This window comes from Argiope bruennichi, chromosome X1, assembly GCF_947563725.1.
Source record: "Argiope bruennichi chromosome X1, qqArgBrue1.1, whole genome shotgun sequence".
NCBI classification, from domain to species: domain Eukaryota; kingdom Metazoa; phylum Arthropoda; class Arachnida; order Araneae; family Araneidae; genus Argiope; species Argiope bruennichi.
The window spans coordinates 125,083,096-125,204,991 of NC_079162.1; the positions used below are offsets into that span (position 1 = coordinate 125,083,096).

At 30.7% G+C, this 121,896-nt stretch overlaps 4 protein-coding genes across 5 annotated transcripts; 2 read left to right on the plus strand and 2 right to left on the minus strand.

The window, feature by feature from the left end:
- Window positions 1-10,820: 10,820 nt before the first annotated feature.
- LOC129959396 (uncharacterized) lies at window positions 10,821-38,447 on the plus strand. Its single transcript, XM_056072215.1, has 10 exons — window positions 10,821-11,490; window positions 11,572-12,278; window positions 12,425-12,638; window positions 12,849-12,980; window positions 13,080-13,546; window positions 13,955-13,994; window positions 22,377-22,430; window positions 37,702-37,914; window positions 37,963-38,085; window positions 38,188-38,447. Exons 1-10 carry the CDS (start codon window positions 10,821-10,823, stop codon window positions 38,445-38,447), a joined length of 2,880 nt encoding a protein of 959 aa, XP_055928190.1.
- Window positions 38,448-58,081: 19,634 nt separating this feature from the next.
- On the minus strand, window positions 58,082-60,496 carry LOC129958876 (uncharacterized). The gene is made up of 3 exons (XM_056071598.1): window positions 60,375-60,496; window positions 60,061-60,142; window positions 58,082-58,554 (listed from the first exon to the last, which is right to left on the minus strand). The coding sequence occupies exons 2-3, from the start codon at window positions 60,139-60,141 to the stop codon at window positions 58,102-58,104; spliced, it is 534 nt and encodes a 177-aa protein (XP_055927573.1). The 5' UTR covers window position 60,142; window positions 60,375-60,496; the 3' UTR covers window positions 58,082-58,101.
- A 5,740-nt stretch (window positions 60,497-66,236) lies between these two features.
- Window positions 66,237-66,758, plus strand: LOC129959397 (E3 ubiquitin-protein ligase RNF126-B-like). Its single transcript, XM_056072216.1, has one exon. It carries the CDS (start codon window positions 66,237-66,239, stop codon window positions 66,756-66,758), a length of 522 nt encoding a protein of 173 aa, XP_055928191.1.
- Window positions 66,759-82,755: 15,997 nt separating this feature from the next.
- On the minus strand, window positions 82,756-119,866 carry LOC129958628 (transforming growth factor-beta-induced protein ig-h3-like). 2 transcript variants are annotated; one of them, XM_056071228.1, is made up of 13 exons: window positions 119,610-119,866; window positions 109,796-109,982; window positions 109,194-109,322; window positions 105,366-105,455; window positions 105,188-105,252; window positions 101,856-102,175; window positions 97,727-98,018; window positions 95,516-95,725; window positions 92,462-92,599; window positions 86,389-86,561; window positions 84,791-84,924; window positions 84,426-84,591; window positions 82,756-83,067 (listed from the first exon to the last, which is right to left on the minus strand). In XM_056071228.1, exons 2-13 carry the CDS (start codon window positions 109,822-109,824, stop codon window positions 82,852-82,854), a joined length of 1,962 nt encoding a protein of 653 aa, XP_055927203.1. In that variant the 5' UTR covers window positions 109,825-109,982; window positions 119,610-119,866; the 3' UTR covers window positions 82,756-82,851. The 2 variants fall into 2 exon arrangements, with proteins under 2 accessions (XP_055927203.1, XP_055927202.1); XM_056071227.1 differs by lacking the exon at window positions 109,796-109,982 and having other exon boundaries at window positions 119,610-119,865.
- Window positions 119,867-121,896: the final 2,030 nt, after the last annotated feature.

The window sequence follows — 121,896 nt, forward strand, 5'->3', positions numbered from 1 at the left end:
AATGTTAGTATTCCCATAAATGGGTTTATTTTAATAAAAACTCCACCATTTAATTAATAGTAACTCATTTTCTATTGAATAATACACACCATCCACATGACTTTTATACCAAAATAATAAAAATCTCGTGATTTTTTCTCAATATGTATTTGAAAACTTCTACTCTAAATGTATTTTTTAATGCTTTTTATGTTGGAAATAATATTAAAAATATACACACAAAAAACTATCGAATGAATTCCCTTAAAATGATTTTAAAATAGGAATTTATAAATATTTATGATAGCTGAGAAAAAGTGCACTTTTAATTTTTAAAATCCGCATTTGTTTGTCTTTATATTTTAAAAGATGCCAAGAAGTTGACTATCTTCCCAACATTCAGAAAAAAAATAAGTGCCAATATCTTATTAGAATAATGATGTGATGGAATTGTGGACAGATAGGAAACAAAAATACATACAAGTCTCTACAAAGCAATGTACTCCGCTCGGCACAAGGAAAAGGGGGGGGGGGTCAATGTGACACCCTTTTTTCCGTAGAGAGAGAAAAGGGTGACTATGACATTTCTGGTAAATGAAGCCCCCCCCCCAACCCCTTTATTTTATCATTGACTTCTGAGTCAGTTAGCGAACAGAAGCAAACTGGACTTCACTGCAAAAGAATTAGAAATAAATAAATCTTAAGAAAAATATTCTGTTCTGTCGATAAAATTTGAATGAAATTGGAATGCGCTAGAGTACAACATCCTTGCAAATCAAAATAAGATGCCTGTTTCATCCAAGAGAGAAAAAAAAGCATTTGGATCATTGTTTAGATACATTATATTTCACTCGGCTAATAATAATATTCGAATCGTATGATATTGCTAATCATATCGCAATTTGTTTAGAACAAGTGCTTTTGATATATTGGTTTCTTCCAATATCTTATAGTTTAGAATTTTTCAAAATGTCACTGCTTTTGAAATGGTTTATTAATCTGGGTTATTTTTTGTTGTTTTATTTTGCTTTTGTATTCATGCTTATTTCCCCCTACGATTCGCTCGATTGTTCATTTTTTTTCAGTTTCTTCCTTCCTATTCTTTTTAGAGCAAGGGAAAAAATTCGTGAGACTTAGCCTATAATGGAAAAAAAAAAAAAAAAAAAAAATTCTCGCTAACTCAATATTGCAATGCAGATTTTGGAGTCTCGAACAACGAGGCTACCGTTCCAACACCTGTGTGGAAAACCGCCACTGATTGTAGCATGATAACTCTTTGGGCTTCATTCCTCTATCTTTATTTTATTTTTAAAATTTGCTCTCTTCTAGTAGCTCATCAAAAACCATATTGAATATTAGCGCAACATGCGAGAGCATAAATCCAATAACTTAAATAGTAAAAAATATTTATGCAAATTATACTTTAAAATATTTTTAAAATTTATTAAAATTATGAGAAAAATAAGATTAGTATCGCCTGAAATCTTATATTTTAAATGCTATTTATGCAAGCTACTGAGAAAACGCGTTACAATCTTGATCTTACTAATTTTTATTTGAAATTTGAACACTTCGTAGTGGATACCTGCATTCATAAAGAAACTACGACCCTGTAAAATGTTTAAGACAATTTTTGGTTTAAGCGATCTCAGTTTACCAATAGTATCCAAATGAATAAATATTATCAATTTGTTAATTATTCCATCAAGTTGTTTACAAGTGAATAGAAGATGTAAGTTCACAAATTTGCGTGCGGCATTGACACTTCTCTTTGAGAACAATTGAAAGTTATTATGATTAGCAAAACATTTCAATGTAAACAATGATAATTTATTTATTACATTAGAAATGATATACATGTTAGCATGTAGTATTGATAAATAAGTGATGTAGAAAAAATGCTAACAGAGAGAGAACAGTTTGAAGAAGCTAACAAATTTTGAATTAATGAATTTAGAATAATTAAAGAGACAAAAATATTTACAACATTATAATACGTAGTTAAATACAACTCCACACATAATAAACATTTGAAATTCATCCAATTAAATTCTCATCCAATTAATGTTTCAGTCATTCTCTAAAATGACTGAAACATTTTTCGAACGGCATTTTTTCATACATTGATTTGAAGCTAAGCAGCAAAAAAATTTTTAATAAAAAAAATTATAATATAAGAGTGTTTAGAAAATTATGTAAAACTTCAGTCATTGATTATATAAATTATAAGGATATACGATTACATTTTACACACAGCAGTTTTGCTTTTCATTTTTAGTACCAAATTATATATATAGATAGCAAGCAACCATAACATATTAATTACAAATATACGAGGGTTATACGGAAAAAAAAAGTTTCCAAAAGCTCTAAAAGAGGGCAATGCAAAAAGAACAAAAGGCGAAGGCGCAAACCTGATAGATTGTGGGTGTGACTAACATATTCGGCAGTTCTAATTTCACGATCGTATACGTTAACAATGTTGTAGTGCGCAATTTATGTCGGCTCTTATTTCTTTTCCCGTCAACTGCGAGGTAAGGTCCTTCGTAAAGTTTTTGAATGCACAGAAAGTAGCGCCGGTCGAAATCCATCGACAGTTTAGTGTATGGACAAGAGGTGAAGAGCAAACAGATGGTTCCTCGTGTCAAGTAATTTCTGAAGGTAGGCAAAATGTCCATGACAAACAGCGGTGCGGCTGGCCCGATCTCATCGATGATGACTTGCTGGAGTTCGGCTTATGTTTACGAAATTCAGGAGCCATTCCCCATAGGTATTACGAACTGTAAAGCAGGAAATCGTCACAAAAACCTATTGTTCCGGAAATTGAACGCCAGGTGACTGCCAAAATGCCTTACACCCGAACAAGAAATATTTATTTCAAATGTTTCGCTTGGAGATGTTTGTCCACCCATACTATAGTTTTGATCTTGCTTTTAGCGACTTCCACCTGTTCCGTCCTGACCACGTGCACCTGAAGAAATATGTGTCCGGGCATCACTTTCCCATACACGAAGGCTTGCAAACCACTGTCATACGTTGGATCCACTCCCAGGCAGCAGTTTTCTATGACACTGGACTATAAAAATCTATCCCACAGTATGACAATTGTTACAATTCCGTTAGTTTTTATGTTTAGAAATAACTGATATATTGCTCTATCTTTAGCAATAAATCTTTCCAAGTTATTGTATTCTGTTCCTTTTTATAGTCTGTGGCAAACTTATCTTCCAGATGACCCTCGTACATACAACAAAGAAATTCTTAATATTATAGTAAAACTCTCTAATGGTGATTAGAATTGAGAAATTCATTTTACACCCACGGCGTCATCAAGGCGACACCACTGACAATTTTAAGTCAAAAAAGTCGGCAAAAAGAGAGATAAATATTTACAACATTATAACACACAGTTAAATACATGACACATAATAAACATCTGAAATTCATACAAATTAAATTCTCTGCCCGAAACATTTTCAAACAGCATGAATGAAAAAATACATTGATTTCAAGCTAAGCAGAAAAAAAAATTTTAATTAAAAATAAATTATAAAATTGGTGTGTTTAGAAAATTATGCAAAATTTTTGTCATTGATTGTATAAATTATAAGGATATAAAGGCGGTTATCAAAATAATGGAAACACCTTAGATTTATAAAGAATCCTTTATTAGTATGGTGTAGGATCACCTTTGGCATGTAATTCAGCTTGGATTCGTCCAAAAATCGATTTATACAAGTGTTAAATAGTGGAGATATTGTGAAAGTTCTGGGAGGGCCAAAGTAGATATTTAACTTCATCCTCGTGTGCAACAAACCCTAATTGGACAAGTCAATCTGCATTGATAGGTGCATTATCATCCTTGAAAAAGACAATCTTTTGCAGGAAACAAAGTTTGCATCATAGGATGGACCTAGTCAGCTAAATTTTCTATACACTTCTTCCCAGTTATCCTTCCTTCCAGGGTTACGATTGGTCCTTCAGAAAACCATGACATGACTGCCTATATCATGTCAGATCCACCTCCATGCTTGACAGTTGGAAGGAGACAATTACGATCATACGCTTGTGCAAGTGTCCTCCAAACGTGCACCCGTCCTGTTGTAGGCAAAAGTGTGAAACACGACTCGTCAGACAATATTACTTTCTTCCACTTTATCGATCGACCAGGTTTTGTGAGTGTGGCACCACTGTAGACGACGTTTACCATTAACATCTGTGACAAGTGACTTGGAAATTGCTGCTCTGCCAAAAATGTTCGGTTTATTAAGGTGCCTTCTAACTGTAATCAATGATACTGGAGAATCCAAATGGGTATTGAGCTCTGCAGTCACTTTTGCTACAGTTGTTTGCTTTTTAGACATTACAATACCCGTCAGTCTCTTTCACTGAGCTTCTCGTTCCACCCATTATTTTGCTTTGCCGTGCTGTGTGTATGCTGTCATAACTTGAGACACCTTACTTCTAGAAACGCCAAAAGTTCAGATGTTTTGGTCACACTTGTTCCAGTTAGATGGGCCTCTTTTAAAATCTGAGGGTCCGACATTTTACTCTTTTAAAAAAATTCAAGAATTACAGAAATTCAATAAAGCTAACACATACTACCAGAATATATACACTGCTATTTATAAAAAAACTGGTAGCTATTAATATATTTTAATGTTTACTAAGCGCATTCAAAAATGTCACTTTTATTCACAGGTGCTTCCATTATTTTGATAACCACCTGTACAATTACATTTTAAACATAGCAGTTCTGCATTTCATTTTTAATAGCAAATCATATATAATGATAGCAAGGAATCATAGCATATTCATTACAAATATACGAGGGTCATACGGAAAAAAGTTTCCAAAAGCTCTAAAACATGGCAATGCAAAAGGAACAAAACGTGAAAGCACAAACCTGACAGATTGTGGGTGTGATTAACATATTCGGCAGTTGTAATTTCACGATCGTATACGTTAACGTTGTTGTAGTGCGTAATTTATGTCGGCACTTATTCCTTCTCCCGCCAACCAGGTGAGGTCCGTCATAAAGTTTTTGAATGCACAGAAAGTAGTACCGATCGAAATCCATCGTCAGTTGTGTTTAGTGTATGGACCAGATGTGATGAGCAAGCAGATGGTTCGTCGTGTCGGATGGATCGTGTCTGAAGGTAGGCAAAAAAAATGTCCATGACAAAAAGCGCTGCGGCCGGCAGGTCTCATCCATGATGACTTGCTGGAGAAGGTACGGCAGAGCATTCTGAAGAATTGTCGTTTTATGTTTACGGAACTCAGTAGCCATTTTCCATAGTAATCAGAATTGTAAAGCAGGAAATCGTCATGAAACATGCACAGAAAGTAGCGAAGATCGAAATCCATCAACAATTTAGTGTATGGACCAGAGGTGATGAGCAAACAGATGGTTCCTCGTGTCAGGAAATTTCTGAAGGTAGGCAAAATGTGCATGACAAATAGCGGTGCGGCTGGGCAGCTCTCATCGATGATGACATGCTGGAGTTCGGCTTACGTTTACGAAACCTCAGGAGCCATTCCCCATAGGTATTACGAACTGTAAAGCAGGAAATCGTTAAAAAAGTCTATTGTTCCGGAAATTGTTCGCCAGGTGAATGCCAAAATGCCTTACACCCGAACAAGAAATATTTATTTCAAATGTTTCGCTTGGAGATGTTTGACCACCTATTGTATAGTCCTGATTTTGCTCTCAGCGACTTGCACCCGGATAAATATTTATAAGGGCATCACTTTCCCATAAACGGAGACTTGCAGACAACTTTGACACTTTGGAAACACTCCCAGGAAGCAGATTTCTATGACACTGGAGTACAAAAATCTATCCCACGGTATGACAAATGTTACAAATTTCATCGGTTCTTATGTTCAGAAATAACTGATAGATTGCTCTATCTTTAGCAATAAATCTTTACAGGTTATAGTATTTTGTTCCTTTTTTTGGGCCATGAGAAACTTATTTTCCGGATGACCCACGTAGATATAACAAGCACAACAAAAAGATTCTTAATATTTTAGTAAAACTCTCTAAAAGAAACTGGGTGTATTTCAAATAGTTCTTAATTGAGTATTGAAAACTGTAGGAAAGCATTAGGTTTTTATATAAATTTGATTATATAATTGAATCAGCATTATCATGTAATTAAAATTAAAATAAAAATAATTTTATAAATTACTATGCAAGTTGGATAAGTGTATATCTAAATGAATCTTATAGTAATTTTATATAAAAATGATTCTAGAATATTTACAAAATGACATTTTAATAAACAGCAACTGAATTTTAATTACTTACATTTTTAACAATAAATTATAAGGGGTTTCAAATGCAAAAAGAAGTTCAATATCATTATTTAATGCAGAAGATTAAATGACAAATATTAATAAACTTCAACTATTTACAATCCATTATCTTGAATTTTTGGAATAATATAGATGATTTGAAAAGTACAATGAAGGGAAGAAATACAAGTTACTGAAGGATGTTAATTAAACAGACAAGATGATGAAAATGAAAAGTTTCAAAATTAGTAACTAATTAAAAAGACGGCAGATGTAGATGAAGATACTTCCTCCCAATGATTGTAGGTGTATGAAACACTATGAAATGGTAACGAAGAGATGGATTACCTTTAGAATCAATCCACCTCTACATTACCATTGCCAGTATCACATTTGCATTGCCAGACCATATCAATGGTACACTCGAAAAGTCACACCTTCCCAGGAATGTTTCTAAAGAAAAGAAAAGAGGTTCATTAATTCTGTGTCTTCAATATAACCTAAATACAAGTAATGTTTTAGAGGATTATTCTTTATATGCATTTCTAGTGATGAAATTATTTTCATTCTCTACTCAAATTAAGATAAATATTAACTAGAATAAAATAATTGGAAGTTTTAAAATACAAATTTAAACCAATGAAAATTTTAATTAAATGAAATTAAACTAATGAAAACAGAAAGAAGAAAAACACGTCACATATTGTACCAGAAAGTCATATGATTAGTACAGAAGGCATCCAAATCTTTACATCTTAAAAATCAGTTTGATGAAGTCATTTGTTAATTTCTCATATACGAAGAATATAACGAAAAAGTTTTGTAAAAATGAAACCATTCAATCACAACAGTTTGATAAATTTTCACATTTCAGCCTGGGGGAAAAAAAACATATTTTGAATAATTTCTACCATCGGTCTAGCTCTGTGAACACAGTAGCACAGATATGGAATGGCTTACAAGATATTAGGATTTTACACCCAAGTCCTGAATGAAACCTACTTACAGAAGGACCTCTTGTGTACATGTGAAAAGAATGACTAAAAGATTTCAAAAACTATAACAAAGAAATGCAACATAAGGTTTTATTACAAGAGTTGTAGACTTGTAGGTATTAACAATTTGTGACAAATTCACCAAAAGACTGACAATCTGTTATCTAAATATCTGTGTGTATAATTAACTAGATACAATAAATTTGATACTATAAGATTAACAGAGTACAGAAAAGATTTAAGAATATTGTGCAATGATTCCCGACGATTTTATAAAGTTTTTCACTGTCCTATAGAAAGTTGAAAATCGTCAATAAAAATTCATTTTTGACGGGGATGGGAAGTTAAAAGGCATTACCAGAAACAAGAGATTTTTTCGAAAATATCTATGGGACGGATACTTTCCATATAATTCTCAAAGCCTTGAAATCTCTTTTTAAAACTAATCTAAACGGCCTTTACTGTCTGTCGGTCTGTACTTCCGAAAACATATAAACTTGATAACTCAAATACACAATGATTTAAATATAGCAAATTAGATATGGGATTTTATTACTACATGTGCAGTTTTCTGTTGTATTTTTGTTTCAGTCGGTTGAAGAAAACGCGTCTAAAGCACAAATTCTATTTTCTGGTACTATTAACTGCCAAGGATTAATCGCCAAATAATTCGCTAAGGATGACAACACAGATTCAGTAAAGATGATTAATTCACGTCAAATTTAATATTTTCTAACTATTGTACACCAATGTCATGTAAGGCGTTCTTTAGCATAACATGTTTATTAGAGAGTGTTACAGCTTCACGCCGATAGATGGCGTATCTGTCGAGTACCAAGTTGTTGTTAATTCTTTTTTGTATCAGAACGTAGAGTGTGTGTTAGAACGATTCTGTGAGCTAGACGTGGCGTCAATTGTGAAAGGTGTCCTAATCTGTAATAGTCTACATGAAGTGGCACAAAAAATGTGTCCGAAAATAAAATGGTGTTCACCAGAAAGAAATGAGTATTATTTGTAGAGAATTACATTAAGTGGTCCGTCGACTACGCAGTATTGAACCATCGAGAGTTTTGAGAAGTCGGCAAGTGTTTATGTTTTGCCGCGTGTGTTAACTTGATATTGTTCTCAGTGATTTCTGAATCGTTTAGAGTGATATCCAATGGATATAAAGTGTAAATTCCTATGATTGGACTATCTGATGATTGGATTATTATGTCCGTTTTGGTTTCAGGGTAACTGTGAGTATACTTTTGTTTTCCAAATTTGTGTATTAGTTTCGTTTTTATGAGTTGCATATATTCAGAGTTCTCTTTTCAAAATGCTTTCAAAACTTAAAAAGAGTGAATTAATTGAAGTTGCCGAGGAACTAGAAATTAATATTCCTGCAGGTGCCAAAATAATTACTATTAGAGATTTAATTGAAAAGAGCGAGATCTATAAAGATAATTATGAATTCGTAAAAACTGTAGTTGAGTCAATAATTGATAGGAAAAAAGATTACGAGAAAAATGAAGCACAGAAAGTACAATTGGAAAAACTTAAACTCGCGCAATTAGAAAAATACGAGAAAAATGAAGCATGGAAACTAGAATTGGAAAAACTTAAACTCGCGCAATTAGATAAACAACTTGAGCTTGCGAATTTACAAAAAGATGTAACACAAAAGGTTAATGTGACAAACAGCGATTCTGATTCTAATTTTAGTTTAGAAAGTTTGATAAAAAGTGTCAAAACTTTAACTATGCCAGTTCCTACACGAGCAGAGTCGTATAATTTATTTTTCCAATCGCTTGAAAGAGCTTTCAAAACCAAAAATGTCCCAGAACAATTCAAGTCAGAGATTCTATTAAATATTTTAGGTGAAAAAGTTACCAATTTAATGATATATTTAAATGAGGATGAATTGTGTATGTATGACAAATTAAAGGAATCAGTGTTAAAAGAATTTCAATCCACCCCACAAGAAGTTTTAAATAATTTCCGTAAAGCGAAAAACGTCCAAACGAAAGCTATATCCAGTTTGCATCGCGACTTAGTGCAGCCTTTGATTATTATTGTCAGTTAAGAAAGGTAAATGATTTTAAGGGAGTTTGTGAACTCATGGTTTCGGAAAAAATATTTGATTCATTAGATCGTGACTACAAATTCATATTGGCGTGAAACAAGGAGAATCTTGGTATGTGCCACCAGATTTGGCCAGGCATTGCGATATTTATGAATCGTCAAAATTCAAAAACGATAGTAATGTGTTTTCACGACCGCAAGTTGTAAACCATTCTCAAAAATATCGTAAAGAATACAGTCCACAAAAAGCATTCGTAGCGGAAGTTAAAACTCCAAAATGTGTAATTTGTAAATCTAATGAAAATCATTCCCTGAATGTATGTCCTGTTTTCAAAAATATGCTTGTTAATGAGAGAATAGAGGTCGTTAAAAATAAGCAATTATGTTTTAATTGTTTTAAATCACCATAAAATTGCTAACTGTTATTCAAAATCCAATTGCTCCATTTGCAAAAAACGACATAACATTCTTTTGCACTTGGGAAATACTCAAAGCGAAACTGAAACTCGTTCGCAAAATGCTAACGCGAGATTAAATTCAAGGTCAAATGTATTCGTTCCGCGAATTGAAAATCCTAGTCATAATTCTTCACAACTGACGAATGAGTCACTTGCGAACAGTACGCATTCAATCACTGCTACCAACTTAAATCTAAACAAAATGGTTTTATTAAGTACTGCAAATGTGATGATTGAAAATAATGTAGGAATGTTTATGAGTGCACGTGCGTTACTGTATGTCGGTAGTATGAGTCCTTTCATTTCGAAACGGTTAGCCGATAAACTGAATTTGAAAAAAGAAAGACGAAACATCGTGGTTTCTGGACTAAATCAATCATCATCTGTTATTAACTGGATCGTAAAAATGAAAATTTCGAACGTAAGCAGAAGCTTTGAAAAGAGAATTGAACTATTGGTAGTACCGCATATAACAGATTGTATCCCCTCCAAACAATTTGACATTGATACGCTAGAATTAGATAGTTTCAATTTAGCGGATGTGAGTTTCAATGAACCTGGAGACGTGGATATTTTATTAGGTGCCCAAATATTCTATGAACCTTTGAGATCGAGTCAAATTAGGTTTCCGGGAACAGACATTGTTTTTCAAAATACTGTATTTGGGTTTGTTGCTACCGGAAGTGTTCCAATCGAAAACGAAACTACTGTTCATTGTGGGTTGGTAATAGAAGATTTGGATGCAAATATAAGGAAATTTTGGGAAATTGAAGATGTTGAGGGAGATAAATTACAAAATGATGAGAGTTTAATATGTGAAGATCATTTCATGAAAACACATTTCAGAAATGACGATGGAAGCTATGTTGTTAAAATGCCGTTTAAAGTAGACCCCCCATGTTTAGGCGAGTCAAAAAGCATTGCTACTAAATGATTTAAATCACTTTGGCAACGTTTGAAGAGAGAACCAGAGTATAAGCAACTATACAGCGAATTTTTAACTGAGTATGAGAATTTGGGGCATATGCAGGCAACTTGCGAAACTCCAAAGTACATTATGCCTCATCATGGCGTTTTTAGGCCAGAAAGTAGTACTACAAAATTACGCGTTGTTTTTAACGCGTCAGAGGCAACGTCATCTGGACAATCGCTTAATGATAATTTGTATTCAGGATCTGTTGTCCAAGATGATTTGTTTGCTATTTTGTTGAGGTTTCGAAAACATTCTATAGTTTTCACCGCTGATATAAAAAAGATGTATCGTCAAATTTGGATACATCCAGATCAGTGTGATTTACAATGTATTTTATGGAAGGATTTAGAGGATGAGAAATTACGTGTATTTAAGTTGCTCACTGTTACCTACGGAACCAAATGCGCTCCATATTTGGCGACCAGAGTACTAAAACAAATATGCTGTGATGAACAGGACAATTATCCTTTAGCCGCTGCTGCTGGCAAAGATTTTTACGTGGACGATATACTCAGTGGTACCGAGGATTTATCTTCTGCCATTGAACTACAAAACCAGTTAATACATTTGTTAAAATCAGCTGGTATGGAGCTTCACAAGTGGAGCTCAAATAATCCTGTTTTGTTACAAAAAGTTCCAACGTCGGACCGAGAATACAATTTCGATAACCCCAACTCAACAACTTTGGGATTACAATTCAATCCTGAAAATGATAAATTTAGTTTTAGTGTTCAAAAAATTGTGAGTCCTGCAACAAAAAGAACAATGCTACCGGACATATCCAGATTGTTTGATCCTTTAGGCCTCTTAGGACCTTTGATAATCACAGCGAAGATGTTCTTGCAGAAGTTGTGGATTTTGAGAATTGATTGGGACGATGAAGTTCCCTTACACTTAAATAGAGAGTGGGAAAAATTTAGTTCTGAACTGAGTCAATTGAAAAATGTAAACATAGATCGTCATGTGTTATGTTCTAAAGTTCTGAAAGTAGACCTGATAGGCTTCGGATATGCTTCGAAAAATGCAGATGGTTGTGCCGTCTACACCAGGTCTTTGTCAAGGTCTGGTGAGATAAAGGTGTCACTCTTATGCAGCAAATCTCGAGTGGCTCCCAACAAAGAAATTAGTATCCCACGTTTGGAGCTGTGTGCAGCGGATCTGCTTTCCAAGCTTATCGTTAAGGTTCTGTCATCCTTGCAACTAGACATTGATGGAGTACATTTGTACTCGGACTCCACTGTGGTGCTTGCTTGGATCAAAACTCCACCTACATCGTTGAAAACTTTTGTGGCTAATCGAGTCGCTAGGATTCAAGAGTATACTAAGAACTTCCAATGGCATTATGTAAATACTGCTGAGAATCCTGCGGACTTGATATCACGAGGAGTTTTCCCTTCAAAGATCCAACAGTTGGACATTTGGTGGAATGGGCCTTCTTTTCTTTCATCTAGTAGCTGTCCAAACTTCAATGACGATCCTGGTGTCGCAGATGGTGAATATCTTCTTGAGGTGAAAAGAACTCTGAACTGAATAATGATCCTATGATTAATCTTTCCATTTGTAATAATCCTAGTTTTTTACAGTGTATATTAGATATAAGTAATAATTATAGCAAAATTGTTCGTATTTTAAGTTATGTTTTCAGGTTTGTCAAGAACCTAAAAGGAGCAGCGAAGACAACAGGTCCACTGAATGCTGAGGAATTAAACTATGCAGAGACATTTTTAATTAAAAATGTCCAAATCCAAGAGTTTGCCAAAGACGTCAGTAGTCTCCAAAAACACCACTGTGTGCCTCCTGGTAGTAAATTAAAAACTTTGAATCCTTTCTTGGATTCTAAAGGATTGTTAAGAGTAGGAGGACGGTTGGGTAATAGTAATTTTAGTTTTAATAAAAAGCATCAAATAATTTTGCCAAAAGGCCATAGATTAACTCTAATTATAATAGAACATTTTCATAATAAATATTTACATGTTGGTGCTTCTTCCTTGCTATATCTTGTTAGAGAAAATTTTTGGCCTCTAAATGGACGTAATAGCTGCAGAAAAATCGTTCATCAATGTATCATTTGTTTCAAAGCCCAACCAATTGCACCTACTCAAATCATGGGCAATTTGCCCAAGGAAAGAGTGTCTCCAGATTTTGCTTTTAATTGTGCTGGTGCCGATTTCTGTGGGCCATTTTATATTAAGAATAAGGCTCAGCGTAAAGGTGCTTTACAGAAAATTTCTATTTGTATTTTTGTATGTTTTTGTTTTAAAGCTGTTCATATAGAAATTGTTTCAGATTTGACTTCTGATTCCTTTATAGCGACTTTAAAGCGATTCATGGCTCGAAGAGGTAAATGTGTGAAACTGTTTTCAGATAATGCTAAGAATTTTGTAGGAGCTAACAGAGAAATTAAAAAACTTTATGAAATGGTTAGAGAACCAGATGAAAAGCTGACAGGATATTTAGCTGCAGAAGGCATTGAGTGGAAATTTATTCCACCTAGATCCCCACACTTTGGCGGTCTTTGGGAGGCAGCTATAAAGTCATTTAAATACCATCTAAAAAGAGTTGTTAAGGGAATAAACTTAACTTATGAAGAGTTCTTAACGGTAATTGTGCAAATTGAGGGAATTTTGAATTCTCGACCACTTTGCCCCTTGTCAGCTAACGAGGACGATTTTGAGGTTCTTACTCCTGCACATTTCTTAGTAAATAGGTCTTTAACCTCTTTGAATGAGCCTGATTTGACAAATTTAAAAGAAAGTCATCTCAAGAGATGGCAAAAGGTAACTAGACTTGTACAATATATGTGAAATTTTGGTATCGTAATTATTTAAGTCAATTACAACAGAGATCTAAATGGATGTTTGACAAAAATAATGTAAAATTAGGAGATTTAGTGTTATTAATTGAAGATAATTTGCCTTGTTATAAATGGGCTATGGGTAGGATAATTAAAATTTATTGTGGTGATGATAAGAAAATTCGTGTTGTTAAGATTAAGACACAGTCTAGTACTTGTAAAAGAGCCATTTCTAAAATTTGTGTATTGCCTATGGAACATAATTAGTTTGTTATATTTAATTTTGTAAGTTTTGATTTTTCATTTCTTAAAGATGTTGATTATTATGTTTCTTGTGTGTGTTTTTTTACTAGATTTGTGTAAAAGTTGTAATACTGTTTATGTTATTCAGCATTGTAATCTCTTGAAACCCTGGGGTTTCAAGGTGGGGAGTATGTTACAGCTTCACGACGATAGATGGCGTATCTGTCGAGTACCAAGTTGTTGTTAATTCTTTTTTGTATCAGAACGTAGAGTGTGTGTTAGAACGATTCTCTGAGCTAGACGTGGCGCCAATTGTGAAAGGTGTCCTAATCTGTAATAGTCTACATGAAGTGGCACAAAAAATGTGTCCGAAAATAAAATGGTGTTCACCAGAAAGAAATGAGTATTATTTGTAGAGAATTACAGAGAGTATACGAGAAAGTTATGGTGAGACAATTAGTGCAGGTTTTAATCGAGAATTCAAACAAGATTGCGTCATTTCCATTATCACAGTCTTATTTCCCCTTCAATGTAAATTTTAAGGTATGTGCCTACCCTAAAATCAGCGTTTTCGTGAAAACTATCGAAATTTTTATTATGTGCTCATTTTATAGCCCATACATTTACGAATCCAGAACTGCTTCTTTTTTGTTTTTACGTTAATTAGAAGCAAAGTTACAGCCTAATTAATAAACCGGAAGTGGGAATTTAAAGGGACGCAAAAGTGTAAACAATACATTTACGCGTAATGATTAAATGACATTCGGTATGTGAACTTTTGACTACAGTTAATAGTTCCGTGTCAAACTGATTTCAGCTAATCTTGGAAAAACGCCAAAATATATATTTATTTTTCTGGCACATGTGTATTAACCGGTTCACAGTGATTATTTTCCAAAGATGGCACGATAACAGGATCTTACGTAACTATTGTTCACCCAAAGCATACGGTTGATACACAAGTACATTTTTTTAGAGAATAGACGAGAAATGTTCTGGGTGACAAAACCGGTGATATATTCACCGGTATTCATATATTACCGGTTATTTATAATTCAAAAGATTCAATCATAAGAAGTATAACATACCGGATGAGAAACGTCGTAGGATCTAAGGCCACGTATCCAAGACCTGGATGGTGGTTTATCCAGGAACACTACATGGTATTCCTGAAAATAAAGTTTACTAGTATTATTGAAAATAGTTTTACCGACTTTTTCTCAAGAAAAAGTAATATATTTCTAATGAAATTTAAATTAAAAACAATGGAACTAACATCCTAAAAAATCGTTTAAAACTGTGTATTACATTTCTTATACATAAAAAATACTGGAAATTACTTAGTTTCTAATACTGCAAAATAATTCTAAGTAACATTAAAATTACTTTAGCGATACAATAAAGAAGAAAGATTATTCTAGCCTTTGCTCGAAATGAACATGTCAATAATTAATGAGTGCTCTTTGCATCCGTTATGTTGCAGCTTAAGAAGATATAATAATACATATCTAATAAAATATTTTAACTAAGATTTAAATAAGAGAAATGGCCAAAATATGACTCTTTAAACTAACTATAAGAAATCAATTGCTCTAATCAAGAACTTATACTTTTATAAAAGACTTCAGTAATTTCATTTATTATTATAAATCAGGCTAGATATAAGGTACTAATTTATAGATAATAACATTCTTGTCGGCAATTTTTCCGGACTTGGATATTTTTACATATTTATGATTGCCACTCATATTTTCTGATCGGAAAAATTTTCCAACTTTTACCTGATATTACTGATTTCCTGGTTCTATCAGCAATCTGAATTTCCTTTTTTAATACTGACGATTTTATAAAGTTTTTCACTGTCCTATAGAAAGTTGAAAATCGTCAATAAAAATTCATTTTTGACGGGGATGGGAAGTTAAAAGGCATTACCAGAAACAAGAGATTTTTTCGAAAATATCTATGGGACGGATACTTTCCATATAATTCTCAAAGCCTTGAAATCTCTTTTTAAAACTAAACGGCCTTTACTGTCTGTCGGTCTGTACTTCCGAAAACATATAAACTTGATAACTCAAATACACAATGATTTAAATATAGCAAATTAGATATGGGATTTTATTACTACAAGTGCAGTTTTCTGTCGTATTTTTGTTTCAGTCGGTTGAGGAAAACGCGTCTAAAACACAAATTCTATTTTCTGGTACTATTAACTGCCAAGGATTAATCGCCAAATAATTCGCTAAGGATGGCAAGACAGATTCAGTAAAGATGATTAATTCACGTCAAATTTAATATTTTCTAACTATTGAACACCAATGTCATGAAAGGCGTTCTTTAGCATAACATGTTTATTAGAGAGTATGCGAGAAAGTTATAGTGAGACAATTCGTGCAGGTTTTAATCGAGAATTCAAACAAGATTGCGTCATTTCCATTATCACAGTCTTATTTCCCTTTCAATGTAAATTTTAAGGTATGTGCCTACCCTAAAATCAGCGTTTTCGTGAAAATTATCGAAATTTTTATTATGTGCTCATTTTATAGCCTAAACAGTCACGAATCCAGAACTGTTTCTTTTTTGTTTTTACGTTAATTAGAAGCAAAGTTACAGCCTAATTAATAAACCGGAAGTTGATTTTTTGTAACCGGAAGTGGGAATTTAAAGGGGCGCAAAAATGTAAACAATACATTTACGCGTAATGATTAAATGACATTCGGTATGTGAACTTTTGACTACAGTTAATAGTTCCGTGTCAAACTGATTTCAGCTAATCTTGGAAAAACGCCAAAATATATATTTATTTTTCTGGCACATGTGTATTAAACGCTTCACAGTGATTATTTTCCAAAGATGGCACGATAACAGGATCTTTCGTAACTATTGTTCACCCAAAGCATACGGTTGATACACAAGTACATTTTTTAGAGAATAGACAAGAAATGTTCTGGGTGACAAAACCGGTCATATATTCACAGGTATTCACATATTACCGGTTATTTATAATTCAAAAGATTCAATCATAAGAAGTATAACATACCGGATGAGAAACGTCGTAGGATCTAAGGCCACGTATCCAAGACCTGGATCCTACATGGTATTCCTGAAAATAAAGTTTACTAGTATTATTGAAAATAGTTTTACCGACTTTTTCTCAAGAAAAAGTAATATATTTCTAATGAAATTTAAATTAAAAACAATGGAACTAACATCCTAAAAAATCGTTTAAAACTGTGTATTACATTTCTTATACATAAAAAATACTGGAAATTACTTAGTATCTAATACTGCAAAATAATTCTAAGTAACATTAAAATTACTTTAGCGACACAATAAAGAAGAAAGATTATTCTAGCCGTTGCTCAAAATGAACATGTCAATAATTAATGAGTGCTCTTTGCATCCGTTATGTTGCAGCTTAAGAAGATATAATAATACATATCTAATAAAATAATTTAACTAAGATTTAAATAAGAGAAATGGCCAAAATATGACTCTTTAAACTAACTATAAGAAATCAATTGCTCTATTCAAGAACTTATGCTTTTATAAAAGTCTTCATTAATTTCATTTATTATTATAAATCAGGCTAGATATAAGGTACTAATTTATAGATAATAACATTCTTGTCGGCAATTTTTCCGGACTTGGGTATTTTTACATATTTATGATTGCCATAGAACTGATGCATCAGATAATTGTAACAGATTATGCAATAAATCAAAATTATGAAAAGACGTTTCTCGTTTTAAATAAAATTCTTCAAAAATGCTAAAAAAAAACAACTGGAAATCTCCTCATCCGCCATTTCCGCAGCCATTTTGGCCTCCTGGATTGCCCTCTTGTATTTTTTTGCAAATATTTTTTCTGTCTTCTCCGTCTGAAAAGGTAAAATTTTTTGTTCATATAATCATAATAACTCTAATGAGATTGTATGATAAAATTCAGTGTCCCGTTATTTTTTAAAATCAATTCATGATTTCTTAAAGGCCCAGCAAGGCTAAGAATTTTTTTATTTTGTGTATTCATTTAAATATGTATAATGTAGCTTTAACATAAAAACTAATTGGGGGTATTGATACTAGTTGCTGAAAGAGATTGAGAATAAAGGGATGGAAAGCATAGTTTTCCCCCCCTCCAGTTGCAGAACAGAGGAACTAATTTTAACTCGGCAATCGATACACATATGCCTCGTTCGTGTTTAAGATGAAGGTTAAAACCATGACACAACTAAAGAGTGAATTTTTTTTAAAGATAACTGATTTGGGTGACAAATCGCTTAATCCAGATCAGTGCATGAAGAAAAGTTCAATCTCTTTTTATTCGTCTCGTAGTCCTAGCAAAATAATTTTAAATTTCATTAGACATTCACTCATTACTTCAGAAGCCTTACACCCGTTCTCTTCATTACACATTGGCCCAGTTCTTTTTCGATAATCTCTCCTGAAGTTTGGCCTTTATTCTGAAACTGGAAATGATTTAGCTGCAACTTTCTCTCAACACTTTTCAACTGAAAAAATTTGTGTAATGAATTAAATATACTCATAATACATATAAGGTTCATTAGTAGAATCACATTCATCGTTAGGTTTCTTTTAATATATAATATTGAAAATATGGTGCGAGCTCAGGTGCCATCTTCGTCATCTGATCACGGTTCAAAATTACGAGGTCCGTCTTAAAATAGCCCTAGTGTTGCTTTAAAACGGGACGTTAATATAAGTAAACTTTTTATTTTCTGTTAGTGTGAAAATCATTTCTTCTCTAATTTTTTAAAAAATTACCAAGGCAAAAACATCAAATTCTTGCTTACTTTAAAATCAAAATTTTGATAATTCCTGCTAAAGACACATTTTCTGCCTTTATAGCATGCCTTGGCTCTTCTCTCAGTAATTTTAATAGAGAGATACTCAAAAGTTAATTTTATCATTAGCATTCAATTGTTATACAATTTTCTGGTGTTCAGTTGCATCACGATTTTCCAGATAAAAAGCATTTTCGCAGGGATGAAGAGTGTGGCTGCTCCCTCTCCATTTCCTTTCAACCCAGAATGAAGTTACAGTTGTTACATCTAATTTGGCATTTAATAAGAAAGTCATCAAGTGCATAAATGGAATAAATTGAGATTACGAATCTTGTGGATACAGCGGGAACTTCACTCTTGTGTCCTTGCAATGAAAATAATAGCTATAATACAACCGCAGAAGTGACACAAGTTTTATTTTTTACTAGCCGCCTTCGGCGACCAGCTGGTTCGCCAAACTTAATGTTCGTTTAAATTTTAATAATTAAATAGGTTGAGCCGGAGTTTAACCCCCTTCTTCGCCAAGTTGCGATAACGCGCCAAAGCTGGCAATCTTTATTATGCACTATAATTGAACATCTGCTCCTTTGCTTTTGAACATTTCGCAAGGCCGTTGTTGGCGAATTTTAAAAATTGCGCCAAGCAGGGGATTAAACTCCGGTCGTACCATTAAATATTTTACGCAATTCCAACTTTAATAGATTTTTCAGCAAAATATTTTAAAACTTCAAATTTTGAGAGTCATATAATTCACTCATAATATTATAAATGCCTTCAGTCATAACGTGATATGTATCTCTCTAATTTCCTGTTACCCCTCGTCGAATTTATGGTTTAAATTAAAGTGTAAATGATTAATCTGCAATTAATATAATAATATTTTTTACAGAAACAAAGCATTTTTTTTAATAATATGATTACTGATAATAGAGTCACTGAGCGTTTAAACTTTATGGGCACTAAAGAATATCTTTCTTAATTTATCTAATATCTCAAGAATTTGTCAACAAAATTTTCGCCGATTCCTCATGAACAGATCGATTAATTAACAATGTTTAATTTTAAATGCATCAAACACTAAGAAAATAAAATGAATCGTTTAAAATAATCGTCGAAAACAGGTTTAAAAAAACTACTTAAAAAACGATGTACTTAAAACTATAAGCATATACAAAAAATATATAACTAACATAAATACAATTTACTTACAAAAGCATGCAACTAACCTAAAAATAATTTAAATCATCCGTTGATAATGGTTGTCATGGCAACAATAAGAACACAATGCGCAAGCGTGAATTTTCTTCGCCAGTTACGTTAACGCAAATGCGTGAATTTTTCTACGCCAGTTGGGGTAACGCTATGCAGATTATACATTTTTGATTTCCTTTATTCTGTGTTATTTTAATTCAAAAGTACTTCAGAATGAATCTGAAAGATCGATTAATTAACAATGTTTAATTTTAAATGCATAAAACATTAAGAAAATAAACAGAATCGTTTGAAATAATCCGCCGAAAAATGTTAACCCTAGCCTCATTACTGTTGGGAGAAAAGAAAACTGAAGCCTTACTCATTTGGCGGTGGGGAAAATGGAAGATTTTTTTTTGGCGGAAAAGTTGGCAGTGGGGAAAATGAAAGATTTTTCTGGCGGGAAAGTTAGTTTTTAATCAATAATTAAAATTTCAAAAAAAGGGACCCCAGGTGCACATTCACGACCTCTAAGGCATACATGTACCAAATTTGGTAGCTGTATGTCAAATGACCTGGCCTGTAGAGCGCCAACACACACACACACACACATTGAGCTTTATTATAAGTATAGATAAAACAAGTAATCAAGTGTTAATAAAAATAATTTCAATTAATATTTTTAACTAGATGATGTGCCCTTCTAGAGAGGATATTGTGCTTTTAACACTATCTCAATTTTTTCTTCACAAATAGTTACTTAGATGCAACTCCACAATAACATTAGAAATTTTGATTCATTACAAATGGATTTTCTCTATCCTTAATGTTCAGGAAGAATCAAATTCAAACTAATCACTAAAATAAAATAGTGACCCACTAAAAGAAAATAATGTAATAACAAAACATAAAATTTAAAAAAAAAATATGCTGATAAGAAAATATTAGAAATAACCTCCAATTTGGGAAAATGTAATGAAAAAATATAAAATAAAAATTGTAACTCATTTACTTCGGCTATTTATTCATTCTTTTACCTACAAATCAGTCAAGTTACACATAATAACACACTCGAGACAAAGCTATTTTATACTAATAATTACAACTTAAGTAATTTTTACTACTAAAGGATGTCCCAAACCTAAAGCAGGATTTGTATTTGCCACCAATCATGCAATAAAATGTTAGAGACATTATTAAGAAAACCATTTGACAGTTTAGGTTTAGTAAAAATGAAGCCTTACACGCTAGAACGTGTATTCGTTGTTGAATAATATTTCAAAAATAATGAAAAGTCTGGCGGACACAATTCAAAAATTTGAGAATTGGCCCCCTAGATCATGTGATTTAATACCATTGGATTTCTTTTTAACGGGTAATTTGAAATCAAAGATCTATACCAACAAGCCCACAAGCATGAAGGAAGAATTCAATGCTGCATTAACAAAATTCAGCTACATTTATGCAAAATGATCATGGAAAACTTCGAGTAACGAGTGTGTATGTGCCAGCATAGCTGTGGAGGCCACTTTCCCTTTGTGTTATTTTATGCATAACCTTATCTTTAAGATTCAATACAAATATAACAATTTCAAGGGGGGAAAAACCCCTGTTGTTGTTTTTTTTTAAATTCAAATCTTGCGTTAATATGTTGTTCTATTGGGCAAGTACCATTTTTACTAACCTTATCAGCAAATGGTTTTTAATTGGGTTGCCGACACTTTACTGCACTAATAGTGGCAAATTCAAATCATGCATTAATTTTGGGAAACCCTTTACTAATAATAATATCTTCCAATCTTAAGCAAAAAAATTTTTTCATTAAAATTTTGTAATTATACTGATTAGTCTCAAAAGAGTTCAAAGTAATTGAATTTCAATCATCAAAGTATTAGTTTTTCATATATGAGTAGTACTTTTATATCCAAAAATAATTCAATATCATGGGCAAATAATTATAGTTGATAGCTTTTCTATAGCTACACCAACAAACGAGCTCTGAGCTGCGATCTGTGATGGAGGAAAACTAAAACATGTAGTCCGATGCTTTTATTTTGGATATCCATTCAGTGTTTGGGTTGCAGAGAAGGATTAAACAATTCCCCTTTTTATCTTTACAATTCTTATAATGGGATACATTTTCAGTTACCCAAATATGCCTCAATAAATATCTCACAGCCTCTGTTGTCAATTTAATAAACCATCATTAGAGAATAACAGTGCAGTTAGACAATACAAATACCATTACTTAACGATCTATGTGGGGGGGGGGAATAATATCCAATAGCATCTTATTATCAAGCAAGCAATTACATACAAGAAGACAAGACTTGATTTTGCATACATTATACCGCATTTTAACAATCAATCATTTTTTCATGATTTCTTGGTCAAAAATGTTAAATAATTTATTTGTGAAGTCCTGTAAAAATGATTCAGAAATAAATCAGCCTGTAAAGGAAAGATTTCTTTTATGTCTTCTTGCTTTTATCTAAATAGTTAAATATCCAAAAACAGCAAAATGGTGTTTTTATTTATAAATTTTGAATTTTATTCAAATTTTCCTTCGTTTCAGCCTCAACTTCTCTGCTACCTGCATCTGCAGAAGCTCAGAGTGTACCAGATTCAAGTAGAAAAAATTTTATTATTGAAATTGATGATAAAAGATTAAAAAGTACCATTTTAAAATATCAAGAAATATTAATTAAGATCTCAGAAAAAGTCAAAGAAGAAATTGTGCAATCATCAAATAATTGGAACAGGAGAACTTCATGAATTTTCATGTTACACAATTCCATGAGTATAAAAGTCTATTTTTGAAATTATGTCTGTCCATCTCAATATAATAACAGATCTGAATTAAGTGTATGAAATGTGGTACATTATCTTTTCAAATTTCTAGTTTCCTAACAAATTTTGAAAGAAGTCTTTCAGAGGATGTTGTCTGTCCGAATATATGTTAACACAAATAAATACACAATAGAGCTAAATTGATAAATATCAGTACATGGATATAGCATCAAAACTAGATTATCAAATTTGGACCATCCATCAATGGTTTGCCTATCTGTACTTTCTCATGCATGAAATTTTAGAAATGTATGTAAGCCTTTGCAGCTAAAACTTATGATGGAATGTAACCAATTTTCGTTTATAAACTTAGGAAGACATGATAGATCAAAAATACACAAAAAACATAATATCCAAAATTTTATTAATGTCCCAGTAATCAAAATGCATACAGAGGAATGAAAAATATAGTATAGTACTTGCAGAAACTAACTGTTTAATTAAAAATCTGACTTGCTGAAACTAACTTTTTAATTAATCACATCAGGGTCGTTAGACTCATCATCAACAGTTTCAATACAACCTGCTGATCTTCAGTATATATGTCATTAAGATAAAAATCTTTTCTTGGATAATATTTTCAATATAAAAATTTTGAGTAAAATATACGAGAAGACAAAAGAATTTTAGACAATATACCATTTATTGTCCAAAATTCTTATTGTCTACTTTTAATTAAGAATAAAATATCAATTGAATCAGAAATTTTTTAAAAAAATTTAAGGACTAATTTTTATTGTAAGTTAGTCATTTCTTATATTGGCTCTACAAATTTTGTTCAGAAATATAAAAATAGTATAAAAGTTGTCTCCATTTAAGCAATTTACTTAAGCTAGCTTTTAAACGTTAGTAAACCACTACTTTAAGACAAATAACAGTAATGTCAACAGGCATACTGAAATAAAAAAAAAAATACTGGTAGAGACAGTATAAAAAAATAACTTCTTATTTTCTAATCAAATGAATATTTAATAAATGAATAATGAATCAAATGAATATTTAATAAATGAATAATGAATCAAATGAATATTTAATAAATGAATAATGAATCAAATGAATATTTAATAAATGAATAATGAATCAAATGAATATTTAATAAATGAATAATGAATCAATTTTATAAATGAATACTTTGAAAAGTTGACAGTTTTCTTTTTCATGTCATATATAATAAGAGTGCAAAATTTGGCTGATTTTGATACAATTGTTTCAAAGGAGATGTGAGACATGTTCATATACATATATAACCAGGAAGAATTTTATTGGTATTAAGATTATATCAGCTTTCAATACTTTTTGCGTAAAATTTAACTTCCTATGCAGTTTTTAATCTGCATGTGAAATTTGACTTATTACTTTTAAAGTTTTAGTTATCAAAGTCTCCAAATTAGGAATTAATTAACGAATAACCTGTACATTCTTCTCCATTTTCAAGCCAGTGCAAATCTTTAGGCTTTTATGTACACTTGTCTTAAATGTATCCATTTCAATTAAATTTCCATTACAAAAGCTTCCCGTTAAGACAAAAATATCACAAGCAAAAATTTTAACCTTGAGATTGGATTATGCTTTATATTACACTTTAATAAATAATGAAATTTCATTTGAATCTCAGCAATAGTATATAAAATCAAGAATTCATAAGTCATCTTTTTTTTAATACTTTGATTGCAGCCACTTTTACAAAATAAATACTAAAAAACAAACTTTTTTGATAAAAATTTACAAAAATTTACTTTGGCCTATTATTTCAACTTCATAAGTTGAAAACCAAATTACTTTCATGCTAGAATCAATTTTAAAAAAATTAGAATTGGATATTATTCTTAGTGAATCAAAAGAGTTAAGGATTTTGTACCCCAGTGGATACAAATGATTAATAAAGGAAAACATCTGTGGGTTTTTGAGTACACTGACAGTGTAGATCATTGAATCTAGAATCATGAAGTTCAAAAACATACTTTGGATATTGGGACTTTGCATCGACAACACAAGTACAATAATACTATACACAATTAATGGTTTCAAATTCTTTCAGTAACATTCCCTACTTAAAACAGTACTTATTTAAAAATCATCAGTTATTTCGTTTCACGAAAAAATGGATTAAGTTCTTGCGTAAGTGTTATATTATGCAAAAACAATCTGCAGAAGAAAAAAAAAAATATTTTTTATGTAAAACACAAGCACAACAAACAGTTTCATAGTATCATACCAAAACCTTCTCAATGAATCTGGGTTTGTTTCAATGAATACAATTTTTACTTGGTTATTGTAAATTATAAGAAAACTTTAGGTTCTTACATAAATTTGATCATATAATGGTAGCCATATGATCATATAATTAAAACATTTAAAATTAATATGCTAGCCATGGGATATATAAGTAAATGAAACTTGTCATAGAAATGATTGTAGAATACACATAATTTCTATATTTTGATCAAACGAAATTAAATTATTTAAATTCCTAACATCTGTAACACTAAATTATTAAAAATTTCAAATAAAATAAATAGCCTTGCCTAACCAATATCATAGACTTCAGTATTAAAAAACTTGGGGGTACTTACCGCTTTAGAAGTATTGATTGTCTGAATGCAGAATGATGAGGAAATGAAATATGAAGAGAAAATAAAGAATGAATTGAAAATACGAAGAAAACAATTGCGTATCATCATGTTTAAGATTAGCATACCATCCGCTCTAGATTTCGAGACGCACTGATCGGTAGAAAAGAGATAAATCAATAGTGCAGATGTCTGCCGCACTGACGCTAAAGCAGTCCATTATAACCGTAGGTGGGGAGAGAGAAAAAGCCGCAACTGCACGCGTGGCATAGTTAGAAGCATGCAGTTGTTTCGAACGTCATATGATAAGCGTACAAAAAACTTTTAATTGGTTTGACGGGGGTTACGGATTAAACTTACTATGGTGCAGTCTTATAAAAGATTTTTTTTACACTTAAAAAGCTAAATTTAAAAAACCCAAAGATTTGGGGAGGGGAAACTATTATAATTATAAAAGATTTTTTAATACTTGAAAAAAGAATAAGATTTGGAAGAAATGAAAATTAATATTTTGTTATATGTATAGAGAAAGAGGCGGTGGATCAATATTTTATGCATAGAATCAATCAGAGTTACAACTTATAGAGATGAGAATCAGGTTTTCAAAATTTTTTTATGAATACATACTTATTTTTCATTGAAATGAAGTTAAATTCAAACGAGGGAACGAGCCTCCCGGTAGGAAAACTATCCAGACCGGTGACGAAGTTGTCCGTGTCAATCATCCTGGAGGAGGCGTGGCTATGCTTGAGGGTTCGTATAATAAATAAAAGTGACGAAGTTGTCCTCTTTTCTGCGCATGCATAAGGATTGAGGGTTCGTATATATCTTTATAAAAAGTAAAAAAAGGTCACTTCTTAAGTAGATAATACTTATTTTAACAAAAAAAAAAAAAAAAAATACCGGAGAGCGAGATGAAGCCAACAGTAGTTAAGCCAAATGGATGAGTGATATTATTGTGAATTTAATGAGGACTTTTTTTTCTTTTAAAAAAGAATAATTGGAAAGTCAGAATAAATTGAAATTTTACACGCCGGGCAGAAGATTTCGATGATTTAATTCGAGATAAAAATTTTGATACTCAGTTTTTTCCAATTTAATTTATAATCATGTGATTAATTCAAACAATAAAATAACTCATAGTCAATTAATTTTAACTATTTAATGAAACTAAAAACAAATTCCTTAAATTTATAATTTCTTTTAAAAAATTAATGAATAACACATGCAAAAAAAGGCATAGATCGTCAAAGAAACAATTGAATGTCGACTTTTAATCAAAAATATCTAATATTTTTAACATCTACTTTGATAAAGCTTTATCTATTAAATTATTTATAGACAAGAAACAAAGTTTTTAAAACTAAAAATTTCAGCAAACTCCATTAGTTTAGAACAATATCTTTCGATGACAATAAATTAATATTTTTGATTATACTAATAATTATATGTATTATTTCAATACTTGTTTTGTAACTGACTCTTTAAATATAAATATCAAACATTTTCATTTATTAATTACTGATTGTTACAATATTTGTTTAAAATAACTCTGAAAATGAAGGTAAACATATGAAAATGTAACCTGCAACATATTTTAAAACTCTCCAAATAAATAAATACTTCAAGATATTCTATTTTTCCAATAATTTTTAAAAACCAAGTTTTTTCTTCCGAAATATAAAAAAATGTATTTCGGAATTAACCCAAAATTAGGACATTTACATTTGTGACTTTTTTGAGGACGAGGATGGGGGAGGGGGGTATTTACTAAGGAAACATTACAATGTCTTTCAGATAATCGGGTAAAAAGTAATTTTAAAGTAAAGGTAAAGATATGGAAAGTTTGTAATACAATCTGAGTATTGGACTTAAGAATACTAGTAAACTATATAGACAGGGCCCTGTCTAATAAAAAACATTCTTTTAAATTAAATCTTATTTTGAAATTAAATAAGCCAGCTGGAGTGATCTTCCCAAAACTTCATCGTTATGCTTTAATAAGGGCGTCATCTCTTTCCCTATTCCCACATAAAATTGCGGATCTTGGATAAAGGCTTGTATTTTTATTATAACGTTCGCAAAGAACGGTTATGAAATATAAATCTTTGGTGTAAATTTAGTGTTTTTACTGAATCTATCGAGTGATTTTCGACGGTTTTTTTAGAAGGATTACTCCATAGCATGCTGTTAATAGAAACCGAAAAATAAACTTGGGTTTGAGACGAATTTTTTCCAAAATCCATTGAAAACAAAATTTTATACAAAACTACAACTGTTGTCACAAATTCATAGAGTGCTTGTGAAAATTCTATTTTTAATATATGGAACAACAGACGGTCAACCCCTTGACTGATTTGGTTTCGAATGAGATAGATATCTAAATATAAAATGTTAAATCTATGTACCAAATTTTATCCATTTAGCTCTATTCCTTTTATCATGTTAATTTATATTAGCGCAGCTGGACAGACAGACTATATCTGAATGGATTTCGATCAAAATTTGGTAGAAAACAAATTTGGTGTAAATATCACGAACCAAATTTCATTTGTCGAGCTCAAAGCGCTATTGAGTTATCGCGTTCCAGGACAAACAAACAAACAGTGAAACTTTATACCAATTTTTTTCTTCTTTTGTACTCATTGAGGTTTAAAACGAAGACATTCGTCAAAATCTCAAGTCAAATGTTTTAAAGATTATAATACTTACTCTTTATTTCGTTAATGAGAAGAAAAACATTTTAATTAAAAAATAAATAAATATTTTATTATTGTTGTTTTAATGTTGGCTATTTGTTTATTGCTAGTGTTTAAAACCTGATTTCGTAGGATTTTGTTTATGTTTGTGATGTACAAAGAATTATATTTTAGGTACTTTATATAAAACCTTATTATCTAACTCTTTACGCTTTTTTACTTATTATGTTCACCTGTACTCAAGTAGCCCTACAGACTTCCTAAGAATGGATTTCGTTCAAAATTTTAATGAAATCTTCAAATTTAACATAAAATCCATGCACCAAATTTCGTACATGTAGCTCAAATCCTTTTTCAGTTATCATGTTCTAAAAACCTGTTTACAAACTCAGGAAGATCTGAAACCTACACAGTAATCAAAATCATGACTTTCAATTTACTTACATTTTATTTTATTTATTTATGTATTTTTTCGAGAATTATAAAATTTGGTGCATGGTTTTTATACTAAATGTGTAGATTTATATCAAATTTTGAACGAAATCCATGCTCAGGAAGTCTGTACGACTATTTCAGTACAGGTGAACACGATAAGTACAAAACGTATAGAAATAGATTATAAGATTTTATAGAAAGCACCTAAAATATAGTTCCTCGTCATATTTTAAATAATATCTAAATGCGATAACTGAAATCAAAATAAATGAAATTTGGTAGGTAATTTTGTTACTAAAATTGCAATCCTTTTTTTCTGTTATATTTTGGATTCGGGGTACAATCGGTAGAAGAAACCGTTCCTAAAATACATACGCAGTTTGCATAGCTGTATTAAGAAGCACAATGGTCTCATTTACGGGGCTCTGAAAATAAAAATTTGAATACTCGTGATGTATACGACCTTTATTAAGGACCATTTTTGTGGTAGGAGGAGGGATGATAACATCATTATTAGAGATTATATGAAAAAGTTTCAATGAGACTATTTCTATTAACATTAAGTTTAGCTGCGTTTTTTATTTTTATTTTGAAGTTAAGATAGCGACTTAAAAAAATACTTTGATTAGTATGAATATTACAGTGAAAATCGACAAAATTTCTCGAATTACAATAAAATATCTCCATTTATATGATGTGGAAGTTTGAAGAAATCGTAATACTTGAAAACCAATGATAAAACTTTAAATTAATACTTTAAATTGATTTTCATGCAAATATTTGTCTCTTCAGAAAAAAATTTCACTTTTTATTTGACAGGTTATGAAGATAATATTTGCAAAGATGCGAATTTTAATTTTCTCATTTTTGGTTTTTAAAAATTTCAGTCGGTAAACTAGAAGACGTTGAAAAATTTTGTTTACTAAGCAATAAAGTAATAAAAAATACAGCTCTTCCGTCATTTTCCCACCAACTTTATAAAAATAGAGCTACGAAAATGAAAGAAGATGAGAGAGAATGTAAATAGCATGAGTATTCTAAAGAATTGTCACAAGCAAGGCTTAGAAAATTTAAAGAATATTCATACTTCTAATTCAAAAACTGAGTGCATGACAATTTATTAAACTTGATTAGTTATTATTTTGAAAATTTTCTCCTAATTAAAATAAATAGCAATGAATATGTACGAAAATAAATGTATTTAGTATAGTCACTAAGTGCCTGAAAATAAATAAAATGACTGAAGTAATAAAAAGTATTACTGTAACATTAAAATCTTGAAAAATTAAAGAATTGACTGGAAATAAAATTGATTTTACTGAAAGGTGCAGGTGAACACGATTATTTCAAAACATAAAAAGCTAGATAGATGAATTGTGATAGAAAGATTCAGCACATAAAATATAGATACGTATCATATTTAGAACTGAGTCCATCAGGAAATTAACTATCTGTCTTTATTTTAACATACATATAAATGCAATAAGTTAAGTCGCAACAATTTAAATAAATTAAATTTGATAGATTATTTTATTACTAAAATTGTAATCCTTTCTTTTTTATGTTATTATTCGAATTCTGGTTTCAATCGTTAGAAGAAATTATCTCCAAAAATGCATATACGGTTTCTCATTACTTTCATATACGGGCCTCTGAAAATAAAAATCTAAGTTTTCGTGATGTTTATGACTTTTCATGTTATGTTTGGTGTCGATGAAAATTATTCAAGAAAACAGGTTTATATAGGTCTAAAAAGTAATTAATAAAGATGATTAACATAGTGTTAGTATCACGGAATTTTTCCATTACGGAAACAGATTTTTCAAAATTTTGGGCCTAATATGCTTTTATATATAAGTGAGTATAAAATTCCATTTCGAAATTTTCAGTACTTCTTGCGTTATAAATTAATTTTGTTTGCTTAAATTATGCAATAATTAAGTAATAGTTATTCAGTAACAGTTAATATTACTATGTGTTCCCTGTTTTAAATTCTTATATAAAGATAATTTTTAAATTAAAGTTATTTTTCTGAAATTCTTATTCTATTGTAGACTTTATAAATAGAAAATTTTATTTTGCATAAAAAAAGTATTTTTACACAACCCTGTAGTTTTATCCTTTCACAACTATCTTAGTCATAACTTCAAGGTTAAATTTATTAAAATATTTGATGCGTTTAAATTATATGCTTATACTTTACAATACATATATGCACTTATGATATTTTGCATTAGCAGTTTTACCTACAATCTGCTTTAATCCTATGAGTCCTGACCGCCCCAGTCGATAGGCGCCTTAAGGCGCCTATCGAATGGGGCGATATCGGGCGGACAGGGCTCATAGGGTGAAATATTTCTTTGGAATCAACATTCAAAAATTTTAACTTGTACATAATAAAAAACAATGAAATATGTAATTAGCTGAAATCAAATTATCAGTATCAGTTAGGTGACATCAAATTATAGGTATCATCAAACCAACATTTATTTAATTAAAAGGATTCTTGATTCATGGATTCAATAATTTATTTGAAATATTTATACAAAATCTTGTTCCAATTGCATTGCAAAGTGATTAACTCTATCATAAATTCCACTCATTCTTTATAACAAATATATCAAACTCATATTAAACAAGGTTTATATAGAAGACAAAAAAAAAAATCTTTCTGGAAATGTTGGCCTATTTCAAAAATGTCATATAAAAGAAGAAGGACAAACTGATATCAATGCTTCCTTCTTTGCACGAGGCATCTTCAACTACCCTCATTCCTATTTCAGGAAATAAGTTGTGAATTGTATTAATTTCAAAATGATACAAGGTGAATATCAGTAATTATCTATCTGACAGTGAACTTATTTCATGTCAAGTGAAAATAATTGCTCATATCTATAATTACTTCAGAATAAGGAAATAATTTTATATTTCAAGTTTCAAATCTGTCTGCGAAATATGCATTCTATGTCTATGGAAAAAATTTCAAGAAATGAATAAAGCTATGATTCCAAGGATTTTAAATAGCCTTAAAATGTTTTTCCCCCTATATATTTCTGATACCATGCAGTTTCTACTGAACTTGATCTGTTAAAAGAGTATAATTATGAATTTTAAAAATTACAGTAAAAATGTATTATTTACAATTTTATTATATAGTGTTATGGCTACTGGACCATTAACATATTTACTGTGGCTCAGACTGTTGTTTTGAGGAATAAGATATGTGATAGCTTAAAAATGAATAATTTTTTTCACATTTTCTTCCCTCAAATTTCTAAAATCATTCAATAATAGAATTACAAACTTGTATGATAAATGTATACTTGTATATTTCTAAAAATTCTCATCAAAAATGGTATTCAAAGCAAATAAAGTTATTGTAATGATTATCACTACCACTGCTTTTGCCATACACAAAAATTGTTATTACTAATAATGTTCTATATTATTTAATGGTGTTTCTCATCCTGAGTGTTGAAAGAAATTAAAAAGTAATGAACATATATATATATATGTAGTCTCTTTCTTAGTGATTTTATTAAAATTTTATGTTATTAATATAAACATTTTTACAAGATAATTATTGATAGATGTGTTTATGAGAATATATTTTCTAAAATTAAGTCCCATTTCTGTTATTTGTTAGCATGCGTGCAGAAGTTTTCTCTTAATATTTCACTTTTCTTATTTCATGCCATACCATTTAGAATAGTGCAGACATATAAACTTAATTACATTATACTGAAATAAAAGAGGAGTAATTATTTTTTGCCAATCTTCCTTGTATACTTCAGGTAGCAAAACATATACTGATATAAATCTTTAAATAAAGTATTTTCTAGATTTTAAATTTTTTTTAAAAAAAAGACACCTCTCATAATCATAAAAATACATTTCTTTCTTTTTTTTATTGGTTCTTTTATAATATATAACTAAGTATCATTTGATGTAAAGTAAACATTTTTTTCATTTAATATATTATATATTTACATACTATTAAAATTATTTTATCGTCAGATAAGGAGGAGGCACAAGATTTATCACTGTTGATCCATTTTTTTAAAAAATAATATCTATTATAATAATAATAAAGATGAATGAATGTGTGTTAACTCTCTACAGCCCACATCATTTGACCTACAGTGTCAAATATGAGATATAATTGAAATTAAGTACAACCAATATCCTGACAAATCAGCCATGTCCGCAAAGACATCAAATAAATAATAAAGTTGACAATTTTAAATTCCAACATGATTTTTTTATTGTCTAATTTATTACTAAATTTAGATGTATAAAATCACACCTTTTGGCATTTATACTTTATTTACATGTACTTGATTTTACAATGATCAAATTCTGATTATATATTAATATTTAGAGTTCTAAAACATTATCATTTCAAATCATAAAATCTCATTTTATATATCAGTAAATATTTATATTGCAATCATAAACATTAATAGGTCAAAGAAAACTCCAAAGGCATTGAGCTGACTATAACTATCAAATTAATAAAAGATATTTTAAGTTACAGAAATCCTTTTCTTGCATTTGTTCTTCTAAAAAATATGTTTCATATTTTATTTCATAGATACATGTTAAGAATTACATTTTCCTAGATTTAGTTTTTTTGTGAGAGTTAACCTATTAATTTCAGCTTTTGTTAACATGATAGCAAAACATAGAAAGATCATTTTTTTTTTCATACAAGCATAATGCATTTTTGCATGTTATATGGCTTGTATGTGTGTGTGTGTGTGTGTGTGTGTGTGTGTGTGTGTGTGTATGTACACAAACATATTGTTGAAACGCATGTTTAAATTATTTAAAAACTCACTGAAGATTGAAAGCAATTATTTTATGTTGTAGTAATATTCAAAGGTTATTGCCAAAAACAAAGACAACAACAACAAAAATATCTAGAAATAAGATTAAGAAAGTGAATAAGGCTTTTAAGTTAGCTGTTAATTAATAAGTTTATAAATAACAAAAAAATGCAACAATTTTAATAAAAAATGATTACATTTTTAATTCCTATAAGAGGATTATTTCAGATGCAAATGAAAAACACTTTTAATTGAATTTTCATTTCCTATTACTCAAAAAAATTTACAGTACATTTCAGCTTACATTAAATAAAGCTTTGCATATTTAAAAGGTTCTTGAACATCCATGAAAATTAGTTCTACATTCCAATTTCAATGGAGAATTGATTACTTCAGCTGAATCTAAAATATTAAAAGGAACTTTCCTAAAAGTGAAAAGCTGAAGAGAAAGCCAGAAAATATCTAGACAATCACTTAAACCCAACCATTGGGAATGTTATTCCTTTATTAGAAGATAAAATAAATAAAATGGGATTTTTAATAATATAAGCAACAACATGAATAGCTAACAATTTTTTAAACCCTTCAAAGCACACATTTCAATATCTAGAATTCACATCATAATCTTTTAATTTATATTACAGATTTAAATTTCACATACTTACTAGGAAGTCGGGTTCTCCATTCTTACACCAATGCAACATTGATAATTCGCATTTGATTGTTACTGAAACTGAAATAAACAAGGAATTTTCCTAAAAGTTAAGAGCTTAAATGAAAGCCAGAAAATGTCTAGACAATCACCTAAACCCAACCATTGGGAATTTTATTAATTTAAAGTTAAAGTTAATAGTGTTTAGTCCAATTCCCATTTTTTAAAAATTACTTAAAGAAATATAGTGAGCATACAATGCTGAAAATGTGTATTCAAAACAAAACTAGCATTTTAAAAATTTAAGCCTGCAGTTATTTGTACAAACATTAATGCTCTAAAAGCAACTATATCAAAATTTTCAGTCAATGATAAATTGTTTAATTTTTGATACACATAGTAACTAATATAAACACCACAATTAAAATCATCTATTTGTTTTACATGAGGTGGAAAAACAATCTGCCAGTGGCTATTTGAATTAAGCGAATTATTTAATACTGTACACCAACGGTTTATTAATGTTGAAGTATCCTTATCTGGCTTATAACAAAGTGGGTCAAAATATTCAAATATTTTATTTTTCAAATCAGCTATAATTAAAGTCCAATGGGAATTTAAATTTACGGGAATTATAAGAAAATCAAAATTTCCTATTTCTTGAATCCAAGGAAATTGAATGATGTTTTTTTGATTAAAAATCAAATGAGAGTGTAAAGATTCTACAGCTTTGAAATTTGTGAATCTTCTAGTTAATACAAAATTAAATGCATCAATGACTGAATCATATAGCCAACCTTTTTTGAAATTTGACGATATTGATTTAAGATATTTTTCTTCTTTGACAGTAACAAATGGATCTAAAGATTTTAACATATAAAATGAAAGATCAATATTATTAATAGTTAATATTGTAGCAGTAGGATTTGTGACATTAAACTTATTAAATCTATGAAACACATCAATATTAACACATTCAGAATTTTTAACATTAAAGGATTTTAAATCTGTCTCTTTCTCAAAAAGATTATTAGGTTCATAAAGAAGTGCTTCATTTAATTTTTGCTTCTTATTGCAATTTTCACGGGCCGAGCAGTTCCTTTTTTTTCTATGAGAAGTTTTAAAAAACTTAATCTGCGGATTAATTTTTTGATTAGGTGCAACATATAATTTAGGTGTAACAGAAGCTAGATTATTTTTAAGATTCAAACCCCACGCATACCAGCTACTAAATTATTCAAACAACTAACTACATTATTTAACATGATTTTTTTAATCTGTGGAATTTCTATTAATTCTAATATTTCCGAACATAACTTTTTGCACTCTGCCTCCTTCGATCTGCACTTCTCATTAGTAGATAACATGTTGGGATTTAATTTTTCACTCAAAATATCAGAATTAATTGTAATACTATTTTCTTCATCAAATTTATAAAAATCATCAGTTGTGTACATATTAGGTTTGGCAGACATTAAATGAATTTTATGTATGTGCTTGCACAAATTACTGCAGTCTTCACAAGAGCAATGATACAAATGACTGCACAATGCCGCACAATTAATATTTGTACATTTAAAGCTGCAATGATCCAATAAAATACAAGCATCTGCAATTTTTCTTACTACATATATCTTTCCTTTTACAGATTGAGATTTAACCTCTCAATGAGATCTGTATTCTGAATCTTTACAGCCCTGTCATGTTTATCTTTAACAGTTTTAGTGAACTTGGAATGAGTAGGAATATTATTAATAACATTACACGAATATTTTAAAAATCGATCCCTTTCCATTTTCAAAAGAGTTGAAACAAGATCACTGCCTATTATACTTACGCTCAAGATATATTGTTTTTAACTGATTGTGAAAAGATTCGTAATAATTGTTAGTATTGCTATTACCATGTGGAAATTTTCTAAAACAGGTTGCCCATAATTCTTTTCTCGAAGAATAATTTCTAACAAAATAATCAATAAAATTTTGGCATTCATTTGAATTGCTGTCGATAAACATTAAAAGTTTATTTTCAAAATTTATTTCAGACACTTCCTTTATTATTTTTAATAACTCGTCTAACATTTTTTGACGGCGAAACTTATCACATACTTTTGAAGATAACTGCCTTTTCCAAGCGCGAAAAACGTGCCATTGGCATAGTAGATGCTTTATATTTGGACCAAATACAGAATTAAATGCTTTAAAGGAATAACCATCAACATTGGTCATTACAGTATTTACATTCAGGTCAGGAATTCAACAGTGTAAACTTGAAAACAAAGCAATTAAGGTATGGTAATCTAAATCATTAGTGATAAAATGTGCAACTGGATAACCTTGACCATACTCATCCTGAACATGCAGAGAAAGAAGATAAACGTCATAAAAGTTTGTGCCATGAGTTGCATCAATACAAAGAGTTTTATCTGAATGCTTAACTAATATATCCTTTTGTGCTTTCGTCTGTAAACCTAATACAAAAGAACTTTCATAGTTTGGCAAATTATCTAAATGTGCTGGGCCCCAAATTGTTTTTGACTTCTGCAATTTAAAAATTAAAATAGGATTGTATGGCTCTTTCCTTAATTCCTCTACTATACAAGAAACAGAAATAGCATCATTGGCTGGCTGAATTGAATTGCGTAAGCGCCTTAAATAATTCTGTATAGTTTTACGAGATATGAAGGCTTCCTTTGTAGGAAAAAAATTTCTATTATCTCGACATCCTACATCGCCACGTAATAAATTACAATTTTTGAAATGGGAAAGGAAAGTAATAAGTAAGATTTAATTAAATCGCGTGAACTTTCTTTAAGGGGGTGATATTTAGTGTTCTCGTAACTGACTTGATGGTTAGGAATTGGAATAATATGTAACCAATATCAAATTCTTTTGTTCACATACACAGATCTTAACAGGACAACTTATATTGAAAGGAATTACCCCCTTTTTATTTTTACGTTTACCGCTTCGCTCTGCCCTTGAATTAATCCTTGATTGATATGACGGATGAAAAAATTGACAAGAATAATAATAGAATGTTTTCTCACCACATATTTTTTTCCCAGTTGATTTTTTAAAATAAGTATGAGTACCAATAGTTTCAGATTCTAACCAAATTTTAAAACTTGAAATAGAATTGAAAGAATAAGTTTTGATGTTTTTAATGTCATGTACAACATTAAGATGCTTATTTAAATTCCATACACTAACATAAGCTTTATCACATTCTGTACAAAAATACAATTCATGCTTCTTGTCACTAGTACATCTTTTTGTGTGTTCATTAAAATATTCATTACCACTATAAAATCTACCACACTCTAGACACAACTGGGGAGAATTTTCACATTTATCAGTTAAATGCTGATTATCTAAAGTTGTTTTGACTGGCACTAAACATAATTTGGGCTTTTTTACAATTTCTGCTTGAGAGCTAACACTAGCCTCCAATAAATTATTACAATTGCTTTTTGGTAAAACATCACAAATCTTTGGTTTACAGCGTTTTAAATGATTTGCAAAAGAGGATCTAGGGGAATAAAATTTTAAGCATACCTCACATTTTTTAGGATAAGTACTCTCAACGCGTTCTACACATTTATATTTTCTTAAATACTTTGAAAATGATGACTTGGACATATAAGTTTTCCCACAATAATCACAAGTCTTTGAATATGAGAAATTTTGAGCACCTCCTCCAATGATATTTTTTTTTTAATTTAGAGCCAAAACTATATCTGTCCTATTCTCTTCTTTACAATCATCTAGTAACACTGCAAATTTATTTGTTGTAGGAATGCTGCAAATAACATTTTCATAGATATTTTTGTCACATTTTGAAAAAATATTTTTACTTATTTTAGTAATTCTTGCCTTTCCAAGTTTGTTAGAAGCACATGCTGGCCGACACTGGGCTGAGGAAATGCGAGGAGCTTCTGGTTCAGAGTGGACTGGAGATGTGCGAGCAGGTTCTGGTTCAGAGTGGACTGGAGATGTGCGAGCAGGTTCTGGTTCAGAGTGGACTGGAGATGTGCGAGCAGGTTCTGGTTCAAAGTGGACTGGGGATGTGCGAGCAGGTTTTGGTTTAGAGTGGACTGGGGATGTGTGAGCAGGTTTTGGTTTAGAATGGACTGGGGATGTGCGAGCAGGTTCTGGTTCAGAGTGGGTTGGCAGAGTGCATGCAACAACTGTCCGACTGCATGTTGGTAGAGAGGAAACAGCAGCAGGTAGAAATGGTGGAACAACAGGTACATAAAATGGAGGATAGGACACAGCAACAGAATGGAATGGCAAGAACTGAACCATAGGCATACAAGAAACAATAGGTACAAGAAATTGAACATGACCAGTAGGAGGCACAGGCGGAAAGGCTGGAAGAGTAGGAGGCACAGGCGGAGAGGCTGGAAGAGAGCGAGGCACAGGCGGAGAGAGTAGAAGAGAGGAAGAAGCGGTTGAGATTGCACAAGCTGAAACAGATGGCCGTGCCAAAGGCCAAGCAGCAGGATGTTTAGACCAAGATGATAAAAATGAAGATTGCCTTGAGGAAGACAATGCAGGAAACTCAGTAGAATCCAAAATGAATTTAGGAGCAATTGATCGACATTTTTGATCCTGTAAAAATTATATAAGAAAAATGAATAACAGATCTTAAAACACTCTGGACATTAAAAATATCAATATAAATTATAAATAATAAGATAACAGATGCATTTATATATATATATATATATATATATATATATATATATATATATATATATATATATATATATATATATATATATATATATATATATATATATATATATATATATATATATATATATATGGCTGATGGAAAAGAAGAAACATATGAAGGAACTGGGTCAACAAAAGTTGGTACCTCGCTACAAGGCAAAGCAAAACCAGAATGCTATGGCCATAATGATAAAAATGAAGGCTGATCACAGGAAGGCAATGGAGGAAACTTCAAAGAATCCAAAATATATCCTGAGGTGATCAACTGGCAATTTTTCCTCTACAAAAGTTAAACAAAAGCCAAAGTAAATACAAATATTTTTCCAACTTTCATCAGTACTTAAAAAATATATATTATTATAAATTGCATATAAACAATAATATTCATACATACCTTTCGAGATGCATTGTCTGAAGAAATACATTTCTTTAAAAACCTACAGAAATAATTGGCCAAGCGAAGATCACCACTTTTATTAGGATGTAAACCATCCTTTCCCAGGAAACCAGACCAGGATGGCTTGTTAGAACTGCAAAAGATAAAAGCATCTTCATTATGGCACAACTTTTCTAATGCTTTATTTACAGCTTCAATCTTATGGTTTAAGATTTTTATATGTTCAACAGTTTTCCAGTAATCGTTTTCAAAGTAATTAAAATCTCTAGGAATGATACTGGAGAAAATAATTCTTGCCTTTGGATTGACTCGTAAAATCTCATTAGCCAGTGACCTATACTTTTGAAGTATTATTTCTACACTATCAACTGATATGTTATTGGTGCCCACATGCACTAAAATCCAATCATAGTGTTTCTTTATTTTAGAAATTCTACTGATTAACCTCTCAATGGTTGTTCCTCAGTAAAAAATAACATCCAAATTCTCAGATAAATGCGCTTTCAAGCGTTTAATCATCGAATCTCCAATCAAAAGAATATTCATTGTGACACAGTTATATATTCTAAACTGATTTCCTTATAACAAATGACTAATAGCAATAAATATCTGAATAATATGCACACAGATAAGTTAATCCAAGATCAAATAGAGGAAAGTCAATACAATACTGAGATATTTCCAAATTCTACTAGCTACCATATGAATGATACACTTTCTACTGTAATACAATAAATAACTAGTCACTAAAAAACATTTCTATACAATGTACTCAAAAAAATTTATGAATGACAATAAATAAAATGACAAAAGCTCTAGTAAAATTCCTGTCACTATTTAACCCTAATTATTACTATAATTAAAAAGAAAAATATGACAAACAATCAATGAGAAATAAATATTTAAGGCTATGCAATTAAATTTAGATACACTTATTACATGAAAAAACAAAATATCAAATAACACTATAACCACTTATGAAGATTTTAACATTACAATTCAAGACACTAATATCCTCTGAATCCAATAAATTTAAGTGTTTTGGCTCTATTCTTGAAAACAAACTCGCCTGGCTTCACCAATTAAACGTCAAAAACAAATTTAATATAGCAAAGACTTGCTTTTCCATTAATTGCAAGAAACAGTAAGGTTTCAACTGATACACTTTACTATTTCTTAACTTTCATCTATAATTCTTATCTCAACCCTGTAATTACTTATGCTTTGCCAGTCATTTTTGTATTGTGCTTAATCCGTATCAGTAAATTCGTTCAACTTCAAAGTATCAGTAAATACGGTTCAACTTCAAAATTTTACTATTACACAAATAAATGATGCTTCTGTCTGCTTTAGAAACGACCAAATTTGTAATGAATTAAACCATCCACCTCTTATTAAATTCATGCACAGGACCTCACAATAAATTTTCACAATAGCATTTATATTCATATTTTTGAAATACTCATGAATTTGGCACAGCACAATTCTGATAGCCCTTCTAATAGGAAAAGATCCAGAGCTGTACTTTCTGTTCAGTTCGAATAACTATCCTTCTACCAAGCAATTTTGTCGTTGCTTCCTATCCAAAAAGTCAAGCATTCAATACTCAAAGACAACATTTTTCAGAAAAACCACAATTTTTCCTTTAAAAATTCCAAAATTATTTTTAAAAGTGTAAACATAATAACTTCAGTTATTATTTATTTAAATTTGACATTTATTTAGTATTTATAACTTTTTAAAATCCCATTTTAAGAGAAGCCTTTGCACAAGACAATTTATTATTATTCTACATTCTTTTGCAAAAGGAGAAAAGAAAAAAAGTTCTTATAAACTTAATTCATCTTGACTTTCATTTGTACTAATTTTAACTTTTTTGATACAGATTTAATTGAAGAAAATTCTGTATATGGATTGTAATCTTAAATAAATGAAATAATGTAAAAGAACAAGATTTCCAATCAATGTGCATGACCAGTCTGTCTCACCATGCTCCAGTTAAGCATCTTGCATGTACAGCAAATCTCAGTCTTAAAATTATTCTATAAATAATTAATGAACGCATAATAGTATATTTGCAGTTCCGAATTACTAACCATTACAGGGTGCGGCAAAAAACTCGAATAAGTTTAATCCATATAGAATAGATGTTAATGAATTTTGTAGCACCTTTTTTTCCCCTTGAGCATAGAGTGCCACCTTGTGGCGTTTTACAGAAGACAAGCAGGTGAACGGGAGACCTGCATCCTGAGGTCGACTTTTTCCCTATGCGCAACCCTTGCGCTAACGCCGAATGCTTTCAGCGTACTGTTTTCCACCATACTGTTTTCTTTAACCTAATTGTCTATGTCTGTTTGTAAATTTTGTAGTGTAGCTGTGTGTGTGGAAATTAAAACTAGCTAAAACCGGGCAGTTCATTAGAAAATCACAACACACTCACTATAAAATGTGGTGCCAAAACGTGGAGCCGATCCAAGGATTAGATAAGCAGTTTTGTTTTGATTCTGAAAATAATAGAAAAGTTATAAAATAACTTTTTTTATTATAATTTAGAATTGTAACTGGAATGTAATTTTGCACAATAACTTTTGTTTTAAGAAACCGTTCTGTAAGTAACAGAACCAGGTATTTATGTTCGGATTAAACACTTTTCTTGGTAAGTTTCTTGAAAATACTTTGTGAGTATTCATTTTATAATGAGATATCTTTTTTGAAACCTATAAAAGCTTTGTTTATGTGCTTCATTTCTGTACTTCATCAAAACGTAATTTTGTTTTTATTGAGTCGTTTCGTTTTGAGACGAAACAGATAAATTATTGCTTTATTATAGAATGCTTTTTTTTTATTTAGCATATCAGGTGTTCTATTTTTCTTTTTGTGTTTCTATACAGCATTGTATTTAAGAATAGGCTATTAATCAATTTTGTTTTATTCCTTTTATTAACGGAAGTTTTCTAAAACAAGGGAAAACAGAAAGTAGATGAAAGTATTCTTATTTTTTTTTCTCGGAATAGGAAAAGTTCCAAGAAGAGAAATCGTTTTATTGATATGTTAATTGATTTATTGATATGTTTTATTAATTGTTTTATAGTAGTTGAAATATACCATGTGTGTTCCTTTTTTTTTATTATTCAATAAGAATACTTCTTGATATAAATTTTACTTGGCATTATTCTGAAAATCCTATTTTCTGTTTTTTTAATGATAATGTTTACGTTCTATTTTCTTCTTTTGAAATTTGAGTATATGATTCTCTATTTTTATTTTGAGAAATTCGATAATATATCCCAAATATAATTTTGTTTTACAAATGTTAATTCAGAATTTTTTTTATATATTTTTGCATATTGAAAAATGAATTAGAAATTGTGCATCAGTAAAATGTTAATATTGATTATTTCTTTTTTAACGTAATTGCAAATTTTATTGTTATTATTTTGAATTTAAAGTGAACTTTTTATGAACATTGACTTTTATTTGAACATTTTTCAACTGACTGTGCTTAGAGAATAATAACTTTTTATTTGGTGTCGCGTATAGATAAATGTTCAATATGGCATTTATGTCTAAAGGTAGGAAACAAGATTTAATAAAACTTGCCACAGAACTTGGTGAGGAGGTGTAAGGTGATCTTAAAGTTATTGAATTACGCGAATTAATATTGAAAACGTCGATTTACAAAGAAGATTTAGACTTTGTGAAAGATACCCTAGAAAACATTATGACTGAAAGATTAGAACGTGAGGAACGAGAACGTGTCGCTGATGAAAAAGAAAGAATAGAACGGGACAGAGCTTACAAGTTGGAGAAACTCCGTCTGCAAGTGCAATCTCAGAAGTTGGAGCAGACTTCTGGTCTTGAACTTTTGCCTGCAGACCAACAAGCTACATTTAATTTGAAAAAGTTGCTCCCTGACTTTGACCCGCAGGATGGGAACATGACTCTATTCTTAAATCTATTCGAACGTCAAATGAAAATTCTAAAAATAAGTAAAAAGAACTGGGTTGCTCATCTTCTAGGGCTACTACCCAATAGTGTGGCACAGCTCATCGCAAGAGAACCAGAACAGAAAGCACATAACTTTGATCATATTAGATCCATGTTACTTTAGCGGTTTAAATTAAGCGCTTAGAGGATGCGACATCTCTTTGTAACTCACAAGAAAAAACCTGAAAGCACATGGAAAGACTTCCATTTTGAACTGCGTAGCTATTTTGAAGCATGGCTAGCAGAATTGAACATAACGAAGATTGAAGAATTAAAAGATCTAATGATCCTGGATCAAATGAAGAAACGAGTTCTTCCCGAAGTCAAGAACCATTTTATTGATGTATGGAGTGAATGGGTTACCCCAAATGATCTAGTGGAGAAATTAGACAGTTATGACAACTTACGCTCTGAAAACCTAAAGCTTCCTTCAAAGTCACATGAAATAAAAGCTATTTACCTAAAAAGAAATCAATATCAATCAACCCGATTTGAACAAAGAGATGATAGACAGGGTCTGCCGTGGATTCCCAGTCAAAGTAGACGGGATCGCAGCTACAAAGCCAGACCCCCTCTGTCATGCTATGGTTGAGGAGCGCCAGGAGTTGTAAAGGCAAAATGTGCGAAATGTAATCCTATGGTTCAAGGAGACAGCACTCAACCTCCAATTCTTAAACACATGAACTTTTATAGTATCTCAACGGAAAGCCAGCCATCAAACATTATTGAAATTACGATTTGTGGTTCCCAAGCAGCAGTGTGTGCCGACACTGGGGCTACACATTCGGTTGCCGGAGAAAAACTTTACCATTTCCTCAAGAATAATGGACGAAGATTCTAAAATAGTACATGGCCCTAGCCGACGGGCATGTACAAAAAACAGATATACTCACAACGGTGGTAGATATTGGTGTGACAGGAAAAGTTATTCCCACAAAACTTATAGTCTTGAAGAATTCCAAGGGAAACCGAACTCTTCTCGGTACAGATTTTCTGAGAGCCGCAGGTATCGTCCTGGATCTTCAGAAAGGACTTTGGTATTTCTCAGAGGCTCCTCACCAATTATTTAACTTCATTGAACCTCCGGCTGATATTAAATCTCTCCTGGTTGTAGCTGTTGCATCCCATCCCTGTCAACTTCGAGAAAATGAAGGTACCCATCTCTCGGACGAACAACGGACGAAATTCAATTCCCTGCTCAAAAGGTACGAGAAATGTTTCCAACCAGGGGGAGAACCAACTCCTTTCATCAAGCATCGAATCAACACTGGTGATCATCTCCCAGATGCCGTACCACCGTATAGGACGTCTCCAACTAAAAAAGAAATATTGAAACAAGAAATTGATCGACTCCTTGCTGAAGGAATTATTGAAGAGTGCGAGTCACCATATGCCTCTCCAGTGGTCCTAATTCCAAAAGCCAACGGTACAATGAGACTTTGTATAGACTACAGGAAACTGAATTCCATCACTGTTCCAGACTCTTATCCATTGCCACGAACGGACGATCTTCAACATGAGGCAAAGCCGACCCCTTTCATGTCAGCAATTGATCTGAAAGCCGGTTATCATCAAGTAAAGGTCCATCCAGATGCCCAAAACAGCGTTTGTTTGCCCTTTTGGAACATACCGCTTCAAAAGGAGGAAATTTGGACACAGAAATATACAGGCAACTTTTCAAAGATTAATAGACCGCTTCCGTAATGGTATGGAAGATATCTTTACTCTAGCTTACCTAGATGACATTATCATTTTGTCAGAGACATTTGAAAAACACCTATCAGACTTGCAGTGTGTCTTTGAAAGACTTATCCTCTTCAAACTTCAAACCAACCGCGAGAAGTGCTGCTTTGCATCCTGCAAAGTGAAATATTTGGGTTTTTGGATAACTCAGAAAGGAATAGAAGTTGATCATGAGAAAATTGTCTCTATCCAGAGCATCCCACCTCCGCAGAATGTTAAACAGGTCCAATCGTTTCTACAGACTTGTTCCTAGTTCAGAAGATACATACAAAATTTTTTCACGGCCCCTCAGTGACCTCACAAAAAAGAAATCTCCTTGGAATTGGGAATTTACCCAGCAGACCGCATTCGAAACCCTTAAAAAGTGCCTTACAACCGCAGTGTTGAAGCAAGTTAATGGCACCAGGCCATACATTATCCGGACTTACGCAGGCCACTATGCACTTGGAGATGTTTTACTTCAAGGTACCGGATCAGAAGAATATCTAATCGAATATGCAAGTCGACTGTTCACTCAAGCAGAACGCAATTATTCAACAACAGAACGGGAAGCTCTGGCTGTTGTTTGGGCTTTAAAGAAATGTCGTGGTTATTTAGAAGGTTCTGAAATCACTGTGGCATCCGACCACTAACCTTTACAATGGCTCTCAAGTCTCCAACAGGACGACTTGCTCGATGGGCCTTAGAAATTCAAACTTTCAACCTGAAAGTTTTGTATGTTGCTGTAAAAGCCAATGTAGTTGCAAACATGTTCAGTAGACCTGCATGTGATGAGAAAGAATCTCCTTATGAAGTGTGCAACATAGCCATTGTTGACCTGCCTGTCAGAAGTGCTAAAGACATGCTAATGAAAATCTGAAAAACATTATTGACAGTTTCGAATCTACTCAGAAAACAGAAGATTATGCCAACTGGACAGAACGTGGGTTTTTAATGAATCAAGGTGTTCTTTACAGATATTTGTCAGATGCTGATTCTGAAGAGGCACAACTGGTAATTCCTTCTTCAGAACGTGATTCTATAATGGAAAAACACCATGATGATCCGATGGCCGGTCATTATGGAGAAGAAGGTACGTTTCAAATAATTGCTAGACGTTACTATTGGACTGGTATGAGAAAATACATAAAGTATTATGTAAAAAACTGTCCGGAATGCAACCGATATAAAGCCAACAACCAGAAGCCAGCTGGTTTACTGCGAACCCCAGTCTATTCTCAAAGATTTGAGATAATCTCGATCGATCTTTTTGGTCTATTGCCAAAGGCTGAAAATGGTAAGCAATGGATATTTATTATTGAGGATTGTGCAACCCGATGGGTTGAATTATTTCCACTGTCTCAAGCAACTGCTAGTGAGTGTGCCATTACACTCATTAAGGACATATTCCTGAGATATGGAATTCCCAGACGAATCATTAGTGACAATGGGTCTCAATTCGTCAGCGCCGTTCTTCAACAGGTGTGTTGCACCATCAACATTAGCCAAAATCTCATTCCTGTTTATTTTCCTCAATCAAATCCTGTAGAGCTAAAGAATAGAGATTTAAAGCCTCGACTGATCATATTGGTTGGAGATGATCACGGAAACTGGCATTCGAAGTTACCAATGATTCATTTCGCCATGTACACCGCAGTTTGTGAAACCACTGACCATACACCTGCATTCCTCCAATTCGGAAGAAAATTAAGGACTGTTGATGATGTTGTACGAGATTTCAAAGCAGTTGTCGAGAATGACAATTTTGTACCGAGATAACACCTTATCTTAAAAGGTTTGCAAACATCATGAACGAATTAAGGGAACGGATAGAAATGAAACAAGACAGAAGGAAGATATATTACGACAAAAACAGGAAGCAAGTATTTTATTCTCCTGGTGATAATGTGTGGGTAAAATCACATCCCATTAGTAACAAATTTAAACGTAAAGCGTCGAAATTTGTACCACGTCGAGATGGTCCATACATCATATTAATGCAGCATTCTCCAACTATCTATGAAATTGCTAGCCCAAGTGATCCATTCAGTTCCTTAGGAACATATCATACCTCAGCTCTACGTTCGTACAGTCAAAACATGGAAGCGGATACACAACTGCATCTGATTCGCAAAAGAGGACGACCACCAAAACTTAAATCTCTTTCCTCACAAACCAATAGACCTCCAGACAATTCAAATTCTGTCTCCTTGCCTGGACGTCGTCGGAGCCAAAGGGGGAGATTGCAGCACCTCTTTTTCCCCTTGAGCAGACAGCGCTCCCTTGTGGCGTTTTACAGAAGCCCCTTGTGGCATTTACAGACAAGCAGTTGAACGGGAGACCTGCATCCTGAGGCCGACTTTTTCCTAAGCGCAACCCTTGCGCTAACGCCGAATGCTTTCGGTTAGAAACGGATGAATCCCTTCACCATACTGTTTACTTTAACCTAATTGTCTATGTGTGTTTGTAAATTTTGTATTGTAGCTGTGTTTGTGTAAATTAAAAATGTTATATTTAAAACCGGGCAGCTCATTAGAAAATCGCAACACACTCATTATACTATACATTTATTTTATTTGTATTTTTATCTTTTTGGTTCATTAAATTTAAATTTCTTTCTTTCAATTGGCCCCATTATACCACTGTAGAAGCTTTTAATTATATGATCTGTATTCGAGGATAGCTGCTTTATCAGACCTTTTCCTTTTCTTTCGCATATTCAAATTTTTATAAATATAAATAATAAGCATATATTTTCTTCTGAAGCAACAATTAAAAAGTCTAATTAACTCCCACAAAAAAGAGCATAATGAATACAGTATATTTAATATATGCTGATACAGTATATAAACGTAGTAATGCATCGCAGAAAAACGTTTTGGTAAAATACCATGTAGCACAAAAGTTGAAAATAAATAAAAAAAAATCCCTCAATTTTATAAGAACTGAAAATGAAAAAGACATAATAAAGCTGATACAAAAATTGGTTTTCCTTAAAATGACCTATATAAATTTTTAAATCACTAATTAATGAAATGAACTATGATGTTTACATAATATTTAATTCAAATAACCTATTCATTAATGTCAGAAAAATTATAATTTGAGTGCAAAAATCAATCCTGTAAACCCATCACCAGACAAATTCATTTATCACCTAAAAAATAATGGAAATCCAGAAAATTTGCTGTTCATAAACTAAAAATTATACTGAAAGCAATATAAATATTTAAGAAATTTTATAGTTGAAGTATACAGTACTACAAAATGATATTTTAAAAATTTTGAATAAATAAATATGACTTCATGTTTTGTTTATATATAGCAATTGACGATTTGTTTTTATATAACAGTTTTATAAGACAAACATTCCATGTATATCAATTTTTAATGATGATATATAATTCTGAAATTTATGACCAATTACTTGTATAATTAAAAAATAACAAACTCTATATTCGTGATAGATAATTAAATTAAATTTAAATAAACATAACCACAAAATTTTGTAGAATTGAACAAAACTTTCAAACATTTTTATGTATCAATATTGCTTTCTAAAAAATGATACTATAATTTACAATATACAGGTAATAAAATTCTAAATTTCTCTTCAAAGCAAGAATGTTTAACAGATTACCTTAGATAAAATCAAAACATAGCAACATAATTTTTATTTTCTTCAAAATACTATTCTAATAATTTTCTTGCAATGAACAGTAACGATCAATTTCAGTTTAAATACACGAAAACAACGATATTAGATTCTTTATTAATCTAAATATTACTAATTACTCCATATCGAAATCATCACAGATCGGCAAGTGCGTCCGAAAAACAGTTGATCAGAATGTGATCATCCGTTGCCGGATGATCAAAAAATAGGGCAAAACAGGGGAAAATCGACAGCCACTTTGGTGTGGAGAATACCGATTTGACCGCTGAGCAGCGCTTAATCAACAGCTGATGTTGAACTGCGGTTGGTGAATACGGCCGTAAGAGAACTACAAATGACAACACGGTGATGTCACGTGGGTGACATATTGGATTTCCTCGTGTTGGTTATTCTATTGTGCTTTCTGTTGTAACCCTGCTTTCTCATTGCTCCCGAGATTATCTTTTATATTTTGCCTAAATATAGTTTTGTATACGTATTCTTTTCTGTGTGTGTGTTTGTTTTTAAATATTTTTCACAGAGGCAGCGGCAGAGATTTGCCGACGGGGGGACAAGCCAAATCTGACAGGGGGGGCAAGCACAATATCTCTAATTTGTCTTCAAAATAACTCATTATAAATAATTTCACATTTAATTAAAGAAAATCAAGTATCACTTTTTTTATTCAGATGCTAATCCTTTATTTCATTGTTAAAACTTTACAAAGGTATTTGTAAAAAAAAGTTCTCAATTTCTTTTGCTAACCATCATAAATTGTCAATATTTGAGTCTATTTCTTTATGACACTCTTGAGATTTAGTTTCTCTAAGATCTAACGTTAGAAAAAATATATGTACAAACTTATTATTTTGTGTAAGATATGAAAAATGAACTACTTAAACGTCAGTTCACCTTTATTTTTCTATCTATATTTAGGCTTAAAAAACCAATGCATTTTATTAAAAAACAATTAGATCTTGAACATGAATTCACTTATCTTCATTTTTAGGCATGCGTTTTTGTAGTTCAATACTTTCTTAATTCGAAGTTATTGCAAGCTAATATTCCCCCCAAAAGGTGAGTTTTATCTCCTCAGTTGAATGCATTGGTTTTTCTTAACCCCTTCAGTTAGGCGAGTCTGATTCGCTTATGGAATTATTGAATTTTTAATTTTAAATCTGCAATTAAGTGAAAGTATTAAGTAATTTAAAATACTAAAATCACTTGAAAACGCATGATTACCACAAATGCCCTTATATTATTCTAGGGATTAAAATAACAATAATTGTCCCAAATAAGATCAGCCATCTAATTAGGAAGTTAAGTAAATTCGTATTTCAAGGAGGTTAATGTGTTATTTATGAATGTTCGATGAATAACTATTTTAATCATCTTTTTATCAAGACATTTTTATTCAAAGTCTATTCAAAATTTAGAAGCATCTGAAATGATATACTTTTTGCCACGAATATTAATTGAAAGAAAAATATATATAAACGATACGTTCTCCAATTACATAGTCATAATATTGAATGCAGATTGTGAAGAATTTAGGTAGTAATTTATTTAACAAATGTAGTGCATACTTGGATAAACTCTTTTAGTGTAGCTAAAAAGCTACCATGCCACAAATATTTCTTTTTGTGGTTGTCAACTGTAATCGGTAATATTTCTTTATTGTACTAATTGTAGCCTGGTAAATTAGATTACAAAAGAAAACAGATATTTTACTGTTAAATAAATTTAATTTACAATTATACAATTTACTTACTCCAGTGTATTATAATGAATTCACATAATTTGGCTACATGAAAAAAAAACACTTTTTAGCATGCATACTCACAAGAGTGTTAAAATAAAACAGTGTTTTCTTTTTAAAAATTTAGTTTAGCCATTAACTAGATTTTAGTCAGACAATTCTCATAGTGAAATGAATAAAATAAATTTATCAATTCGTTACAGAGGAAGTAGCAATTATATGAAAGAGATGACGATTAATTTTAGAACTTAGATTTGAATTATGAATTAGGGAAAACAACTTTATCGTCCTATTCATGAATAATATAAGAGCACCAATTTCTCTATTAAATCCACTGACAGGTAATCGAAGTGCCCGATTATAACTTTTATTCCACAATCTATGATAAAATCTTAGACGAAGGACAACGATTAGTCGCAAAAAATGTGACGTCTTATTCATTTGCCAGATTATTGATTATTCTGCTAAATATAGTATAAATTATATGCTGAATGAACATTAAGACATTTAAATAAAATAAATGAGAATTTGGACTCGTCGACATCTATTCGCATTGAATTCTTAGTCGACCGATCAAAATTTTTTGACAAAACGCGACATGTCTCATGTTTTATTCACATGTCATCTTGTCGGTTATATTGCTAAAGTAGTGCGAATTAAGAGCTTGATGAGCGACATCAAGTGCATTTCATGATTGGAATCAATGCATGAAAATCTGTGGATATAGCCTTCGATATTTATCACATTTAGTTCATAGTCGCCCGCTCAAAAGTTATCGGCAGAATGCGGTATCTTAATCACTTGTCGGATATATTGCCAAATATAGTGCAATTTATAAGCTAAGTTAAGGACATTTCAATCAAATGTCTGAAAATCTGCAGATTTAACATCCTCGGCACTCACCGCATTGAGTTCATAGTCGACCAACCAAAAATTGCTATAAAAATGAGAATATCACCCTGTCGATATCTTATTCACTTGTTACCTTGTTAGTTATATTGCCAAAAGTAGTACAAATTATAATCTTAATGAAAGACATTTGAATCAGATGCCAGAAAATTTGAGAATTTTATGTCTTCGACATCCATTGCATTAAGTTCTTAATTCGGTCTATCAAAAATTGTCAGCAAAATACGGCATAGTATTGACCTACCGCCTTATCGATTATTTTACCAAATATAGCCATATGAAAAACACTTTAACCATTACTTGGATATTTCAACTGTTTACAATATATTAATTTTAATGTGGATTTTAAATAATCATATTCGATAATGCGCAACTCTCTGCAACCATCCTGAAATGATGAACACTTTTGCCGACGAAACTGTCAAACTGTGGAGAGGCTGCCGACTGGGGGGAAATTACCCTCCTGCTACCGCCGCCTCTGATTTTTCAGAATCGCTATGGATGTGAATGCCAATGATGCCCATGAAAGAATGGTTTAAGGGCGTGTTCTTTATGGGAAACTCCTGGGCAAGTTTTATTCTGAATTCCTCCAGATGAGGACGGTTATTTCTCAGGTAATTTGTATATTTGCATGATATATATATGCAAGTAACTTTCGTTGTACATAACTTTCGTTTTTGTTTTTTCTCAGCCAGAACGTACTGTTCATCATATTGATTAATATCTGAACTCGTATAACTGTAATTTAAAATTTGGTGAAATGTGATTTGTGTTGATTATAAATTTTTTATGTAATATTTTCCAGATACAAAAAATGGCTCTCAGCCCTAAAATAGAACATTCCACCAGAAAAATTAAAGTACATCTTAAGGAATGCCAGAGTGTGTAACAAATATTTCTCCGATTCTTCTTTGTTCCATGTCAAAAATTATTAGTAGAAAAAGTCAAAATCTTAGATAATCACACATTTTTTTTTTTTTTTTTTTTTTTTTTTTTTTGCATTTGAAAGAATATGATTATGCTAAATCTGTGTAAAATTGGCCAGTAAATGATGTATTTCAATATTTTGTAAAATTACATGGATTTTTTATGACTAAGAATTATTTCATTTATTTTAAGAAAAAGAATGTATAAATAAAAATATGCTAGTGTTTCGTGCAAAATAAACATGGATTTTTTTGATAATCATGAAGAGCAAAAGGAGAAAGTGCAAGTATTTTTTATTTCTTCTTTTGTTAGGGTGATGATAAAACACAAAGTAAAAATGATGAACAATGATTTTAAACCCAATTTTATTTATAAAAAAAGGTGAAATAGTTGTGACATTTTTTGGAATGTTTCTTATTTGTAATATTTTATTATGTATGCTCAATAAATTTGTTTTATAGCATTTTAAGTCTGGCATTTATTATAACATATTGGTGCAAAGCTAAATAACATTTTCCCCCTATGGTTACAAAAAATGATAATTAACTTTACGAATGAATTTTCTTTTCCATAATTATATTCCATAAATTTTTATATCTTTAAAAAATGCTTAAGAAATTAGGAAAAATGAGTTTATTACTTCAATATATTCTAAATAGATAGTACGAAGTAAAATTAATCTCCCTAAAAAATAATTTTCTGGGATTAGTTTGTTAAAAATTATATTAGAACAAAAAATTTTTGAGAAAAGAATAAAAGGGAATTAATTTGAAAAATACTTCATACTTCTTAAATTCTTTATCCTCGTATTTTAAAATATTCATACTCTACGAAAGGGATAATTATTTTCTGTTCATATATAAAAAAATGAATATGATTTTATTTCATATAAACTTAATATATTTTAAATGAAATTTCCACATGCTTTAAATTATTAGTTCTCTACAAAAAGTGAATCTCAAATAGTGAGGAAAGGATGCTAGATTGGAATTTTTTGATAATAGTCATGAAATTGATTATTCACACAGATGAATGAGATGCAAAACTAGCTTAAGATTTTAGTCCGTCGTTATCTAAAAACAAAGAAAGAAATCTACTCCAATCTGTTGAAAAAAGTTGAAAGACTCCTTACATTCATGACTAAATTAACAATGCATAAAAAAAATTACGGCTGCTCCTAAATTTCATAATTGTCAAAACATGATAAAAATTTAGAAAAAATAATGACAGCAATTGCAAAAACTTTTTACATCGTTGTCATGGCGACAGACATCCTCTCCTGCCGTGATGACGTAGTCCTGTTAGTTCAATTGCGGGAAATTGGTGGAGCTACTGTCTATGGGAAGCGCAATGTTAAAAAAGTTGCCATTAGTGTCTATGAGAGTGAGACCTCTGTTTCTCTTTCTCTGTGGTCTGGGCTAGAGGTGGGTCATTCGCGGACGAACGGAACGAAATGAACGGATCATCTAAGTGAAAGAACTGATTCAAGTAGCCATTTTTTTAATGTCGTTCGTTCGCAAACGACTGTGTGGATCCAGCTATTATCGTTCGAACTACTGTGCGGACCCGGCTATTCTCGTTCACGAACTACTGTGTAGACCCTACTATTCCCATTCTCGAGCTACTGTGTGGATCTTACTATTCTCTATTGTGGTTTGTACATGGAAGGATAAGGAAGAAGAGGTGGAGGGTCGCAATGTCGCTTGGCAAAAGAAGGGCAATTGACCTTGATTGATAAAACGGCATGGTAGAAAGATTTTTCTCAGTGATTTATGTTTGTTTCTTCCCATCATTTAATCGATGAGTTGGAGGGTTGCATGAGAGGGAGGGGTGTTGATACCATTGAGGCTAAAGCATTTTCACTTTGATGTTATCGTTTCTAAGTAAGGGACTTAAGACGATTGGGAAACCGGGGTGAGGAAATATGTGCGCTTTTATGAATTAATGAAAATTTATTTTCAGAATATATGTTTGCAGATATATTGCATTTGCAGGGTAAAAATAATGTTTGCAGAAAATGCGAAATTAAAGAAAAAAGTAATTTACAAGAACTCAAATATTGCTTGTAAATCTATTATTTACTTTAAGAATATTTCATATAAGAGTGTTATATGAAATCAGTATAACAATAATAAAATATATTAAATCAAAATTGTCTATATTCTTTGATTTTTAAGATAAGATTTTGAAGAAAATAGGTCTATCGATTTTTCTTAAATTACAAGCATTATTAGCAGAATATGTTATTTATTTGGCAAGTCAAAACAAGTTATATCACATTTTCTTCAGCAGAGAGTAAAATAGATTGATTCGTTCGCTTTAATAAAATATCAGGAAGCTTACTTTACAATGAAATAATAATATTCAAGTAATTCATAGTAATATTACCCTTTTACTCTCAAATGAGTTACATATATATTTTTCCTAAACTTTTTATTTAAAAAAAAAGCTTCAGAACGAAAAGAATAAGAATATGTTTTCTCCGAAATTTGAAAAATTTATTTTTACATTTGCTACTAATTAAAAAGATGTAGGAATTTAATCTTAGATGCAATGTATATATTGTTACAAACCTGTAATTTTGCTTCCCAGCATCATAAGAAAGACTGATTTACAGTCATCCGTATTGGATGCTGCCAGATGCCGAGCCAGTGATTCCAGAACTTGGCGACCATTTGGCGATTTTGCGACTTTGGCGACAAAATGGATAATGCTCGAAACTTCGAGAATTTTGTTGATCTGTCCATTAGGAACCGTGATATACCTGATTTGTCTAGAAACTTCTAGCCCCGCCTCCTGGGAACTATAAAAGGCCGACACTCTCAAGCTGTGTGTCGTCGTTGTGAATTGTAGTTGGAGTCGCCGCAAGTAACGAGTCTTCGAGAGGATAACGAAGTAACAGCGGAGTGCCAACGTTGCGTGGAGTGAGTGCTAAATTGCTGTGTGCCGAATTCTGTTGTCTACTGTGGAAGCAGCGTCGTATCTTTTGCGTAGTAGCAAGTTGTGAGAAGTAGTGATTCGGCATCTAAAGTGAGAAGAGACAGTGGAAATTTCAGCCGTTTTGGAGAGACCGTAGAACAAAGCTCCGAGGATCCCCTCTCCTGTTGGATTCTGTCTGGCCCCTTCGTGTGCTGTGGACGATTACTACTTGTGGGCTACTGTCTGCTGTAGTGTGCTGCTGTGTGCTGTCCTGTGTTCGTCTCGGCTGTAAATATTTGTCGTGTGCATTCGTCGTCTTTGTGCACTGGTCCTCTTCGTGTAAATAAGCATCGTTGTGTTCTACTGAGGCCTGCTGATTGTCATCGGTGAAATTCCATAACAATATTATACTGAAGAATTTTTTAAACAATTTCTCTTACAATCAGTTATTTTTACAATATATTGTTGCTGGGAAAAAAAGATTCCAAAAGTACATTATTTAAACATGCACGCAAGTTTTATTTAGTAAGAAACTGTTTCGTACTTTCATCTGATCTACAATTTCATAAATAATCATTTGCATCAAGACGGAAATGCTATGCTTTCTATAAAAAGAATATTTATTTAATTGAACAGATATAATGAAATAGGTCAGAATTTTTTTCGAAAGATTAATTAACTTTTTGATATGATATCTATATTTTATATGCAAATATTATATTAAATTATAGACTTAGAAACAGATGCTCAATTTTTTTTTATTAGTATTTCACACTGAAAAGGGAAAACGCAGAATGTCAAACATTGATTTTTTCTCATTTTTATAGAGGACATATTATATTCTAATATATGACTCTATATATCTATTAGCGGTTATTATATATATATATATATATATATATATATATATATAAATTTTCTTTTATTTTATTTATAAAACTTTAAGTATTTCCATTTAGTTAAAGTATAAAAACCTGTTTATTGGCAAGAATACAAAACATTAATACAGAGACACTTTTTTCTTCTGAATAACACAAGAGGAAAAATTTTTGAGCATCATTTCTGCGTTGTCATGTAATTAATACACAAACATGCAAATATATAAATAATACTGACAATATCTGAAATAAAATGAAACTTATGATTGTAACACTATAAGTTTCACTTTACATCCAAATTTTTCTGTATTAATCGATACAGTTGGAATACTAAAATCATTTTACTCACTTGCTCGTGAAACTGTGTTTTCACTTTTTCAACTGTAAGAAACTTTTCTAATTCAGCATCATGCCCTGGACTTTCTTCCATTCTACAGGAAGAAACACAAAATTTTTGCGCAAATAATAAAATTAATAACAATTTAAAGGTCAAATGGGTTTTAAAAACCCTTTCAAAAGTCAAAAACAAAAATGAATACTTTAAATGAAAGGTATTTAAATACTAAATCGATCTGAAAATATAGTTAATACCGGTGAGAGATATATTTACAATGAATTTTCTACAAGTTTTTAAGTAAAAATTAAAAATATTGTAATACTAACTTTCTACTTCTATACAGCTGATCTGTTGCAATACTATTAATTAAATACAAAATTAAGTTTGGAAAATAACACGATGATATAAAAACTTCAAACTTTACACATTTCCAAAATTTCACTAGGTTTATTTTGTTGCCATTTTCAGAAATATATTTGCATCGTTGTTTTCCGTGAACATCGTGTGATAAAATGCTAAGTAAATGCCCCCCCCCCCTCTCATTAAATCAAAGAAAGAAAAATAAAACAATTCAACTGAAATTTCAAGAATAAGAAAAATCAAACAACGATAAGTGTTAGATAAAAGAGATTTTGAAACAAATAATAATTGAATATTTCACTGCTGCATTCACTAACGCGATCGAGATCGAACTTGACTTGCAGGTTATTATTTTCCATACCAAAAGAGTGATTACTACAGTCACTCAAAAAATATATGAGCGGCAGAACACTTTCTGTTTTTTACCAAATTCCTAAAAGGGGAGATTTTGGGGTATAGGTACAGTTCTCGTGTTGTTTTTAACTGTATACAGTACTGTAATATCGTTCATCGATATACTAAAACGGCTCAGAAGTTCGTCCAGTTCATTCAATTCGTTTATGTTTAATCAGTGTGTGATTCTTGTAATATGAGCCATCTCTAAGTATTCATCTCAGCCGGGCTTTCCCTTAGGGCCCGTGAGAGATATTAAATTTGATATATAATCCAATTAGTAGAGGCCTGTTTTTCGAGCCAGAGTTAACATGTCTCTAGAATAATATTATAAACAAGATAATTTTTTTAATATCATGACATAATTTAACAAATAATATATGAAATTTCCATAATTTACAAATAAATTGTGCGTTTACTTAGTGATAAAACAGCATACCAAATTTCATTCATCTAATTCTTCTCTTTTTTGCAGCTATAATGTGTGTAGAAAGAGAATCAGAAATAATTCCGAAAGTGATGTTTACAGTCGCTCGAAAAAATATATGAGCACCGTAACAGTATGAAAAATTTTTCAAAAATGGAAAACGACGATTTTTGGGTTATAATAAATAATTTAATAAGGATGTGGTTTGATAAATAATTTGAATGACTTGAAAGAATGGTGTGGGTTACAATAAATAATTTATTTAATAAAGATGAGTTGTAATACATTAAGCCATTATTTTTAATATTTTGAGTTGATCTAAGCCATTATTTTTAATAAAGATGAGTTATAATAAATAATAATGACTTTTTAAAAGAATGGTATTATATTCTTAAATATAAGTTATAATAAGAGTTCCTAGGGTTATTTGGTATTATATTCTTAAACATGAGTTACATTTTATAAATGAAATGTTTCCAATTGCCCTTGCCCAATAATGATGACTTTTTAAAAGAATGGTATTATATTCTTAAATATGAGTTATCATAAGAGTTCCTAGGGTTATTTTTTTTTGGAAGCCATTCAAAGAAATAAATTTTATTTACATTAAAACAAATAAAGCAATTATATATATATTAGAAACTAACCATTTAAATAATTTAAAATGAAATGTTTCAAATTGCCCTTGTCCAAGATTGGTCATTTAGAGAACCCAAAAAAATAACCCTAGGAACCCTTCCGAAGAAGAGTTCCTAGGGTTATTTTTTTTGGAAAAAAAAACAAAGCCATTCAAAGAAATAAATAAATTTTATTTACATTAAACAAATAAAGCAACATATGAAAATACAAGTTTTTTTTACAGGGGACAAAGTCTTTTTAAATTTAATGGAAAATTGTTTTCATTAAAAATACAAGTTCTTATTGGCACACAATACACATCTTTCTTTTTAATTGTCAAATTTAAAAGTTGGCCTTCCTCCTCATTATCCGGAGGAAGTAATATTGTAGAAGAAGGTAATATGCTTTGATTATTGATATTAAAATTCCAAAAATTATCCTGAGGAGACAATACTGCTGCTGGAGAGTCGTGGAACAAGTCCCTTCCAAATATCTCCAAGAAATTGTTTATCTCCTCTCGTTCTAAACTAAAGTCAATTTCTGGCACAGGTGAAGGCTCCACAAAGGTTTGATGCAAAGGTGAAGGCTCGACAAAGGTTTGATGCACAGGTGAGGGCTCCACAAAGGTGGTTTTGAGTTTTTTTGTAGGCAGTTCAAAGTTTGTATGGCCATCAATGATAGAAAGTAAATACTAAGAAAGACATAATAATAAGTAAATAAAAAACAATGTTTTAATTGGTTACTGTGAGTAATGCGATGACTATGAAATGTAATCATTCGAATAAAACCAATTTAAATAAAATCCATGGTAATGGCCAATTAACACTAGTTTACAATATATATAAATAAGATTATTATAATTAAAGATTAAAACAAAAATGAAAAAATAATTAACAGATTTTTCTTTTTAAAAAAGTGAATATTATGATAATAAGAGTATCTGATCCATATCAATAATAACATCAGAATTCCTAAATAATAAATAGTTCACAAATCTATAAGAAATAAGCAAAAAAAAACACACCTTTTTATAGTCTTACACAGCAATAGGCAAACCAAAACTATGATTTAATGTCAAAGATATTCGTGCAAAGAGTCAATTTCTGTTTTCTTTGAAAGAAATTTAAAATTGCAACTATTACATTATTAGCTTACATTTGTTAATTCTATAGCAATTTAAAGAATTACATTCCAATTAAAAACAAATAAACCTCAGTTAAGAATTCAGAAATTACAGAAAGTAAGTTGTGAACTTTGTTATATAAATGTGTTAATAGTTGTACAAATGTATGAATTTCTATATAGTTAACCTTCTACTTATTATGATAAATATGGACGTAATAATTAATACTTACTTTTAGGTATTAATTATACCCAAGGGTATAATTAATAATATCATCCAAAAATTATTTAATCAATTGGAAAAACATAATCAGGAAATAAAATTTTATATTTAAATTGCTTGTTTCTAAAGATTAATTATTTAACACCGAATATTATTTATTAATCTTTTTATTGATTTACTTTCATTATACTTTACTTTTCGAATACAAAACATGATCAGATTAAGGCACTAAAAGTTTATCACAGTAATAAAAACTTAAAATACTAACCACAAAATGATACATTTGAAATATTTAAATTATCTTTATATCATTTCCAGTATCTTTTGAAGCCACTAAGCAATTAAAAGCAACCAAACTATAATAAATGTCACTAAACCAAACTATATAAAAGTTCCCTAAAAGCAACCAAAATCATTTAACTATAATAAATGACAGTAAACTTTTAAAAAAGAAAATGTTATCACATTAATTTAATTGAAGAAAATACACATTATCAAAAGTTTGAATTCTAAAAGAAAAATCACTAATGCCAAAAGACACATGCATTTAAACACTCATATAAACTTTGAGTATTTCTATTTAGTTAAAGCATAAAAACCTGTTTATTGGCAAGAATACAAAACATTAATACAGAGACACTTTTTTCTTCTGAATAACACAAGAGGAAAACTTTTTGAGCATCATTTCTGCGTTGTCATGTAATTAATACACAAACATGCAAATATATAAATAATACTGACAATATCTGAAATAAAATGAAACTTATGATTGTAACACTATAAGTTTCACTTTACATCCAAATTTTTCTGTATTAATCGATACAGTTGGAATACTAAAATCATTTTACTCACTTGCTCGTGAAACTGTGTTTTCACTTTTTCAACTGTAAGAAACTTTTCTAATTCAGCATCATGCCCTGGACTTTCTTCCATTCTAAAGGAAGAAACACAAAATTTTTGCGCAAATAATAAAATTAATAACAATTTAAAGGTCAAATGGGTTTTAAAAACCCTTTCAAAAGTCAAAAACAAAAATGAATACTTTAAATGAAAGGTATTTAAATAATAAATCGATCTGAAAATATAGTTAATACCGGTGAGAGATATATTTACAATGAATTTTCTACAAGTTTTTAAGTAAAAACTAAAAATATTGTAATACTAACTTTCTACTTCTATACAGCTGATCTGTTGCAATACTATTAATTAAATACAAAATTAAGTTTGGAAAATAACACGATGATATAAAAACTTCAAACTTTACACGTTTCCAAAATTTCACTAGGTTTATTTTGTTGCCATTTTCAGAAATATATTTGCATCGTTGTTTTCCGTGAACATCGTGTGATAAAATGCTAAGTAAATGCCCCCCCCCCCCTCTCATTAAATCAAAGAAAGAAAAATAAAACAATTCAACTGAAATTTCAAGAATAAGAAAAATCAAACAACGATAAGTGTTAGATAAAAGAGATTTTGAAACAAATAATAATTGAATATTTCACTGCTGCATTCACTAACGCGATCGAACTTGACTTGCAGGTTATTATTTTCCATACCAAAAGAGTGATTACTACAGTCACTCAAAAAATATATGAGCGGCAGAACACTTTCTGTTTTTTACCAAATTCCTAAAAGGAGAGATTTTGGGGTATAGGTACAGTTCTCGTGTTGTTTTTAACTGTATACAGTACTGTAATATCGTTCATCGATATACTAAAACGGCTCAGAAGTTCGTCCAGTTCATTAAATTCGTTTATGTTTAATTAGTGTGTGATTCTTGTAATATGAGCCATCTCTAAGCATTCATCTCAACCGGGCTTTCCCCTAGGGCCCGTGAGAGATATTTAATTTGATATATAATCCAATTAGTAGAGGCCTGTTTTTCGAGCCAGAGTTAACATGTCTCTAGAATAATATTATAAACAAGATAATTTTTTTAATATCATGACATAATTTAACAAATAATATATGAAATTTCCATAATTTACAAATAAATTTTGCGTTTACTTAGTGATAAAACAGCATACCAAATTTCATTCATCTAATTCTTCTCTTTTTTGCAGCTATAATGTGTGTAGAAAGAGAATCAGAAATAATTCCAAAAGTGATTTTTACAGTCGCTCGAAAAAATATATAAGCACCGTAACAGTATGAAAAATTTTTCAAAAATGGAAAACGACGATTTTTGGGTTATAATAAATAATTTAATAAGGATGTGGTTTGATAAATAATTTAAATGACTTGAAAGAATGGTGTGGGTTACAATAAATAATTTAATTAATAAAGATTAGTTGTAATATATTAAGCCATTATTTTTAATATTTTGAGTTGATCTAAGCCATTATTTTTAATAAAGATGAGTTATAATAAATAATGATGACTTTTTAAAAGAATGGTATTATATTCTTAAACATGAGTTACATTTTTTAAATGAAATGTCCTTGTCCAATAATGATGACTTTTTAAAAGAATGGTATTATATTCTTAAATATAAGTTATAATAAGAGTTCCTAGGGTTATTTGGTATTATATTCTTAAACAAGAGTTACATTTTTTAAATGAAATGTCTTTGTCCAATAATGATAAGAGTTCCTAGGGTTATTTGGTATTATATTCTTAAACATGAGTTACATTTTATAAATGAAATGTTTCAAATTGCCCTTGCCCAATAATGATGACTTTTTAAAAGAATGGTATTATATTCTTAAATATGAGTTATAATAAGAGTTCCTAGGGTTATTTTTTTTTGGAAGCCATTCAAAGAAATAAATAAATTTTATTTACATTAAAACAAATAAAGCAATTATATATATATTAGAAACTAACCATTTAAATAATTTAAAATGAAATGTTTCAAATTGCCCTTGTCCAAGATTGGTCATTTAGAGAACCCAAAAAAAATAACCCTAGGAACCCTTCCGAAGAAGAGTTCCTAGGGTTATTTTTTTTGGATAAAAAAAACAAACCCATTCAAAGAAATAAATAAATTTTATTTACTTTAAACAAATAAAGCAACATATGAAAATACAAGTTTTTTTTACAGGGGACAAAGTCTTTTGAAAATTAAAGGAAAATTGTTTTCATTAAAAATACAAGTCTAATCTTCATGCTTGGACGTAATTAATGAAATAATTTTTATGTTCCATCACGCTATATCATGAAAATATTTTCATGCTTGGAACCGGTTTAGAAAATATTTTCGGGAGAGTATAAAAAGCCGGCCCGAATCGCTGTACTCTTCACTTTGCTGGAAGACATGGATTCGTACAACACTCAATACGATTGGACGCCCGTGATGTGTTCCCGGTGCCAGCAACTCATGTTTTTTAAGGATTTCTACCTGCACCACGTTCATCAGGTGCACGGTGTGGAGAATCGATGCCCGTTCTGCTTTGGAGATCATGAATACACGATCGAACACGCCACCGATTGTTGGAGACTCTTCCTTTTTATGAGATGGCCCATTTTTATGAGATGCCTTCCTACCCCCGAGGATGGAAACAGACCCGTATTTGGGAAAAGAGGGTGCTCCGTCATAGAAGAAACTACCTTCAGGTGGAAATAGATATGATGGAAGCTCGAAAGAAGCAATTGGAAAAGGAAAAAGTCAAGGTAAAGAGACTGTTGAATCATAAATTTGGAGAGAAGAGGCGTCGACACAGAACAATGTAATTAAAATAGAATGATGTGTATGAATAAACAAAGTTGGTTTCCAAAAACCCTTTGTGTGTTTCTTGTCAGCACTAAATTTTTTTTTTTTTTTAGTGTCTGTGTGTTAGTGAGAGTATTGAAAAATATTTTCGAGAGAGAATAAAAACTAGGTACCTGCTATGCACTGACGGGATTTTGGCTCAATGAGCTTTCCCCGCTAGTTAGAGTAGACTTTTGTCATTTCCCAGCAGCATTTTCTTTTTATTGACGAGACCCCCTCAGTATTATATGACTGAGGTTCCTATAGTAGATGACGTTGTCCGTCTGATATGATAGCTCAGCAACCGCTCTCTTTATAGATGATTGATTGTGTATGCAGTCGAATCCACAATTGGCCTTACCTCCCATCGAGCCTCGGTTCGGGGAATGTATGATTACGATCATCCATGGAGGGAACCCCAGTGGATTCACAGGTTTCTGAAAAAAAAAGAACATGCTGTTTACAGAATTTTATTGACGAGACCCCCTCAGTATTATATGACTGAGGTTCCTATAGTAGATGACGTTGTCCGGCTGATATGATAGCTCAGCAACCGCTCTCTCTATAGATGATTGACTGTGGATGCAGTCGAATCCACATTGGCCTTACCTCCCATCGAGCCTCGGTTCGGTGAATGTATGATTACGATCATCCATGGAGGGAACCCCAGTGGATTCACAGGTTTCTGAAAATAAAATTCTGCCCTAAATGAAATTAACTTTAAATTTTCCCTTCATCAGGTGATAAATTTAAATAAATGAAATTAACATTAAACTTTCCCTTCATCAGGTGATAAATTTAAATAAATGAAATTAACTTTAAATTTTCCCTTCATCAGGTGATAAATTTAAATAAATGAAATTAACTTTAAACTTTCCCTTCATCAGGTGATAAATTTAAATAAATGAAATTAACTTTAAATTTTCCCTTCATCAGGTGATAAGCAAATAATTTGGGATATATTTCCTCTCATCCTTTTAAATATTTTTTTATATTTAGTGGAGCAAGATCATATTTTAGTTTTAGATGAGTTTAAGCAAATTAAATTGAATGACTCTCGATTTAAATATTTTTTTATATCTAGTTGTAATTTTAAATATCTAGTTGTAATTTTAAATGATTCCATTTAAATGATTCCACTCGCTACTCGGTTGACTCTCCGGTCTTTCATAGTCATATAATCATTGGAGTGATTAATGGTTAGGAGCAGGGTCTGGCGCTGGCTCTCCATTTGTCCGTCTGCAAGCACTTCAGCGATGCCAATCTCCACCGGGAGATATATTCCACTGTTGAAACGGAACATGTGTACATGGGCAACGTATCGCACAGTTTCCAAATACTCGAGAGCCATCAGTAGCAGTAGGGTACACGAGGCAAAGTGAGCTCTCGCTTCGACTGGAGCGATATTTATACTGTCCGGTCAGGTGACAGAACCAGTTAAAACAACAAAAAGTATTCTCTTGAGAAGAGACTAAGAATGTTCACCTATAGCGATTTCATTTGTCTCATATAACCATTATTGGATGCGAGGAGAAAATGATTCTCTTGAGAGGACCAAGAATGGAAATATTTCCACCTATAGCGATTTCGTTTGTTTCATATAACTATTATTGGATGCGAGGAATAAATATTCTCTTGAGAAGAGAAAGGAGGACCAAGAATGGAAATATTTCCACCTATAGCGATATCGTTTGTTTCATATAACCATTATTGGATTCGACATTAAAACATGAATAGGAAAAAAATATTTTCTTGAAACTATTTCAGAGAACACAGAACAAAGTTTTAAAAAAAAAAACGTTTTTTTTTTTTTGTTTTTTTTTACTTTGTTCTATGTTCTCTGAAATAGTTTCAAGAAAATATTTTCTGTCGGCTGTAAATTGGTAGTGTGTTCTAACTGCTCTATTATCAACCATGTCTGACGAACTCATTCTGACTTTTACCCTTTCCGATGGAGAATTGGACGATGTTACCATGCCATCCCCTGATGTTGTGCCGTCTTCCACTGAGGTCATGTCATCTCCTAATGCTGTGCCGCTGTCCACTAAGGTCCCTAATGCCGCGCCCATGCGAAAAAGACCATTTTTCCAGTGCCGACGTCGACGAGGAATGACTCGTATTTCTCCTTGGAGATCTATTCAACAATACAATCACCGACATGGTATGGGAGTATTGTGCTTCCGAAACCATGCATATTGTCTGGCGAATGGTATCACTTCCTATGTCGTAGAAAATGATCCAGATTTTGAGAGGAAGCTGTTACAACATGCGGCCGATATGAAGATAACTACTTTGTACGTGACGGATACGGCCACCCAACTTCGTTGGAGACTGGTAAACAAAACCAATGACATATCAGTCATTGTATTGAATAATGATGCTGGGGATTGCCCCACCTGTAAAAGGAATTGTGTGAGATGGGTGGCTGTTTGTGGACTGAATTTCATTAGAAAAATTCGGATAGAATGCATTCCGCATCATTGAAGACCCTCACGAAGGGCACCGTGATCCATGATATTCATGACTCTTTGTCTCTTTGTTAAACATGCCATGTTAAACAGTAAAAGTATGTACCTTCAGCGGGGCAAGAAAATTTTTGTTTAACGTTAGTGTGTAAAGAAGAAGAAGAAGAAGGTAAAAAAAAAAAAAAAACGTTTTTTTTTTTTTTTTTAGTTGTTGTGTGTTGTCTTTTCATGTATATATATTTCTTAAGACACTTTCACAGCACTACTTGTTTCAAGTGTAACTTTGCAATCAACCATGCTGTTGGATCTACCCATGCTCGTCGTTCCACCTCCTCTCTCTCCTATTCCGGAGCCATCTGCTAAGACCAACCAAGTGCTGAAGCCGGCTCATACTCAAGAGTATAAGCATCAAATGACCATGATGGTTCTATGCATTGATGAAAAGGGATTCACATTGACAAATGGACACGTCTCCCATTCGTCCGATAAGCTGCACCCTAAGCGTTTGAGAAAGGCATTGGCACAGACCCATGGTACGCATCTCTTCTTTGCAGACTTGAAAACAAAACGGTATTACAAAAAATTCTTTGGCTATTTAAAATTAAAACATCAAACTTTTATTTTAAACAGCCGAAAGAAAATTGAAAAGTGCCTGTATTGCAAGAAGAAATGTCATCGTTGGCTGGCGGTAGTACGAGGCATCGAGAATTTTTTTAGAATAAAAATGGATCCGATTCCTCACTGAACCAGCCTTGGACAATAAACTAGCTTTGAACTTTGTGCAGATATAATTCAAAAGGGATCACTGAGCATGCGCCAACTCACAGTATATATAAAAGCTCGAGCGACTGTCTCACTTCATTTCTTGCAAAATGTCCCTGTCTTTGTATACACAATTGCTGCGAGCAGTGTTGGAGCAGTTGCCGGAGCCAGCAGAGGTTCATGTGGGTGAGGCCCACATGGAAGAGATGGTGAATCTTGCAAAAGAGATGGTACCAACTATTGATGTGAAATTGGTACCTATCATCAGCGAGGAGTTGAAATCTTTTGCACGGAAAAAGGATGGACTGCTATGGCTTTTGTGGAAGACAGAAGGGATCCCCCGTCTGATGGAATTTGCCATGACATTCTATTGCAATTACGATAAACATATGAGCGAAATGGACAAATGGACCAGATTAGGGGAACTAACCATAGAGTCCATCTACTCTTCCCCAGGGCCAGAAAGTTGTTTGGGAGATTGCCCGATATGCACAGAGCTTCTGCATAGGAAAATAACAACTTCATGCGGGCACAACTTTCATGGAGAATGTATAGAAATGTGGATGAAAGAAAACATTTCTTGTCCACTGTGCCGAAAGAACCTCTGCGGGTATGCTTGGCATCGTTCATGAATGTCCTCTGAATGCCTCCAAAAAAATGGGAGAGAGTCGATACGATGCGAGTCGTATCGGCTCTCTCCCATTTTTTTGGGTTCAAGAGTGTGCCAACCTTGAAGAGAGACTTTATCAGAAATTGTAATCTAAAGTTAATTTTGGCAATAGACCAGCTTTGGGAAAATTTGAATAGACTAGCTTTGTGGGAGGAAACTGTAATGTAATGTTAATTTTAGAATATTGAATAAACCAACTTTGGAAAATGTAAAAGTATAAGAAATAAACTGTAATCTAATGTAAAAGTAATTTTATGTAAAACTGTAAACTAATGTTAATAATGTAAAAGTAATTATAACAAAGCTAAACACCATTTTTTTTTCAACTTTTGAGTGAATATAACTTCACCCTAATATCGCAGTGTTTCAAAACTATATCATTATGTGGTTTCAAATCGCTTTTACTCCCTATCTTCATCCGGTGGCCGTACTCATTAGCAAAAGTGGGCAGATGATGTTTCGACTTTTAGACATTGCACAGCTGTTGAAGAAGAAAAAACCATGCAGTTACAAAAATCAATTTAAATTCCTGGTGGTTCAAGCACATGAAATATTGCCTTTGAAAGGCTTCACCATCCCTCCTCAGACCCTCAACACCCACGTCGTCACCTTTCAAGTGGCTCAAAATTTGATCGCTGCAGAAAACCCGGAAATGGCTCAATTATTTGTAAAATGTCTATTTGATGGCTTTGCTTATAAATATGGCATGAGGAAATTTGTGACGACTGTTGGAAAATCACCCCTGCTTATATGTGTGGAAGAACCGGGTGATAATGCCATCATTGTCACTGACTGGATTAAACATTTTATAACAGATTTGCAATTGTACCGATTAGAGGTACAAAAGAGTCTCTTACCACAAAAAAGATTGTCAACAGAAACTCGAAAAGATTCAAAGAGGAACTCTGATGCTGGACCCTCTACTACCCCCGAGTCTGATGCTGGACCCTCTACCATCCCCGAGTCCGATGTTGCACCCTCTTCTTCTTCTACCATCTCTGAATCTGAAGTTGGACCCACTACTACCCCCGAGTCCGATGTTGGACCCTCTACCACCCCCGAGTCTGATGCTGCACCCACTACTACCCAAGAGTCTCCTCCAATGATACAATTTTGCAAATTTGGAACATTTCCTGAACCTGGAGATTTAATCGTGAAATGCCATAATCCTCCAAAACGTGTTTGGTTTGTCCTTGGCAACTGTGATACCATGTACTGGGTAGGAAACCGGTTATAACTTCCGGGTAGGTTGAGTATAAAAAGGGATGCACGCCAAGCAGTCGGTAACATTCAGCAGCTTAGCAGTCAGCATGGACGTGTTTCCCGCAACAAAATCGTCAGCCTTGGTGTCCGTAGCCCATCCTGGAAAATGGGAACCCTTCGAGAGCCTCATGGTGCAAGATAGAGTGGAGGCGTTCATATCATATATGGATCTGAGCACTCTGAGGATATTTCAACATCCGATACCAGACTGGACGAAGAAAAGACTGTACGTCGACAATTTCAAGCGGGCCGTGCTAGAGTCCAAAAAAGTGAACTTTTTTGAGCCCCGGAAAGTGAGCTGGAAAAAAACAACAATGAAGCTAAAGAGGAACCCCATCAACGCAAAAAAGACTTCGGATCAACGCCTGGGGTTCAAAATGGACAATATGATGCTGGTAAAACAACATTTCTCGTTTGGGTTAAGAAATGTGGCACAGGCGGAAGGCCACGTATACCAGACGTCGGATGCGCCCATCATGATTTACCATTTGCCTGCCAAGAGCCTTCGGTGCAAAGCAAAACCCTGCATAACACGGAGAAGTTTCTGTGAAATTGACCAGTTTCTGTACGACAGGTATGTGCTCAAACCAAACCCTACATACGTCGTGCCTCCTGGAACAATGTACCTCATCCTAACGGTACAAAAAACTTTGTTTGCTGTCGACATTATGGAGTGGGATCTGGTGAAACATTACCAGAATTTTAAAACACACAAGGAGTTTACACTCCAAGTGTATAATCTACCACCTCCAACACCTGCCCACGAGTGTGAACCGCCTACAAAAAAACTCAAAACCACCTTTGTGGAGCCCTCACCTGTGCATCAAACCTTTGTCGAGCCTTCACCTGTGCATCAAACCTTTGTGGAGCCTTCACCTGTGGCCGAGACCTTTGTGGAGCCTTCACCTGTGCCCGAGACATTAGTGGAGCCCTCACCTGTGCCAGATACCTTTGTGGAGCCTTCACCTGTGCCAGAAATTGACTTTAGTTTAGAACGAGAGGAGATAAACAATTTCTTGGAGATATTTGGAAGGGACTTGTTCCACGACTCTCCAGCAGCAGTATTGTCTCCTTCTCACGACTCTCCAGCAGCAGTATTGTCTCCTTCTCACGACTCTCCAGCAGCAGTATTGTCTCCTTCTCACGACTCTCCAGCAGCAGTATTACCTCCTCAGGATAATTTTTGGAATTTTCATATCAATAATCAAAGCATATTACCTTCTCCTACAATATTACTTCCACCGGATAATGAGGAGGAAGGCCAACTTTTAAATTTGACAATTAAAAAGAAAGATGTGTATTGTGTGCCAATAAGAACTTGTATTTTTAATGAAAACAATTTTCCTTTAATTTTCAAAAGACTTTGTCCCCTGTAAAAAAAACTTGTATTTTCATATGTTGCTTTATTTGTTTAATGTAAATAAAATTTATTTATTTCTTTGAATGGCTTTGTTTTTTTTATCAAAAAAAAATAACCCTAGGAACTCTTCTTCGGAAGGGTTCCTAGGGTTATTTTTTTTTGGGTTCTCTAAATGACCAATCTTGGACAAGGGCAATTTGAAACATTTCATTTTAAATTATTTAAATGGTTAGTTTCTAATATATATATAATTGCTTTATTTGTTTTAATGTAAATAAAATTTATTTATTTCTTTGAATGGCTTCCAAAAAAATAACCCTAGAAACTCTTATTATAACTCATATTTAAGAATATAATACCATTCTTTTAAAAAGTCATCATTATTGGACAAGGGCAATTTGAAACATTTCATTTATAAAATGTAACTCATGTTTAAGAATATAATACCAAATAACCCTAGGAACTCTTATCATTATTGGACAAGGACATTTCATTTAAAAAATGTAACTCATGTTTAAGAATATAATACCAAATAACCCTAGGAACTCGTATTATAACTTATATTTAAGAATATAATACCATTCTTTTAAAAAGTCATCATTATTGGACAAGGACATTTCATTTAAAAAATGTAACTCATGTTTAAGAATATAATACCATTCTTTTAAAAAGTCATCATTATTTATTATAACTCATCTTTATTAAAAATAATGGCTTAGATCAACTCAAAATATTAAAAATAATGGCTTAATGTATTACAACTCATCTTTATTAAATAAATTATTTATTGTAACCCACACCATTCTTTCAAGTCATTTAAATTATTTATCAAACCACATCCTTATTGAATTATTTATTATAACCCAAAAATCTTCGTTTTCCATTTTTGAAAATTTTTCATACTGTTACGGTGCTCATATATTTTTTCGAGCGACTGTAAAAATCACTTTCGGAATTATTTCTGATTCTCTTTTTACACACATTATAGCTGCAAAAAAGAGAAGAATTAGATGAATGAAATTTGGTATGCTGTTTTATCACTAAGTAAACGCAAAATTTATTTGTAAATTATGGAAATTTCATATATTATTTGTTAAATTATGTCATGATATTAAAAAAATTATCTTGTTTATAATATTATTCTAGAGACATGTTAACTCTGGCTCGAAAAACAGGCCTCTACTAATTGGATTATATATCAAATTAAATATCTCTCACGGGCCCTAGGGGAAAGCCCGGTTGAGATGAATGCTTAGAGATGGCTCATATTACAAGAATCACACACTAATTTAACATAAACGAATTTAATGAACTGGACGAACTTCTTAGCCGTTTTAGTATATCGATGAACGATATTACAGTACTGTATACAGTTAAAAACAACACGAGAACTGTACCTATACCCCAAAATCTCTCCTTTTAGGAATTTGGTAAAAAACAGAAAGTGTTCTGCCGCTCATATATTTTTTGAGTGACTGTAGTAATCACTCTTTTGGTATGGAAAATAATAACCTGCAAGTCAAGTTCGATCTCGATCGCGTTAGTGAATGCAGCAGTGAAATATTCAATTATTATTTGTTTCAAAATCTCTTTTATCTAACACTTATCGTTGTTTGATTTTTCTTATTCTTGTAATTTCAGTTGAATTGTTTTATTTTTCTTTCTTTGATTTAATGAGAGGGGGGGGGGCATTTACTTAGCATTTTATCACACAATGTTCACGGAAAACAACGATGCAAATATATTTCTGAAAATGGCAACAAAATAAACCTAGTGAAATTTTGGAAATGTGTAAAGTTTGAAGTTTTTATATCATCGTGTTATTTTCCAAACTTAATTTTGTATTTAATTAATAGTATTGCAACAGATCAGCTGTATAGAAGTAGAAAGTTAGTATTACAATATTTTTAATTTTTACTTAAAAACTTGTAGAAAATTCATTGTAAATATATCTCTCACCGGTATTAACTATATTTTCAGATCGATTTATTATTTAAATACCTTTCATTTAAAGTATTCATTTTTGTTTTTGACTTTTGAAAGGGTTTTTAAAACCCATTTGACCTTTAAATTGTTATTAATTTTATTATTTGCGCAAAAATTTTGTGTTTCTTCCTGTAGAATGGAAGAAAGTCCAGGGCATGATGCTGAATTAGAAAAGTTTCTTACAGTTGAAAAAGTGAAAACACAGTTTCACGAGCAAGTGAGTAAAATGATTTTAGTATTCCAACTGCATCGATTAATACAGAAAAATTTGGATGTAAAGTGAAACTTATAGTGTTACAATCATAAGTTTCATTTTATTTCAGATATTGTCAGTATTATTTATATATTTGCATGTTTGTGTATTAATTACATGACAACGCAGAAATGATGCTCAAAAAGTTTTCCTCTTGTGTTATTCAGAAGAAAAAAGTGTCTCTGTATTAATGTTTTGTATTCTTGCCAATAAACAGGTTTTTATGCTTTAACTAAATGGAAATACTCAAAGTTTATATGAGTGTTTAAATGCATGTGTCTTTTGGCATTAGTGATTTTTCTTTTAGAATTCAAACTTTTGATAATGTGTATTTTCTTCAATTAAATTAATGTGATAACATTTTCTTTTTTAAAAGTTTACTGTCATTTATTATAGTTAAATGATTTTGGTTGCTTTTAGGGAACTTTTATATAGTTTGGTTTAGTGACATTTATTATAGTTTGGTTGCTTTTAATTGCTTAGTGGCTTCAAAAGATACTGGAAATGATATAAAGATAATTTAAAGCTTGAGAGGAAATTAATTTAAAGATTTCAAATGTATCATTTTGTGGTTAGTATTTTAAGTTTTTATTACTGTGATAAACTTTTAGTGCCTTAATCTGATCATGTTTTGTATTCGAAAAGTAAAGTATAATGAAAGTAAATCAATAAAAAGATTAATAAATAATATTCGGTGTTAAGTAATTAATCTTTAGAAACAAGCAATTTAAATATAAAATTTTATTTCCTGATTATGTTTTTCCAATTGATTAAATAATTTTTGGATGATATTATTAATTATACCCTTGGGTATAATTAATACCTAAAAGTAAGTATTAATTATTACGTCCATATTTATCATAATAAGTAGAAGGTTAACTATATAGAAATTCATACATTTGTACAACTATTAACACATTTATATAACAAAGTTCACAACTTACTTTCTGTAATTTCTGAATTCTTAACTGAGGTTTATTTGTTTTTAATTGGAATGTAATTCTTTAAGTTGCTATAGAATTAACAAATGTAAGCTAATAATGTAATAGTTGCAATTTTAAATTTCTTTCAAAGAAAACAGAAATTGATTCTTTGCACGAATATCTTTGACATTAAATCATAGTTTTGGTTTGCCTATTGCTGTGTAAGACTATAAAAAGGTGTTTTTTTTTTTGCTTATTTCTTATAGATTTGTGAACTATTTATTATTTAGGAATTCTGATGTTATTATTGATATGGATCAGATACTCTTATTATCATAATATTCACTTTTTTTAAAAGAAAAATCTGTTAATTATTTTTTCATTTTTGTTTTAATCTTTAATTATAATAATCTTATTTATATATATTGTAAACTAGTGTTAATTGGCCATTACCATAGATTTTATTTAAATTGGTTTTATTCGAATGATTACCTTTCATAGTCATCGCATTACTCACAGTAAGTTACCAATTAAAACATTGTTTTTTATTTACTTATTATTATGTCTTTCTTAGTATTTACTTTCTATCATTGATGGCCATACAAACTTTGAAATATGTTAATTTTTGTTCTTAGTTGTATCAGCCAGATTTGTTTAGAAGTTAGTTATAATTGTTCTACAGGGATGTGTTACCTGCATTTTCTGAAATCGCTCTCTAATTATCTTTGGAATCTATTTGTTTCTCCATGCTGTTTTTTTTATTTTGAAATCGTTATGTTGCAATAAATATCTTACATTGTTTGCATATGTTCAGGCGGTAGATTGTTATGTCCCAAAAGAAACAATAATTTTAAAAGTTTTGAGATTAATACATCTACAAAAACATAAATTTAGTTTTGCAATATTAAGATAGTTGTATTCTGAAAATACCTTACTCTTATATGATAGAATTTTTTCTGGTAAAGAATATATTAGTGTTGTTTTTAAAATATCTCATTAATTAGCACTTAATAATTAAAATTTAAAAAATGAATAGGATATATTATTTATATCTTAATTTGCAGGAAGGAATTTAAGCAAATACATTTTATGAAATTTATTACATTTTTTGGTAAATTCAATAGTTTACTAACATAGCAAGCAAATTGTTAAAATGTGAAACCATTCCCCAACTAATTTAAACTATGAATGAACAAATAAATATGTTCGATTTTAAGAAGTAAATTAAAATATAGAAATTTTGAGTATATTTGAATAATTTTTTTACTCTATCAAAAAATGTTATTTATTCCCCTCCATGGATCTGGTGATGTGTATTCGGCAAATTAATTATTAAAAAATATATTTAAGATGCTTTTTACATGCATTTTGAAGATAACATTATAAAAATTAACTCTCTATTATATTTTACAAATATATTATCTATGTAATGTTGACTTCCTTAAAAATGGCTTTAATGTGAAATTTCCTGTATTTTGTCAAAAAATTTTTACCACTTATTACATTAATTATTTGAAATGAAAGATTGGGGAGTGGGATTCTGGAAAATGTCCTTTTTGTAAGATAGTTATTCAAGATTTTGAAATTTATTTATGATAAAATTGACGAAGAATCATATGGAATTCTTATTAAAAGAAAGCACATGTTGCATAAAATGATGTAAATTTGGTAATTCTTAAATCAGCTGCTAAAACTGTTATTTTTTCTTTATATATATATATCTGAATACTTAAAAATAATTGTTTATCATTCTGAAATTCATTCTATTTTAAAACTATTTATTTCCTTTTACTTCTTTGTAAAGCATGAGTTGCCATTTTCACAGATAAATGGAAACAAGTAAATTTTTTTTTAAAAAACTTGTGTTTAAACTTCAGTTTATGCTAGTAAGAAAAATAAGAATATATAACAGTAAAAAAATATTCATTTTGGGTCATTAATATTTTTATTTGTAATAATTGAAAAACATTAAAAAAAATTCTTGGAAGGAGTTATAGCAAAACACTTTCCCACATAATACTGTGCTTAAAAGCAGCTGTCCTAATGTTTAAATAATCTGCTGTAAAGGGATGATCTCAAAGCAAACAATAAAAATGTATATAAATTTATGTCTAGTTAGAACAATTAAGTTTCATATTCTTAAAGCCTAAACCATTGTACTATTAAGTAAGAACAAATATATATATATAATATAACTTTAAAATTGCAAATACAAAACATATGTAAATTAAATTTTGCAAAACTTTTCTTCTAATTCTATTAAGTAATCATTGTTTTAGTAAGAAAACTAGGGCTATTTGCAACAGGAGTAAGTTGTAACTTGCACATTATACAGTATTTAAAAAAAAAAAATTTATTAAAATTTTCACTAAAGTTGATTCTTATGACAGGCTCTGTTATGTCAGCACAGTCAGACCGTAGCGGAAATATATTGTGAGAAATAACACATGCTCCATTCTTAACTAATTAATAAAGAAAAAAATAGTTCTTAAATTTTGATACAAGATAAGTTAATTGATCTTTTTAAAAATATTTTTATTTATTTTGTTTATGTATGAAGTTTTAAAAAGCAGCTTTATTTATTTATTACTATTCACAATATTTTTTCTGAAACTATGTAATTGGGAAGTTGTAACATATTACAACTAGCGTGATTTGTCTTGATTTCGGTTTTGAATGGGGGGGGGGGCTTTTTTTATTATTTGCAACTTGCCTACATTAAGAAGCAATGTAAAAGGAATATGATGATTCAGTTAATAAGAAATAAAAACAAAAAGAAAGGATGAGGAAAATATTTAAAGAGGAAAAACAAATATTAACATTTTATTTAAAAAGAGGAAATAAAGGAAAAAAAGGACAAAGAAGAGAATTTTGAACTAATACACAGATTCTGAAAAAGGAGAATGATTTTGCATAAACTTGTGGATGTATATACTGCAATTCTGATGATATATTATCTTAAAATACATTCCATTAATATCTTGATATAAAGCAACATTAGAGTTATTTTCTGATAGACCATATAATTTTAATCAGCAGTCAGATGACATATATATTCCTTTTACCTCACTACACCAGGGGTAAGATGTTCAACACCAACAAATATAACATAACCTATGTTGCTTACACAGCATTTATTCAGAAATGGAGTTTTAAACCAGGAAAGTTCTCACTCTGAAATCAAGATATTACAAACAAACTACTATATCCAGCATTTCAGGTGAAGGAAAATGGGTTGATTGCTTATAACTTGTAAAATGTTTGCAATAAGAAGCAGTCTATCATTTGCATGTGTTAACGGCAATTTCGATGCAGACTGACTTTAATGTTGATTGATTAAATCATTTTATCTTTATTTAACTGTCAACAACTTGATATAATTTATTATTACTATGCCAAGTAATAATAATTGCCAGACTGGTAAAGAGAAAATGTTGTTATAAAAATGTTTTGAATATTGTTGTTTTTATTACTACAACTGATCCCAAATCTAGGATAGGTTGTAGCTGCTGACTTTAAAAAATAAAGTTCTGATGCTAAAATAAACAAAATTGTTGAATGGTTTTTATGCATATTATGGACGAATAGTTAAGCTATGAAAAAAATAAAGGAATCAAGAAAAAGATAGAAGTATCAAGAAATTGCAAGTACATTAAAAAATATAACCACTTTTTCAAAAATTATTAGGTTGTTCCATGTCAAATTAACATTATTTTAAAACAAAATTTTCCTCACCATCTTAGATTTTCAGAAAATTTGGCACAGATGTACTCATCATATAGACTTAGAAGAATTCCGAATTTCATACAGATATGCTTCCTTATTTTTGAATTACAACTAAATAAAGTTTAAAAAATTTATCCTAAAATGGTGAAAGGAATTTTTTTAACAATTTTATTACTGACCCAGCTCAAGTGGTCATGCAAATTCTATACTTCCAGACCAGTTTATGTTTGAAATGACAGATTCTGGATGTAAAATGAGTTAAAACCAAGGATGTCCTTACTTTATATCCTGCATTCATCTTTTAAAGCAGAAATTAGCAAGCCAGTATAAAATTTGCACATTCAGTTAGGCTATGATAGTGATGAAAGGTTTAAATTATCTTAAATGAGCTATACAGCTGAGAAAGATGTCATCTTATTGTGTTTTTCATGCTCTTTCTTATGATATGTAACATCATATAGGCTTATAGATGAAGAAAAATTTAAATAAAGATTTTAAATTTTTCAAAGAATACACATTTTAAAATTTGTACCATTAATAGTAATGTTATAAATCACCTAGAGAAATATAAATTTGGGATGATGATGGGTTATTTGTTTAATTTTTTTTTCACTTAAGATTAGTTTTTCATTAATACCTTGTATTTAATTGAATAATGAGAAAATGCTAATTTTTACATTTCCTTGAAAATAAATATGCAGGCTAACAGGAATAAACAATACAGCAAGAAGTCTAAAATTACTAAATCATAGTGGTAATATTTATTAGCTCATTCTTTAAAATCTTTAATGTTTAAAATGCTTGTCCTTTTATTTTTACTTTTATAAAAGTTAATAAAATATTACTAAAACTTAACAAATTAAAAATGTTATTATAAATAAATGTGGTATGTAAAAAGTATAAATATAATACTGGTACAATTTCTGATATCCAAATCAATAGCAAATTTAGCCTCTTTGCAGCCCAGGCAGTGCACATTATGAGGTACTTCTTTTGATAAATTGATGAATTCAGTTTCACATTTTTAACATATTGATGATTTATTTTTGATTAATCATTTTTATTTTAATAACTTTGTGAAAAAGAAGTTGTTTATATTTATCTATCTGCCTTTGGAACCAGCTGGTTCGCTAAAGATATTGATTATACTGAATTTGTTAAATCTTTTAGCTACAACTTCTTGCCCATGATTCCATCAAATTATCAGACATTAAAACCATGTTATTTTAATTGTTTTACGTATATTATGTTCATTTTGTGTATGAACCTTTCTAATGGAGACCAATGTCATAGCACCATAGTATTATTAAAAACACAAAATGTGCCATTCATTTATCTTCCAAATTTCACAGTATTATAATTTCACTTTATTCGTCATGTAAACTGCATAAATATTAAACAGAAACTTTCTGTTTTAACAATGATAAAAGAAATGACATGATCAAGTATATGAGGAAATAATGAAAACAGTTGTGAATTTCTTGGTAACAATGTAATCTATTACTGGAAATTAGACAATTGAATGTTTTTTTAATCAACAAAACTTAGGAAAAATTGGCTCAAGTATTAAATTAATGTCATTCAAAATATAATTTTTTTGAAATAATGGGGAAAATTTAATTTTTTGCTATAATACTTTTGGAAGTTATTGAAGAAAAAGAAGAAAAAAAAATGCCAAAATTTAGTTTAACTTTTAATTAAGATTTAAAAAAAAAAAATTCCTCCAAGATGCACAATCTCATTCTCCAAGATATATATGATATATGCCAAATGAGATAGTTGTAAGTCAAATGCTGTCACCTATAGATGATCAACATACAAACATTCATCTTTTTAATAGAGATTATGGCTTCAGGCTATCTACTATCCATGTTTGTACTCATTGTTATTGAAGCAGATATTCAGTGTTAATAATTATCCTAACAGCTAAATAAAATGTAATTAAACATATAGAACACTGACCAATTATACTTGCTAAATTGTTAATATAATTTTTATATTTCATGGGATTTTTATTTTTTTACAAACTTGTTTATTTAACAATTAGGAAAATGAATTTTTTTAATCTTCTATCAGCCTTGTGGCCCTAAGCAGCCAGCTGCCTGATTGAAAATCTGTCACTGACTATTTAAAAGCTCCCAAAGAAGATTTTTTTGATTTTCAGCTAAATCTTTTTTTTTTTTTTTTAAGTGTTTGGTCCTCTGCTTTTATGTAGAATGTTTTAAAGTGAAAAGAGAGTGTAACTATTTGATTACAGCACATGGAAAAGGGCCTTGTGATGGAATAGAGAGCCATGTGAAAATCAATTCTAACCCTGCAATAAGAGTAATGTGTTTTCTGAGTAATGTGTTTTGTCTTTAGTATTGCAGATTTGAATTATATCATGCTATTATTGGCTAGCATATAATACCAGTTTGTTCCATTCAAAAAATTTTGAACTTGTTTGCAAACATTGTATCTAAATAGTGATTTTTAAAAATTAGCAGTCAGTGTTAAACTTCTGATTCTTTTATATTGATAATCCTTCAGATTTTTTTTTTTTTCCCCTTAATGATTTAATGTTCTGCAATTTGCACTTAAACGTTTATTACTGTTGATTTTATCTTCTGAATAAAAATATATTAATCTTTTATTTTTAAAATTGCATTACTTATCAACAAATATTTTGTTTAATTACCACTTTGTTTTAAAAAGTTGCAGTAAATATAAAGACCTAAACTAGATCATTGATACAAAATAATTAAACATTTGATGCGAGTTTTTTTTTTTCAAAGCACAACTGAATGAGTTAAATAGTACAGCATAAATAAACTTGTAATTATTATTTGATGTTGAAATCTTTATTATTGTTCATATCAGCTAGGAAAGTGTTTGACAAGCACCATACTAAGACAATAAGTGCAACATGACAATTTTACGAATGACATGTTATGGCTCTATTATTAATTTAGAAGTTTGAAAAGTAGTTTTAAATATTTTAATATTTATTTATTACTATTGGTTAGGCTGTCAAGATATTTGTTATGTACTGCATAAAATGTACTGCTTCAAATTCTTTTCTATTGCTTTTGAGTTTATATACATTTAATTCCAAATAGCCATCATCTGAATACATAAGCTATCATAATTGTAATTTTTTCTTCACCATGCTATTTTTTAGGATGTAATTTATTATTATTATTGCATTGGTTGCTGGTATCTAATCATTATTTAATTTCATATCTTACTTAACCTGGGAATGGTAATTTGAAAGAGGAAGCAGTGCAGAATGTCTTTTAAGTACTGTGCACTTGCAGTCAAATCAAATTCACTTGTTTATACAGGAACATCAAATTATATATATATATATTACTACTTCATACAAAAGCACATTAAAAAGCTGACAATGCTAAATTATTTGCATGTATTCGTATTGGACAGAAAATTTGCTTCCACATATGGCAGCCATTCTAATAAATTATATTGTTCAAGCCAACCTGCTTAATCTTTTGAGTTAATGATACAGCAAAACATGATATTGTACAAAGTAACTGGAAAAATAATTTTGAAAGAAAAAATTCAGAGCCTTTGTGCTCTGTTAATAAGATTTCATCTTTGTAATTGAAGGATTCCGCATTTGAAATCAGATTCTGTTTTAAAACCATTATGGATGTCGGCTGGTATGCATGAAATTTCATGTCAAGTGTTATGATGGCTCAGGTATTGTCCTTGTTATCTGAAAACAGTTCAGAATTAACTAGTATTTCCCAAGATGTATCTTATGTTGATGTCTGTATCTTATGTCTGTATGTGCTTTTTACCTGAAGTTAATTATTTTTAGAGTACTAACCACACTTTAATGGTACAAGAGGTGAAGAATTGTTAAAATTTTTCATTCCAATTCCAGAAGGTTCTCAGGAAAAAATACAATTTATATTTTTACAGATATATTTTCTTTTCATACCTTTATCTTTAACAAAGATTGTTGAAACAATTGTCAGTACTACAAAAACTTTTGATTGATGTACTGTGTATTAATTGCAATGGTTTGTTGTGAATTGTCCATTTTTCTAGAAGTAATTACTGACATTTATAGGGAAAAGATAAGCATGAGGGTAGCTCCCCCCCTTTATATTTGGTTTCCTTTTGCATTAATGCTTTGTACATCTAGCAGGTCTGGACATGATGATAAGCAAATTGCATAAAACAAAATATCGTATTATATACTCCCATCAGTGTTTAGGTATATATAAAATGATATTTATTTATTTTAACCTCATTTTTTTATTGTCTAACATATAAAAATATGTGAGTGCACACATCTATTTATCAATGAAATAATCTCATGATGTGCTTATCTGCCTATTAGTTATTTAAGTGGAGTTTAAGTTATCAAAATGCTTTGAATTTACATTATCCTGAAATTTTATATAATTATTTCCTCTATAAAGGATCTGTCAAGAATAAATGTAAATGTTATTCATCTGGTAAGATTTAGATAAATCTTCATGTTTGAAGGTTATAAGTAGGGTTTAAATGTCTTTCATATTTTTCTCGGACCTTGTATGTTGTTTTTCTTGGATTAAATGTCTTTTTCATTTGATTCAAATGCGATTCTCTTTTCTAAAGAAACAAATTGAAAATAAAATGTCCATAGTAAGAAAGTTCAAGTCATATCTTTTATTATTTATTCAAATGCGTTTTCAATTAAATGCTCTCTCATGGTTTTGCCTTTTGTAATTTTATTTTATTCTGTTAGATGTATCAAAGGATATATTTTTAAAAAAATCTTAATTGGGGGAAAAAAAAGTTTTTTTATATTGAATTTTCCTTTTTTTTTTTATGAATATAATTTGCTTGTGTTGAGAACTTTATTTTAAATGTATGAGGAATCTATGGTTTATGGCCTCATAGATTTCTTCTTATAAACATTTTCTCTTTGAAATTAGGTTCTTTCTACAATGACTGTGTAAAAATTTGAATTAAAATATGTATGCATTGAAAAACAAACAACCCTTATTCTGATAGCATTAATTCATCAAAGCTGAAGATACCACGACTTGAATTCTTTTAACTATGCTTCTAATATTTATTGAATGGTAAGACTTGGTTCAATTGCATATTTTAATTTTTCCAGTCTATTTTTGGATGATATAAAGACAATTTTATCGTCCAAAATTTCCTTGCATGCTATATATTTTTGATAAGAAATTAAGTATTTTATTTAATATATTAATATATTTTGATTAAAAGAGTTTACTGTGATTGCTTCTAATATCGGACAATTTATTTCTGAATCCATCTCATATGTTTACATTGAAAGAGGTTGAGTGGTAGAAATTGGAACTTGAATGTAAAAATTCTTCTCTTAATCTTCTTTGGTAGGGTTTGCTTTTATTAATCTTTTAGACATGTGGAATTTTGTTTATAAATGGATTTTGGATTAAAAGTTTGAAATTAGTATCTGTTTTAATAGTATTCATTCTGTTCTAGGTTCATCATATAACTGATGTCTGTTGGGATAAATGCATTGACAAACCTGGTCCAAAAATAGATGGCCGAACCCAAGCATGTCTTGTAAACTGTGTTGAAAGATTTATTGATGCTTCCTTAGTACTGACGAATCGATTTGCCCATTTACTTCAGGGTTCAAGATGATGACATGCAGAAGTGCAAGTAATTGTTCAAGATTTCTTAATCTTGAAAATGTTCAAAAGAAAGAGTTATTGTTTTTAGATGATACATTTAGTTTACTGTGCCAATGTTTTGGTCTTAGTGTAACTTAAATGTAAATAAGTGTCCTTCATAATTATTTTTGTGACATGTAAAATATACATATATATATACATGTACCTTAAACTAGTAATGTAAATAATATCAGTGAATAAAAGCTAAACAAAAATTGTTTTAATTTCTTTTGAAGCATCTTTTTTAATGTTAAGCATTCTTTTTTAATATTCATTTAAGATTTTCATGCTTTTTTTTTTTTAACTTGGAGTACAGTCAAATTATTGATATTATAGTTTCAGTATACTTCCTTTCTTAACTATAAAATTTTGTACCACTTTGAAATCATACTAAGAATAAACATTACAAATTCAGTATTATTTAAAAAATATTTTTCAGGGTTTTATTAACTTTTACCCCTTTTCATTGTATTGTAAAATAGAAAAATAGTATGCTCCTAGGATAATAATTATGTAAAAAAAAATACCTTGGAAGTAATTTTTAAATTTTCCTGTATCTCTAAAACCTTCCTATTACTATGTATTTCTAAAATATCAAGTTTTTTTCTTGTATTTAATTTGGTGAAAGTTCGTTTAGTTTCACTCTTTCTCATGAAAAAAAGAGGATTTTGTGTTAATTTCTGTTAAAAAAATGTCTTATAATATTCAAGCACATCTTCCTTTTTATACTTAGCACAAAAGAAAATCTTTATTTTTTCATTAAAAATACTTTAAAACCTGGCTAATTTTGCCTTTTTTATTCACTTGAGAAAAAAAAACGACTGTGGCGTTTCATTTTGGAATAGTATTTCTGTTGACATAGGTAGATATATTTATGTTCAGAATTGAATCATTCTTGAAATTTCATGCAGTACTCCATTGGTTGCCAAAATATCACCTGATACAACTTCGGCAAGACGAGCAACTGTTATAGCATTACTGTTTTCCTTTGTGATAGTAATTAATTCATCACTGGCAGCTTTGTATGAGTAAGTAAAATGAAGTTCCAAAGTGCTGCTGACAACAAATACTGGCAAGATGTGACGAGCTGCTGTCTGAAATATTAAGCAAAATATTTAGGAATCAAGCAAAGTTAGTTAAAATAATAAAGGTTCAATAGTAAAAGAACAATCAAGCAAATTAGATAATTTTATCTGAACCTGCTGATGAATTGCGTATGTCTTCTACTAATAAAAAAAAGTTATCTGACTGTTAGAATATTTAGAGCTTTTAAAAGAATTGTATCCATTCTTGAATTCAAAATTCAAGCTGATTTTTAAGTTGGTTAACCTTGTACAAAATAAACTAGTATAATAGTTAGAAAAATAGTTTCAAAGAAAATGAAATTCCTTATTAAATTAATGTTCTGCATGACAGGACAGCCATATTGAATGCTCCTGCACATCTCATCTAATATTTAAATGTAAAATGTCTCACACTGTATTGTGATATCTCATTTTTTTCTTTCTTTCACCTTGATGTGCAATGGATTCTGTAATTAAGTTGGCATAATACATTTCACATATATTACATGAGTTTTAATTGACTCCATTGAATAAAAAAAATTCTGTACTACAGAACAAAAAATATTGGATTGTAAGATAATGAAGTTCCAACAATAATGATATATTTTATTTTTTAAAATAACTGCTGAATGCTATTAATTTGATAATGTAAGCTTTATATTCCTTCTAGCTATCTTGATGAAGCTAATAGTAAAAATTCAAGAAAATAGTCCTTGTGTCTAGTCATTGATTTTCACACCATTTAGATGGTCAGATTTTGTTGTGAATTGCTTGTAATGTTTGGAATTTAGTTACACACACTTGAAATTATTATAATTTTAATTGTAAAGAAAATCAGTATTTTGTATTTAAAGAAAAATGTATACTGTGGTTATAAGTAAGTGAATCTCGGTCAAATTGTAATGATTCTTGTTAAGAATTCAGTTAACCATGTGGTTTCCCTGTTGATGTTAGTATATTTTTTTCCCAGTAGAAGCAAACTTGACTCATGTACTAGGGGGAGTGTTATCTTGGCTCTCTCCCGAGAAATTTTATGTGTAGTTCTCTAGGCCTACTACGCTATTGCGTAATCATGTGCCTTTTGTTGTTGATGTTACCCATAAACCACATAAAAGACAACACATGTCTTCAAGTCATTTCACCCATACAACAATCTTCACTATCAAATAAATTATTGTGTAATCAAGAAAAGCAACAATAATTTAATTTACAATTCTGTTTAATTTTGAAACATTATTTCTCTGAAGTTCATTGTGAAGCTTCAAAAAAATAGTAATTACTGCTACTTCAGAAAATTATTAGTTTCATCTTTTACAATAAAGTTATATCATTGGAAAACGCATGTTAAAAAGTAACAATAATTAAACATGGATGTCAAAAAAGATTACCTTGTACAGCATTTCAGGATCTAATACTAAACGTTGTAACATTCCAGGTGGCATTGTGATATTCAGTGCATCATCACTTGGTGCAAAGATAGTAAATGTTTTTGTTGAATCTCCAAGAAGTTTTAGTAAGTTAGGATTTGTTTGATTTAACAAGCCTGTGAAGATGCTGAAAAGGAAATATCCAAATTTGTTTAAAATTAAAAATATTTAAGATTTATCATGTTTAGAAATATAAAGTTCAGTATCTTGTTCATGTCAAATGCTAGATATACTTCTCATAATAATCTGATGATTTTCAAAGATCTAAAATTTTAATACACAATTTATAATATCTTGGCACATGCTTTTAAAGTAATATCTCATACCTGAAGTTTCCTTCTTGTAGTCTATCCAGAATGCTAGTTGTTGGGGGGATCAGAACTTTATCAATAATATGTATAATTCCATTGCGAAGCTGCAAATCTGGCTCTGTTACTAAAGCTGCTTCCACTGTTAATCTCTGAAATAATATTATGAAGGAAAATGAATATGATTATACAAAGAAACTAGAATTAAAAATTATTTTAGATAACTATTTCCTTCAATTATACTGTGTCTTATCAAATATTCCATTTTACTGTTGAGAAAGAATATCCAGATATCCTTACTGTTTTATCGTTTATGTTTCAAATAATTGAAACCTCAGTTTCGAATTCAATAGGTTCAGTGAAAATCTATCTTAATGCATGGAAAAAAATTATAAAATACACATTTTTTTATGAATGGAGTAGCATATTAATGTATAAATGTCCTTTGTATGTTGAACTTTTTAACACCTTATGTGACAAGAAGGAGCACAAAATTGCTTTGGCTCGAGTATCATTTATACTTTATTGTATACCCGTTTCCTGAAAATGGAAAAACATACGATGCAAAAAGGGAAAAATCATCTTTTTTGTCGAATGCAAGCTCCTTTATTTTTTATTTATTTATTTTATTAGCCGAGTGTTCAATTCTCACGTGTAAGTCATCAAATGCAACATGTACAATTTTCCGGTTAAAAAAAGGCAATAAAAATACAATATAAGTTAAAAATCGAAACAAGGAAAAATAAATTACACTGCACACTAGATCTGTCTTTATATGGAAATGGTTTCCAAATGATAAATACCAAATTCAATTAAAGTATTCAAAAACGTGTATAAATATTATAAAATATTTCATTATTATCATATTTGAAGCATATTTAAACCTATTCTATTGAAAATGAGTGGAAATGGTAATGAGGTTAAGAACATAGGAAATGTGATGCAAAGTGAGATAGAGAAATTTAATGTTAAACCTTTTAGATAAGTAGAAAAATTTGTGTAGGTATCCATGATGCATGCTTTACAGATATTTTCTCTATTGCGTATTAGACTGTCTAAGAGTGCCTGCTGTGACAAGGAGTAATCAGAAGGAATAGCGTTTTAAAACTACAGAAGAGAAACACAATGAAGGAATTCATCATCCCTTGCACTTATTGTATCAGATTCTATCCTGAAAATATACTGGCTTATCAAACATCGGTATTGTGAAAAAAATTTATTATTATTATTTTGCTTGCTTTTATAAAAACACATATTGACGGTCAGGTAGATAAATATTATTTAATATATCATTTTGGTTTGCACTATTTCACTTAAAATATTTACATAATTAATTTCTCAGTTGTTAAATAATCTTACTGAGCTGCAGTGTAAAAAATGAAATTACATAAATTTCATAAGAATATGATAAATTTCAAGTATGGAAGTTTGGTTCATTATTCATAGTTTATGAAAAGGAATGAAGACTCATTTTTTTATATTTTTTTTTTTTTCCTGAAATTAGCGGCTTTTAAATATTCACAAAGGCAATAATGTCAATATAGATTTGGTCAAATAATTTGCCATTGTATGACACTAGGTAAAATTAAGCATAACTTAATGAAAAGAGCACCAACCTTTTTATGGATCCTTAATCTCAATGTTTGGTCTTGACTTTGGAGAGGAGTTAATTTTTGTCCATCGATAGCATTAGAAGTAAGTTGTTTTCCAGATACTACATGAAAACTTGCAATTGTTCTGGCCAGTGAAGGCTGGCTTAGTATATCCGAGAGTGTTTCATTTGAAAGGGCTGTTAATGAAATATTTTATTTTAATTATCAACAATAAAAATACCTTGTAATTCCAAAAACTAAAGTAACCAAACGTGGTATATATTATTGAAATAAGACAAATCAAGTCTGAATGCAAACAACGGCTTTGCACGCAACTTTTTAAAACTAGATTTTCTTATAATCTGCTAACAAACAATATGAAAAGACATGGAAAAACCCTTAAAAGTCAGAAAAATTGTTATTATACAGTATGTTATTGTTATAAGCAAATAAGGAAGATCATTCAACGGATCGTTTACGACAGCTTTACTCCAGTTTTTAGCACACCCATTTAGTAGGATGTGACTAACTGAAAGATTTCTTTCACGTAAATATGCACAGTTATTAAGTCTAGAATAAATTGTTTATTTTCACTTTGTATATAAACATTTTATACAAGGGACGGAGGCCATAATATGTATTATACCAAGTATGAGGTTTGTTTTATCTAGAGATCAATTTAAAGTACCCCTGTTAAGCAACAGCGAATTTCGCTGTATCAAGTTGAAAATCTCGAAGGTCATTTGCTTTCATTTTCGGACAACCAGTGTCCAGGTCTGTCGGATTGTCTACTCGCTCTCTGAAATAAATGTGCTCTATGAGTGACATTTTATATTTCCCCGTTACACTTAATTCAGACATTATTTCCATATATCACAATCGATATCACCTTCAAATCAAGCCGTTTAACAGTTGTTATGCAATGGTACATAGACAGTTTGTAATCCCTCTGGTATAACAGATACTTACACTTAAAGGTTCTTATTAATGCTTTTCTTCTGCTGTTCACACATAATGTATACTTGTTTCATTAATGGCCGACTGATCAATTCTCCGGGGAAATAAGAAACGCACCTCTAAAGGAGTGATACCTAGGTAGACCTATTTCTGTGCACAGCAAAATTCGTTGGACATATGTACCGCATGACTGCTAACAGGTATGCATGCCATTATGATATAAAGTGTACTGAGAACCAAGCCTTATCTATTATTCCGCTAATTCGGCGAACAACTTGCTAGTCAACGGGATTGACCTGAATACAGAAGGCCTCTATCATGATCTTGATAATCAGATTGGGATTGGCTTGTCATATCTTGGCTTGCCATTGGCGTCTCAAGGTAACACATCCAATATCCGACACGACAAGCCTATCCAACTACATGTGGCGTCACAAATCAGCGCCGAATTTTTCCGTTTAGGAAGTGTTGCTAGTGTACACCCCAATCCTCTCGCCTTCCTATGTGCCTGCTACTTGCCGGATTTCCATATTCACAGGCAGCTTAGCCAAAACTTGCTCTTGCGCCATTAAACACAATAAACAACCATTTTCAATGATCAATAGCGCGTATTCAAAATAGAGTGATGGAATTTGAAAAATTATGAATATACGTTGGGCTGCTTCACGTCACATCAATTATGCCTGATTTCTGTATTCAAACTCAGTTTTGAGGCGTCATTATGTCATTTACGTGGTGGGCTACAGTCCTGAATAGCCGACCTTAGATTAGTTTCTGTTTAAAAAGACAAACTGCCGCAATTTAAGTGACTTTGAACGTGGTTTAGTATTCGGCCCTTATGAGATGAATCAACGGATTTTAAACCTTTGCAAAAGTGTACCATGAATTTATGAAATCCAAAAAACCATCAAGCTTGTAATAAAGATACAGACAGAAAAAGACCCTGAAAATCGTGCATGACAAGAATCAATTTTCGAGACAGACTTGAAAAAATGTTTCAGATTTTAATGCTGGGAATCAATTAATCATCAAGTATCAATGTATGAGCTGTAAAATGACCCCTCATTGATAAGGGCTTTCGGAGCCGAAGACCAATTCGAGCATCTTTGTTGATTGCAAAGCACAAAATAACATACCTGCAGAGCACAGCCGTTGCATTGTTGAGCACTGAAAATATATTGCTTGGAATGACGGGTCAGATTTTCAGATGTATCGATCCGATGGGTATGGTGAAAAAATCCATGTAACTCTCCATACAAATTCTATTGGTCCCGTATAAAATCGGGGAATTGTTCAAGCCTCTGTCATGGTGTGAATCGGGAGTAATTGGCTTGATTAAGGAACCCCTAATTAGGCTTCATATAACTTTGACCAGAGATACGTACTTGTATATCCTTTCCGATTACTTAAACCCATTCATACTCTGTATGCATTTCGACGAGCTTGGAAGATGCGACATTCCACAAGTCGAGAAATTCTATTAAGTAGCTTCAGTATGTAGAGCTGGTTGTGTGTATTTAAGCCAAGGAAAGATGCCTTCTTGTCTCTTTTCTTATTTATTTTGCACACACACACATATAACAACACATGGACGATGACTTCACACATATATAAGGTAACACATAATACTATATACAATTAAAGTAGAAATTGCCGCTAACAAAGAGCGAACGAATACTTCTTTTTGCCGCTAACAAAAGAGCGAGCGGTGCCTACTTGCACCAGTTTCACACCAACTCTCAGGGAGAAGTGTTTACAAAAACAGCTTAAGTGCGCTTCCCCCACATTCCAAACATACATATGGGTTAGCGCATACTGCGCTATCTATGTTCAGTATTAATCTTTACTGTATGAATACATATACAAAGAAACAAAAATACAAATAAAGTAATTAAATAAAAACAAAATATTATAAATAATAAAATCACATAAACATTCAGGAACACTTCAGATTTCAGCATCCTCCATTGGCCACTTGAATCCTTAAACAAGAAAATTATTCACAACGGCGGATTTAAGGATATCGCAGCCCTAGGTAATGTACATTATGAGGTCCTTCTTTTAATAAAATTGTCAATTTATTTTCACATTTCAGCACATCTTTAACATGTTAATGATTTATTTTTGGGTTAATATATTTTTTATATTGATTTTCTGTGTTCATTTTTATTTAGCTTCAGACTGTCCGGCATCCACTTTTGTACATAATATTATCGGTTTTATAAATATTCGTATAAATATGTGAGCATAATGAAACATATAGGAATACTGTCAACGTAGCAGTCCTAAACAGTTGCTTTGTTCAGAAATCCAGCACAAATTATTTAGCATATATGAGACACCTTTCTACAAATTGCGCTAAAGAGATCTCCATCTCCTTGTATCTTTATAAAATTGTACATTGCTCTGCAAAAATCATAATGTGAATTGCCTCCATGATACACTGATGTATTAATGGCGTCCATGCCACGTCTGCATATTTATGAGTACTTGCACGATATTAGACTGGTGTACCAGTTTTTTTGGCAATTCAGTATAATTAAAAGAAGTATTAAATGCAAGACTAAAATGTCCAGTGAAGAAAAAGGATTATATTACATGACTTCTTATACTTTTTATTTTATGTGTAAATCGAAGGTTTTTGCATGAGGAAAAAAGTATTTTCCACAATGATCTAAATTGTAGTTTTAAGAATATGTATTTTTTCCCTTAAATCCACATGTTGCTGGAGCAGTTTTTTAATTATTTGAAAGCAATCGTTTCAATCCTTAAAATCCGTAGTTTTGATGATAATTTTGCAATTTTGTTGCTTCGCATCAAATATGTAGCATTTGTTGTATCTACTCTAAAACCTCATACATAAACCTCAAAATATATAAAATATGTAAATTGTTTTAAAATACAAAAACAATGAATGCGAAGCGTTACATACTTATTATTCGAACGAATTTGTTCGTTCCGAACGAACACACTTTTAAATATAACGAACTGTTCTCATTCTTTTGACTCTGTAAAAGTACTTAAGATCTGAATTGAATTTTCTTTTACACAGAAGAAATATACTAATTTCAAATAAATCCATTTCTATTGTTTCAATTAACTTAGTCTTTTAAATTCAAAGTGGGCAAGAATTTCGAAAAAAAGGAATACATGTATATATATATATATATATATATATATATAATGTAAAACATATATTTTTGAGCTGTTTCGTGGCCGAAGAGAGGCCACGAAACTAAAAAATGTAAAGGAGGCATAATTTATGTACAAGCAAGAAGCGACGAGGTACGTCAATCTACAGCACGACACAAGAGAAAAGAGAGACCAAAAATATTTTTCCAGATGGTTTCATACTATGAGATTCTGATAGGGATTTCTTTACACATGTCGATTTAGGTAAAGGGAATACAGATATCTTTTAAAAGAATTTGAGTTGCTTGATAGATTTTTATCTCTTCATTCGGAGTGTGGGAACAGCTGAGTTGAGCACTTTTACAGAGCTCTTGTAGTATTAATTAAACATTTAAAAACATTAAGAAAACATTTTAGAATTTAGTTAATATGGGTTAAATTAAGATAAAAATTAGGAAATTAATTAGGATTTAATTTAGATTTAGAGATATCATTACATATATATATAAAGAAATAATAAAGGTGCAGTTCGAACTGTAAAAGCATTGTTATTCATCAACAGATGGCGCTAGCACGAATGCACCTTGTAGAATTGCGAAGTAATGATTCGTATAAAAAATGTTGACTACACGATTGATCTTTATTCTACTAACCATCTATTTAGAATGCAGAATATATTAATGAACGAATGTCACCAATGAACGATAACTAAACTATTTTCATAAACAGAGAAGCAGAATGGGTATGAGCATGTTCTAAAAATGACTGGCAATATGTTTATTTGCCGCTTCCAGAGTTGAAGGCACATACAACGTGACATAGTGCACGCATATTTTCCGCAATCTCTCTTTTCCTGCATAGGCTTTCGTGAGAACTAATGAATGCTGCAAACGCGATCCGTGAAAGAGAGTTTTTATTTATTTATTTTACCCACATTTCAAATGTATTTCTCAGCTATTGTGTGCTTAGATATATACATTTTCACGTAAAATTTTATTCATTTTCATCTTTCCGAAAACAGAATGGTCAAAAGATTATTGCTATAATTGATTGACAAATACAGTGACATCCTAGAAATTTTTAAATTGGCTTGATAACTCATGAAATCTAATAATGTGCTAATATTCCTTCGGGAAATCTTGTAATCTAGCAGCGTCTTTGTTCTCCGTTTCCTTAAAATCTCATTCATAAAAATAAATGAGGCTGCTGCAAATATTTACATTTCATTTTGCTAAGAGACCATGATCACCGAATATATTGAGCTTCGACGAATGGTAAACACCTATGGAAACGAGCAAAGAGACATCCTGTGTGTCGATGATCATTCACATAGGATAATAGAACGAAGGCATGCTCATTCTTTGCTTCTTACCAGAGTATTCAAATCTGGAAGTACTTTTATAATAAAAAATTGTTCTAGATGCTCATTACCAAACGGTAATCAAGATTGGAAACGCGTAGCAACATACGAAATTGGTGAGTACGGTATATCCGAAGGAATGCTTGTTAAAATAAAGAAACTACATTTTTGACCGATTAATGTGTTGTAATAAAATCTTTCTGACTGTATATTCTTGTACTATTCAGTCAGTCAGACAGCTGTTTCTTTGATAGAAATTTTGGGAAATCATTCGTTGCCGCTTCTCCTTTTACGAACTTCATAGGTACATTCGTTTAATAATTTGTTCTACACACAAATTTTTTGTTCAGTTGAATATAGGATTACGAATTATTCGAGTAGTCTAATTTTATAACAATCTTCATTTGTAGGATTCCGACTTTCGTGCTACAGTCCTCTATCGGTAATCTCGTGAACTGCAAAAAAGTTCATCAAACCTTTCAAAATTCGTAAAAAGAAAAGAAAATTGAAGAGGTATTGAAAACATTTATTGGTGTTGAAAAAAAATTTTCCTTCTTATAAATGCTTTCAATATCTCTTCAATTTTCTTTTCTTTTTACGAATTTTGAAAGGTTTGGTGAACTTTTTTGTTCTTTTTCTTTCTCTTACCTTCGAATGCTTCGTCTGGAGGTACAAATAGCGTGTATGGAGCTTGACGAGTAAGAAGAGTGTAGATGCCACTGACATCCAACAGTTTCAAGAAATAGGTCATACTCCGAATCTCCAAATATTCCACCAAAGACCGAACTAAGAAATACCAGAAATAATATTAATCACTTATAAAAAAAAGTAAGTATGTTTACAGGATGCTCCAAAACGGTCGAAGCACGCTTTAACTATTGGAGATAAACAAGTACTGCAAATTGCAAAAGTGTCCAAAATAAAATTAAAAAATTAGTTTAAATTATATTTAGCACTACAGTGAATTAATATAAACTGTGCTTTTTATATTTTTACCATATTAGGTATCAGTAGACAAAATTAGGCAAATAGATTTTTTTTTTCTTTTTTCCTGCAACTAAAGAATTATTAAAAAACTGCATACCTTTAAATTGATTGAATTTTAAGAAATAAAAAGTTGATTTAAAATACTTTCTCTTACCATTTAAAACAGTGAAAATAAGAACAATATACAAATGTACGATGGGGTTCTTTAACTCAATTACAGGACAGTTTAAAATTTGTTGAACATATTTTCAGCAGCAAGAGTGTCTTTATAAATAACTGGACCAAGGAATTTGTCATTTTAAATATTGCACCACAACAAAAGAAAATTTCCTTTAATGATGTATTTAATACAAAAAAAAGAAAGGAAAAGAAATAAAGAGGGAAAGTTCAATAATAAGAGATTCATGTTATTCTACAGTAATAATGATTTTAATGAGTTCTGATTGCTTTATTCCCATAAACAAGTATTCATCCTAACAAATATTCTAAGTAAAATTCGAATGTCTACCGAATACTACAGACCTCTAAAACTTCACGTCTTGTTGTTCGAGAGCTTGTTTCTTCATGGATTTGTAGAATTACAAATATACATACCGATAATTCTCAGAATGACTCGAGATCTTTCTTATTTCCATACATTTAAAAAATGTATTTTTGTTGGAATATTACAGAAGTGAATAAGTGATTTTGAAAAAAATAAATCATTTACAGTCAGTAATTTCTTAAAGAAAATATTTTTGCTATAAATATTGAAAATAAAGCTGAATGGAGTTCTCATGTGGCGTCACAATTCCTTGACGAACGTAATGGCATGTCCTTAACAAATGCATCTGCATCATTTGGTCCATGCGTTTCTATCCTAAACATCCTATGCTTTTTGTCCACTTTAAATGATTAAGTATAAAAAAAATGTGTTATCTTTTCAGATTTTGCCTGTAATTATGGAAAAAATAAAAATAAATGTCGTACGAAAGCCCTTTACATTTTCCACTGTACAATCCTGGGTTAACATGGACAGTAAAATTTCGATGAGAATTTCTTAAATCTACACCAGGATGTAAATTATGCTCTTTTAGATCAAACTCTAATAATGTTAATTAACAGACTTGATATTAACTAACTTGTAAAAATAAAATTATTTATTAAAAATGTACGTAAAACTAATTCAATATATTATTAATTAAACTAATTCCATACAGTTTAAGCTGAACTTATTCTAATAATGCGAACGAACAAATGATTCCTACATAAGAAAAGAAAACCATATTTAAAAAATTAGATAAAATTTGAGAACTAATAACTATCCACAAATTTTAATTAAAACTCGTATACACAAATGAAATAAATTAACCGAAGAAAACATAAAACAAAAATTATTTCTTTAGATCAATGAATTTTTTTAAACCATGGCAAGAGATTCGAATCCGATCATTTTACGTTTATCCTTTGGGCATGAATTTGATTTCATTATATTTAAAAAAAAAATCGTTTGTAATTTATCCTTTAAACTGTGAGCTGAGCGAATTTATGAGGATAGTCTATCCAAATGCAAATATGGTATAGTATTCGACTTAAAAATGACGCAGACGCATACCATTATGAAAGAGTAGAAAATTTGTAAATCCATCGTGAGTCTAGGCAGAATTCACCAGACTTTTTTCTCACGTTTTATCACTTTTGTTTCCAGTTGCGGATATACCTTTATTGTTAATTAAATATACGGTTCCAACAATTTTCAATTTTAAAGAAACAAGTATGCAATATTTTACAATGCTATTGTTTGAGAAAAGGGGAACTTTTTCGAAGCAATTTTACCCAAAGAGAATGTGTAAAAATTTAAAAAAGTCTAATTTATTTGTAAATTAATAGTTGAACTATTTCACGAACATAAATTAATGCCTTACCTAATTTTGAACATTTTTGCAGTTTACACTACCTAGGTATCTCTAACTGAAAAAGTTAGAAAGTACATTTCTGCCATTTTGGAATAGCCCGAAAAATTTTTTGATCCAAATATAATGTGATTTGTTAATGCTTTTATTTTAAATCCTATTTTTCCTCCAGTTCATTTTATTTAGTTGTTTCTAACAAGAATCGGAAGTTTTGATTAAAAAAAAATTCTTTTCAGATTAGTAAACATTTCTTTCACCTTTTCCTCTAAAATCCTCATCAATTTCTACAATTTTGTCAAAATTCCGGTAATGATATAATCAAAAATTAAAAATTCTTTTGAAATTTAATCAGACCAAAATATCTTTTTGAATATATGATGCGTATTTTTGTTATAGGCGTAGAAGAAATGTATATCATTTTTTAAAGATATCTGAAAATAGTGGCTCATTAATTTCACTGAAAATTTACGATCAATTCAAACTTTTCATGTTTGCGGGCCATGAAAGCAGATGGCAACTTTCAGACAAGAAGAATTGCATGATGTCCTGTACTTCTTTCTGAATGCTCTTAAGTGTTATAAGTTGATTCATATTGATCTGCAAACATGATAAATTTTTCATGACTAATGTTGAAACCATATTAAGATACTATATTGATGAATCTTTACTTTTTCGATCACATAAAACTTAATTCTGTTATTTAACGATAAAATTACATCCATTATAAATTTATAAGAAATAAAATTCTGTTTCAAAGGTTTCGAATTTACGATGTCTCTTTACAATATTTTATGAAATTAAAAATCACATAATGATGATATACCTCTATTAGGAATAAGTACCGAGTCAATTTTATGCAAAATTCCATTCCGAGTAGTGAAGTCGCTTTCAAGTATCCGTGCTTCATTGACATATTGTCCAGTTTCATTGCATGATAACTGAAGCTTGCTGCCTTCCAAAGTTTCCAATTCAGTTGTACCAGATATCACTCTGCTGCACCAAACAGTATTGACAATATGATACTGCAGCAACACTGAAAAAAACCAACCAGTACCACAAATCACAACCAATAACTCTGAGCTTATATCGCATATGAAATAATTAATTTCAAAAGAAATGTTATTTTCAGCTACATTTGTGTTTTCGGGAATAGCTATCATAATTTTATCCCTTTTACTACTAAACCGGCTCAACCCGGCCATACAAGTTATATACTAATTGGCCATTTTTGGTTTCAGTTTCTTTTTGTTGTTGTTTCTGATGGCACTTTCATGGGCAAGCCCGCTGATTCCGAATGTAACGATTTTAAGCCGAGAGAGCGCGTCTCTTGTTTTAGTAGCGCCAACTAGGACCAAGAGTACGATTTTGCTACTCACGCATCGCATTCGCTTGCACAGTCCCTTTTTACGGGGGGGGGGGGCACATTCACACATCTCACAGATAGAACAAATGTAGAACAATCATGCCCGACCCAGGAGTCGAATCCAGGATGACCAGATAACGGGGAAGACGCGTTACCCCTATGCCAGGACGTCGACGCCAGTTTATTTTTAAAACGAGGAATCCAGGATGTAAAATGTAGGCATTCTTGATAATAACTTGCTTTACACCCTGCACCAGTTCTATTCGCTCTATTAATTATCCAAGGAAGCAAGACTCAAACTTGTAACCCTCAGAAATCGAAAGTGAGGTTGTAACAGCAAGAAATTACTTCCTCTAGAACTAATTCTGAAATTCTTGTTGAAAGGAAAATTACAATCTTGTACGAACTTGCAGCGTTGCAGAAATTATTGGTTCCTATTTTAGAGATATTGTAGAATCCATTTTAAATATAACACATTGATTTTGAAAATTATTTCACTATTATATGCATAAAATAATATTTATGATATAGCTTTAATGGAAAGAATTAAATTAAAGCAAAACTGAAAGATACTGAATGGCAACCAAGCATTTAATATAAGAAATTTACACGTATACACATTGGTTATATTTCTTTAAAATGTATAAAACTAATGGATGAAAAGTATATTTTGTTTTAAATATTCATTACTTGACTAAGAATTTGCTCACAATAATAACATTTAATAATACGATAATTTTATGTAGTTTTTTTGTATTATTCAGTTGAAAGATAGTATAGCCTGGATTTGTTGATTTGGATATAAGAATTACGTGGTATTAAACGAATCTATTTTGATAAATCATTACAGTCTTATTATCTCGGTGACTCACTCTCCGTTTCATACTTTTCTTCCTCTCAGCAAAGGCACTCAACACTTTGAGGTAGTAGGTCAGCCGCCAACTCATTAAAGCAAATCATTAAATCAATATTAACGATTTAAATTAATACCAATTTGACTTTTTTGATTCTCTGTATTCGTATGTGTCGATTAAATAGAAAAAAAATGTATTGGAAATGTATTAAAATGTGTAAATTTCATCATTACAATTTTTATATGTATAAAGTAAGTATTTTAAATTAAAATTGTATCCGCTTTATAACCATTAGGTTGAGAAACTGGATTTCTTTTTATTTAATAATGCATCTGTTAAAGAATTTTCATTAAAGAAAATAACTATACGTTTATTTTTCACAACATAGTGCACTTCATATAAAATAATAACAAATATTAATCTTAGTGATAATGCGAAAAAAGGAATTCATCAAAAGTTTTTAATGCCCATACTAATTGGTAACATTATAGTAAATAAGATAGGTTTTCGGTCACCATAAAATCCTGAACTTTTTTTTTAATTTACAAACTTTGAAGAGTAGGGACTTTATAAATCTTATCAAATACTCGTCTTGGTGACTACTTGGTGACTAGTTTTTCTAGAAAGAGTTATTTTAATCTCCGAATAGCTCATGAAAATTTCTGCTTCTTTTTAGAAAGAAGCAGAAAGAAAGAAATAAAAGTCCTATAGAAGGGATTACTCATTTTCGAATATGGTTTAATTATTCCTCTAATTCTTAGACAAGTCTAAAAAATTCTAAACAGGAAAATTTCTAAATTGAAAAAAAGAAAGAAACCTTTCATTGAATTCGAGTCTTCCATGAGTGCCTCCAAGAATGGAGCAGGCAAAGATTTCCAAGCTTCATCAGTAGGGGCAAAGAACGTCAGTGCTTTCTTATCCCTTAGCTCATTGGAGAGTTGAGCCCTTTTTGATGCTGTGGCAGTTGTACCCAAACCTGGAGTTTTGACAAGGAGATCCGTAATGGCATTTCGTCCAGAAGATAATAGCAATGATTCAGTAACATGTATTATCCCATTGGTGGCTTCAATATTAGTAGCAACCAAAGGTATGCAGTTCACTGTAATTAGCTGCAATAAATTTTAAAAAATGAACTTTTTACATTTATCCAAGTAAAGTTTCACAAATATAATGTGATACAAATTGAATATTAGAACAAACTACTAAGGGTTCTTTTGTCAAATTATATAGAAAATTTAGTAAACACTTGGCTGGAATATTTTAATGTACTTTGTTTATTGTAAGTTGAAGTTTGCCTTATAAGTGATTCCACAATTTTTACAGACAAAGAGTAGTTGCGTATAAGGAATTCCAGAAATTCCCTATATTCCGTTTTTTTATATTATATTCTCTGTAATTTTAAGACAATTTAAATCATTCATCTCAACCTTGAATCGTACATTTTGTTTTGTTGAACAAGCCGAATGAATAAAATAGAAAATTTTACAGTTCGAAGATATTTTCGTATACAGACACGCAAATTGCAGTGCCTCTTTCTTGAAGCTACTATCATATGATATATCAATGGCACATTTTTTTACCCCTGGAAAAGAAAGAATTTAAAGTAATGATTTATTTATGAAATAAAAAAGATAAACCCACGCCTTACCTTGGCATCTGGTTATGAATGATCGGACCGCTGGGACAGAAACACGGCTACTACTTTCAGTCATAAAATAGTTGTCATTGCCAGTGAACCCGAAGGAGATACGTCCTATCGTCGGAAATGTGGTACGCACAGCCACATCACCATTACTGTACTCCGAGGGAAAGCAAAAACCATCCTATTGTGTCAGGTCACTTATAATTTACGTATCACGGTTCCCCCGAGGGATATAAACTTTTAGGGTAGGTAAAATACATATAAGGAAGATTTTGTGTGTGTGTGTGTGTAGCAATATGGGGTCGGAAATTAAAAGTGTAGATATGTATACGAAAAAACAAGAAATACCGAGGAAGTGAAATTAAATATCTTTAATTACATAAAATTACAGTTAAGTACTCGAATGCTCCACCATCAGCATCGATATAGATCTGGTAGCATCTAGCAAGTGACTGCCGTACACATTCTACGATGCCAGGTGTTTCACGAACAGTTGCAGGCAGCGACTAAAAATGTTGCAATGAGTTTCTCATCAAGTTCAAAAAGACTCGTAGATGAGTTCCTTCAGGTGTCTTCATAAGGGGGAAAAAAACCGATACTTGATAAACCAAGTGAACGTGCTGACACAAGAAAGTGATCCACCTTGTCCTGTTCATCGAGGGCCAGAGGTGGCCTTGGAGTAATTACGCACATTATTGCAGAATGGACTCTATCGTTCTGAAACCACATGACATTTTATACACTTTTCATTTCCAGGCCTATATTGCTATGAAAAAGGCTTCTTTATGTGTATCTTACATACCTTAAAGTTTGGCCCATAAAAATTCAGAGACACCCTCTATATAAGGATGATGAAAGGATGTCGGATCAATGACTCCCGTGCTTGGCGACGAATTTGGCAACAAATTGATATTAGAATCTTCAGGAATTTTGGCGTTAGGACCAATAGAAAGGGAACTATGTGGATCCTTCGAGAACTTTCTATACCATGTCTCCGAAGCTATAAACAGCCAATATGAAGTCAGTCGTATATTTAATCAGCAACGAGTCAGTCCAGCGAAGTGCAAGCATTGAGAGGAGCTCATGCGATTAGCGAATTGAGGTTTAAGCCGTGCGCCGAATCTTGGAATCAAATTTTGAAACAGCATTGAGTCCTGTGCTGAGTAATCAACCGTATAGAGGTGAGTCGGCAACTGTGTATAACTAAAGAGAGAAAGTAGCGAATAGTAGGCGTTTAGAAGCACCATCGTGAATAGTTGTGTGAAGTCTCTCTTCCTGCTGTGTTCGATCTCACCTGTTGTGGTTGATTACTACTAATTAGCTCTTTGTGGGTTACTGCTTGTTTTAAGTGCTGCTGTTTATTGCTCGTGTGGTCTCGGCTGTATATTTGTAGCCAGTGTGTTGTGTTTTCGTGTTAATAAATGTCGTTATTTGTTATCGAGGTCTGTTGTTTGTGCCATCGTACACCTACTGCAGCAAACACATTTGATTGTCGTCGAGTTTACAGGATTTTGTGAAAAATATTTCCGTAACAACGTGGCAATATTATCTGTGTGTGTGTGTGTGTGTGTGTGTGTGTGTGTGTGTGTGTGTGTGTGTACCAGTATCCGTCTTTTCTATAAACATTCATAATTTTATAGGTTGCTTTGTTAAAAAAATTTGTAATGCTCATTCAACCTTAGTGGGAGTTATAAAACGCATTTTCTGATTGCATGAATTAAACACAAATATTCATATTTGCTAAGTATCAGAGATGGTATTTTAATCGATTTTCTGCCAAATTTGTAGATTGTAATCAAATTTTGAACGCAATCCATTCAGAGGAAGTCAGAAGTATAAGTGAACTTGTCAATTCCAAAAAGCAAAGAGTTCGATAGATAGCATTTCGTATAGATTTATCATCTAAAATGTAGATTCGTATCAAATTTTAAACCAGATCTATGAAAGTATTGTCCATCTGTCAATTAATACTTTCTTGTACATATAAAAGTAATAACACAAAAACTCAATGATTTAAATAAATGAAATTTGGTATTAGATCTCGTGACTACAACTGTAATTCTATATCAAATTTGGTTTCAGTAGGTGGGAAAAAAAAGACATCCAAGGTGCATATTCGAAAGACAGATTCAGTAAAAAATAATTCATTCACGCCAAAGATCTCTATTTCATATTGTTACAAACCTGTATTTTGCTTCCCAGCACAAATAGGGTCCTACGATCAGCCCTGTGGGTGCTGATCGGGTGCTGCGTCAATGACCTCTGAGCTTGGCGATCTTTTGGCGTCAAAAGGGATAATGCTGGAAACATCGAGAATTTTGACGATCCGTCCAATAGGAACTGAGATACGCCCAGATACTCCTGATTGGCTCAGAAAGTTCTCGCACCGTCTCCTGGGAACTATAAAAGGCCGGCAGTCTCAGGGTGCGAGGAGGAGTGAATTGAATCGTGATCTTAAGCGGAGTCGTAGACAAGTAACGAGTCTTCAATAAGATAGTGAAGCAACGGCGGAGTGCCAAAGTTGTGTGGAGCGAGTGCTGAATAGCTGTGTGCCGAGTCCTGTTGTCTACTGTGGGAGCAGCATCGTGTTGCGTGTGTAGTAGCCAGTTGTGAGAAGTAGTGAGTCGGCAGCTAAAGCGAGGAAACAGTGAGAAGTCCAGCCGTTGGAGAGACCGTACAGCGAAGCTCCGAGGATCCCCTCTCTTGCTGGATTCTGTCTGGCCGCTTTGTGTGCTGTTGTCGATTACTACTTGTAGACTACTGTCTGCTGTAGTGTGCTGTCCTGTGTTCGTCTCGGCTGTAAATATATGTCTCGTCTGTGTAATCGTGTTCTTCGTGTAAATAAACGTCGGCGTTGTTTTCTACTGAGACCTGCTGATTGTGTTTTCACACTGTACACCCACTATCAAGTGAACCCGGCGGTGAAATCCGTAAAAATATTTATTGTTCCCTAGCGCCATGCATGGCGTTCGCAATCCAAACTCCACAATTTTATGCGGGAAAAGGAGATAAGACCTTTATTAGAGAATACGCGAGAAAATTTGGGAAGACTACTCCCGCTGATTCTATATAAAACGTTTAAAGGGTATTTTGTCCCTTCAAATGGAGTCAAGGATGATACTTTTATCATTTTTATCACATTTTTTATCATATTTTTTTTATTTACTTTAAAATGATACTTTTTAATTGACTAAACATTCACTCTTAACAGTATACCTGCCGCAATTTTGACTAAAAGAAATTTTATGTAATATTAAAATAATGTTTTCACTAATGATTACGTTTCCTTTCCTATATTACTTACTCCACTTGGATACTTTGTTACAGATACAGCTCCTTCTCTGTAAAGCGTAGAAAGGGAATTCGGAAGTTCTTCGGCAGTTGTTCTGCCTTCTGTTATGGTGTACAAAAGTACTGAAGGTCTGCTACGTGACTTTTTGCTTCCATTCAGAGCCTTTTCCTGTTCTTTGGTTAAAGACTGAAAGGCATCATCTCGAGCAACGAACACTGTGTAAGCACCTCGATTAGTAAGCAAAGGAAGAATGCCGGACTGGTCTGCTTGTTTGACAAACTGGGAAGCTCCGATTTCTTGAGCAGTCTCAGCAAGGTTCTTCAAAGGTTTTACTATAAAAAAAATAAGGTTAAATCAAAGAAAATTCGCAATATTAATTAAATACTTTACATGAATTTGATTTGTTTCATGCTTATGTAGATGGAATTTTGTTTGGCTCGATTCTTGATATGCTGTGATTTCAAATTATGTACAGTTGTGTGCTCTCGATGCCAATGCACTATTTTAATGTTTTCTGAATTTCATTAAAATTTAACTGATGAATTTAATGAAATGATGAATTTTTTTTAAATGACACTTGCGGCATTAGCAGTATTGAAACTGGGAGATATTGACTTCCAGATTCCGTAACATATATAATAATGAATTATACATCCTACAACTGATATTTAATTTCTTGCACAGGTGAAGTGACTTTATCATCTCTTTAGCTTGGAGAAAGCCCCATTGAAAAACGAAAGGCATATATATGTCTAAAGTAAAATTAATGGATTTCTTGAGTCTAAATTATAGTTGGAGATACGTCAATTCAATAAACAGCCTAGTTTGTTGAATTGACGTATCTCCAACTGAACTCCCAAACTCCACAGGTACTGAAGCAAAACTGTATTGAATAATCGACTTATGTAAGATGGATTCCCTCTTTATTAATTCAGATATTACCTTATCAGTAAAAATTTTGTTCAGCAAAAATTAACTTTTAAAGGAGGTTAAAAGGTCATTTACACTGATTTCTAACACATCTTCTGATTTTATTAGTGGTTCTTAATTTGAGTAAATTTCACTAAACTTTATCGAATTACGGGTTATTTCACATATGTTCATTGCTTTGAAGGATCATAGGAATGATAAGTTAACGATAACGGAATGACAAGAGAATTCTAATTTTATAGTGAGAAAAATTCCATTTTCCGTATTTTTAAAAGAAATCAAGAGTTTATCAAAGAAAAAGACAATAAACAAAGAGAAGTAAAGAACTTAACAGTATTTTCAAATGAAAATAATATTTTTCATGCAAGTAGTCGTTTACAAAAAGCTTAGCTAAGTTAGAACGAAAAACACTCTATGATTTTGGCATAGTTTTCAGCATAAGTTTAGCACAGGCTTATAAAATCAATTACAGGATCTTTTCACAAAAGTAGCTACCTGCAGGCTCCCAAACTTTACTATAACTTATCAAACAAAAACTATCTAGATGGAGGGAAAAATTTGATCAGAAAAATAGCTAATAAATGCACTGCTTCCTTCAAAAACAAACTAAAGAATTGCAATCAGTCATTAAGAAAAAGCTGATCACATGAAAGAATCAATACTAACCTAAGATTTTCAAATCGCGAATTGATTTATGAGGTCCTTTTTCAGTTAAATACAAATACAAAAGTATTTTGAAAATTTTATATTTAAATTTTCCTTTGTTTTACCTCAAAGGCCATACGTCTTGAAGTAGCTAACAGATTTCACGTTTAGAGCGTTTTTACGTTTTCACGTTTTTTTTAAAATTATATATATATATATATATATATATATATATATATATATATATATATATATATATATATATATATATATATATATATATATATATATATATATATATATATATATATATAATTTTAATATTATATATATCTATATATATATGTGTTACGATATTTTAAAATTTAATTTAAACCCTAATTATTTTTCTTTTATCTTAATTTAACCCATATTAACTTAATTCTAAAATGCTCCCTTGTTTCCTGATCCAGTTCCACCTTTTTTATTTATTTAATGCTGAGCTCTGTAAAATTTGCTTTAATCAGCACGTTCACACGCTCCAAGTTTAAAAATGGTTAAATAATACATCAATTGAAGTGTTTGTAAAACTTGCTGAAAATTAATTCCTTCGATATCTATATAAAGTTGCATTCTTCTAACAATACTTGCAAATACGTGCAATTCATTGCGATTACGTACAGCACAAATCATTAGCATTTCAGAACCTCCTCATTATTGAAATACGTCATGTATAGGCATAATATCACACATTATTGCGAACAAAGAATTTTATTTTCTTTTTCAATATTGGATTAATTCGTTTTTTTATACTTCAAATGACGAATTTCTAAGTTTATCGTCCATTTTTCATTAAGTCGAATTTGTTTCCATCTACCAATCAAAGTGAACAACACTATACGTGATTAGCAAAGACACAATGATTAAATGATGTACTATTAGACAACGATTTTCAGTATTGAATGAATTTTCATTTCTGAAATAAATGTTTCTATCTACGTTTGTGATAAACCCCTCTAAATTTAAAAATAAGCATATATCTGCAAATTTTGTAGATAGATGCAGGAATTTTTGTGTGTATATAGTTGAATGTAAGGGAAACATTCTACTAATCGACATTTTTTCACTAGGGGGATCACATAAATTTTTTAAAAAAAAAGTTTCAGTTGAAGGCTTACTTTCGTAACTCAGGAAAAGAGCTGGTTGGTATATGTTCAAATAGCTCTAATCGTAAGAGGAACTTTAGATATTCTAGGTCCTAAATCTTTCATTAAATACAAAATCAAAAATGTCTTGGTAGGATTACTGAAACTCCACGAATACAGGAAACGGTCAGAAGTTTCATTTCTTTTGCGAATTTTAAATTTAAATCTTATGTACTAATATATTCATTATGTACTTCAGGCATTGACTTTTTTCTTTTTATCTTCATCACTATAAAGTTTAAAATCGTTGTTATGCATTTATAAAAGAATTAGAGATACAGATCACTACCTTTTTGACTTCATACACACAGAACTGCATCTGAATCACTACAGAACCATGAGTTTTCCTTTCAAAAGAGTTATTTTCTCAAATGACGTGAAACATTGTTTTTTCAATACCAATAAAAAAAAGAATACTGTCTACAAGTACTGATTATTATAAAATCAAAAACTATTTTGTTTCCTTTTTTGCATCTAATTGTAGTTTTACTTTATTTATCATAACTGTTTATAGGTGAATTTTGACTCACATCATTATAAACAATTATTTCCAACCTTAATACTTCAAAACAAAGAATTTCTTACCTAAAGGGCAACCCCGTTCACCCTCGGTTCTTCCATATCCAGGACAACAAGAAAAGCGGACGATGCTGTAAACACCCAGTAAAATTAAGAATTTGAGCAGTATATCATATGCTGTTCTTATTAATTGTACTTTTTCCAAAGAAAAGCATATTTAAAGGAAAAAAAAATAAGATCTTACGTTTCAGAACCGCACAAGCTACCTCCAGTCCAAGGAATAGAAAACTTCCGGTCACTGCCGGTGACGTGCTCTTCTGCACAAACCATTGGTCTAACAATGAATAAGTCAAAATAATTTTTGTCAATTAAAGAAGTTAAATGCTGGTTTTCAGTCAGTTAATAATATATTACGTAGTCAATTTTTATATTCATTTTTTTTTTTTTTACTAGCAGGCGAAGAAAAAAAATTTGGGGCAGGTACTTCTAATTACTTATAACATTCAATAAGTAATAAAAAAATGCAATTTAAAAAATTATTTAATTCTTACGTGATGAAAAAAGCTGCAGTTTCATTTCCGAAAGTCCTCATAATCTTGTTTGAGCTGGGATGTATCGCTTATACTATTAGTTTAAAATCTGTGGATATATACTATTATTTTAAAACTAGCTGTTTATCTTCTCTAAGTTTGCCCATCACTGATGTGGTCTGTACTATAAATAAGGAACAAAACTTTTGGAGTGACCTTTAGATGATATTTGCTCATTCACTCTATCTACTCTGTTGGCGAGAAACCCCCTAGAACGTTAGTGAATGTCAGATCATCCCGACAAACGTATCCGAAAGTGTGTGTTTTGGATACCATGTTTTTGCTTTTATCGAGAAATGAGATCGATAAGCAGTAATTCAAAATTAAATTTTTAGCAAAACTAATTATTTGGATTTACCAAAATTTTCCCAATAATTTTTGGAAAAAATTATTTGGAAATTTATGATATATTGAATACAGTTAGTGGAAATAACCCACAGAAGGAAACAACTTTTATCAAATGGATCGAGCATTTAAATAAATGCTATGAAGACTGAAGGACAACAGTCGATTTCATGAACTTCATGATTTTCAGTTGAATAAAGCTATGAACAAGTGCAGTCAATTTCTTCTACTTTTCAATCATCACTTTCGTACGATTGCTGAAAGAATGAATTAGAGGAAACCGTCTTTACTTACGATTCTGACAAGTCTTTGAGAATTAGAAATTCACAAGTAAAAATCATCACTAAGTTTTTTAAATTCAGCCGTGATCGTCCTCTAGATTTTGGTCATAATTTGATCACTAAACTAATTTACCATTATATCTCACCATATTTAATTTCCTGTCTTTTTGTTCTTAAAATGGAAAATAGTAATGCTGGGAATGTGGAGGAGATGAAACACCAAATTACAAAGTAGTTAAAGAACCTATCTGAAAACTTTCAGGAATGTTTTAACAAGATTGGTTTATCTTGAAACTTTTCAAAATACAATTTTTGTTACCTCAGTTCACACATTTATAAGGCAGACTGCCTATTAGCTAATATATAGAGAGTATGTTTTTCTTTTTTAAAAAAATCCCTTTCGTACAAGGAAAAGTCTGATTACCATGTCATAATAACTTATTGCACTTCCAATGCATGTTTTTTATATCTCATTTTTTTTAAATGTCATATACCTTTTTTCATTTTTTTTCCTTGAAACAAAAATGAATTTATTAATTCCTGTTTTTATACGTGAATTAGAAAGAAAGAAGTTAGTATAGTATAATATAAAATAAAATAATCTTATTTCTTTTAAGATTTGCTTAAATTTAAAATCTCTATATTGAAAAAATAATGCAACAAAAACTCATTTATCTTCATTTTTAACAATTTAAACACATCCAAAAATAATTCAATTAGCTATCAAAAAACTTTGATTTTAATATGAAAAGGAAGTGCCACATTTTTACATATATCCGCTGTTAAAAGGAGTTTCAGTTCCTGGTGCATTATTTTAATCCCCCGCAATCTGTAGATTTCTCTCTCATTCTTTCCACAGAACTTTCTACTTAAACTATTATGAATCATAAAAGAAATTACTTCTCATCAAGCTACTTGTTATTCTGATGACCGTGAAATTGATTACTCAGCTAGAACATTTGAAAGTCAAGCACGTGAAGCCGCTTTTCCTTCTCTCTGTGCATTTCCTTTTTTTATTGAATAATTGCCCACTTCTCTCATTCGAGAAAGTTGTTTTATTAATTCTTTGTTGCAACTTATTTGATCGTTAGCGTGCAGGATCATAGCGAAATGTATTTAAGCTTCAGTTCTGTTTTTCAAAGCTAGACTCTGAATTTCAATTTTTTTTTCCTTGCACATCATTATTTTACCATCGTAAATGTCATTTCACTTTAATTTACTTTACTATTAAAAAGAAATAATAATTATGAAAGATAAGAGACTAGTATACATTAAGAAATAGTTAAGAAAAAAAGGTATAAAAATAAATATGGCCTGAAGATTTTATAAAGGAACATCTTTAGGCTGAACCAGAAACTTCATTTTTTCCGTAAAGGGGCCCTGACTACGTCCAATGAAATTAAAATTGTCTGGGAAAACAAGAATTAATATTTAAAAATATTTAAAAAATTAAAATACTAAAATTAATAAATTTTTGTTCTTGCGGAAGTCAATTTCATCGATTTTTCGAGTTATGAGGGACAGAGTTTTGGATAAAAGTCTAACTTCTCACCAAAAAAAAAAAAAAAAATCTGATTTGAATCTTTGCCTGAAGGTGACTCTTCAGGCCGTATTCATTTTTATTCCTTTTTTTTTCCCCTTAACTATTCGCAAATATATGTTAGTCTCTTGTCTTTCATAATTGATCATCCTTTTTTTAGATAGTACCAATAGTATTTTAGACGCATCGGTATTTTACGTGCTCTTTACACTATATTTTCCTTGTCTTCATAGTTTTGTGAAAGTCAGTGTCTCGTAAATATTACTTTTTAATATTAACTTTATTTCAAATAGTTTCTTGGATATTCTTTATTGTCAATCAGTTAATTCAAAGTACTTAAAATCTTAAACCATCTTTTCTAAATATTTTAAATTTTTTAAAAAAATTTTATTTTAAGTATTCTTACGAAAATAACTATAAATTATAAGACAGCAAGTAAACGCTTTTGTTTTTCAATCAAAGAATTACAAACTGCCATTTATTTAAGCAAAATCTTACATCAGAGAAAACTCCTGGTTGATGTATTATACTTTTTTTGGGAAAGGGAGGGAGGGGGAAAGCCCGCAATTATTTAGAGAAACAAATCTCCTTATAATTCTGAACTGTTACTGAATGACGAAAGGGCACAGCTAAACCAGCACGTCAGCATTCTATTATATATCAATCAATGTAACTATGTTCTGTCCTAAATCCACGATGATCCTGTGACGGAATTGGACATGGAATTCATGGACCCTATACCGCGAACAGAAAACCATCACACTACAGCTGCTGCGAGTTACCAGTCAAAACAAATGTTATAAACGTTCATCTCTGTTTTTATTTTTAGATAATCTTATGTGTGGTTCATTGGACCTCTAGACTAAATACTGGAGGACATGCTGCAGGGAAACGGTGAGGACTAAACGCATTTTAGAAAATACATATTCAAAAGAAGGAATATGAATTCCAAGTTTTCTTTAAATAAATAAAAAAAATTGTTATTAAGAGCTTTTTTCTTAGTGTTTATTACAGTTACATTTTTGATTCAGAAATTTTTTTTTAAATTTTTTATCACTGTATTCATAGATTTTCTCCGGAATCCAAATAATATGTAATTTTAGTGATATGACCATAGTGTGTTTTAAAATGTATAAAAACTGCAGAGTTAGTTCCCACCCAAAGAAGTTTCAGATATACAATCATAGCAATTGGTCTAAAATGAAAAAAAAAAAAAAAAAAAAAAATCCAACTACTTTTTATTAATCAAAATTAAAATTATTTTTTCAGTTAAACGAGCAAATTATTGTTTATCCCAATATTATATTTCTGCTTACCCTTGTTTCGCTGCAACTTTTTTCCACCATGGTTCTGAATTAACAGCAGCTGATGTAACTGTTGCATACGCCACAAAAAGTACAGCAATGTAATTAAAAAATGTAGATTTCATATACATGGTAATATTCCTAAAACAAAATTAAGATAATTTTTATTCTATATAATATTCCTAAAATAAGATTATGGTAATTTTTTCTTCATAAAATGCAATTACACTGGCAGAATACTATAATTTACTTTTGATAATAGCTATGAGATTCAATAATAGGATCACAAATTTCATTATTAAAATAAGTTGGTTGTTCCTTTGGTTTCCCGAGTTACTTGAAATATATGATTTGCTTAGAGCTATAGCGCTACATTATTTTAAATGTTTGTTAAAACACGTTCTCAAAATTTTATAAGCGAATAAATACTGTGGTGGTGATATTTATATTTTAACATCAAATGAAACCTTCATCACAAAAAATAAAATAATAATTCATTAATACGATTAGATAAACTGCCTCTTCTACCCAATTTAAAACTTCCCATGCAATTCCTATAGCAACAAAAATTCCATAATTTCTTAAAATGGACCTAGAAAATACAATAAACTTACGCAAGCGCCCTCGCATAGGGGTAGCGCATCTTCCTGATGATCTGGGTGTCCTTGGTTCGAGTCCCGGTTCGGCAACGGTTTTTCTTCTTCTGTGTTCTATCTGTGAGGCGTGTGAATGTCCCACTTATAAAAAGGAATTGTGTAAGTGGATGTAATTAAGGCATACTCTTGGCCCTAGTTGGCGTCACTAAAAAAACAAGCGATGCTCACTCGGCTTAAATTGCTGATACTTAACTGTAAGCGGGCTTGTAAAGTGCCAGAAGTCGCAACAATAAACTTCCGATTAGCTGAGGAACTGTGCGGCGCGGCAATCGCGGATATTATGCAAAATATTCGAAAAAAGTACACAAATCATAAGAGTGAAGAACCGTGAATAATTCTCATTAGGAATAAAAGCATCTAACGTAGAAATTATACGCAATAAAAAGCTATGATGTGATTTAACATGGCATGAATACGATAACTAACCATTAAGCAGCCATTTTTATCTATTCTTGAGGTTAGAATATTCTATTAATTTTAAATCAAGTGAAACAACAATCACCTACAAAAGAACTTCCACAATGACGTAATGTGCTTAAAATCCTACAGCACATCCCATCCCCATTGGTTGCATTTCGAAACAAATGAAGAACGCTCTCCGAGAGGGTGCACTGTCGACATGGAGAATCCAGATTTGTGCAACATAGCTCCATTCATATCATGATAGGATGAATATTTTTTTCTCAAATGTAACAGAATTTCACACTACCAGTCACATGTTCTGATCTTAATGAGAATGTTCACGATATGTAATGCCCTGGATGCTGCGAACATAATGAGTATAATTTCTGCATTTGTAAAGCTCGAATTATTACAAACTATTGATTTTTTATGACTATAAAATGACGATAGCATTTTTAATGTCTTTGTAGCTAATTTAATGTCAGACCCAGTTTTAAAAGAGTTGAGCTCTAAAGGGTATACCGTAAAAATGGGGAGCTGGTCCATCAGCCTAAGTTACTTTTCGCTCATTAAGCTGCTGTTTTTCGGTCTTTCAGGCATGAAGTTAAAGGAAAACTCTGAGTTCGCTAATTTACATGCCAATTTTTACGTTTTCTTTTATATTGAATCAAACTATATTTGAAATGTATATAAGGAGTCCCAAAAAGTGTTTGTTTTTCAAAGTATTTCACCTAGACATATACATAGAACTACATTCAATAAGATCAGCAATTTTATTAATACGCTTTGGCTCTTTGGTTTCGCGCTACTATCTACAAAATTTACAGAGGTATTTTTATTTGTAAATTTAGAGAAGCTTATCACAAATATGAGCGTAAACATTTATTTTAGAAATGTGAATCTAAAAAATTGTCATATTTCTAATGGGGATGTAAGCATTTTTTTTTAGAAATGCAAATCTATTCAATGCAGAAAATTCCTCCTATACATATGCCTGCCAAATATTACATCCTATAATCATTATAAATTTACTAATCATGCATATTGTTGTCCACTTTGATTGGTCTGAAATTGCGACTTCAATTTAACAAAGAATTAAAGAGAAATGTGAGAAATTGAACATTTAAGATATAAACGAGAGATAGCCCAATTTCGAACAAGAAAATAAACTTCTTTACTCTCAATTGTGTGCGTAATATAAAGCTTTTCTAAGAAATAACAAAATGTAATAACAGTTTAATATTTTGAAATGGCGATGATTAAGCTATATATAATCGTAATGTAACTATGCACGTGTATGCAAGTATTGTTAAATGAATACAGCTTTGTATAAGTGCTGTTTATTTTGAAAAACGTCGTAATTTCTTCAATTAATGCATTATGTGAGCATTTCTTTCTTAAATTCAAGAAAAATTTATATGAGCATTACCATTTTCTGATCCTGTCCTTTTAATAAACTATTATTATATATATTTTATCCCAGAAATATGCAACAAAATACTCGTTCAAATATCAGCCTGATGCATGAAAAAGCTATCTAAGCCAATAAATTTGCTGTTTAATATCTCGGTAAATTTTATAGAAAGAAGAGTGAAACTTTGTGTGTTTATAGGAGAACGTTTTATTTACCGACATTTTTATACTATGAAAAATATTTAAAAATTTTAAAAAATGTAAAACTATAAAGACTTATTTTTTAAAAAACTCTTTATTTTCAATCTCTACAATTGCCAAAATGTATTCCATGACTGTCTTCTGTTTTTAATGAAACTCTGTAATTAAAAATATTTGTCTAGAGCGATATTTTTTATATCGGTATTATCACCGTATTTTTTAATCGGATGCAATATATGGTTTAATATTTCACCAACATCTAAATCGTTGAGTTTGCTTATATTCTGCAATGCAAGTCAAAAAGCGTAAGCTGCTTATATTTATTTAAGAATTAATCAGAGGAACAAAATAAGAGTCAATTTAGTACCTGCCCGAATTAAAGTAGCACCAGTGAAAACTGTAATGAAACTTCGTTTCGAACTTCACGTCTGTTTAATTGGGGCTAGATTGCTGTCCTCTATTATTAAAAATCTTGAGCTTTCCAATAATGAAATATATTGTTGGACAGATTCTGCTGCGACATTGCATTGGATAAAGAGAAATTAAAATTGAGAAACATTAGTCCAAAATCGGGTACGGTAAATTTATTTTCAAACTTCTTCCTCCTCATGGTGCCATGTTCCATGAATACTTAAAACTGCTGATCTTGCATTCTACGGGCATTCTGTAGAACAGTTGTTACGGAGGGGGCTATTTGGCTATGGAAAAATTAGAATTTTCCAAAATTTGAGGATGATCTGGATGAGAATTTATTTAGCTCAGGAGAGATTTAATTAGTTTTATTATAGTTATCTTAACCAAAAATAATATTAATGTTAATAAATATTGAAAATAATTTTCATTTGCAAGAAAAGTGTTATGTTTGTAGCCAAGATATTTAGAACTTACTCAAAGTTACAAAAATGGTTATTGAATTCTCAAACACTTTGATAAAAAATACTTGGGAAAACTGAAACAGCTCTTATGCTTCTGATTCAGAAGGAGTTCTTTAAGAGTCTGAATGATAATGTACTTAAGAAACTTAGATCGATAATTGATTGTAATGGTAGGCCATTACAATGAATTATCATTAGTTATTGTTATCATTATAATTAATTATCATTAGTTTTATCAGAGACAAAACTAATGTCTTAATGATGATCTAATGACTTTATGTTTCCCATTATTTTTTCTTCTGATTATATTATATATTATATTCTTCTAAAACACTGAATTCAACATCTAGGCTATCTCTAATCTTCGTTTTATTTTACATTTTAGAGTTGGCAACATTAACATTATTGCTGTAAAATTTTATCAAACAATCAATATGACAATGTATTAACTTTTAACTATGTCTAATGTATATGTGTAAATATCTGCTAATAATATTATAAACGTGCGTGCTAAATATATAATTAATGGATGTTTAAGTTCTGGCCATTCATCCATCCAAAATACGCGGGCTGCGGCACAAAATTCACAACACTATAGTTAAGTTACTAATATTGAATGTGCATAATAATCTACTGCATACTGCTGCTTATAAGTTAATGTCCAATTTACGAGAAAAGCATTTGATCATAAAACTCATGAGAGCATGCGATATTAGAAAATGTGTAAAATGTCAGAGATTTGAAGTTAATAAATGTTAGGCGATTCCTGGACTTTGCAAGAGAACGAGTAAATAATGCAGCTACATATGTAATTGTTGGTGTCGAACTTGCAGGACTTATCTAAAAAATTGTCAAAAACCTTACACTATACTGTACGCTTGCGCATTTTATAGAGCTATTCATCTAGAGTTGATCAAATCCTTAACCATTAGGCAGCACAGCATGTAGTACAGTATTGAGGAATGTTATATTATTTAATGTTCAACAATACTGTTAAACAATATTGCGACTATTGTTTAGTATTACATAATATTGTGCAATATATGTATTCGAACAGAGATAATGAAGCTCTTTTTCCAATCATTATGGCGTTTTGTTACTTGCCGGGAAATGTATTCTGACAGAGGCAGGAATTTCAAGGAGCAAGAAACTTTAGCATAAATCCAGTGAAAGTTTATATGCAGTCTGTTACAGCGGATGGCAGGAGCGTCTAGTTCAAATGATGGAACAAATTTTAAGAAAGCTTCTTGGGCGGGATGATCTCGATTGTGAAGAATTACTAAAAATGCAGTGCAATTGTCAGAGAGTTACAAACGGCAGGCTTAATAAATTACGTCAAAAATCAACTGAAAATTATAAAGTTAATTTAAGATCACTCACATGTATGTCCTAATATACAGATGACGAATGTGTTGCAACCTTGAACAAGTATATGTGATATTCACTGTGGAGCAGGCATATTAGGCATAAAAGGAGAACGCAGTGAAGTGCAGAATTGCGCTGGGCTTTATATTATGTTGCAATAGCTTAACATTACCCCATGGAAAGTATCGGATGAAGTATTGTATATAATTCAATGAAGTATGTAAAATGTTGTATATAATTCAAAGGAGAACGCAATGTTCTGCATTTTGGAATTAATAGTATCAAATTAACAACGTTTGTATCGATTAACGTGTTATTCATTGACTCGATAAAACTCGATTAAATATGCAGTTTCTAATCATCGAATAAATGCAGTTATTGCAAAAATGTTAGAATCATCTGTGAGTTGAATGGCTAAAAATTCTTTATCAAATATTTGATATATTTAGAGTAAAATACTTTTTTTAACCCTAAAATTTAATATTTTTAGTTATTTTACAGATCATGGATGCAACATATTCTCCTTTCGCTTGATGTTATGATCATGCGATTCTTTATATTTCATAATTGTACTTCGTATGCCATGTACTTTTTAGATAGACGAAAATTTTAGATATTAGCTGCGATTTTTTTTTTTTTTTTTTTTTCAATTCTAAGTATATTTAGTTGCCTGTTTCATAAGGTTGTAATTTCGCTTTGTTTTTTAACAACATTAGCAGCAACTATTTTATTATTCAGTTATGTAGCATAATTTGCTAAAATATGTGCTCTATAATTAGTTAAATAATATGTAATTATTATAATTGCAATAAAATTCATGACTGACCAAAAACGATGAATAATCTTAATTAAATCTCATATTTTCAGAAAATCATTCTACCACACGCCTTTTTAAAAGTTAAATGTAAGAGTCTAAATCATTAATTTCATTAACTTCAAAACATTCAACATATTTTCATTTTGTGCCTCAAAATTGAATTTGAACAATATTTTATTTATTTACTTTTTATCTTTCGTTATTCGTTATTTATTTCTTAGCTGTTGCTAGTAATTAATACTTTCAGCATACAAACATTTAATAAATTCAGTAACTAAATTAAAGGTGAGTGACATAACAAAATGAATATAATTAATTTGATAGATGAAGCAGTTGGTCGCCTAGGCCATGTTTCCTCAAATGAGCTACCCACAGCTTGCTAAAGCTTATGGAGTGATCTCAATAACCAGAAACACGAGGGTTATGCATCCATCAGGTACGATGGCGGAACGTACACTTAAAAGTACGTTCCGTCATCGGAGTAGAGATAAATCGACCCTACACCATTCCTGCACCCACCAGGAAAACGAAAGTTTGCTTACTTATATGGCAGCTTTTCATCCTCTTAGATCATGCTAATTAAAAAATGTTTTATATGTGTCATTTAGATTTAATTGAAATTTCGATATCAACGTATCTTGCCATAAAATTTCGTGAATCATAGATTAAAAAGAGTTCTGACATTTCCCCTGACACCATTTTATGTAGGTACTCCTCAAAGTAGCCAGCTGTTGTCAACAGCAAATAGAAAGTAAGTTAATATCCAGTAATTGCTTTAAAAAAAAACGGCATGAAGTTAAGAAACTGAACTAAAGTAAAATAAAATATCTATTTACTTTTTAAAGAGCGATAAAAGGGTCAAGAAACTTATCCACCAAACGCTCTATTTCACTTAATGAGGAAATTAAAAACTGCATACAAATATCAGCTATCAGTGGCAGCACATTTCACTTTCTGTATAGCTCATTAGTATTCCTTTCACGATTTTAATAAATGAATTTAAATAACTTCTATTGGATTTGTAGATATTTTTGCAACATATTAAATTACTTCGCTTTTTTTCCCAATCATTCTTCAAAGGAATTTTTATATATCATTTTGTAAAGAGAATAAGCGATCTTTACATGAGTTATAGTGCTATTTTATAACTATTTTCAAAAAATTTTCATTGATATATAAAGTGAAAATTTTTTATCAGTAAAGCCATCAGTTTCGTAATTTTGTTTATGATTTTTTTTTTATTTTTGAAGCTAGTATTAAAGACAATGAAATGACACTAAAAGAATAATTTTTTCTAAAATAATTCAATTCTAAAATTTCTAACCTAATAACTCTAATAATTCAAACCTAATAATTGGACGTCCAGAATTTCCAATGTCAATTCCTGATAACATTAAAATTTATAATGCTATTTTTCAAATGCTGTAAAAGAGAACATTTGTAATAAAAGTGGAATACAGATATGATAAATACACATTATGAGTCTAATAAATAAATATCATATTCTAAAAGGAGACGAGCCTTTGAGTCTAAGGAATTTTACAATTTTTCTTATTCTCTCTCTCTCTGTTTTGCAGATAAAAATGATTAGTATTTTTTCAACAAATGCAGTTCCACTAAAAGATTCCTATCTAAACTTTTCTAAAATAATTACAATTCTAAAAATATATGCATTAAACCTAATAAATGGAGGCCTTGAACTTTCAATATGGATTCATGATGACATTAAAATCTATAATGCTCCTTTTCTAGTGCTATAAAAGAGGTCATTTGTAATAAAAGAGGAAAACATGTCTGATAAATACATATTATGCGTCTAAAAATTAATATCAAATTCTAAAAAGAAATGAGTTTTTGAGTTAAAGGAATTTTACAATTTTTCTTGTTTTCTCTCTCTGTCTATCTTTTGCAGGTAAGAATGATTAATATTGTATCTTTACAATAAATGCAGTTCCACTAAAAAATTTCTTTCCTTCCGAAAATTTACACTGACCGTTAAATTTATTTTATGTTCAAAATTTCCTCAGTGCACATATAAAAATTATTCTTACATGAGTTTGCCTTTACAAATAATATAAAAAATTATTTCGTTTATTGAGAACACTTGATTTTTTTTCAGATTTGTCTATTAAATAATCAATGTAAAAAGAATTTCGATCCAGATGTAGTTGGAATTCCAGATATTTTAATTTTAAATTCCTTGATTAGTATTTTTGAAATTTCGAGATCTTAACTTTCTCAGATTTATTTTCGAAGAACAAATATATCATTTAAAAATTCTTAAAAAGCAATATTGTGACAGAATGTAGATCATCTTCAAGCTTTGATCGCCTAAATATTGTGAAGTTGGTGAAATATTATTTATTCTCAATCAAAAAAGCGTACATCGTACATTTTTGAAATATTTTTCTTTAAGATTTTAGAGATAGTTTATAGAATATATGGAAAGCTTACCAATCTATCTATCAATCTATCTATCTATCTATATATATATATATATATATATATATATATAACACTAACGTACGTGCTACAGAAATCACCCTTATTACTTATTATCGAGTGGCAACAGTCAAATGTAAACAAAATATCATATATACTGCTTCATTAAATATGTTTACAGCTGCATTAAATTGAGCACTTCGTTTAGTAAATTGATTGAACTGCAAAATATTATTAAATGTTGAGGAAAGGATTCCCGTGTCAACAAAATAGTCAATTTAGTTAGAGGAAAGAAGCCAAGAAATAAGTTTCAAACAAAAAGTTTAATCGAGCGAAAAAATAGGCTTAACCGTCGCCAAATGGGTAATCGCTGACTTGCGTATGGGAAGTGACGTTAATATCTTCCAAACCAATTATCTCACAAAAATTGTCTTATATCATTTTAAGATTCAAAAAATTACGGAAATTATGTTGATTTCATTAAATAGGTATAGTTAATATCTCTTAATTTTAACAATATCGTTTAGTTCAATTGATACACGTTTTTAAATGTTATGTTGGAATTCAAACTCATGAATCAAAACATTTAATCACATGCTTTTACCCATTAACGCAGTCATAGAATTTTCATTTTCGTTTTTATTTCATAATATATACACTTTTTAATTTTAATTAATTCAAATGAATTCATGCTTTTCAGTTTGTATCAAATAACAAGGTGAATAAAAAAAAACATTCTTTTACAGTTTAAAAAGTCAGTAATTTAGGTGAGCAAAGTTGGTCGCCAAAGGTAGCTAGTATATTGATATTTTCCCAGACTACAGCCAGAGTCCTTCCCCACTAAAAAGACCGATTGACTTTGCAAATTTAAGCACGCTACAGAAAAAAAAATGTTTCGAATATAATTAAACTATTATGACGTCACTGATAATTGAACATAATTTTAATATTACATGTTTTGCACTATTTTCATTAAACATTGCATGTAGCATTGCGTGTAATGTGTAAAATTACATTGAAATGATCAAACGCTTTATTATGAAAAACAACATAAAAACGTTTCAGCTTCTGTTTTAAAAAAATGTCCATGCTTCATCTAAAAGTGCCTTCATGAGTATCAGTTATTAATAATACATTATTATGAGCATCGCTACGGCAAAGAATACAAAAGGAATTTTAGAAATAGTAACTATAATTCAACAGTCAAAATTTCGCTTTAAAAAATACTATAAACAAACATCGAAAAAAATAAAAAATTATTCATTATTTTGTATCGGAATTAGAACTAAACATCCATATAATGAAATAAAATTAAAATTTCTTTTATTCTTTTCATAACTCTTGTATATACATAGAAGTGATCAACGATTACTATATCATTAGATTTGCAAGATTACATTTTTACACAGTAAACTACTTTTAAAAAGGTGCAGTATCATTTAAAAGAATAAAAGAAAAACTAAAGAATGTATTATTTATAACATAATAAGCAAAAATGTTAAAATAATATTATTGATATCAATTATAAAGAATAGTTCGTTTACCTTCTATTTATATCAGTAATAGTGACGTCAGACTCTTTAATTTCATTGAATAAAAGTATTAACATTTTATATATTATGTATATAATATATAAAATAATATAGAATATATAAAATATATAGAATAAAAGTATTAATATTTTATATAAAAGTATTAACATTAACATATTCAAAGTATTAACATTTTTTATTTATTTACTGTAATTTGCTAAAAGCTTAATTATGGATTTTCACAGAGAACTTAAATAAAATTATGCAGTACTTTCGATCTTTTAATAACTGGAAATATATAGTGAATTGAATATAAGAGTTTAAAATTTTATTCTATATCTGTGTCTGAGAAATTTTCATTTGCAAAACTGTAACAAATCATCCGCTTATGTTCTAATATTTAATTTCAGAATCACGATTTAACCATAAGCATGGTGAAGTTTAGCCAAGAAAGCTTTTGTGCCAAAAAACATCAAAACATGAATAATGTATTATAGCTTGAATTGACTCTAATAAATATAATTTTGCCCAAAATAGTTTCTTTTCCCAAGAAGCATTTGTCTTTCAGACAGCTCAGTTAAGCGAGTCCAGATGTCAGCAATACTTACTTAATAACTAACTACAGCTAATAAGCACATATCCTTTCACTACTTTAATAGAATATGTTTTCTTCTTTAGTTTAAATTCTTGAGTTACAAGTAAAAAAGAAGATTCGGGTGACTTACCGAGAAAATGCCTTATCTTCCAGAAAATACCACATGGAACAATAAGCTGCCTCACAAGTGTATCAAACGCCTTAATACGCGTAGGCGTCCTTAAAAAGGTCGTTTCTTGGGTCCCTCTAATGAAGCTCTTCGTTACGAAAAAAAAGCAAGCATGGAAAGAATGGTTGAAGGTTATGACAACAGCTCAATTCAGTATTTTTTAATCACGAGTTGTATACGAGCAAATGGATGGCTGCGATTTGAACCTTCATTCTCCCCCTTTTTTTAGAGGCAAAAGATGGCCTTTAAAACTTCACAGTTTAAATTTCTCAGATCGAAATCATTAAAAAAATGTGTTTTTATGTGCTTCATTTATGGGAGTTTCGTTCTTTTCCCGTCATGCATTCATTTCCTTACCTTATATATAAGTGATAAGACGTTTAGAGCTTTTATTCACGATGCTAGCTGGGATAAGATGCTAGATGGCATAGGATAAGGAATAGGGCAAAATACAATACATAAAGATAAATTAGCACAAGAAAATTTTTTAATATCGGAATCGATGAAATTGTAAGTAATTAAACAATTTTTTAAAAAAATAAAGCAAAAAATAGAGCGAAATAAAGAAACTTAATTAATATATTGCTCTAATATTTATCTTGTATTGTCTTTCAAGCTGATAAATCTATACTGGTTTTAATTGGATAATCGTATTTAATGCATAATAAAAATTATGAAAAAGAAATTTTTCCTATTAAATCTAATTTTTCTTTTTTAAATATAAATCAGTTACTTATAAGTAAGAAACGCGATAAATCGAAATATTTTATTTAAGTTTTGTATTAATCTCAGACAGACAGTAAGAAATTGAGACCTTCTCGCTAATCCAAGATAATGAAACTTTTTATACTGCTTACCTTCTTTTATTTATTGTGTCAACATGTATGACAATGTTTGTATTTTTTCTCTTAACTCTTATTTTCTTTTAATATTTACCATTGAAAACTTCGTTCACTATTGAAACTTTCTTTCGGTATTTCTTTTGACATTTTTTTAGTTAACAGCAGGAAATTGAGACCTTCTCGCCAATCCAGGATAACGAAATTTTAATATTGCTTGCCTTCTTTTATTTATTGTGTCAACATGTATGATAATTTTTGTATATTTTTCTCTTATCTCTGATTTTCTTATTCTCTTTTTTAATATTTATCTTTAAAACTTCGTTCACTATTAAAATTTCTTTTAAGTACTTCCTTTGGCATTTTTTAAAAGTTAATTACTTTTTCAGCCTAGTATTGCACAAAACGTCTTTCAGAACATGACTGCTATTTTCGTTTTAAGAATATTCTTTAATAAATCACGTAACATAATATCGCTCATATGCTCCAAAAGTTTTTTTTTTCTTTTGTACTAAAGGTATATTCAACAATTAAATTCGAAAAAAACAGATCATTTTTTAAATTTTAAAATTAAATAACAGACTAAATCTTTCTAATTCCTTTAATGAGCAAAATCATTAAAAGGCTGAAACGGCTATGATATTTGAAATAGCCACACATTCCCTGTATTCGAAGTCTCAATTTTTGGTATTAAATTTATACATTTCTTTATGTAAACTCCTAAAAAAATATGTGTCATAACATTAAAATTTTTTTAAGAACGAATCATTTGCTGGAATAGATTATAAATATTTATCAGATGTTTTATAAATTATTAGCTGCTTTTGGCGACCAGTTAGTTGATCGCTGGGATTTATGGTTACTAAAAATTTCATTTGTTTCCTCAGCAAAATATTTTCAAATTTCAAATTTTGACAGGCATATTAACTAACTAACATTATTTCAAAAGCTTTCATCGTTCTATTCATTGTGTTTTGCATTTCCCTAATTTTCTACATCTACATCTACATCTTTATACAACCAATTATATGGCAGGCGAAAGCAGTATCATTTTAAACTGGGGGCCCTTTAAAAAATTTTCCTCATTGCTTAGCTCTGAATTTAAACAATTTTAAATACAGCAAAATATCAAAAAAATTTATTAAAAACATGTCTTATATTGAAAGCTACTCAACATGCAAAAATAAGCCAAATTTTCATATCTTGATCTAACAATGAAAAAAAAAAGAAGCCAAGATGAAATATTAGTAGCAACAATACGAAAGATTTTATTTTCACTTCAGCAATGAAATATATTACTGTAAAATATGATTAAAATATTAAAACAATTAATTAAAAATGTTAGTAAGAGAAATTATATAGCAAAATATCTGTTAGCACTGTAAAGACAATTTTTTTGAATACTAAGA

Coding starts and splice junctions, on each gene's coding strand:
- LOC129959396 (XM_056072215.1), top strand. CDS start 10,821: ATGCAGGCAACTTGCGAAACTCCAAAGTACATTATGCCTCATCATGGC. Junction 13,995..22,376: donor CTGGGGTTTCAAGGTGGGGA/GTATGTTACAGC, acceptor CCTTCGTTTCAG/CCTCAACTTCTCTGCTACCT. Junction 37,915..37,962: donor GACTGGGGATGTGCGAGCAG/GTTTTGGTTTAG, acceptor GTTTTGGTTTAG/AATGGACTGGGGATGTGCGA.
- LOC129958876 (XM_056071598.1), bottom strand. CDS start 60,141: ATGGAAGAAAGTCCAGGGCATGATGCTGAATTAGAAAAGTTTCTTACA. Junction 58,555..60,060: donor AAACACAGTTTCACGAGCAA/GTGAGTAAAATG, acceptor TGTCTTTCTTAG/TATTTACTTTCTATCATTGA.
- LOC129959397 (XM_056072216.1), top strand. CDS start 66,237: ATGTCCCTGTCTTTGTATACACAATTGCTGCGAGCAGTGTTGGAGCAG.
- LOC129958628 (XM_056071227.1), bottom strand. CDS start 119,644: ATGTGGTATTTTCTGGAAGATAAGGCATTTTCTCG. Junction 105,456..109,193: donor AAAGTTGCAGCGAAACAAGG/GTAAGCAGAAAT, acceptor ATTCATTGTTAG/ACCAATGGTTTGTGCAGAAG. Junction 84,592..84,790: donor CTACAAGAAGGAAACTTCAG/GTATGAGATATT, acceptor TTTCCTTTTCAG/CATCTTCACAGGCTTGTTAA.